Source organism: Paramisgurnus dabryanus, chromosome 4 (genome assembly GCF_030506205.2).
Source record: "Paramisgurnus dabryanus chromosome 4, PD_genome_1.1, whole genome shotgun sequence".
NCBI classification, from domain to species: domain Eukaryota; kingdom Metazoa; phylum Chordata; class Actinopteri; order Cypriniformes; family Cobitidae; genus Paramisgurnus; species Paramisgurnus dabryanus.
In genome coordinates this window covers 25,746,502-25,890,680 of record NC_133340.1, presented here as the reverse complement: position 1 = coordinate 25,890,680, position 144,179 = coordinate 25,746,502, and the positions used below count along the sequence as shown (strand labels likewise).

Genomic DNA, 144,179 nt, shown 5'->3' with positions numbered 1-144,179 from the left:
TGGAAGGAGGTTGATGAGTTGAATCAGGTGTTTTAAATAAGGAGACATCTAGAAGGGGGTACTTGAGGACCAGGATTGGGAAGCACCATGCTTTTGTGAAAACAGAAAGGTTCTTGGGATTTAAAGGTTCTTTATGAAACCATACAGCTGAAAATGGTTCTTATTCAACATCGTGTAGCACCTCTTTTTTATAAGTGTAGGCACGTTCAACAGCCGCATTTTGGATTTGATTCTCATTGGAAGAAAGTTGTTTTTCTTAGAACATAATTAATTTATCTGTACATGACACTCATGAAAGAAAAAAAAATATTGGTAGAATTAACATTATAAAGCAGCTGGTAATGTAGAATTATCTAACAATGAACCGCATCTATTCCATTGAGAGTCCGTTGAGTCTATTTGGAAAATCACCTTGAGGCTAAACTGTTTTTTATGTTTGCATGGGTGTGTGTGAAGTTTGTGAAGTGTACAAGACTTCAAACTGAAGTAGAGAAGCTGATGTAATTATTAATTTATCTCTAAGATTTATTTCACAGGGAGTCGAGTGTAAACTGGGTATTTTCGTCTGCTTCGCCCGTGGAGTGATGACTGTTGTGATGTAAGGAAACTAGTTTTGATTTCTCAACATCATAGAAGTCCTTCAAACATATATTATGTGCAGATTTAACTAGATTTTGCTGTGTAAAACATTTAAAGGAACATTCCTAAATTTTTTTGACACATATTTGGAAATATAAAAAGCTGAAACAGAGGATTAGGTGAGACAATTACAATGGAAGTCAATACAACCACTGTACTGTAAATTAAAAGAGCATGCATGCGTCTGAAGTATACAACCATATAATGTAAATATTTTACAAGTTAACATTACACTTATGTGTCTTAGGTTTTTATAAAACTTCATCGTCATGATGATGAAATACTGGTAAAGAAATATAAGATATTGCATTGCAAGTGATGTTATGCATCTAAAATCATGTTAATGTATATTGGGGCGGTTTCCTGGACAGGGATTAGACTAGTCCTAGACTTAAATAAATGTAAGAGCTGTCCAAACTGAATACAACTTGCACTGACATATCTTAAAATCCATTGTGCCCTTTGTTTTGCCTCAAAATGCACAGAAGCAATGTTTTAGTAAGGCATGTTTGTTAAGCTAGTCCCTCTCCTGAAAACATACTGTGATGAGTTACATTATATAATGAATGAAAACTTTTTACACTTTTTATTTTTTCTAACAAAACAAACCAAATAGGTGCTATATGTATAATCCAGTTTTAGTTTCGAATGCAAACCACAAAAATGTGAATGAGAACCTAGCTTCACCCCTTTTTGTATTACAGAATTCACTATAGTAAACTGGAATATCATTCCAAAATACTATAGTGTTTTTGAACCTAGTATTTACTATAGTATATAACAAACTATAAGGTCCTTTACTGGACACAACTAATTAAATGAAACCTATTAAAACCTTACTTTTGAGCAGTGCCGGCGCCAGCCGAGCGCTGATGAGGGGGCGTCTAAAATACCAGAGGGGGCGATCACATGAATGCATATAATTCCCCCAGCTAGAAAATACATAGGTTTGGTACATTAAGTTTTAAAGTGTTATAAACAAACATCTCTGTAATACAACCACAAAAACTACAGCTATAGTGAGCAACGTACAGAGCTCTGAACAATACAACAACAACAAAAAAACGCATACCTTACATATTAGCACTACACTACTCATTTGAAGTTCAGACCCAGAGGTAGAAATAAATTTTACGTAATGGTGGGGGGCAGTGTTGGCAAATAGAGTTGATGGTTTTCAGCCCAAAAACGGTCCAAACGCAACATTTTATCAACATTTTGGTTCAATTTGATCATATAACGTAGTTATTTTAACTGCCACAAGTAATGCACCAAAAGCTAGTGATTAAGCAGCTAGAGAACCACAATAGCAAAATGACAATAACTCGTTTACATACAGTATACAGCTATGCTGTAGGATAGGCTAATTCAAATTCGTTAATTATAAATTTAACAATGTCTGTTTTTTATCTATTTACTCCTGATAAACAGGTGTGTGAGAGAGAGAGATCGTACAGGCTTACCTTTAACGTTAAATGCAGAACAATAATAGGCTGTTGGTTGTACGTTGACTTACAAGGATGCTGAAGAACATGAACATCTGAACTTTTCAAAACTATGTACAGTCTGGCTGAAGTTCATGGTGCCCGAATTGACTTAATGACAGCCGAACATTTGGATCTTTGCACCTGAAATGCTCCGATAATTCATCCACGCCACGGCATTAATTGATGTGTGACAATCCGGAGTCCGGTTTGTAGAACTTCCAATGCTATTTTCCGTATATCCATTGCTACAGGGCAGGCCCAGGTCACTCTCACACTCCTGTCTGTAAATTTTTATATAATTTCCCACTTCGACATCTTGATTTCCCTCTGAGACTCAGAACGCGGGCTCATTGTCGGCGTGCCTCAAGCCGTCACCACAAACTTGTGCAACTTCAGGCGCGGCTGCAAGAACCAACAACCACATGACGTCAAAGTACCGCGAGAACGATTCGAGAAATCATACTAAGTGTCGTTTCGTCTCGCTCTCGCGGCATTTTGACGTCTTCGCCTGATGAATTCGAACAAGCCTATAGGCTACACATGAGTGGGCGTGTGTCACGGTAGAATACATGCACACTTGTTTTTTTGTTTTGTTAAATAATTAGACTTTAAAATTCACTTTAGGAAGACAATACACAAGGCAAACGTGATTTTTAAATAGCGCATTTTATCATTAAAATCCCATTCAACATTAATGGTGATCTGAGGGGGCGGGATAGTGCCAGTGAGGGGGCGACGCCCCCTCACGCCCCCTCGTGGCGCCGGCCCTGCTTTTGAGGCTGAAAAAATACATCTGCATTCTAAACCAGTCTGATCTCAGGAATTCGTACGTACAGTATTGGACAAGTTGGCTAATTCGTATATTAATTGGTGCTAAGTGAATCTTAGAAAAGCTTATGTTTGTTAAAAAAATATAATAATGAAACCCCACCCCTAACCCCAATGTCACAGGGCAAAAGCAGATCATACAGAAACATACAAATAAGCCATCTCGTAAAATGCGTAGAAATTGCAACATGACCCCACAAAGTTCCATGTTATAGTCACGGAATATTTTGCTCATTTATCCGTGTCATTGTCACAGATCTCGGCATTTTTCCGTGTCCTTACCACAGACTTTCTTTTCTGTACCAGTTTCACATATTGTTTACGCAATTGTTTTTCGTATTTTTAAACCATTGTCGCGTGGGCTTGGGGTTAGATTTGGGGTTTGGGTAGGATGTCACTTTAACTATTGGTTTATAAAAAAAATCCCGGACTGTTTAACAATTTTGTGCCTGACGTTAGAGTTAGGGTTAGGGTTAGGAGTTAGGTTAGGGTTAGGGATAGGATGTCATTTTATGTAATAAAAATTTGTTCTAATCCCAAACCCACGCAAAAATGGTAAGAACATTTGAAAAACAATTGAGTAACCAATACATCAACCTGACACTGAAAATGCGGAAAAATGCGGAGAAATGTGACAATGATATGGATAAATAAGCAAAATATTATGTGACAATTACACAGAAATTTGTGAGATCAGGTTATCAAATTGCCATGATGATTGCGTTGGTTAAACCTTAACCAAGTCCTTATACTAATCTAAACGGATTAATTTTAGGTTAAACATCACATTGTGTCTACCAACACACCAAAAAAATTGGTTCTAAATAGCACTAAAAGCTTGTAATCACAGGGGACCATTTTTATATTTATATTTTATATATATAGCACCTACAGTATGAAGAACTATCCGCAGGTGATATAGCACCACAATATGGTTCCTCAAAGGTGCTTCACAGGTATTACATAGTATATATTAGTGTTGTAGTCAAGACCACCTAAAGCGATACCAAGTCATGACCAAGACCAAGACAGGCCGAGACAAGACCAAGACTTTAAAGGTTCACACTTCTTGTCTGTGTGTGTGCATGTGCGTGCGTATGTGTGTGTGTGTGTGTGCCATCAGAGAAGTTGATAAAATAATCAAAGGTATTGCAGATGTGGGAATTTATCTTTGTTTATAAGCAAATAAAAGTGAACAAACACAAAAGAGTTGAAATCAACTTAACCATTTATTCTGAACAGTCTTTCCATGGCTTGCTATCCACTTAACACAATGCAGGTGTTTTTAGGAATAATTGGGAGTCATTGGGAGAAACTTAAACAATGCTTAAACAATGCCAACATCATATGCCAAACCTGAATAAACTGCATAAAATTAATGATAAAAAATAAATTTGTGATGTGCACTGCAAAAAATGATTTTCACAAAAAAAATTATCTTAGTTTTGTCTTGTTTTCAGTAAAAAATATCTAAAAATGATGAGAAAAACTACCCAAAAAAATAAGTCTAGTTTTTAGACCAAAAATATCAAATTTAAGTCATTTTGTGAATAAAACAAGCAAAAAAAATCTGCCAATGGGGTAAGAAAAAAAATCTTGAACCTTTTTCTTAAACACTAAATTCAAGAAAAAATCAAGAAAAGTTTGCTTATTTTTTTGCTTGTTTTATGCACAATTTCATATTTTTGCTCTAAAAACTAGACTTATTTTCTTGGGTTGTTTTGTTCATCAAGAAAAAGCATCTTTATTTAAGAATTTTTAGATATTTTTACTGAAAACAAGACAAAAATACTAAGAATTTTTTTTCTTGAAAATCATTTTTTGCAGTGTGCCATCAGTTGTGGTCTTGACCGGTCTTGAAATAAAATTCAGAGTCCTCTTTGTCTGAGACCGAGACGAGACAGAGTAAAAATTAGGTTGATTCCAAGATGAGACCAAGACCTTTAAAACTACAACACTAGTATATATGGCACTTAAAATGGATCCCCATGATTATGAGCTAGTATACCACTTTTAATGCTATTGTTTGTTTTTAAAGGTATTGGTACCTTATCCAAATCTGTAAATTGGCTAACTAGTTGTTTTTTAGGATAGGATTACAAGGGGTAACCCAGTCGCTTGTACTTTATATGCTTGAGAAACGAGGGCAGAGCTTAATAAATGCAAAACCTGAATTTCACAGTATATGAGAATGTTGAAAAATCCCATCCATATCTTCCCGAGGCAAAAGTCTAGATTAATTTGGTAATTGAATCAAGGTGGGAGTAATTTCAGCCCATGGAGAGTACCAATATAACCTGGAGCTACACACAAACGCTAGTTAAAATGAATATACCCGCGTCGTCTCTCAAAATGCTGTCAGGCTGTGGTCGCTGGCTCAAGTGTGCACCCCATCTAGGTCCCCTGCACTCATTTTTTGGAGTCTCAGAGGCACAATGTTCATGTTTTGACACTGATAGCATCTCACAGGTCTACTTAATCTAAGCTAGGATGGCGACTGCTTGTTGTACCAACCAAGGTTGGGTGTTCCACGTGCGGACAATTTGCAGCGGGCTTTTACGACCTTGCAAACGACCTCTGAATCAACTTGAGTTTATAAACTCGAACCTTCCTCTCTCACATCATTTTGTCTCTGATTCCCCTCTGTCCTGCTGTAGGGGAGAGCGTGTGTATGTTGTCAATGACATTTCTCCCCATGGGCTGCTCTTTAATTACATCATTTGGTGATGGGTTATGTTGCCAGTCTGTTACAGTTAGTACATGTGACAAGCCCCAAATCACTGTAGCCAAAAAGATAGATACTGTAGATCATGCTTCAGTTATATTCATAACGCTCACTTTACATTTGGACATACATCACCTATATAGGAATATGAAACATGACATTTTATTTGTGTTTATGTTTTTCCTGTCACTCAATATCAGCCTAATATAAACGTTATGATATAGTGTTATCATTAAAACAAAATAAACGCTAACACAATGACACTGTATGTTTGCAAAATGAACAACATGATTGGTAAAGTTATGAAAACTCATTTCTAGTTGTTTTGTATTCACTTGAACGAATCGGAGGTAAGCTTGTGCCAAAACAACAACAAAACAAACAAACAAAAATGCAATTATACTATCCTCATCCATCTCAAAGATCCTCTGTCGGTCTGTTTCTCATCTTGAATTAGCGCTGGCTGGTTTGCTTCTCCATCAAACGCTGCAGGACTCGGTGATTAACTGGCTACAGGCCCAAACAAATGGTCTTGATTTGAAATTAAATGTAGCAGACTTAAGTCGGTCTGACGCTGGACAAGGGGGCTGTTTGGATAAATGTATCACACGTACTGCCAACATGTACTGTATCAGGGGCAAATGTTTTGATTTGACAATGCTGTAATCGGTTCCAAATTCATTTCCATGTCATAGCGGTAATGTGGATATATCAGGGTTGGTAATGACACAGATCATATACTGTATGGGTTAAAGAAACGCTAAAAAATGATGTTTATTTAGCCTTATGTTGAGAATATAGGTTACAGTAGGAATGCACCGATATATCGGCCTATAGTCGGCATCAGCAGCTAAAAGCAATTTTACCGGACATCAGACGACGATGGGTGCACAGTATATCCTAGCAATCAATGGGGTATAATTAAAACGCATGATGTGTGATTATTTTGAATTGGGTGATAATGACAACAGAATTGCAGTTTGTATGCTCTGCACTTTTAGGATTTCACAACATAATAATTTGATATAAGTAGTACAAAAGCAAAACTAATGGTAACAGTAAATGTCACTAAGTAATCGAATATCAATATCGGCACTTAAATTTTGTATCGTGCATACCTATACCGGGTGTGCCTCATAAGCCTTAAAAATTGAAGCCTCTAGCTCTTTGATCGCCCCCTGGTGGCTGGCTTCAGTACAAGTCATAAACCCCGCCCTCTCCATTCAAACGAATGGGACTCTGCTCTAAATAAAAAAATATTTACACTTCCAATAAAAGTTTCCGAAAGATGGTTTGGGTCCTTTCAAGTAGTTGTTATCACGCTGATATATGTTCAAGTATTCATTATTGTGCTAAGTGTCATTTTAGCTAGTAATTTGATGCAATAGAAACGGGGCGTTACGTTATGATTGGCAAGGTTGGTTGGTCACGCGGGCGATTGGGCAGAAGTTTGATACCACAGCTCCGCCTCTGGCTCCACGGACGATTCCTTCTGCGCATGCCTTGGCTCCAAACTGACGTTTTTACGTAACATGGCGGCGACCGTGGTCGGACATTTTTGGCTTCAATTCATTACAATGGTGGGAGGCGACGTCGCGTCGTCCATCTTTTTTTACAGTCTATGACCTATACACTGTAAAAATTCCTTATTGTACTGTACTTAATTTTTTTCCCCACCCTTGACGAGTTATCTTGTCAACTAAGAGAAACATTTGCATTAAAAAAAGTTTATGTTTATCTGTAATAACGCGATTATCCACTAGATGACTTACCCAATTTATAAAAAACGTAAGCAAAAACGTTATTTACTATTTTTAAACTCTGTGTATGTTTTGATAATCATTCTAAATCTGATCTCTAACAAAATTCCTTCACAAAAATGCAATTATTTCAGATTTCTGCTAAAAAAAGTATTTTAAAAAAAAAATACCCATATTAAGGGGTTTATAAGCAGAGAAAAAAAAGACGTTTTGTTTGTTTCTTTATTGTTTGTTTGAAAGCAGAGCGTCTGTTCTTTCATTTGATATATTTGTATGTTTATATATTTTAGAAGAAAATTTTCCTGGAAGGCATTTTGTGAAACTTTTGTGAAAATCACAAAAAAATGCTTGCAGGCAACTTTAAAAAAAAAGGCTGGCGGAGAAAAGACCGTTTCAGCAGTAACAACATAAACAAGTGGCTGTCGCGGCCTGCACGTAACTTCCGGTAAACTCCGCTAAGAATAAATAACAACAGAGTTCTTTAAACGTAGTTTATTTATATAATAAGCAAAAAAACAACACATAGATTACCTAGGAAACCAAAACATTTGTTATTTTTGACGAGGCATTCATTCAAGAGATCAGTTTAGTAACTAGTCAGACCATTAAAAAAATGAAACCGGAAGTAAGGTTCGGATCCAGACGTGTATCACGTGCATCCGATGAAACCGTCTATAAGTTAAATTTATAAATTCCTTATTGCACTTAAATTTATAAATTCCTTATTGCACAAAAATTTGTTCATTTTTTATTGCACTTAAATTTATGAATTCCTTATTGCACTAAAATTTATAAATTCCTTATTGCACTTAAAAAATTTTGTTTAATCAATGTGAACTTTCAATTATTTTCAACTTTCTAGTGAGGAGTTGCTATAAATTATAAAAATAAAGTTGAAATAACTTAAGCTAATTCAACTTTATTTTTAAAATTTATTGCAACTCTAAGGAGCCCCCTTAAGGCCGGAATACACTGCACGATTTTTGTCCTCTTATAAGATCATTACCTTATCACACTGTGCGACATGTTTCGTTTAAACTCGGGTATGAGAGGCATGTAGACTGTACGATGATGACACGGAAGCTTCGGCGGCTGCGTCACACGTTGCGCAACGTCACCAGCATGCGCTTGTGGTAAACAAACACCGGCGCGCAGGTCGTAGAAGCAAACACACTGTGCAGAATTTCTGACACTGCCAGAAAACTATCGTAGGCTATCTTTGGACGCAAGACCGGGAAAACGGCCGTCTTTGAACCTCTCTCACTGTACGACATAGGACCACTGATGAAGAGCCACGATCATAGAAATCGTGACGATAGTTTCACGATGGCAATCTTTCGTCTGGGACAGCCAATTATCGTGCAGTGTGTCCCGGGCTTCAGGGGACATGGAGCAAAAATTAAATAAAGTTTAGTTTCACGTGCGCACGTGAAACTATCGCGTGCGCAGGTGGAGAGAAAGTTTCCCGTGCGCACGCAAAAGTTTCACGTGAGCACACGAACCTAAACTTTAAAAAAAACTTAAAAATGTAAGTGTAACTAAGAATTTTATTCATCTACCATCGTAAAGGAAAACTTCACAATGTATTCTGGCATTGCCTTTTCCACAAAGAATATGCAAAGCTTTTTCCATTATAGTCAAAATGAGGTACTATCTCATCAGCTTTTTTGCAAACGGTCCTTATGATAGAAGTGCTGTCATAGCACTTGATACCTATACATGTTTAATCACACCCAAAAATGTTGCCAAGGCAGGCGGTTCGGATTTAAAATAGGATTTAAAACTTTAGAGTTAATGACATTCACAACTTATCTTGTGTTCTCGCACTATATCAATCTGAATAAAACGTTATAAAACTCTATCATCTTACTGTGCTACCTAGTCATCCAGATTCATAAAAAAATTGCTGCATTAGAAAGATGATGGATTGCCTATGAAAAAAATATACCTGTCCTTCGTGAATTACCTTTTTGGAGGTATAATAAAATGCCTAAATTATATCAAATCAACATATATAATTAAGTAAACAATTTCAACTTGTTTTTATTTATTTTATAGTCAAAACTTAAAATGGGTTGAATGGACTTGCAAGTTGTTTTAACTTCATGCTGCATTTTTTACAGTGTAGAAAAACACACACATATCCTATTCATATTTGTGTGTGTGTACCTGGTATTCCCTAAGATGTGGGGACCAAATGTCCCCCCAAAGCCTTTTATTTTACCTTGTGAGGACATTGTTTGGTTCTGATGAGGAAGAGCTTATAAATTAAGCTGAATGATATTTACTGAAAATAAAATAAAATGGCAGAAAGTTTTCTGTAAGGGTTAGGTTTAGGGGCTGGGTTATAGGGAAAGGGAATAGTATGTACAATTTTTATATACTGTATACAGTATAAAATGTATTACGTCTATGGAATGTCCCCATAGAAAATAGAAACTTCTGTGTGTGTGTGTGAACCACAATAAAGTATAACAACATATAGGTAGTTGCAGAAATAACAACACAGCTCTAAAATAATATCCAAACAATGTCAGCAAAAAAGTCCAGATAGGCTCGTACAATGGAGGGCAAAATGTCCAATTTCCCCAAATCGTTCATAATTCATAATAAATATGAAATAAAAAGAAATTGAAAATAAAACATGACACGCAATGCTTTACAGCATAATGTGACCGTGTTTCAGAGGATAGTTGTCATGGACAACAGCGATTGCACTACAAATCATATAAAAACAGCCCTCTAGACCTCGCCTAGGAAACATCAAGGACTTTAGTCGTCCTGTTCCACCCACTGACCTAACATTTCACCCTGACCTTGCTTCTTTACCATATATCTTTAATACCAGAGATCAACCAATCTGTGTTATATTTCTATTGATTGGCAGGAAGAGGTCATGTATCTGTATATTGCAATATGCAGGTAACATCTGTAAAAAAAATCTTGTTGGCATTACAAAACTGAAAAAAAAAACCCTAGTAAAATTATATTATATATAATAATATACCCTAAGGCCCTATTGTACCTTAAAGGGACACTCCACTTTTTTGAAAATATCATTTTCCAGCTCCCATATAGTTAAACATTCGATTTTTACCGTTTTGGAATCCATTCAGCTGATCTCCGGGTCTGGCGCTAACACTTTTAGCATAGCTTAGCATAATCTATTCAATCTGATTAGACCATTAGCATCGCACTTAAAAATAACCAAAGAGTTTCGATATTTTTCTACTCTTCTGTAGTTACATCATGTATTAAAAACGGTATGGCTAGGAACTATACTCTCATTCTGGCGTAAAATTGTCAAGGACTGCCGTAACATGGCTTGCAGCAGGCGTAGTGATATTACGTGTGCCCAAAAATAGTCCCCTGCTAATGGAAGTAACCAAGGGGACTATTTTAAGGCAGTGCTTACATTTAAATGTAGGTGCAGTAATGTACCCAAAAAGGAACAACATTGTATTATGTTTAGTATACCTGTAATGGTACAAAATGAAACCTTAGGGTGCAACCCCAGCAACAGAAAAGGTACAGTTTTAAACCTTTTTTTTTTTTCGACAGTGTACACCATTATTTTTTATGCATTACAAAAGTTGATTATAAGATTGTACAATGTGCATTAATAAAAGAGAAATCAAATTCCTAATCCATCTGGTTTTTCAAGAAAATTACTTAAAAGATTAACTTCTGACTGCATTGGTTTTTCATTTTCTTGTCTTAAGTGTAATCCGAAGCGAACGTGTGAAATTTATGCTTAAATCAAGGCGAAACAATTTGCCAGTGGAGTAAGAAATATAAACCTCATTTTCACATCAAGATATATCTTCTTAATGAACTCACAATGTCGTTTTGCTTTCCAAGTAAATGTATCTCGTTGGGATGTTTTTTACTAGAAACATGACAATGACCTAAACACCGTTTAAGAAAATGACTTTTGTTGAGCTACGATTCTTAGTAAAGGCCATTAATCGAATACTGATAAGCACGTCACGCTAAGCACGTTTGTCCTCCGGCAACAGACATCTTTCACGGTTCCTTAAAATGTGCCTTGGATGGCATTATCTTACAATTCAAAAACACTGGGAAACTGAATGTTATCTAAAAACATTTGAATACATGCTGTTCCTGTAGCTCATTTGGTTTGGGACTCCGCTAACAGTGAGAATGTCATGGGATCAATTTTCATAAAGTACACACACAGCTTGACTGCACTGTAAAACCTGGATTATAGTCTGTTTTTAACGTGCACAGTCGAGCACAAAGTATAGTTTATTTGACTTATACGTTGTACAAAGATGTTCAACGCATGCGTATTGCAACAAAATGCAGAATTTCAAAAATCTGAATGTCTTCTGATGACGAAAACTGTGTCACGCGCATTGTACGTGGACCCTTGCATACACATAAAATTGGACTATACTTCGGCCTTGGATAAAAGCTTCTGCCAAAGGCATAAAAGTAAATGTAATGTACATTCTCAACAAAGTAATTACAGCTAAAAAACTGCTTCGCTAATGTTTGGCACGACAATGCAGAAATCATCACTTTCTGCACAAAGGTTTTTATCACACCTTATCATAATGACACAATGATAATTATCACGCAGACCACGATGGAAATCATCAAAACCCCTTCACTCAGCTGCTTTGGTGGCTTTGTGAAGGCCCTGTCAGCTATTTTTGGCGCGTCTGCAGTATCTTCTCATCACTGGAGTTGCGTGTCGGGCAATTACCCTGTGCTGTGAAGAGAACGGGATGCTTCAAACGAAAAGAAGAGCAGCTGTCTTATTTTCTTTCTCAGGAAACGTTCCTCTGGGTTGTCTGGTAATGGAGAATTCGAAAGTAAGACAGTTTGAAAAAAACCCAAAGTGAGTTGAAAAGGAATTCGGGGACAGAGCACTTCACCATGAACCTCACGGCTAAAGCATTAATGATTTAATGCAATGTGAGCCAGAGCAGAATGAGGGAGAAATTTAGGAACGGAGATCCCTGGTTGCACGCCTATAATGAGCACATCAGTGCAGATTGAGCATTTTAAATGAGATTTAGAGTCTGTCTGGAGAAAGCCAACCGCCCTGTTGTAAACAAAACTAAAGCACACAGTACGCAGCTACGCCGTAAACCGCATATAACTGACTTGCTGAGGATCATTTCGAATTAATAATTGGACTATGCACTTTACATAATAAACTATCATGTATATATAATGAAGGTCAAACACAAGATTTTGTCTTTAAGTTGAGATAAGAAAGCTGAAAGTTTTTCAGGCGTAATAATGGCTGTTAAATTCGTCATTTATGAATTCATCAGGTCAGCAGGTGATTAAATAACTTGTGATGGCGGTCCTTTTTTATGCAAGATCAGAAAACTTCTAACATTTTCCTCCGTTCAGGTCTCGAAAGTGCGACCAATTTGTTTTGTGTGACGTAATTTTTCAATGGTGCGACTTTAAAAAATCTGAGGTTGCACCAGTGCGACCAGCCGTTCAACTTATTTTGTGTTTCCACCAATGGCAAATCCTGCACACAACATTAAGACTACAATGAAAGATGGGAACAAAGCAATGTAATAAAAGTATTGTTAGGAAAAAGATTTTAGAACAAACATAAAAGCAATAGGCTATAAGGGAAAAAAGAATCACAGCATGAAAATGATAAAATACATGTTCATTTATATTCTGTACATTTATTCTGTGTTAAATGCAATGCAGTCAAAAATTTGGGTGCACCTAACTTTTGTGCTGGTGCACCTAAAAAAAAGTTAGGCAAACCAGTGCAACCAGTGCAAAAAGTTAGTGTAGAGCCCTGCCGTACATTTATCTGACTCGTGTTTAAGCATCGCGTTTCTTCCGTCTGATATTTTTTTTATCTTAAAGGTCTCCGTGTAATGAATAACACGTGAGCTTTAGTTTCGTAAAAGTAAAAAAGTACAGTATTCTTTAAAGTCCCCATTTGGTAAAAATTGGGGTTATATTGTTTGTTTATATGTATATGTGGTATCTTTAATATGTTTTAAGACAAACCATGTGCAAATTTGTCCGTCATTCAAGTATTTTCTCTATAAAATTTAAAATAATTGTCTTGGTATAATATCGCCTTAGTTTCCTATGTCACAAACAAATGTGACCAAACACATTAACACAATTGAACGTGTGAATCAGTAATTCGAGATTATTATGTATGGATGCCGATTTAGATCTGCTTCTGTGCTGTTTAAATGCTCTAACCAGTTTACGTCAGCTATAAAAGATTAGTGTTGCAAACATGCACTTCAAGTATGCATTGTGTGAAACCAAACTTAGCAGTCATGTGTTTGAAACTGCAGAATGTAGCATTTCTTTACATATATATCTATGGTCTGAGCTGCGCGAGAGAGTAGAGGCAGGGGCTAATTTGCATATTCATAAATCTTCGTATACATCAACCTGTTTTAAAGCATGAAGAAATTACTGTGACAGGTAAAACTTTTATATATGCTTTTATGATGCTCAAAGATTAGTTTTAGGGTTTTGGAACCCATTCAGCTGATCTCCAGGTCTGGCGGTACTGCTTTTAGCATATCTTAGCATAATTCTATTGAATCTGATTAGATCATTAGCATAGCGCAAAAAAATAACCAAAGAATTTTGATATTTTTCCTATTTAAAACTTGACTCTTATGTAGTTACATTGTGTACTTAGACCGACGGAAAATTGAAAGTTGCGATTTTCTAGGCAGATATGGCTAGGGCTATACTCTCATTCTGGCGTAATAATCAAGGACTTTGCTGCTGTAACGTGGGTGCAGCAGGCGCAATGAAATTACGCAGCGCCTGAAAATAGTATGCATTGTGTGAAACTGAACCTAGCAGTCATGTGTTTGAAACTGCCGAATGTAGCATCTATTTACATATATATCTATGGTCTGAGCTGCGCCAGAGAGTAGAGGCAGGGGCTAATTTGCATATTTATAAATCTGCGTATACATCAACCTGTTTCAAAGCTTGAAGAAATTACTGTGACAGGTAAAACTTTTAGATATATGTTATTATGATGCTCAAAGATGAGTTTTAAGAGATAAAATGATTGACTACACGGGGACTTTAACAATTGCAACTTGCGCACAGAATAGTGGAAGTGGGCAGCATACACAACTATTAGTAACTCCAGGTGGAATATTCCAGTAATTAGTGTATTAGTGGATATAGTGTTGCAATTAGTTTCCAATTAGTGACTACAATGTGGGATTAAAAAGTTTGTATAAATGAAAAGTATACAAATGTCTTTGTTCCCTCCAGCTCAGTTGGATATTGAAGATGGTATTGTTTTTTCTTTTGAATTCATAAAACAAAACAAGCTACATCTGAATTTTGGTTTCCTACGCAAGTGTTTAAAGGGATAGTTCGGGCAAAAACGATATTAAACCCATGATTTACTCACCCCCAAGCTGTCCGAGTTGCATATGTCCATCGCTTTTCAGACAAACACATTTTCGGATATTTTAGAAAATATTTTAGATCTTTCTGTTGATTAAATGTAATGTTACGGGGTCCAGCAATAGTCCACGACCTTCAAGTCCCAAAAAAGTGCGTCCATCCTTCACAAATTAAATCCAAACGGATCCAGGATGATAAACAAAGGTCTTCTGTGGGTAATCCGTGCGGTGTTGTTGTAGAAATATCCATATTTAAAATGTTATTAATGTAGCTAACTTCCTTCCGGTAGCGCCGCCATCATGGAGTCATCCGCATTCAGGATGAGAGCTTACGCAGCGTACATAGTTTCTCTGCTGCTGCACTGTCCCCCCGCCCTCCGAATTTGTCATACGTCACTAAGAAAAGTGCGTACCCTACGCTAATACTCTCTCCTGAGTCTAAGATGGCGGCGCTACCGGAAGGTAGTAAATTACGTTAATAACATTTTAAATATGGATATTTCTACAACAACACCGCACGGATTACCCACAGAAGGCCTTTGTTTATCATCCTGGAGCCGTTTGGATTTAATTTGTGAAGGATGGACGCACTTTTTTTGGACTTGAAGGTCGTGGACTATTGTTGGACCCCGTAACATTACATTTAATCAACAGAAAAATCTAAAATATTTTCTAAAATATCCGAAAATGTGTTTGTCTGAAAAACGATGGACATATGCAACTCGGACAGCTTGGGGGTGAGTAAATCATGGGTTTAATATCGTTTTTGGCCGAACTATCCCTTTAAGTGTCCCAAGGGTAACCTATTCTTAAAGTGCAATGGGTTTAGTTTGGTTAAAAATGTTACATCACATAAACAGGAAATACACAAATTAGGAGCATCACAGTTTAATTTAACATGACCTTAGTCAATATTAAAAAAGTCAAGGTTAAATTTTAACCTTTCATTTTTTTACATTATGTTGGATGAGTTTATTATTCACAAAAAAAGACTTTGGCTGGGTTTTTACAGGCAGGGTCATGGGTAACACTTTATTTTAATTGTCCTCCGCAAATAACACTACATTTATATGTCAACAAACTCTCAGAGTACTATGCTGCGTCCACACCAAATGCGAAGCATTGCGTTTCTAGCTTTAGATCACTCGAGGGATTTAACTTTCTGTCAGGCTAACTTTTCCCTTGAGTTGAATATTTTCAAGCGGCGCTTTATTTGCATCACTCTCGCATGAGTTTGCGTTCATTCACGACTTTCCATTGACTTTGTATGTAATCTACTCACGCAAATTGTTGAATTCGCGTTTGGTGTATGCCCAATTAGTTAAACATTAGTATACTGTTAGTGGAATAAATTGACACGTACTTGTATAATCTGTTAGGTAACCATTACAAATTAGTGTATGCAGATATTAAGCAACAACTCTACTCTTATTAGAGACATGTAGGTGCGTCGTTCATATAGTCAACAGAAAGTCAATAGACACCTTTAAAATAAAGTGATCCCAAATAATGATACTGAGATATACAAATATTTGTAAGTCCCATTTTAATCTCGTACTCAGGCCATCCATATACTTAGCGTCAACACAAACACAACATAAAGCCTGCGTGAAGCTCATGAATTGAGCGATAAAAAAACATGAGGCTTCAGGTATTATAAATTACTGAGGTCTACTCTCTTCTCACAAGACTATAATAGAATAAATCCAAAGATATGTTGCCAAGTTGGGCTGTATAATGGTCTAGGGTCATAGAGTTTGTTTTATGATAACGTTTTTGCTAGCTGCGCCACAGCTTGTTAAATTTAATGCACAAAGTGTAACAAACGAGGGGTCGCGCCCCGTCCGGATCTGCATTGTCAACACAAATCCACTCTGTGGTTTCAAAATGATAAAGTAAGACAAAAGACCTCACAATAGCAAATAATTTATAGTAGTGTATTAATTACACGGTACAATAAAATGTTAGATTGTGGGCGGGTGAGGGGAAGTCTGAGAAACAATGAGATTTAAAAACACTGCAGAGTTGAAACGTCTTGTAGCTTTCACCAGCGTAGTTGTGATTTCAGTGGGATGCAAGTTCCTTAGTGATCCGGATACGGCTATGTATCCTTGCTATTTATAAAATATCTTGTTAAGTCCTGGCTGATAGGGCTATGGATTTCCAGCACAATTATGCTGAAATTAATGGAAGTCATGTTAATAACTTGTTAAAGGAACAGTTACCAAAAAGATAAAGCTACAATATGTATGATGCGGTTGTGTACTTACAGAGAAATTCCTATTTTAAATAATGTCTCGTCCCTTGTCATTGTCACCAATTAAGTTATATCCACACTAGTATGGCAACACTTGTGGACAAATGCGAATTTGGTGATATACAGCATTTAGCACGAGGCTGTTATGACTTGCAGCTAAATAATTATGATGACATAAATAGTGTGATCAAATGTATATAACAAATGTATTCATTACCACATCCGTGAGCATGATTAGTTCACTATAGTCGCCATAAGCCTAATATCTAACTATAATAACTAGCTTCTGGTCAACGACGCCATCTTGGACTCACGACAGTCACTGCGCAACATACCCATGGCAACCAAAGCTCACTACGCTAAAACTCTTGCGTATATAGCGTGCATCCAAGATGCCGCTGTTACTGGAAGTTTATAAAGTTGGAAATCTGGATATTTTTCTTACAAAATCACATTGATTACCTTTATTATCCCATTGGAGCAACCTGATCTCACGAATTTCCGTGGCATAGTCACGGAATTTTGTGCTCATTTCTCCGTGGCATTCTCACGGATCTTCGCATTTTTCCGTGGCCCTGCTACGGACTGTCTTTTTCCGTGGCATTCTTACGGATTGGTTACTCAACTGTTTTGTCCTATTTTCTTACAATTTTTGCTTCGCTTTAGGGTTAGATTTACATGAAATTACATCCCTACCCAAACCCAACTTTAACCCCAACGCCAGGCAACAATTGTTTAAAGTTTCGAAAATATAAAAGCATAAATCAGAAAAAATAGTATAAACCAATAGTTAAAGTGACATACTAACGCAAACACCAAATCTAACCCTAAACCGAAGCGAAAATGGTTTGAAAATAGGAAAAAGCAGTTGAGTAACCAATCCGTGAGAATGCCACGGAAAAATGCGGAGATCCGTGAGAATGCCACGGAAAAATGAGCACAAAATTCCGTGACTATCCCACAGAACTTTGTGAGATCATGTTGATTGGAGCCATGTGGATTACCTCTGTGAAGTATGAATGCACTTTTTTGGAGTTTAAAGTGAGATGTTGTTCCTGATCCCTGATTTCTACCATTATAAAGCTTGAAAGACCAAGGACATTTACTAAAATAACTCCAAATTTGCTTGTCTGAAAGATGATGGACCTATGTATCTCAGTTTGCTTGAGGGTGAGTAGATCATGGGTTAATTTTAATATTGAAATGAAGTATCCCTTTGTTGATGTTTTGCAAATGTGAACTTAAGTGTGGAATACAGGTACATATTGTGTACGTTTTCCTTGTCGAAGTCTGAAAGCCATTGGTCACCATCCACTTTCATTATATGGAGAGGAGCAGTTCTGCAAAACATTTATATTCCATGATGAATAAGAAACAGATGTGAGTTTGGAAATGTTAAAAAGATGACAAATTTTGTATTTTTGGATGGACCTCAGTGTATGCAATCTATTCAAAGTAGCACAGAAAGCTAACACGTTCGTGGTGAATTTTTTCACAGATGATCTGTTCCACTAGCATCAATGCCTTACATGATATAACAATATCCGAGGTAGTGTGGGCCCTGACAAAGTGAATTTGCATGATTAAATTAAGACGTTCACCTGCGTATGTCAGCCCGTATTTTTCCCATCACACCCATATTGTACTTATTTACAGCTTGTGGCTGAGCTGCAATAAATTTGGCTTTTCAGAGAAGCAGGCTTCTTTCTGAATACTAACTAATTTAGGCTCTCAGTTAGTATTCTTATACTATTCTCAAACTATTGAAAAGCAACTCTCGTCCGATTCACAATTTTACATTTCCTTTGGTAAGTGTGTATCAGTACATGTTAACAATATGCAAAAGGTACAAACCCCAAAGTAAACGATGACGCAAGTTATCTTTTCCAACATAAATCTCTTTTCTGGGAGTACAACAAACACACGGATAGTAGGCAACAGTTTACTTCCTGGGCCTGTTTACATAGACAAGACCGACATTATCATAATTCGTCCAGCTTTGATTCACAGCCTGTAAGTTAACTCCTGTTAGCATTGCATTGTGAGCGAATTTTTCAAACATGGTAATGAGCGATACATTTCCCTTTAATCATTTAGCTATACTTTACATTATGGTGTAATAAATAACCAATCTACTATCTTTCTCAGGATGGACGGATCATGTTAAAATGCTCATAAAAGCATGCAAGACCTTGATTATACTTCAGGGTTAATAAACACTGCCAAAGCTTTTATAAGTCATGTTAAGTTGTTTTCATAACTTCTGTATTGATTTGTTCAAACTTGACTTAATCCCTAAAGCTAGATCTCAGATGTCACTGGTGTTCGTGTCATTGTCAAAGGTTAAAGTATATCCTGTAAAGCCATCAACTTGGTCCAAAATCGTTGTTTAATTGATGTTTTCAAAACATTTGGCATCGTCACTACAAACACTACAATATATACAGTAACTGCCTTCCAGTTATTGATTATTATTTTTACAAAACTATGGCCCAAAAATTTGATCAAATCCTAAATGATATAACCTCTGTATTCAAGCAATACCACACAAGTTGTTTCTTCATAATCTGCATGGAAAAAGTTTATTTTTGTTTGTTTTTTGTTTGGTTTCAGGAACTAAACCTGTATCTGATTTCTCATGCTTCTTACAGTAATAATATTAATGCTTTTTGTCATAAGGTAAATAAGTTTGCCTTAAAATGCTCTAAAAACACAGCTGAGTCTGATTTGAATTCTGCTGTGCTGAAAGAGCCTGAAAATTCAAGCATTAGCACCTAATCTATGTCTCCTGGCTTTGCTTCATGCCATGATTTTGTATTGTTTCATTTTTTGTCACTTCACAAGGCGATTTCCCAATGGTGCACTATGCAAATGCTCCACAGTCAGCAGGGTTTAGGCCTCAAGTAATCCTTTAAATTAAAGGTTTAAGTCAAATCTTAAACAAACAAACATTTTAATTAACAGGGGGGCATATACATTACATGCATATATGCCCCATGCGGCAAGTATTTTGCCACATGCTACACACAAACATTCTCAACTATAGTTTACAGTTACACTGTACAGTGACCACTTTTTTGGACACTTACAAATGTATTAATTTCATTGTATTTAACCTTAAACTAGGTTAAAACTAAAAACTAATGCAAGTAAAATATGGACTACCACAAGGGTCTGTCCTGGGGCCTTTGCAATTTTCAATATACATGCTGCCCCTTGGAAATATTATTAGCAAACATGGGATCAGACTCCACTGCTATGCAGACGACACTCATATCTCATCAAGATGGGACGATAAACATCATAATATATATATATATATATATATATATATCCTTTTTAAGGCCTTATGTGCAACACACATTTATGCGACAACATGCTTTTAATTAATCAAAATATGCAACCAATATTCTGTGTCTATTATACATTATGATTACGTACTGCAAGTCCCAAGACATTCATGATGATGACAATCAAAATACAAAATATTAATCTTTATGCACCTGCTGGGCAAACTAATAGGCCCTGACATCGCATGTACCAGTATACTTTTTACAGTAAGCATCCTTTCATCTTAGAAAATCTTATAATATCATTATTGAAAGTCTGTGGGTGGATCTGAATTCGGCACTCGTTCTCCAGACCTGGAAGCATTTTGTGTGTTTCATTCTAGTCTACATGACCTTTCGCCAGATTCAGACATACTTGTAAATGACAAGCACGTTTATACTTTAGAAGAGCCTTTTATCAGGAGAAAACAACCTTTAGTGAAAGCATAAGAGGCACAAACCCTGTTTTGTTTTAATTTTGGGGTATTGTTAATGTGTTCCTGTTGCTCAGTGGGCTGTGGGTTCGATACCCAAGTAACAAACATACTAGGTGTGTCCCAATTCGAAGGCTGCGACCTTCTCATGTCAGTTTTCTTTGTGGATTTCGGAGGCTGTGACCTCCAAAGAACGAGTACTTGCTTTTAAGGATGCATCCTTCAAAAGAACTAGTCTTTAACACAGCTACTGATTAAAAAAGTATATTCAATTTAATGCACTGCAAGTTGCTTTGGATAAAAGCACCTTCCAAATGTACAAAATAGATTGCGTGACTATTGTTTTTGGTAAGGTCAGGTTTTATTTAATTATTGTAAGAGACATCTGCAGGTTTGTTTGATTCATTAGATTATGGGACAACATTAACTTCATTTAGCTCATTTTGTGTTGTTTAGTGTATCCATACTAAGTGAGAACTGTAAACCGTATGTTTGCTTTATAAATGTATTGAACCGAACTGTATCATTTGTGCGAATGGTTTAAATGAACCAACTCAAAAGATTTATTCACAAATCAGACCCCATCAGCCACAGACATGACTCAAACTAAATGTATTGATTTGTACTCTGTAATCTATAGTTGAAAGTAATACTTTAAATATTTTATTTCCTAATTTTTTTAGATTTTACTGATACCACAGATATATTTTTATTCATGCCACTAATGTTTAATACTGTATTACGATTGTACCAAATAAATAAATGCCCTTCCAGAAGCTAAAATAAATCTTTCTCTCTCTCTCTCTTTTTTCTTTCTATCTGTCTCACTCTTTCTCTCCCGACCTGACAATGCTTGTATTTATTAGTAGAAAAGTTGCACAAAGCAAGCTGCTGCGAAATGATTAGCTTTGCGTATTCTACAGCAGTCAGCACTGCTAACACTGTTTGAGTCCTCTGTAAATTAAATATTATCCCCTGCACTCTCAACACATCCCTGCTTTCTGTTTGCTGAATGTACGCGATTAGGACAGAATTCAAATCGCCTACAAAAACACAAGCAAAAACCTGTGAGATGACATAGACTGTAATTATATTTGATTTAGTTATTAGATAATAGATAGACAGACAGACAGACAGACAGATCTGTAATTGAGTCAGCATCACTCTTTTCTTAGTCTTGTTTTTGCTTATCACACATACACTTCAATTATTTTTCCTATAACCCCATCTGGCACTATTTTGACCTGAAAAATGCTTCGGAAAAGAGAGTCGTGCGGACTACGAAAACACACTTGTAGCCAATCAGCAGTAAGGTGCATGCCTACTAACGAACATCGTTGCCTGGGTTGCGTATGTGTGGGGCGGGTCTATCAACAGAAGGTCCAGATTCTATTGGGGTAGGGGCGTGTTTTTTTAGGTGATTTCAAATGTCAACATTGGATTTCAGAGATCATGGACCCTGCCTTTAAATATGTATAGGTTTCTTCAAAAAATACAAAATTTTGAGCAAAAAACTGAAATAATAGCATTTTTGTAAAGGAATTTTGTAAGAGATCAGATTCAGAACAGTTATCAAAACATACACAGAGTTTTCTATGTTGTTAGATTTGTTTGATGCTTTAGTTTTTATAAGATGGGTAAGAGCGCCACCTAGTGGATAGATAGAGGAAAGCGTCACTGGCAGGGAAATGTTTTCTCTTAATTGACGAGATAACTCGTCAATGGCAGGGAAAGAGTTAAGTTAAACCAACTTTTTTTAGAATCAACATCCTCTTAGAAGTGAACCTAGCAAATAATTAACAGTCGGTAACACTTTACTTGAAGGGGTGTTCATAAGACTGACATGACACCTTTATAATCATGACATGACACGTCCCATGAACATGAAGTAGATTTTATGCACATTTATGACAGCTGTCATTAGGTGTCATTCGCTCAATTATGTCATTTTTAATGCAAAGATGACACTGTTTGAGATGTCTTTGTTATGGCAACTTGACATAAACCAATATAGTAGAATAATTATCAAACTTAAGAAACTACCTAGCTTTATGGGTTAACATTACATTAAACTGTTATTAAATGTCATGTGTTAATACTCTGTCAAATAATTGTAAGTACCTTAACAAAATGAAACAGACATGTCAAAATATATGCAATACATAAAAAACTGATAACTAACAGAACTTGTTCTTCCTCACACAGAGAGTTCAGAAAATACACAGATGAAAAATAACATTCAAAAGATTTAATTAAATTCAATTTAATGTAATTAACTTTGCAGCAATATGGACCCAACACTGCATGGCTTAACCCATTATTGTACAGTTTTCATTTAATTTTAGATGAATCGGTCTCCAAATGCAATAAAATATAATTTAATAAATTTTACTATTATTTTATTATTTTTTTTATTGAATGATTGATTTTATTTCTTAAACACCTGGAGGAACCTTAAAATAACATTATGAACTGAAGAATTTTTATGATGCTGTTATAAAATTATATGACAGAGTATTAACACTTAATGACATTTTAATGACAAATTCAATTACTGCAAATTGGTCAGTTATGTTGTCTTGGTAATGTCAAGTTGTCATGCGAAGTTATAATGGATTGGTTAATGTCAAGTTGTCATAACAAAGACATTTTAACAATGTATTTTTTGCATTAAAAATTACATAATTTAACTAATGACACTTAGGGCCCTATCTTGCACCCAGTGCAATTGACTTTGTCAGTGACGCATGTATCATTCGTATTTTGCACCGGCGCACAGCGTGTTTTCCCTCCACAGACGCACGTCGGCAAACTAGGGAATGAACTTGCGGTCCCTGGGCGGTCCAGCGCAAAAAAGGAGGCGTGTTCCGGCGCAAACCATCCCTGATGCTATTTTGCAGTTTCAAAAAACAATTGCGCCACTGACCAGAAAAAACTAGTCTAAAGTCAGTGGCGCATTGTTCGTTATGCTATTTTAAGGGCGCATGCTTGACCATAATGTATAGCGTGCACAACGCGCACACACTTTGCTTATCTAATCTACACAGATGCAACAGTTATTTTTGCAAATCATAATTGTTACAATAAAAAATATTAACACATGAGATAAGGGGAATCATAGTGTTGAGCATTGTGGTGATAGTTTTTATTTATTTTGTGTGACTGCATTAAAAAATTCTCATGCAAATAACGATTAAAATATTTTCATACGTTTGTTGTGTGGCTGTATTACGTGTATTTTATGTAAATAATAATTAAAATGTTTTCATAAGAAACCTTAATGTATGTGAACTTGATTTGTAAGTGTACTTTGGGGTTGGACTGCTTGCGTTTCTTGGGTCCGATTTCAAAGCCCCCAAACCCTTTCAGCGGTGAGGGTGGACGCAGTGATGTTCTCTGCTGGCGTCTGTGTAGAGGCAGATCCACCTCCCGTTACATGGCGTGGCTGATTTATGCTGGCAAGCTTGGGATTTCCCCATCTCCTGACATCATTGTAGCGCTTGTGGCGCAACGTCCTGGGGATGCCAGCTGATGAGACAGTTGCGGCTATTTCCTCCCACGCCTGTTTAACCGACGCTGATTTGGGCGGGTTTCTCCCAAACCCCATACAAAACAACTTCTCTGCCTTTGATTGCTCTTACAAGAACGTGGGTCTCCTCGGCTGTGAACCGCTCCTGGTGTGCACCTGGTAAATCCGTCATAATAATAGCAACCCGCCATGGAACTTGCGCCCTTGCGTTTAAAGGGAATGTTGGATGACGTTCTGATTGGTTTATTTGAAGTTACGCCCAAACCACACCTATGAATAATGAACCTACTTCAGACAAACCCCTTATTGATTTGCGCCTGGCAACGCCAAGAGTTATTTCTCACGCCGGGAAAATAGCAACAACGCCCAAGATCCACCCACAAAGTCACTTGCGCTTTGCGCTTCGCACTTGCGTTTCAGATCGTTAAAATAGGGCCCTTAATGACAGTTGTAATAATTGTGCATAAAAACCTTTCATGTTCATGACACGTGTCATGTCATGATTATGAAGGTGTCATGTCAGTCTTATGAACAGCCCTTCAAGTAAAGTGTTACCTAAAAATCTTTTATTATCTATATATAGAATTTTACTTTGAGTAAAATTTACCATTGAGTTTTTATAGATTTTTTTATTTTCCCTAGTGGTCGCAGACTTTACTGTACAAAAATGTATTAAAATAAACAATATAAAATTGTAATCATTATAACACATTATACAGTTTTGAGCCAATGGTCAGTGTCCTTAACAGCTGACCACTTCCAGCTAAGCCAAACACATCGTATATTCAGAGCTAAAGCTTTCGGTCTCCCCACCCTTGCTATTTTATAGTTCACACCTCTTTTAGTGCATTGCAGAGGACTCTTTTTATGGTGCTCTGCAATCATTTGGGTTCCACATACAGTAGTAAAGATTTTGGCAGGCCTAAGCTGATCCATAAGATGGAGCTTTAAAAGAAACCTCTACCTTGATTCTTAAGTGCAATTCTAAAGGAAATCTTGTGAGCTGTGATGCCTATAAAAAAACAGTCTGCCTTTCTGAAAACCACAGGCAGTAACTGAAGTCATTCTCTGGTACAACTAGGGCCTGTAAGTATGCTTCCTAGAGACCAATTTCTCCTATTTTGACTGATTTAAATGAACTTCAAATCTCACAAACATGGAGTTGGTACGAAAAGAATAACGAAGTTATTATGAACAATTGTATATATGCTTTTCCTTGTTAGATGACATCACCTTATTTTATTTACTTTACAATTTGCAATATTGTGCACTTTTTACGGAATACTTTAAAGGAATAGTTCACCCAAAAATGCCATCCTAGGTTTACTGTATATGCCAAAAACAGTTATTACAAAAAAACAGAATTACAGTATATTATATAATATTTACCACCCTTTTCGGCTTCATACTGTAATAGCATTGGATAGTGCCCCATTTTTTAAGCTCCAAAAAGCACATACTCTACATCAAAAAAACTAATACATACAATTATTAAATGTCTTTAAATAGCAAAGGTGTGTCTGCACCGCTGTGCGGACCAATCAGTTTAGACCATTAAATAACTGCGAGACAGATTTAACAGCATGTTACATTGATGTCACACCAATCCGTCTCCACAGCATCGCACAAAGTCCAACACATCTTAAAAGCCGTAAACTTACAATAAACTGCATTGTGCTGCCTTTCATGAGAGAGATCACATTAATCTAGTTTCTTGTTGTGTACGCTGTAGTAAAGTTACTGTTCTCCTAAAACTGAGGTCTGAAAACTGCAATCATAGTGGAAGAAAATTATAACTTCCACATGAGAAAAAAAATTCACCCTCACCCCTGGCCCCAATATTTCATACAATATTGATAAAATAATAGAAATATGAAAAACTCATTAGGCATATGTTGCATTAAAGCTGAACATATGTTGCATTAAGTCTAAGATCCCACATCACCTTCACGCTCAATCAGTCCTGCAAACTTGTTGCCATTTGGTGAAATTTGCAGTTCTGAATTCAGTATATGCAGTGAGAACAACAGTCAGACTTACTTTAGCTTACAAAGCCTACAAAACCTGATCGTCTAAATGGTAATTGAATATAAAGCCACATTTATAGGAAGATAGAAAAGGTTTTTTATTACCATCATAACACAATATTTTAGTTTATAGTCATATTTAATTAACTTAATCTGGCTTGCATTTTCCACTGTAACAGCGACTACAAATATTCTTTTGTGTGTTTGACAGATCCAAATAAATCTGCACTGTTCAAAATCTTTGTTGCCTTAAAATATTTTGTTGAATCAACTCATGTCTTGTCAACTTACTATTATTTATCTTAACAAGAGATGAGTTGCTACAACTTATAAAATATAGTTGAAAAAAGTCAACTACATTTTATAAGTTATAACAACTCATCTGTAGTTATAACAACTCAACTCTATAGTCAAAATAAATAATAATAAGTTGAAATGACTTCATTGTGAAGTAATGAAATCATTATTGTTCTGCATAATTAAGGGCGTGGTCACTTGAATGACAGATGAGTTGATTCAAGGCAGGAAATAATTGTAAATAATAATAATTTTTTTGTGTGTGTGTTAAGTTACCTGTAACCAGGGGCGCTGCTAAGGATTTTGGGCCCCATGAAAAGAATCTTGACAGGGCCCCCAACACAGCTGAGATGTTTTTAATATTAATTTACATAAAATCATGCACTTTTATGGTATTTTGACTACCAATTGGGTGAGAAAATTTTACTTGAATTAAGTGTTTAAGAAAAAAGAAATCTTATTTCACAATATTTTTCCTCACCCCATTGGCAGATCATTTTGCTTGTTTTAAGGACAATTTTTACTTCAATTGTATATTAATTTGTCTTACAACTAGACTCATTTACTAAGGTAATTTTGCTCATCAAGAAAATGCATCTTAATTTAAGAATTTTTAGATATTTCTACTGAAAACAAGACAAAAATACTAAGTAAGAGAGTCATTTTTTGCAGAGTCTAAAAACTGTGTATTTTTATTTTTTTCCAATCTTTTCTTGACCTAGCATGGGGAGAAAATTGAGTTCCCTTATCATGCACTTTTAACACTAGAACGGCCACCAGCAGCCATTTTAACCGCAACATTTAAACTTATGCATTGCAAAAAATGATTTTCAAGAAAAAAATTCTTAGTATTTTTTTTTGTTTTCAGTAAAAATATCTAAAAATTCTTAAATTAAGATTCTTTTTCTTGATGAGCAAAACGACCCAAGAAAATAAGTCTAGTTTTTAGACCAAAATTATTACATTAAGGGATTTTGTGCATAAAACAAGCAAAAAAATCTGCCAATGGGGTAAGCAAAATTTTCTTGATTTTTTCTTGAATGTAGTGTTTAAGAGAAGGTTCAAGATTTTTTTGCTTACCCCATTGGCAGATTTTTTTTTGCTTGTTTTATGCACGAAATCACTTTTTGATACCAGCAAATAGAATAATTTAAAGTTAATAATTTTTACTATTAAATATTTTTTAGCACCACAATTTTGGGGGCTTCTCTGGGCCCCCTCTTACTCGTGAGCCTCGAGAATCGTCATTGTTTACCCCCCCTTTACAGCGCCCCTGCCTGTAACTACACACTAAAAACCAATGATGCTAAATAGCACTAAAAGTGGTTCTTGGCTCGTAATCATAGAGGAACCATTTTTAGTGCTATATAGCACCTATAAAGAACCATAGGGGGGTCATATAGCACCACTATAGCACCACATATGGTTCTACATAGCACTATATGGTTCTACACCGGTGCTACACAGGTACTTCATCGGTGCTATATGGCACTTAAAATGGTTCCTTTATGATTACAAGCCAAGAACCACTTTAAGTACTATTTAGCACCGTTTGTTTTTAGAGTGTAAGAGCATAAAGGACATTTATGGGGCTATTTTACTTTTTGATGTTAAACTTTCATGTATTTTTTTCAGGAGCTGAATTACATCATCCACCTATAGAGTAGTGGACTTGTTTCCATGGTGATAAACTTTACATGGCCTAGCAGGATACTGAAGACATGCTGTCTTGACATTTGTTCAGTATAATTTTTCAATGTTTTTTGCATCTTTGTTCAAGTATGACACTTTAATGTAAAATACCTAACACACAATAATTGTAACTTTCACAATTTCAGACATTCACTATATATATATATATATATATATATATATATATATATATATATATATATATATATATATATATATACATCAAAAGAAAAAATGTTGGCAGAATAAAATGAAAAACTCAGCCGAAGGCCAAATATCGAACAACAACAACAACAACAAAAAAATTACTTTTCCTAATTATTTTGCCAATTTTCTCACCATTGCACAGGTTACATTTCCAGAATGTAATTTTTACTATTTATTTCACATCATATAACAATGATTTTTTTCTAGCAGTCATTATAGGGGCTTTTTACATCTGGTCACTTCTCTGATCTGATAGATATCTGACTTGTTTAAACTGTTCTATTTACATTCGTGGCTAAACAGATATTAATCATATCTTAACCTATTCATTACTCTGCCTTAAAAAAGACATTTCATGAAATTCTGACTTTTTCCATGTTTAAGGGCTATAATTGGATCCCCATTACTTAGTTTTGGTAAACAATTCTCTGTAAGCATGTGAAAAAATAGGTCATTGAAATGTGACTACCCTTGTGATGTCAGAAGGGGAGTAAACCGCCCCTTAATCTGCACTATACAACCACGACAAGAAGAGAGATCAGCTCATTTGCATTTTAAATCACACACCCAAAACGGTACTTTTTTTGCTCACACCTACAAAGTGGCAATTTTAACATTTTATAATAAATTATCTGTATGGTATTTTGAGCTAGATAACTCAAACTTCACATATGTAGTCTGGGGATACCAAAGATTTAGGTTTTGTAAATCTGAGTTGATTAAAAAATAATATTAATAAAGGCAGCAAAGATTTTTTACAGTGCAGATTTATTTGGATCTGTCAAACAGACAAAATAGTAATTGTAGATGGTGTTACAGTGGAAAATGCTATAGGTTTCAAGCAAGCAGCAACCTTCCGGTCTCTCTTTTAAAACCAACACGGAAGTGACTTAGACTGGTATTCATTGACTGGCTGATATGGACTGGCTTCAAAATGGAGTCAATCCCAAAGTGGGAAAGTATTTTTCCTTTCATGACAACTGTGTGGAGCGTACATTTTTGTAAATCATATTAAGCCTTAAAGTTCTGTATAATTAAGGGGCGTTGTCACTTGAGTGACAGGTGGATTGCAGCTGCAACCGGGCACCTCAGCTTCTCTCACGTTCCACCCCATTTTCAGTTATCTGAAAGTAATGTGCAGTGAAACGCCACCAAGATGGCTCCAGATGGCTCCGGCCACTTTAGGCTTCAAAAAATGTTATTCAGAAACCAATGGGTGTTGTCACGGACACTACATTGACAGAGTCTGGTGATCTACGTACCCTCATTTAAAAAAGATCTATACTTTATTATTAAACCACTTGAGTTTCCACAAATTGTCAATACCAATCAGCTTGCCAATCTTTCATCCAAACAACAATAAACAAATGAGTCAAAAATCTGCAAGCAAACCCATTTAACCTGACAACATCATGGCTCTCTGGAGTATCCTGTGTGCGAGTATGAGCTCCATATTGCATCTCTGTTTGGCCTGGGAGCCGGTTTGGCCGTATAAGGATTAAACCTGATTACACGAGAAGCTGACGATGCAAGTTTGAGGAGGTCAAACTGTTAAGTAAATAATGGTCAACTCAATAAAAGCATATAAGAAGGAAAGGGGAACCGTTTCTGAAATATACATGGAATAAATTAAGCCTGTATTGTCAAACAGACATACAGAAGAACGATAGAAAAAGCAGAATGATAGAAAGATAGAAAGACAAACAAATGATAGACAGAAAGATAATAGGTGAATGATAGAAAATGATAGATGATATGATAGAAAAAAGACAGATTATAAGATGAATGATGAACAGACATACAGACAAACAATAGACAAAGAGACAAACAGAAAGACAGGCAGACAGGTGAATGATAGACATAGAGACAGTTTATAAAAAAGACAGACAGATAGACAGAAGGACAGACAGATGAAATGATAGACAAAGAGGAAGTTTATAGAAAGACAAACAGAGAGATGACAGACAGACAGATGCATGACAGAAAGAAAGACAGAAATACAGACAAAATGATAAATGACAGACAAATAAGTGGTTAACAAACAGATGAATGCTAAACATACAGATTGTAGAAACAAGAGAAAGAAAGACAGACAGACAGTCAGGTGAATGATAGACAGAGAGACAGTTTATAGAAAGACAGACAGACAGACGAATGATAGACAGAAAGATGATGAGTGATAGAAAAACAGACAGATAAACGAACACATTAATGATAGACAGACAGTCAGATTATAGAAAAATAGACAGATCACAGAATGATAGACAGAAATATGATGGGTGAATGGTAGAAAATTACAGACAAATGTCAGACAGACAGACAGATGCATAATAGACAGAGAGACAGTTTATTGAAAGACAGACAAACAAATGACAGAAAGATAGAGGGAAAAAATATAGACTGAAAGATAATAGGTGAATGATAGAAACAACAGACAGACAGATATGTGATAAGCGAAGAGATGATTATAGAAATACAAACAGACAGACAGATGACAGAAAGATAGACAGGCAGATGAATGATAAACATAAATATGATAGGAGAATGGTAGAAAAAAGACAGACAGTCAGACAGACAAATGATAGACCGAAAGATAATAGATAAATGATAGAAGAACAGACTGATAGGTGATAAACGAAGAGATGACTGAAAGACAGAAAGTCAGATAATAGTAAGACAGACAAACAGACAGATAGACAGACACTCAGTTAATAGAAAGACAGACAGACAAACAGACAGATAGACAGACACTCAGATAATAGAAAGACAGACAGACAGACAGACACTCAGATAATAGAAAGACAGACAGACAAACAGACAGATAGACAGACACTCAGATAATAGAAAGACAGACAGACAGACAGACAGACACTCAGATAATAGAAAGACAGACAGACAGAAAGACAGACAGAAAGATGCTAGATAAATGATAGAAAAACAGACTGATAAGTGATAAACGAACAGATGAATGATAGACAGACAGTCAGATTATAGACAGACAGACAGGTGAATGACAAACAGAGAGGCAGTTTATAGAAAAACAAACAGATAGACAGATGACAGAAAGATAGACAGACAGATGAATGATAGACAGAAATATAATAGGAGAATGGGAGAAAAAAGACAGACAGAAAGACAGATGATGGAAAGACAGACAGACGAATGATAGACAGAAATATGATAGATAAATGATAGAAAACAGATGAAAGAAAGATAGACAGATAGTCAGATTATAGAAAGACAGACAGACAGGTGAAAAATAGACAGAAAGATGATAGATAAATGATAGAAAACAGATGACAGAAAGATAGACAGACAGATAAATGATAGACAGAAATATAATAGGAAAATGGGAGAAAAAAGACAGACAGACAGACAGATGATGGAAAGACAGACAGACGAATGATAGACAGAAATATAATAGATAAATGATAGAAAATGAACAGATGAATGAAAGATAGACCGCCAGTCAGATTATAGAAAGACAGACAGACAGACAGACAGGTGAAAAATAGACAGAAAGATGATAGATAAATGACAGAAAACAGATGAAAAAAGATAGACAGATAGTCAGATTATAGAAAGACAGACAGACAGACAGACAGGTGAATGACAAACAGAGGGGCAGTTTATAGAAAAACAAACAGACAGACAGATGACAGAAAAATAGACAGACAAATGATAGACAGAAATATAATAGGAGAATGGGAAAAAAGACAGACAGACAGATGACAGAAAGACAGACAGACAAATGATAGACAGAAAGATGATAGATAAATGATAGAAAACAAACAGATGAATGAAAGATTGACAGACAGTCAGATTATAGAAAGACGGACAGACAGACGGATGACAGAAAGATAGACAGACAGATGAATGATAGACAGAAATATAATAGGAGAATGGGGAAAAAAGACAGACAGACAGACGGATAACGGAAAGACAGACAGACAAATGATAGACAGAAAGATGATAGATAAATGATAGAAAACAAACAGATGAATGAAAGATTGACAGACAGTCAGATTATAGAAAGACGGACAGACAGACAGATAGGTGAATGACAAACAGAGAGGCAGTTTATAGAAAAACAAACAGACAGACAGATGACAGAAAGATAGACAGAAAGAAGAATGATAGACAGAAAGATGATGAATAGTAGAAAAAAACAGACAGACAGACAGACAGACAGACAAGTTATAAACAAACAGATTATAGAAAGGCAGACAGAAAGACAGAGATGAATGATAGACATACAGACAGTTGAACAACAGACAGACAGATGGATGACTGATGAAAAACTGTTAAATAGAGACAGATGAATGATAGAAAGACAGTAAAAAAATGACAGAAAGACACAGACAGATTAATGATAAACAGATGACAGAAAAATAGACAGACGAATGAAAGACAGAAAGAATATATGCAAATTATATATATATGCAGACAAGTAATAAACAGACATACAGATATCATAGAAAGCCAGACAGATGAATGATAGACAGACAGACAGAAAAATTATGGACGAATGATAGCATGGCAGACAGACAGAGATTATCTTTTATCATTTATCAGTCTGTCTCTATGCCTTTTATTTTTTCTGTCTATCATTCATTTGCCTTCCGTGTTCTGTCATAATGAAAGATAAATCATAGCCAGATGAATTATAGACAGAAGGGCAGACAGATGAATTACAGACAGACGTATCTTCCCCATTTTCCAATCTTTTTCCCTTGTGGTTCAAGAATGTAACTGCATTACATTGACAACAATTGTATTGACAGTTCTTGGTGTAGCGGACAATAAAGTGATTTTAAAAGCAGTCCTGTAAGCAGATTTTATTCCTTGTCCTCACTGACTTCAAAAGTCACATAAAGCGTGCTACAGTATAGAAGGAGAAGTAAACAAATAGCTGAATAAGGAAAACCTGGACCTTACTCTGTGTTATAAGAATAAGGAAGTGAGACGTATTACCCTGCATGTTACGATGGCACACACCATACTCGATCCTCTGAAAATGTCATGCACAACTGGGTAACATCTTTCTATCACCTAATAAAATGAAAGAAAGATCTTTAGAAGCATTACAGAGAAATGAGAATGGGAATCCAGCATAGCCAATCCATTTTTCCCATTTCACATTATTCCCTGCACCGCATTGCTTCCAATGATCCATTTTCTACGTACACTGTGCGAAATTCTCTTCTTTCCCGTTATGCTAAATACCAAACAAAGACAGAAACTGCCTCTCGGGAGCCATTAGACCACCGATGATTGGTGGCTTTCCATTTCATGCGCCCTCAACCAGACACAGCGAGTACTCCATAATTCAGCTCTACGCGCCTGCATCCAGCACGCTTTCCGTGTGCTTTATTGCAGCTCATGAGTGACACGCGGTAGGTTATTATTCACAGTATCTCCTCCTGAACCTAACTACACTTCTCCATTGTCACAAGAAGCCTTGGAAGAGTATATGGCCGGCGGCCAGGTAATACTCCCATGGGATTTTCAAAGTAATCACTGGCCAGGTGGCCCTATGGGCATTTTGTACACCAGATGTGCTCTGGCAACTCACCCATCCGGGACTAGCCAAAATTAGTCTGCAGTTCTTGGCCCGACCGACAAGCAATAAAATCGCAGTTAATGTTAATCTTAGGTTTCATTTGGAACCAGATAACTACAGTGAAACAGAAGCCGGTTAGACAGGAATATCCAATACGTTTATTTTAACCGAGTCAGCAGAGATGCAAGCGTAAGAAAATTGCTCGTACGTTGTAATTACTCGGTCAGCACTATTATGAATATATCATTAAACGATCTGTAGCAGCATGGACCACGCCTGTCAGGATGCGGGATGAGCCAACGGTTGTGAAGGACTTTGGGACGGATTCAAACCGATGCTCAGTGAATGAAACGTTTCATAAATCTTAATGAGCAACACATACGATACCTCTGCGAGAGAGGTGTTACTGTTGGCCCCGGGAGATAAATATGGATAACTGCGGGGTTGTTTTCTCCGTTACGATTGGCCGGGTAGAGGATTATCACTTCATATTGTTGTACCAGGTATCTGCCATGAAGTGTCCCTCGACCCACATGAAACGTGCGAGAGAACCAATCAAACAGGAGCAGAATTCGATGGCACTCACTTCTTGGCGACTCTTATCAAATTGGTGATTTTCTCTACAAAGAGACAATATTGCCACATGCGCTATAATGAGGGCATTCTCATAATGCCGTGTCAAGAGCAGGCCGACGCACCTCTAAAAATTCGTCATGGCACCTCTGCAGTCGGCTGGAGACGTGTTGATTTAAAAATATAAAAGTTATCAGACTGGAAAGCGCAAGAATTCACAGAAAGCCTGGAGGAGTAAGGCTTTAGAAGCTTGTATCTGTAATATTTTTATCTGGCACATTTCCAAAACTGAATTTGTCATTATTTACTCATGTCATGACAAAACCATATGTTGCCATGGAACACAAAGCAAACTTTAAAGCAACACTATGTAGTTTCCATGTAAAATTGACTTACAGCTCCTCCATGTGGTTGAAAAGCGCAACAGTGCCTGGTATCAGACACTCTTCTGCAGGCAGGGGGAGGGGCGGGGCTGTGTTTCCTACCCTCCACCGCCACTTTCAGAGTGTGCTTGTAGCAGCTAGGAGGTTGCTCAGGTTGCAGCAACAGTACAATTTGTCCAGTTTAAAGTTTTTCTATCACTGAAATAATTTTAGAGACATTATTTAAAGGTAAAAAAACTACATAGTGTTGCTTTAATAAATGAGAATTCGTACATATTTTTACGAGTTGGCTTATTCGTATGAATTCGTACAAAGGTAATCGTCCAAAAATGTATGATTATCAAAATAAAACATTTACAAAACCTCACCCCTAACTCCAACATCATAGGGGCAAATCGTACAAAAATGTACGAATGTGGTCATACGAATTAATACAAATAAAATAAGTACAAATTGTTATGAAATAAATTATTACACAGCTATTTTTGTGTGTTAAATGATAAATAAGCACCACAGCCTAAAATTCAATTTCTTATTCTTTGAAAAGCTAAAAGAAAAAACTTCACCCTAGTCTCTTGTTTGCGTATATCTCATGACAAAATATTAGATTTGACTGTTTGAAGTAAATGTTGACTTCATTCAAAGCAGTATTAAATTGCAACAGAAGTATATAAAAATTAACTGGAATACTTTATGTTTGTTTTCTGTGTTTTTTTTGTTTTTTTTTTATTCTTTATAGATGTGTTAATATATAGGGCCCTATCATACACCCAGCGCAATGCGTCTTTTGCTCATTTCAACTCGGCGCAATTATCATTTTCACGTTAAGCGCAACGTTGTTTAAATAGCAAATGCATTTGCGCCCAATTTTGCACCCATGGTCTGGTCTGAAAACGAGGTGTGTTCGAGCACATTTCTGGCACGTTGCTATTTTAAGGCAACTAAAATAGATTACGCCATTGACCAACTAAAACCTGGTACTGTATAAAGTCAACAGCTCAATGTTGTTTTTGTTATTTAACGACCGCGTTAGTAATATGCAACAACAACATGCGTTTGCTTATCACACACATGGATGCGCGGCAGCACACAAACATTTATGAAAAATTTAGGGATTAAAATGTAAAAGATTATTATTAAGTCTCTTGGACATAAATGACGACCGAATATGAGATGTTAGAAGGCGTAAAGAGCTGCTTCACATGTAGCCTGGTAAGTAATTCAACATTTTGCTTTAAACAATCTATTTTTAAATGTTTTTTTTTTTTTAATGCTACCCCACAGATTTATTGTATATGATGACTTTGTACCCGTTGGATATGGTTAGATAAAAAAATAACAATTTCAATACAAATGAAAACGTAATTTTTTAACATCAATCTTAAACTGGTGGTCCTCCATTTAGTTTTTCAGTTTTCAAATTTCGCCATCTAAATAGAGAATCGGCATGGTGCAAACACATACTGGCTTTTAAAGGGGTGAAATCTGAGACCCTTATTGGTTTAAACACACCCATTACTCATTATGAGAATAGAAATGACACTTTTAGGCTGTGTGCTTGGCGCACAAACCATTTTTCCTGTTGTGAAATTAGAAAAAGTGGATTCGGACACACACTTTTACCCAATGTGCTTAGATCATTAAAATAGGGTCCATACAAGTTCATTGGATGGAAAACAGGAACATCAAAAATTCAAAATTCAAAAATTTTGCACCCCCCCCCCCAGTTTAAGAACCACCGCTGTAAAATAAATTTTCTACAAAGTTGGCCTGAACAAAGATGTTTTGTTTCCCTGTAGTTGTCGGGGCTTGCTTTAAGAAAATATGTTTTTCTTTTGTTGTGGTTCATATACCATTTTTCAAGCTCTGACAACCTATATTTTCTAAATAATTTCGCCGTCAGACCTGAGCGACTCCCTCGCACGAGACGCAATTACGCTACTTGGCGGATGCCTGGCGAAACCGAGCTTGCGGAAAAAAATCCAGCCATTTTCCCATTATGCTTCCTGTGCCGTTCCATCATCTGGGTTTGGATTGCTTCCTAAACTGCCCATAAAACATCTGCATAAGAAACTACACAATTATGGAAGCCATCTGGAATTATACCGCTGGAGAATGAATATGATTAACGCTAAAATAAACAGATGGCAAAGTGTTGGATTCCTGTTCGACAAGCACGTAATGAGAGGCAACCTTAAGCCCAATTATGCAAGCAGGACTTTTGGAGAAAAACTGCTTGGGAAATGGAATGCTGCTAAATGAAGTTGTCGCTGCAAGACTAAAGTCACAGAACGGACGGGTGGGCGTCTTACAAGCCTGGTGAGAGACAGAGAGAGAAGAAAAGACTGTTGTCGCGCACACACATGATGTTTAAAGTTCTCTGACAAGGTGTCAAAGTGCACAACAGCTTATGAGTATCATATCGTAATGATCTGCCAGGACGGTGAACCATCATGGTATTAGATTAAAAACAACTGTACTTCAAGTGTGATAGTGAGAGTGTCAATAATAGCTGAGGGTGTCGAGGGTTGCCGTCCCATGAGGCTTTGCACCTTATCATGAGATCAATGTGCGATCACACTCTTGTGGTTTCATCCCTCTGTTTTGCCGTGTTCAAATTAATGCAAGACGTGCCAGACGCTCTGATATCCGCAGAGGTGGATGCACAAAGACGACCTGGAATTATTTGTTAGGGCGGCTGAGGTATTGGATCAGATTAGTAATTGACTTCTGTTGTGAGAACAAAGTTTATGTCGCCTATACTTATTGAGAATGTAAACAAAAACTGTCGAAGAAATTGCACCTGGCATAACTCTCCTCATCTTGTCATACAGTAAAAGTCCCGACATCAGTTTATTTTGCATCGTCCGCTAATATTATTTTCTAACCACCTTTAAGCTAGTCTGCCCTTGCCAGCGCAGAAGGCTTTCCCAATGACAGTGAGCATAAACAACAAAAACTTATTTGCTCGCCCTTCTGTTCCATACCATTTTTGCAAGTGTCGAGTCTATAGTATCATTGTGAATAATTTACAACATATTCTTCAATTCTTATGGCAGTATAGGTTATTTGTCACCCAAATATTACCCATATAAACTCAGTTGGTAGAGCACTGCATTAGGTCTATAAATATCATGGGTTTGATGCCAGGATACACTCATACTGATAAAAAGTATAATTTGAATGCTCCATAGATCTCATTGGATTCAAGCCAAATGCATAAATGGTGCAAATAAGCCACCTCATAAAATAGTGAGAAAGGGACCTTGTAAAAAGTTAATGCACTACATTTAAACAAAGTCGCATTTTAATTGGTAGCTGTGGTCAAGCGTCAAATCACGATGTCACATGCAACATGCAGTTGTTTTTTATACCACCTGAAAGGTGCTTAATTTGGAAACGTTGTCGCATAATTGACCTTTGGGGTCATTATAATTGTAAAGGCGTTCATAATTATTTCCCGCCAGCCTTTTTTCAAAACTCTTCAAAACCGAACAGGATTTGGGGGGAAGTTGCGTTGCTCGACCGCATACGTCATAGAGGTTCTCACATTTCAGTTGAAATACATTAGAAAATTAAGATTTATTTCTTTTAAGACATATAATCATTGTAGTTTCATTCTTACCTTGAAATGTAACGGTTGCTTTTCTGAAATTGAACCCGAAATATTAAACCTTGATGACGTATGTGGTCGACCAATGTGGCTTCCGGAGAACACACCCGAAATCCAGTGAGAGCGTTGTTGTACATTCCCATACATTTATTTATTTCTCAGTCCACCACAAAATTAAAATTGACCACCACAAAAAGATGTTTGCACATCGCGTTAATCACTACCTCTGTGTTACATGACAGTTTCTGTACAAACAACCGTGGCGTCAGTCGACGTGCTCCGCTGAGCCTCATTTTAGTTACATTTAAGCATATATGCGGACAACCTGATCTCACGAATTTCCGTGGCATAGTCACGGAATTTTGTGCTCATTTTTCCGTAGCATTCTCACGGATCTCCGCATTTTTCCTTGGCCCTGCTACGGGCTGTCTTTTTCCGTGGCATTCTCACGGATTGGTTACTCAACTGTTTTATCCTATTTTCTTACCATTTTCGCTTCGGTTTAGGGTTAGATTTACATGAAATGACATCCCTACCCAAACCCAACTCTAACCCCAACGCCAGGCGACAATTGTTTAAAGTTTAGAAAATATAAAAGAATAAATCAGAAAAATTAGTATTAACCAATAGTTAAAGTGACATGCTAACGACAATCTAACCCTAAACCGAAGCGAAAATGTTTTGAAAATAGGAAAAAGCAGTTGAGTAACCAATTCGTGAGAATGCCACGGAAAAGACAGTCCGTAGCAGGGCCACGGAAAAATGCGGAGATCCGTGAGAATGCCACGGAAAAATGAGCACAAAATTCCGTGACTATCCCACGGAACTATGTGAGATCATGTTAATGCAGACGTGCGCGTGGCGAATGTGCCACCACAAATTGCAATTCTGGAAAAAACTGTTATGGTGTTCCTGATTCTCAACCTGTGGATGTTTTTCATCGCTAAAAGGGAGTTTGGGAACTTACAGCAGAGCACAGATGACAACATTTTTACTGGAGACAGCACAAGCTAGCATGAAGGTAAAGCTAATCTTTTACATTAAAGCGATGATGGTGGAAGTGACCTACAGTGTTTTCACTTCACGTTTTGGTAGCTCGGCTCTCTTGGAACCCCGACCAAGGTGGTACTAAAAAAAAAATTGGGTACTACGTACTGGACCCAGTAGAAAAGCCCCCAAAAGTAAGCTGATCCGACCCAAACCAAACTGTGGGGTACTATGCAATAGAAAAGCACTATAACAACACAAGCAGCAAACTAGTTTGTGTCAGTTTAAACCCGTCATTTCTTCCGCTCGTGATTAAACAAAAGCAGACAGACTCATCCACAGACATTCCCCTCAGTAATCATGACAGAAGTGGTCGAAAGTGGACAAAATAGATCTATCTCGTCCACCAAAACGCATATTAATGCCAGGTGTAAACAGTCCTTTAGAGGAGGACAGGCTTAAAATTTGTCTGCTCAAAGTCATTAAAGGGTCAGTAAAAATTAAAACAGTCAGTAAAGCTGTCACCACCACATTTTACCTTAAAATTGCAAAAATTTGTAACAGAAGGGACTTTTTGGGGTTTTACAAATTGTATGCATTATAATGATTTTATGGTGTGTCATGTATCAGTTGATTAACACATTATGAAAATATCAATATTTATTCGGTTCTGCTGTTGTTCACCATAACAGGGGAAATTATAATTAAAGAAAAATGTGAGGTCTGTTAGAAGCTAAGAAAATAGTTTTTTTATGTTTGTTCTTTTTTCTCTCCAACACATGCTGTTTTTACAGATGCATAGCTAATAACTTGTTTCCAGTAATCCATCAAAATGCTTCAGTATTAATAAAAACAACAAAATATTAGCATTCCTTACTTCAGTTCCAGACCTTGTTGATGCGCTTGCATAACTCTTCCTGATTGAACGCTGGACACAGCTAGATAGGCACAAGCCTCAAAGTCTCAGATACATGTATTGTTTATGAGAACAAACAGTGACCAGTTGCTGGAACTAATCAAATAAAGTTGACACAGCTAAAACAAATTATATTTGATTTAATAAGTTACAGCTACCCATCACTTGTAATACTTCAGAAAGCCATCTATATACTGCTGTTAAAACCCAGAAACCAGATCTAAAATGCAACATATTTTAATCACTTTACAAACCATATGTAACCCAATGAGTCAAAGGTTATTTGAAGAACTTTTCTTTGTCAGTGCGAGCACACCACCACCACCATGTACAAAAAGTTTAAATGCCTTGTCTTGCCCTGTACCAACTATTTAATGATTCATGTTCTTGTAACAAAGATGCAGCTTGTTAGAAAAAAGCCTGAATCTGATCCACTGTGACATAACAGAGGACGCGACATTTAAATCCATTGTATTCTTTATCGTATGCCAAGCAGGTCCTGTTCATTAGCAAAACTCAAATAATTAAATAAGAAAGCTTATTCCATTTCGCATTTATTGTCAGGAAATGAATGTCTCTGTTCTTTTAATGCTCCACCAGATGTCATGGTGCATTACAGAGTGAATCTCAGCCCAGAATTGAATAATTGGAAAAGTTTTATGACAACGTTTTGGCCCGTCGTTGTCAATTCATAAAATCTGCCACGCAATAACGCCGCATTCCCAACACAAGTCGAGGTCCCGATTTGTATATTTATTTTTATTTGATTGGCTAAAATGAATTAGTCTAATCTCGTTTCCACGCCGTTGATTATGAATGTTGTGTCTGTGCCACGTTTTTCACACAAGTGAAATGATATTTCATGCATTAACTGATTAAATGTCGTTTTATAATCATGCCATTACACGGGTCGCATTTATAATTATTAACATGGGCTATAAACAGGAAATGTGGTAATTAAACCACTGAATTACACTGGAATCCATGTCTTTAGGCTTTTCAATGCTGCAAGATCAGTTTCATTTTTACATAAAAAGTGATACCCTAGGGAATTGTTTGAAAATGGGAAAATCCACTACATAGAAAGTTTCCCATGGTTCATAAGCTAATTAAATATTAATCGCAGCGCGTCAGATGACAGATAACAGGGTGGTTTTGTCTGGGAATAAAAAATGAAAGTGGAAAGTTTTATGGGGTAACGTTTGGAGAAAAAAATATTATGTTTAACGAACACCAGAATTTTTAACTCATTCAACGCCAGCAATTTTTTAAAAAGTTGCCCACCAGCATTTTTTGTGATTTTCACAAAAGTTTCACAAAATGTCTTCCAGGAAAAATGTATTCTAAAAATATATAAACAAACAAATATATCAAATGAAAGAACAGACCCTCTGCTTTCAAACAAACAACAATAATGCGTATAAACTCCTAAAAAAATTTTTTGCATAAAGCTGAAATAATTGCATATTTGTGAAGGACGATTATCAAAACACAGAGTTTAAAATGAGTACATATAAAAAAAGTATTGCTTCAGATTGTTTATATTAGTGGATAATGGTGGTATTGCAGATTAACGTAAAAATTCATCAGGAACACGTTTTTTCATGCAAATGTTTTCTCTTAATTGACTAAATAACTCGTCATTGGCGGGGAAAGAGTTAAGTACTTTTACTTAAGTAAAAACAGATGAGTTTCTTAGACTGTAAATGTTTAACTGTGTATTAGTGTTGTTTTAAGATCGTCCTATAGATTGCCGATACACAATAGTATTGAGGGTGGGCCTATAGTTTCCTCATTTATTTATTTCGTTTTTACACATTTATAACAAGTCACTTGATTGGTAGACAAAAAAGAAGCTGATTTACTCTAAGGGCAACACTCTCATGACCGCAACTGTCTTAAAACTGATGCTATAAATCAGTAATTCTCAAAGTGTGGTCCGCGGACCACTAGTGGTCCTCCAAACCCCCCCAGTGGTCCGCCAAAAGATGACCTAAACTAGGCAAGTGTTTATACAATAGTCACTTATTTAAGTAGATTTTTTAATAACGTAAAAATGGAGTAGTCAAAAGAAAAGATCAAGCGTCAACTGAAAGCAGCTAAAATCCACCGATCTATTACTGTAGTTTTGTAATGTACTAGTTTTTGTTTCATGTGTAAAATCCCTGTATTTCAGTGATTTTGGACATTTAAGGGGAACATTTTTTTTCAGTATTTTATTGTTACCATAGTTACAACCATAGACTTCATATACCCACCACCTCAGTTTTAAACTAATGGCTCTTTGGAATGACATTAAGTGGGACCTAGGCTGTTACAGTATGTTTAATTTCAGTTTTTTTCACATGTGCAGTTTGTTGTTTATATTAAGCTGCAACTCATTTTACATTTACTTTTTCTAATGAAATAAAATTCATACTGTATAATAATTTCTGAACATAGCATTGCATTTGTGTTTAAAAAAAGTAGTTTTTGACTTGAAACAGTTGCATATTAAACTTAGATTTACTATATTTGGTTGTTTTTTGGGGGGCGTGTTAGAGTGGGATTCTGTTTGGTGGTCCTCAGAAAAAAATTGGAAGATAAAGCGGTCCTTGGGCTGAAAAAGTTTGAGAAACACTGCTATAAATCAAAGCGCATCTTTAAGCTCAGGTGCTCTGAAATTTCCTGCATGCCAGGGAGCGGGAACAACAAACGCACTGATTTTAAACCCCTGCGCGCCTAACAACCTCTCTAATGCAAGGAAATGTCAGAGCCACGCGTATTACAAGCTTATGTGCGAGCCCAAGTCATGCCATTACATGTTCATGTGTCAGGAAGAGTCCATCCTGCATGCATTCAGCTCCGAGCAAGAGTCAAAGATGCATACATTAAGTCCTGTCCGTGTGCGGGAAGGAAAGTGAAGCTCACAAACATGCAAGGAAAAGCATGCAATGCGCATGTTAATGTGAAACTGTGACGACAATAATAATGATAACTATCGGCAAATATCGTCATGAAAGCCCGCTAGCTGCCAAATGTCTGACATTCGTTGATACACGACAGTGTTGTCTATCGGCACAACCCTACTGTGTATCCTAAAAAAGGATATGACAGTAAAATCTACTTTGATCATGATCGAACCCAACACAATTTTTTAAACGCCACCAGTTCACATTTCTGCAATGTCCAGGATTTGAATTTTGGCTTTGGCAACATCCAAAATTCAACCTCAGCAACCATCTCTGTTTTGTGATTACTGTAATTTGAACAGGCTGGTGTTGGGAATACGCTCCACAGCATGCAAACAGCAATTTCAACAAAATACGTCACGCTCTGGTTAGTTTAGTCAAAATAAAAAAGTCATCATCTACATACCCAATGGGAACTTTTTCCTATCCAGCGAACTGGAAACTACATACGTTTCCACCTGCATTGCTACAGCTGGTAAACTAGGGTTCACTCTCCAATTATAAATAAACATATGCTGTGTTGTTTCAACCAATGTTTGGGTCAAATATAAACATTTTAGGTTAGGTTTCACTACCATGAAAATAAAGCAGCATTTTTGTGTGTGTTGTCATTTAAAATGACCAAAGAAATGACAAATAAATGTTTATTACATGGCTCATATACTACAATTTAAGTGCTCATTATAATCCGGCGTAGGTCCTTCGGCATAGCCTCGACGACGGTGGCTATGCGTCGGTTTTCATTCATACTTTGGTGCCGTTGTCCACGCTGACGTGCAATAATACATGCAGACAACTAGTAAGGAAGGATCCATGCTTGTAACCAACAGCAGCAGTGCAACAGCCAAAGAAGAAGCAGCTTGGACAGTAAACCCTTAAAAGAAGAATTTGAGAAGGATGGAGGTAAATTGACAGCAACTTTTGTTGCAGTTTGAGTTGAATTACTCCTCAACTTGGCCCATCTTTGTTCTTTCTTTCGCAAGCAGAAATGCCTATGAAGAAATGCAAAGCAAATTTTTTTACCTGATGGGAGAGATTCTAGCAAATCAATCACGCTTGCACTCCATGTAGAGCGGAGGCGTTGTTAAATATTTGGCGCGCCAGGCTACTCAGAGCCATGCACAGCCTACAGTGTAGCACCTACGCACAACTGTAATTTATGCATTCACTTTCAAATCTCGTACATTTATTTTTTGATAACTTCTTCAACTAGTTAAAGGAGAAACAGCACACAAACTTTAGCGGTTCTTGTCTGTATTACCATTATTAAAATAAAGAAAAACATAATTTCTAAAATGTGTTGTATCAAAAGATTGGGTAACGCTTTAGATTACAGCCCGGAAAGTACTGGGTAAGTACAGGGAATTTACAGCGTATATTTCTGTAATTATAGTTTACTTATGAAGTACGTACGTGTAATTATAAGGGAACAATTTATAATATTTGAGGAATCAAAGGGTAACAACCAGGAAAAATACAAATAATATATGCAGTAAAGTAGCGAATTTACAGCATACATTTCTGTAATTATAGTGTACTTATAAAGTACATACGTGTAATTTTAAGGGAACAATTTATAATATTTTCGGAACAAAGGGGTAACAAGTGCCACTTTAATTTACAGCCCGCAGATGTTGTATTTACTCTTTAACTACGTGAAACAAGGGGGTAACAAGTGCCACTTTAATTTACAGCCCGCAGATGTTGTATTTACTCTGTAACTACGTGAAACAAGGGGGTGACAAGTGCCACTTTAATTTACAGCCTGCAGATGTTGTATTTACTCTGTAACTACGTGAAACAAGGGGGTAACAAGTGCCACTTTAATTTACAGCCCGCAGATGTTGTATTTACTCTGTAACTACGTGAAACAAGGGGGTAACAAGTGCCACTTTAATTTACAGCCCGCAGATGTTGTATTTACTCTCTAACTACGTGAAACAAGGGGGTGACAAGTGCCACTTTAATTTACAGCCCGCAGATGTTGTATTTACTCTGTAACTAAGTGAAACAAGGGGGTGACAAGTGCCACTTTAATTTAAAACCCGCAGATTCTGTATTTACTCTTACTACGTGAAACAAGGGGGTACATTTTTTTTTACTTAGACTGTAACAACACAAAACAATGGTATATTTACACAGTAACTACAGAAAATACACTCTTAGAAAGGATGTGTTAATTTTTTACACATCTTTGTGTGTTAAGTTTTTAAAACATTATGTGTAATTTTAACACATTATGTGTCATTTTGTGTTGATTTTGTGTTAAAATATCACACAAGTTGTGTTAAAAGTATCCATAATAACACAGAGATGGGTGGATTCTGGGACAACGCATTTAGTGTGTCATCCCAGAATCAACACTAATGTGTTGTTTTTAACACATTCGTTCTAAGAGTGTAGTTCTAGTTTTGCTTGCTTTGTTTTCACCATAGTTGCCTTGCCTATTTTTAATTTTGCTTGATGACCCAACAAATTCCTGTACTCTTTTTCTTTCTTAAGGTAAGTAACCTTTATTGAAAATTCTAATTGTATTGTATAGCATAAACACATTAACTGAATTTCAAGTTTTGTTGTTTAGTAATCTATAATACTTACTGCATATATTATTTGTATTTTTCCTGGTTGTTACCCCTTTGTTCCCCAAATATTATAAATTGTTCCCTTATATTACACGTACGTACTTCATAAGTTTACTATAATTACAGAAACATACGCTGTAAATTCGCTGTACTTATGCAGTACTTTACTGCATATATTATTTGTATTTTTCCTTGTTGTTACCCCTTTATTCCCCAAATATTATAAATTGTTCCCTTATAATTACACGTACGTACTTTATAAGTAAACTATAAATACCGAAACATACGATGTATATTCGCTGTACTTACGTAGTACTTTCCGGGCTGTAATCTAAAGCGTTACCAAAGATTGTTTCTTGTCAATAGCTGTAAAGGTTTTTAAATATGTTTTGCATTAATCATCTCACATCATCTTTAACAAAATGTTTAACTCTTTCCCTGCCATTTATGCATTAACTCATCAATTAAGAGAAAATGATTCTCTGCCAATGACGAGTTTTTCAGGCAATCCTTATTTCCGCTATTATCCACCCGTACCCCTCAGTCACATTAGCTACAAAATTTTTAATGGAAGTGGCCGTTTGTCAGTGACGAGCTCGCCGCTGCGCGAGCAAGGTGGGGCCAGAATAGACAAGAAGGCTATTTTATGCAAATGCTGAGCGATGCGACAAAGTGACTGCCAATCGAAGTGAAGGGGCAGCGTTGCGTAGGTCTGTGGCCGAGTCGAAGAAAATAATTCAAGATGGCTGAAAATGCGTATTTCTGTATATATCTGATAAGTTTGGCATTTAACCTCATATATTTTGTTACATACTTGTAACTTGTAACATATATTGTAACTTAACAATACCTCTAAAGTGACTTTTGATACCGCTTTTAGATACTAGCCAAGGTACGCCCATCAAGCGAGTGCATGTCGCTCGGTGTCGCTCACTTTTGTAGCTAATGTGACTGTAGGGTTACCCAAGATGAACCCAGAAGTATCGCCCTAGGGCAAACAAAAACAAACACTGTGCATGTTTTGATCATCGCTCTGAATCTGATCTTTATCAAAAGTCGGCGATTTGACCAAAATTTGGTATTTTCAAAGAAATCTACCCATATTTGAGAAGTGATAAAACAAATTAAGGTAGGCTGAAAGGTTTTTTAAAGCAGAGGGTCGTTCTTTTAATGTTCATATATTTAAAGAAGAAAATTTTCTGTAACTGTGCATTCAGACCGCCACCGGCGAGAGCGTCAAAGTGGCCGGAAGTCATTCATTTTCAATGAGAGCCGGCGGCGAGCTCCGGCGAGCAGCGGCGCGGCGAGCTTTGGACGGTTTGAGCGTCGAGGAGAGTTGAAATCAGCTCAACTTCATGGTAATGAGCTATGACGCGGTTCGGCGGCAACCAATCGGAAGGCGGAAATGTTCACCGGCAACCAATCGGAAGGCGGAAACCTCCGCCTGAGAGGAGTTCAGAGAATGCATTCGAGCGTCAGAGCGTCCACTACAACTTTTCTTTAGCGTCGTTGTCAGGGCAGCCAGGGCTTTTATTGACGCTCTCGCCGGTGGTGGTCTGAATGCACAGTAAGGCATTAAACTCTTGTGAAAATCATAAATAAAGCTATAGCGCTGGCTCGCAACATTGGCGGGGAAAGAGTTAAAAAGGCCGACTTGAATTATTATGTGTGTATCGATAGACTTATGTTGACATGTTAGGCTTGACACCAGTGTTTAACTTGCATTAAAATGTTATAAATCATTAAACAGGGTTAAATGGTATGAGTCTAACTGAAGTATTACCAAACGCCTTGATGCAAGTTACACTAATTCAATCCACACCGTTTAATGAAATTACTCTGCTGCAATGACGTCCTTGAAATAGAACTGTAAATGTATTATTCTGCAAGAGCTTCGCAGCTATATTACAGATGTTTATCACTATTATATGTCATAACAAGTGATGCTGCCCAGGACTTTACAAAGAGAGCCGAATTATAAGAAGATGCAAAGTAGCTACTTTCTTTAAATGACTCATGAGCTGTTTTGCTGAGGTAGCCAAAGCCATGCGGGTGGGGGGAGTTATATTACCAATAAGATTACTTTCACAAGCCGATCAAATCCTGATGGATAAAATCAAGCCCTTTCCTACATTAACTGCAATGCAGTATATTTACTGTTGGAAATGTCACATTATAAAAGTTAAATGCATTGCAAATGTCATACGCCACTGGCCAGGAAAAGTTTTCCTTGAGTTAGATGGAGGAGAGGTCGGCACCCCATCAAATGAGCATTCTGATATATTTTAAGACATGCATGTACCTCGGTGAAGTATTATTTTGGCAGTGCAAAGGTCATGGGTTTGATTCCCAGGACACACACATACTGATAAAATGTTTAGGTTAAATGGAGCTTAAAAGGCCAATTCTGAGCCTTATAAACTAAGAATTATAAGTTTGCTGACTGGGCAAATAAATCAGCTGACTGAGATCTCACAGACACCCATAGCATTCGTGAGCAGTTCATCATCTAATCGTGAAACATCATTCGTCCCCTCACACGTGAGTTCAGCAGGAGGTGTGGACTCTGTCCTCGCTAAAGTCAAAACTCAATGCTTCAGTAATCTCCCAGGTCGCACAGCTTACACGGGTCACCGTAGCGCCGCCCAACGCAGCGGCATATTTGTCCACATGCGCCATCGGTGCCTGATGAGGTCACCCGGTTAGCCTGCGGCCACTTTTATAAAGATGATTTGGCGTAATTGTGTCATCACCCGCTGGGCAAAGGGCACTGCTTTCTAAGATGGCAGTATTGGATTCCTGCAAGCTTTTAGTCTGACTGTGTCAATGTGCAGGATTTCCACAAAAAATCAATTGGGAGGCGCAGGGGGGTATTTTGACTTATAATCCCAAAACTGCAGTTGCCTCTGCTGACACGAGAAATCAGAGCGAGTCATTATGAAGAAATATGGCTTCGCTATTTTTGCTGAGAAAAAGGACTTTGTGTACAAGTTTATAATACAGTACAACGAACGCTGAAACTGCCTGAATTTTGGACTTGACTGCTGTAATGAATCATTATGGAGCAGAGAGATGATGTCAATGTGTCGATGTTTATTTACTCGTTTATTGAGCTCATCAGCTTTCACTGTGTTTGACACAACCAAGAGTTTGTGATAACTGTAATAATAACTATCAATAAAGTTACTCTACTGTCTCTTTTTCACTTTACTTTCATTCTTTCATTCTTCATACTTTTATTATTCTCTCTTTCTTTCTTCATTCTTCGTTCTTCCGTTCTTTCATTCTTTGTTCTTTCATTCTTTGTTCTTCATTTTTCATTCTTTCGTCTTTCATTCTTTTGTCTTTCATTCTTCATTTTTTTCATTCTTCTGTTCTTTCGTTCTTCGTTCTTTCATTCTTTGTTCTTCGTTCTTTCATGATTTCCTTATTCATTCTTTCAATATTCATTCTTTTGTCTTTCATTCTTCATTTTTTTTTCATTCTTCTATTCTTTCGTTCTTTCATTCTTCATTCTTTCATTATTGATTCTTTCGTCTTTCTTTCATTCTTTCTGTCATTCTTTTAATATTTTATTCATTCATTCAGCATTTTTTCGTTTTTTCATTCCATCTTCCTGTCATTCTTTTAATATTTTATTATTTCATCCTTAATTTTTTTCATTCTTCCATTCTTTCGTTCTTTGGTTCTTTTGTTCTTCCGTTCTTTAGTTCTTCGTTCTTTCATTCTTCATTCTTTCATTATTGATTCTTTCGTCTTTCTTTCATTCTTTCTGTCATTCTTTTAATATTTTATTCATTCATTCAGCATTTTTTCGTTTTTTCATTCTATCTTCCTGTCATTCTTTTAATATTTTATTCTTTCATCCTTAATTTTTTTCATTCTTCCATTCTTTCATTCTTTGGTTCTTTTGTTCTTCAGTTCTTTAGTTCTTTGTTCTTTCATTCTTCATTCTTTCATTATTGATTCTTTCGTCTTTCTTTCATTCTTTCTGTCATTCGTTTAATATTTTATTCATTCATTCTGCATTTTTTTGTTTTTTCATTCTATCTTTCTGTCATTCTTTTAATATTTTATTCTTTTATTCTTCATTTTTTTCATTCTTCCATTCTTTCGTTCTTTGGTTCTTTCGTTCTTCCGTTCTTTAGTTCTTCGTTCTTTCATTCTTCATTCTTTCATTATTGATTCTTTCGTTCTTTCGTTCATCCTGTTTCCCCATTCTTTCGTTCTTTATTCTTTTATTTTTCGTTTTTTATTCCTTCATTATTCATTATTTTACCATTCATTCTTTTATTTTTTCATTCATGATTCTTTCATTTTGCATTCTTTCGTTCTTCCTTTCTTCCATTCTTCCATTCCTTCATTCTTTCAGTATTTTATTATTCATTCTTCGTTCTTTTATTCTGCATTCTTTCATTCTGCATTCTTCTGTTCTTCCATTCTTCGTTCTTTCATTCTTTCATTCTTTCATTATTCATTCTTTCATTTTGCATTCGTTCTTTCATTCTTTGTTCTTTCATTCTTCGTTCTTTCATTCTTCGTTCTTTCATTCTGCATTCTTTCATTCTTCGTTCTTTCGTTCTGCATTCTTCCATTCTTCCATTCTTCATTCTTTCATTCTTTCATTATTCATTCTTTCATTTTGCATTCGTTCTTTCATTCTTTGTTCTTTCATTCTTCGTTCTTTCATTCTTCGTTCTTTCATTCTTCGTTCTTTCATTCTTCGTTCTTTCATTCTTCGTTCTTTCATTCTTCAATCTTTCGTTCTGCATTCTCCAATCTTTCGTTCTGCATTCTTCGTTCTTTTATTCTGCATTCTTTCGTTCTGCATTCTTCCGTTCTTCGTTCTTTCATTCTTTCATTATTCATTCTTTCATTTTGCATTCGTTCTTTCATTCTTCGTTCTTTCCTTCTTCGTTCTTTCATTCTTCAATCTTTCGTTCTCCATTCTTTCATTCTTCGTTCTTTTATTCTGCATTCTTTCGTTCTACAATCTTCCGTTCTTTGTTCTTTCATTCTTTCATTATTCATTCTTTCATTTTGCATTCGTTCTTTTATTCTTCGTTCTTTCATTCTTCGATCTTTCGTTCTGCGTTCTTTCATTCTTCGATCTTTCGTTCTGCGTTCTTTCATTCTTCGTTCTTTCGTTCTGCATTCTTTCGTTCTTACATTCTTTTATTATTTAGTCTTCATCCTGCATTCTTTAATTCTTCATTCTTTGTTCGTCATTCTTTAATTATTCATGCTTTCATTTTTAATTCTCAATTTTTTTGTATAATTTCTTCATTGTTTCATTTCATTATTTCATTTAATTTAATTTCATTCCATTTTATTTTATTTTATTTCATTCAATTTTGTATAACTTTAAAAAGGTGTTTAAAAAAACACATATTCTAGTACCATATTCTGTGTACTGTATAATTTTCCTATTTTCTATCAATTCCTTTTCCTTTTATTCCATAGTATTTTTCTTATGTCTCTAATGTTTACTTATAAATGTATATGATGTAAAGCTGCTTTGCAACAATTCTGAAAAGTGCTATGGAAACAAAAGTGTATTGACTGAATTAGGAAATACAGAAAACACATGCAGCACTTGATGCTCTCTATTAGCAAAAACATAAATATCTCTCTCTAACACACACTTATACGGTCACACAAATACTAGGCTGTACCTCCACATTCAACATTACAGGCACTGCATCTTAAATTCAGTGTAGACACTTTTAAGTCTTTTCCAATGTGCTCTGTATAACATCCAGAACTGTGTGTGATGTTTAAAGTTACTCAAGCCATTAGACTGAGTACATCTCACATGCCAAATTCAAAGGACACGTCTCCAAACCATCAGCAAAGTGGACATTGGCTCTTATGGTCTAAGACAGAGGAACGCTGGACAAAGAATTTCACTCCCTGCAGGATCTGTGCCAACCTAATGTATATTCAACAGTTTAGGAAAAGGTGATGGTCCCTATTGAAAATATGTCACCTCATATTCAAGTTGTGAGCCAGCAGGGCACGATGCCAAGCAGCAGGAGACCACTGTAAGAAAGGCAGGTCTGACCCGAGGTATCTAAGCCTGGTGACCTTTGAGGATTTGATAGATGCTTTGCTGCATCATCGTGTACTTCAGTGTGTAAGAGGTCGACGGGCCACTCAATAGACAAGACGGAAGGACAAGGACAGGAAGTTAATGCTTTCCCTGGCCATTTAAATACTGTTTTAGATGGCAAATAACATAATTGTACCAGATGGTTGAAACATTTTTGAAGACAAAAATTAAAAAATCAGGTTTAAAAACCTGATTGCTGCGTTTCATTTTTTAAATTAAAAACAAAACAAGAAGCACTGAAAAGAAGAAAGAAAGAAAGAAAGAAAGAAAGAAAGAAAGAAAGAAAGAAAGAAAGAAAGAATGAGCTGCATGTGTTTTCTGTATTTCCTAATTCAGTCAATACACTTTTGTTTACTTTTCAGAATTGTTGCAAAGCAGCTTAACATCATATAAATTTATAAGTAAACATTAGAGACATAAGAAAAATACTATGGAATAAACATAAGAAAGGATAAAAGGATAAACATAAGAAAGAAAGAAAAAATAAAGAGATGGATGAGTTGATGGAAGTTAGGAAGGAAAGAAGGAAGGAAAGAAAGAATAATCGAATGAATGAAGGAAGGAAAGAAAGATAAACATAAGAAAGAAAGAAAAAAGAAAGAGATGGATGAGTTGATTAAAATTAGAAAGGAAAGAAGGAAGGAAAGAAAAATCTAATGAATGAATGAGGGAAGGAAGGAAAGAAAGGATAAACATAAGAAAGGAATAAAAAAGAAAGAGATAGACGAGTTGATCAAAGTTAGAAAGGAAAGTAAGGAAAAAATTATAATTGAATGAATGAATGAATGATTGAATGAATGAAAGAAAGGATAAACATAAGAAAGAAAGAAAGAAAGAAAGGAAAAAGAAAGAGATGGATGAGTTAATGGGAAGAAGGAAGAAAGGAAATAAAGAATAATTGAAAGAATGAATGAATGAAGGAAAGAAAGGATAAACATAAGAAAGAAAGAAAGAAAGAAAGGACTGTAGGATGAATGGATGGATGGATGAATGGATGGAAGGAAAGAAAGACATGGATGGATGGATGGATGAAGGAAGAATAATTCAATGAATGAACGAAAGGAATGAAAAAAGAAAGTAAAAAAGAAAGAAAGAGATGGTTGAGTGGATGGAAGGAAGGAAGAAAGAAAGAAAGAAAGAAAGAAAGGGATGGATGAGTGATGGAATGAAGAAAGAAAGAAAGAAAGAAAGAAAGAGATGGATGAGTGGAAGGAAGAAAGGAAAGAAAGAAAGAAAAAAAGAAAGAAAGGATGAAAGAATTGATAAAAGGATTGAGTGGATGAAAGTTTGGACAGAAGGAAGGGAGGAAGGAAAGAAAGAATGAAAGAAAGAAAGAAAGAAAGAAAGAAAGAAAGAAAGAAAGGATGAAAGGATAGAAGAAAGAAAGAAGGAGATTGATGAAAGTTAGGAAGGAAAGAAAGAAAGAAAGAAAGAAAGAAAGAAAGAAAGAAAGAAAGAAAGAAAGGATGAAAGGATAGAAGAAAGAAAGAAGGAGATTGATGAAAGTTAGGAAGGAAAGAAAGAAAGAAAGAAAGAAAGAAAGAAAGAAAGAAAGAAAGAAAGAATTAATGAATTAATGAATTAATGAATGATGAAAGGATAGAAGGAAGAAAGAAAGAACGAAAGAAAGAAAGGGATGAGTGGATGGAAGTTAGGAAGAAAAGAAGGAAGGAAGAATAATTTAATAAATGGTTGAATGAATGAATGGAAATAATGAAAGACATGGATGGATGGATGGATGGATGGATGGATGGTAAGAAGGAATGAAAGGAGGAATAATTTAATAATTTAATGATTGAATGAATGAAAGGATAAAAGAAAGAAAAAGAAAGAAAAAAGAAAGAAAGAAAGAGACGGATGAGTGGATGGAAGTTAGGAAAGAAAGAAAGAAAGAATGAAATAATGAATGAATTAATGAATATAAGAAAGAAACAAATAAAGGAAGCAAGGTAGGATAGATGGATGGAAAGAAAAGAAGAATAATTAGATGAATGAAAGGATGAAAGATAGAAAGAAAGACAGACAGAAAGTAAGAAAGAAAGAAGAAAGCGATAGGACTGAAGAAAGAAAAAAAATTAAGGAATTATGGATGGATGGATGGAATGGAATGGATGGATGAAAGGAAGGAAAGAAGAAAGAAAGAAAGAAAGAAAGAGAGAGAGAGATAGGACTGAAGAAAGAAAAAAAATAAGGAATTATGGATGGATGGATGGATGGATGGATGGATGGATGGATGGATGGAATGGAATGGAATGGATGGATGAAAGGAAGGAAAGAAGAAAGAAAGAAAGAAAGAAAGAAAGAGAGAGAGAGAGAGAGAGAGAGAGAGAGAGAGAGGAAAAGAAAGAAAGAAAGAAAGAAAGAAACGTTATGACGCTGATATTTGGCTGATTGGCCCCCCAAGAATTTGTACTGTAAACTCCAAAAGCCTTCAGAAGAAATTATCCTAAGATGCGCTATGAAGGAAAACCACACTGGTAAAAAACTTGGTCATCCCTTCTAATGTAAACTAAATCAAAACAGCACTTCTGAATAGTTGTCAAAAGAGGAATCTACCTGTAAGAAGCTTCATTTAGTAATTTCACAATCTAATCCAGTCAGGCTACTCATCCATTTTGAATCACCCAAACCATGAGCTCACAGATTAAACATGATGCTACTTTACGAACAATCACAAAGTACATGCTAGAATTTATTCATGTATCAACTTATAAATATGAAACATTATTTCTAGGTCATTAATTTGAAAGGCACATTGAACGTGTGAAAACCTTTTACAAAAGGTCAAATTTTCTTGCGTTCACTCAATCACACAGGATGCTTTTTGGACCGTTCTCAAATCATGCTGGGATAACACGGATCATCGGCTTTTGCAGAAACCAGTGGATGCCAGCTGTGTTTAAAGAATCAGAAGAATTTTAAAATCTGCTTTTATTTTTTCACTCAAATTGTTTAAAATATAACAATCTTGCCATGTGACTGTTGATTTATAAAACACATTATTTTATAAATACACGCACATAAATATTTCACTACCTCTGTAAATGATAAATAAGCTTAGGAAGTTGATCCTTTGTGAACTAAAGGTCACAGTGAACGATTTTTACTGCCACATAAAATCCAAAGCAAGTAATACGGTATGCACATAAACCTGTCTGTAATGTTCCCCTTAACCGCGCCGTTTATAACCTACAACGAAAAGGATTTTCAGGCCATTTCTGTCGGCGGACCCTGCAAGGGAAGCGTAACGCATCAAAACATCTCTCAACACACAATAATAATTCATTCAACCGCACCCAAAACGATGCCCTATTAGTGTCGACAGCAGCGGTTGAGATGTACAGCTGAGTGTGTGAGATATCACAATGCACTCTTTCTTTTATTTATGATGCATACTTTCAGGTTAGGGAACGTATGGAGCCGTTTGATACAATGAGGGCATGTGCAACTGGCGGTCTTGGATAAGGTGGGAAATGATGCGTTTCCTGTTGAAGATGAAAATGTGTCTCTTTATGCGAGTTGGACTTGGAAATCTTGGTTGGAATGGCTTCACGGGGCTTCTTAGCAATGGGGTTTCAACTTTCCAGACATCCCAGGTTAGTTTATTACGTAAGGCATCTGCATACAACTATGATCTGCTAAATAAAAATAGTGACCTGTGAAAAAAATCAATACTTTTGTTATTTTCATGCCCACAGATCTTCATTAAGTTAAGGATGGGGGGACCAAAACTATGGCTACATGCTTTTCCTGCAGAGTAACCCACAATATGCTGATGTGCAGCATAACAAAGACCCAATGAAACAAGACAAAATAAGCTGACCTTCAAAAGAATGAGAGTTTGAATAACACAAATTACCTGACAGAGATATACTCCCTCTAGTGGGAACAGCAAAGCACGCCAGCAGGTGTTCGAAATAAGGCAAGGGAATTTGCATGAGAACAAATTGGCCTGTTGTAATGATCTAGAGATTCAGAGACCTCTCAAGGCCATATATACAGCAGACTAATAACAGCGATCCTATGCGTTATGCAGCAGCCCTGCAGGACACAGATGCATTTTAGCCCACCTATCCACAACTGCAATGACAAAAGGTCATTTTGGGAAGAACACTGTAAATTTACGTGCAGACAGAAAAGGTTTTGATAAATGTGCAGTCGCACACCTATAGTGCAGCAAAAATGTGTTCGATATATGCACAGAAGACATCATTTAAATATGCAAATAGATGCAAAACAATCTTTATACTACAAAGTAGGGCTGCAACACCTAATCGAATATTCGCTAATACTCGATAATGAAAAAATAGTGTCAAACATATCTAAACCTGAGGGTGAGTGATTAATGACAACATTTTCTTTCTTGGGTGACCTTTTAACAAAGTATGTAGCAATGTTTGTTAATCGAAATATCATAATAATCTCATTTGTTGTTATCTGTGAATTAAAAAATGACTTTCTTACTTAGTATTTTTGTCTTGTTTTTAGTACAAATATCTAAAAATTCTTAAATCAAGAAGCATTTTCTTCATAAGCAAAATACCCTACGAAAAAATCTAGCTTTAAGACAAAAATGAATTTGTGATTAAAACAAGCAAAAAATATGCCAATGGAGTAATATTTTTTGCTTGTTTTAAGCACAAATTAAATAACTACACTTATTTTCTTAGGTCATTTTGCTCATCAAGGACATGAATCCAGTTTTAAGAATTTTTTTAATTTTGTACTGAAAACATGAAAAAAATACTAAGAAATAAATTTTTAGTGTTTTAATTCAAGTAATTGAACAATTTCCGAGCCTAAATCTATTTTTTTCCCTTTTTTTTATTCCGTGCACAAATATGACATACCTCAACAAAACTTACTTCTAAGGTACTAGTTCAGCTGATTTCAAAGCATTTTAAACGTGAAGAACAGAAGGAATAATGCAAAATGTAAACATATTTAGCCTACACAAAACAAATGCTCAGTACCATTCTGTGTTCAGTTCACTTCATTGGTTTATTACTTTAATTTAACATGAGTAATTACCTTAACCCATGATAACTTGATTGATGATAACTTGATGACGCTTTCTCGTGTGTCTCGTAGTAAATTCTTCTTCGCTAAATCAATGGCGCGCACCTAAGGAATCAGTGTAGCTTGCGACCCCCTCTGCTGGTAAAAAGAATCATTACATGATTTCTCTGGTCTGGTACTACAAAGGCTACAGCTGATTTGGGGATTTCAGTGTATTTGCTGGTTGTTTTGGACGTGCTGTAAAACGGGGACATTTTCGGGGACAGCTTCAGTCGGGGACAGAACACCAAAAAACTGGACTGTCCCCGGAATACAAGGACGTCTGGTCACCTTATTGTTTGGAGCAGATGTGCCTTACTTCGTAAGGTCTAATGGATCAACCACAGCGCTTGTGTCCGCATAGTCGTGTTTAAGGTCTACGCCTCAGGTTATCCGTAGCACTACGTAGCCTGACGTGCACCTCGACAAATTTTTAAAAACACGTCAGTTCTATGTGGACGGCAAGCGCTGTGATTGGTCCACTAGAACCCCCTCCGTCAGAAAAAAAATTGCGTCATAGGTATTTCCGTTTGCGACGGTGAGAACAAAGATGGACCAAGTTAAGTAGTGATTTAACAGAAACGGCAACAAAAGTCGCTGTTTATTTACTTCCATCACTGCTGGTGATCTCAAAACATACAAAACAAGTTACTCAGATTTTAATGATAAAACATCACTTTACAAGTCTTCGTTTTATACGTGAAGTTACCCTGTACATTATTACAACGCAAACATCCTAAGCATGTACATAGTTATTTACTGAAAGTTGTACATTTGCTTTTTAATCAGTTATAATACATTTATCTTTATTACAGTATCAGATCAGCGGCCGACCGCAGCATATTTAATATTAAAGACAAACGTGCTCTGAAATCTAAATATATAACATGCTTTGTACCGTATGTGCATCCAATAATTAGCTGGTTTTGTAATTATGTTATCTAAACTTACAAGTTACCTAAACTTATAATAGAGAAATGATGCTGACCGTGTAGCGGAATGTCAAAAAAAACTTTAATTATACCCGTGTCATTAACAGAATGCAGCAGACACACTCACCTTAACGGTTTTTTTTTATAAATCCATTATCCTGCCGAATTAAAACATAAACATTGCAAATAACACCAGAATTAACAATTAATTTACGTAAACATATCCGAAAAATTAACCTTGTGTGATACGCTGTAAAGCGGGTGAAATTAGATCATGTTTTTGAATGGAAGTCAATGACGCCCTCTGCCAGTTGGGTATACCAAGATGGCCACTCGAACTCTCCGCTGGCTTCACCTCACGCTGTTACGTTCAGCGTTCTATGCGCAATCCAGTCATTTATATAGATCAGTGTGTTACACAGATGGATACTGCCTACCAGTGGTGAGCGACACAGAAGTATATATGAAAACCAACGCGTTGCCTACGCCATCGCGGCTACGCCGTAGGAAGTACACACAATTATAATGAGCCCTATAATGATCCTGTTTAAAAAAAGTGTTTTTTTTGGTCACATACACAGCCATAGAAAGTATGACGTACTGAAATGCTTGGAATGACTTCTTACAATTTACAATAAGAAATGAAAAAAAAAAAATGTAGATAAATCTTAAGAGTTTTTTTATTTGGAAAAATTGAAACACAACAAACCGAGTAAAATATCAAGATATATAGTATATATGAAAAGCTCAGATGCAAAAGCCTGCTACCTCCATCAAAACTGAGATAATGATATTGACTGAATGCTCTCAACAAAAAATGTATGTTCATCTTGTCCTCAAGTCATTAAAAAATACCACTTTGTGTATTTAATTTATTGCAAAAGTGGGGGGGTTAGAGTATAAAAATAGTATCATAATTTAAGAGAAATATCAAGCAAGCACTGCAAAGTATCTAGTCTGTAGTCTAGTCTGTGTCTCTGGTATACTTCATTTCATGTGGATGCTACAATAAAATTGATTCTTACAATATTAGGGCATTCGCAATATATTTTATCATTGATAGTTCCTAATCAAGTCTTGCAGGGTTCACCATGAGTACAATATTATTCAAATACGATTCCTAATGAGTGGTAATTTATAGTGATTGAGAACTGTTTGAACCATTAGTGTCACCGCAGACTATTTACCCCATGATGTATGACTCTAAAAGTGGAAATCATATTGATGACTTCCAATATCCAGCAGAATTAAACAGACATGCTTCATGGTCCGTGATGAAGAGTCATTTTATTGCAACGTGTGACATTTCTCCTAAGGTTAACATTTAGGTGCGACAAACTATGGATGGATACAGCTGGCACGCCCTCATAAGATAAACAACAACAACAAGAGCTGAAAACCCGAGACAAAGTTCAAAGCATGCATACTTCAAATTGTCCTGCGATGATGCGAAACTCTTGAAGCCTTTTCTTCACTTTCCTAACCAACAACACAAGACATAGTTATGTTGTCTTGCATGCAAACAACAAAACTATCACTAAGACGTGGCAAGACTAGAGCGAGATGTAAATGAGGCCTGTTGGCTGCTACGACAGTTAGTGGCGTCCCTGAAGAGCATCCACTGTTGAGATTACAACTGTACGGCAGGCTGACCCAAAAACTCAAAAAGTTCAAAAGACTTGTTGCATCCACACAGCTTCAAAGACGCAACTGTCCTGGGATCCAATTTAGCTTTGCTTTTTGCATTGCGTTCACCGTAAATCGTTACATGTTTGACAAACTAAAATACTGAAGGAGCGAATGAAGTGCGAGGTGTCGGTGGTGGTGGTTCACGCACACATCACTTGTTATTTTCCTGCTCACTGATCTCAGCAAACTCTTTACAGGGTCTATTAAAAGATGAGAGGCAAAACCAATGTCAGCCCATATACCAACAAAAACACAACGAAATATTACTTTCCTGTTATTCTCGTTTCTATTGGATGTCGAATCTTAAACCCCGTCTGTGCTAATGACTGGGAACAACATCTTCAACTCAGGTAAACCCATACAGGGCTGCTAGTGTAGTGAAGCTATAATAAATTACTTCTTGGGTCCCGGTAACCTGCCAGATCATTCGGCCCCCTTTGGACCCTCAAAGGTATTGCCAGATCAGAAGCGTTATTGCAATTTCTTGATGTAGCTCATCAAAAACGACTTTCTTGTTATCCTTTTGTGGCAGCCGTATCCTTTTGCACGGTAACCCACAGTTACAGTACATATCTAAAAATAGCACCTGCTGTACGATAACATCCTTTAAAGGAAAACAACACCTTTTTTCAATATTTTACTGTGTTCTTACCTCAACTTAGACTAATTAATACATCCCTATCTTTATCCAATGCATGCATTTTATCTTTGCACAGTGCGTCGTGAATGTGTTAGCATTTAGCCTAGCCCCATTCATTCCTTAGGATCCAAACAGGGATGAATTTGAAAGGCACCAAACACTTCCATGTTTTCCCTATTTAAAGACTGTTACATGAGTAGTTACACGAGTAAGTATGGTGGCACAAAATAAAATGTAGTACATTTTTAAGCAGATAAAAAATGAGAACTATATTGTATGGGGAAGAGCACTTAGTTGGCAGAACTTTGACCTCTGGCGCAGTAACATGTTACTGCGTGCCACCATATTTTCTTTCAGTAACTACTCATGTAACCGTCTTAAAAAAAGGGAAAACATGGAAGTGTTTGGTGGCTTCTAAATTCATCCCTGTTTGGATCATAAGGAATGAATGGGGCTAGGCTAAATGCTAACACATTCACGACGCGCTGTGCAAAGATGAAGTGCACGCATTGAAAAAAGATAGGGATGTATTAATTTGTGTATTAATATTGTACATGCGGACCCAATAATTTGTGACTTTTTCAGTATGTCTGTTCCCTGGCATTCGAACCCATGACCTTTGCGCTAATAACGCAATGCTTTGCCAAACGAGCTATAGAAACAGTACAATGTAATTAGTGTGGCATCATGCAATGCTACAAGCCTACGAATGTGTGGGATTTTTATTATATATTTAATTTATTCCATTTAATTATTTTGTACTGTATTTTCATGAACCGTATGTAGCAATCAACGCACAAATTGTTTTCAAAGGCGTACGAGTTGGTGGTTTATTCCGACCCAAATTAAGCTCTGCATGGATCCAACAAGAATGTACTCTGTGTAGTAATCAAAGATCAGTAAGCATCACTTACCAAGACATAAAACCTCTCAATAATAGAGACTAAATGAAGATTAAATAGCCTTTGCCTGAGGGGTAGAGGGAGATGTTGGTTTTGATAAGTCTGGTGTGAATTTAAGCGGGAAAAGGGTTCTGACCCACCGGGACTCTGAGAAAAGCTCGCTAACTGGGGGCAGAGAGACCGAAACTGAATCCGCCGGCGGGATAAACAATTAGGATTTCGAGTTAAGGTCACTGCTGTTCATTTACTAAGAACATTCACAAAGAAAATTTGCAATTTATGACAATTTCTGAGCAGACATATAAAAGTTGCTTAGTCGTGGTATTTTAAAGGCCTTTGGAAGTCATTACATGATAATTGCACATTTTTTAGACTCAAAATGAATTACAACTGTATGTATTATGAAGGATCCTATTTGACATTTTAGTGTTTACTAAATTATATGAAACTTTAAGGTGTTTTGCAAATATGCATTATGTAAGGAATAACTGATGACAGACCATTGAATTATTAGGAAATATTAGGAACACCATACTAATACTGTGTTTGACCCCCTTTCACCTTCAGAACTGCCTTAATTCTATGTATCACTGATTTAACAAGGTGCTGAAAGCATTCTTTAGAAATGTTGGCCCATATTGATAGGATAGCATCTTGCAGTTGATGGAGATTTCTGGGATGCACGTCCAGGGCACGAAGCTCCCGTTTCACCACATCCCAAAGATGCTCTATTGGGTTGAGATCTGGTGACTGTGGGGGCCATTTTAGTACAGTGAACTCATTGTCATGTTCAAGAAACCAATTTGAAATGATTCAAGCTTTGTGACTTTCCTGCTGAAAGTAGCCATCAGAGGATGGGTACATGGTGGTCATAAAGGGATGGACATAGTCAAAAACAATGCTCAGGTAGGCCATGGCATTTAAATGATGCCCAATTGGCACTAATGGGCCTAAAGTGTGCCAAGAAAACATCCCCCACACCATTAAACCACCACCACCAGCCTGCACAGTGGTAACAAGGCATGATGGATCCATGTTCTCATTCTGTTTATGCCAAATTCTGACTCTACCATCTGAATGTCTCAGCAGAAATCGAGATTCATCAGACCAGGCAACATTTTTCCAGTCTTCAAATGTCCAATTTTGGTGAGCTTGTGCAAATTGTAGCCACTTTTTCCTATTTGTAGTGGAGATGAGTGGTACCTGGTTGGGTCTTCTGCTGTTGTAGCCCATATGTCTCAAGGTTGTGCGTGTTGTGGCTTCACAAATGCTTTGCTGCATACCAAGTGGTTATTTCAGTCATAGTTGCTCTTCTATCAGCTTGAATCAGTCGGCCCATTCTCCTCTGACCTCTAGCATCAACACGGCATTCGAGATGTCAGATTTTTGGCCAAAAGATTGGCTGTTATGTGGTGTGGGGCCAGCCTCTGATTGGGTGGGACAGGCCCACTCTGGCCCCCCAGTGGAGCCGGGCCTGTTTAGATAAGTTATCTCCTAAATCCTTTCTAGTTGCCTCTGCTTCATTTTTGAGTGCAGAGCAGATCATCCTGTCAGTTTATCTAATTTGTAACACTGGCAGACTGTAAATTATCCCATTTACACTTTATAGGATAAAATGTTACTCAGAATTGAAATCGCTGTCCATCTTTCAGATCGCTAACAATGCTTAAGCAATTTTCAAATTACAGCCATAAGAAGCTTTCCCTTGATCTGATGAAGAAGGGCAGCCGCTCTGATCAGATGGCTATAAAGCGGCCAATGCCCATTAAATGATTTAAAGCCCCCCCAACCTAAAAATGCACTTTTAAATGTGTTTCTATCAAAAAATGAGTCTCCAGTGTGTGTGCAGAAACATCCTGCTGTTATACAAATCCATTTAATCTTCTTTGTGTAATCTCCTTTAAACCACAACAGTCACACAAAACAGGCATGTTGGGGATCCCCCAGCAATGTGATGTCACATTGATTACGCCCCAACAATAACCGCTTACAGTCTCCGCCTTATGAGAGCGTAGTTCAATCTTCTGCCAGAGACACATTTTTTTATGTAGTAGAAAGCACGTGTAATACGCTCTACCTCCTACTTTGCATATGAGGAGGGTGAACAGAAGCATTCTTTGCATTTAAAGAAACACACACAAAAACAGCACATTTTTCATTGCAGCCCTAATGGCCATGTTCAACATTGTATAAGAAAAGGTCTGTGGTGTATTTTGAGCTGAAACTTTACAAACACATTCTTGGGATACCATAGACTGAAAACACGTAGGTTAGGGGCCCTTTAACATATTTCTATCTTCGACCAGCAGCACTATCAGTGCCACTGACTTCAACCAAGCCACCCTATCTAGGTCCATCAGACGACTGATGGGAAATTTCAGGCTCCACTGTTTTCTTAAAAAACACCAAATACACAAATTATGTGCACATATGCGACTTCACACACACACTATTAGCGCACTTGATACACCTGGCTGTACTATGCCCACACAGGCAGGGAAGAAAAATGTGTTGGCATTCAGGAGGTTTCCTCTCCCTCTCTGGCCAGATCAACTTTGATAGACTATTAGATCTTCCTTTACAGACAGCTTAACATTTGAAAATCTCAAAGTTTTGAATTGCAAAGTTTCTCATACATAATGTAACATCATTTTAAATGTGGGACAAGCATGAATATGGAATAACAAAAATTTATTTGACACTGCTTTTCCAATGACGTACAGTATGTGTAAAATAATAACACTAGTTTTAAAATATGTGACTGACATTTTGAAAAGTGACATTACTATTCAGGGTCAATTTGGTTGTAGTCACCATGAAACTGACATTAAAAACTTAATTTTTTATTCCTTTAATAAAGGACTTATCTGCGCGCTTTATTTATTTATTTATTTATGTGCCCTTATAATCTTTAAAGGTGCAGTGTGTAATTTTTAGAAGGACCTCTTGACAGAAATGCAAAATAATATACAAAACTATATTATCAGGGGTGTATAAATACCTTTTTATAATGAACCATTATGTTTTTATTACCTTAGAATGAGACGTTTTCTACATACACGGCGGGTCCCCTCACGTGGAAGTCGCCATTTTGTGCCGCCATGTTTCTACAGAAGCCCTTAACGGACAAACTTTTTTTACTAAGTTGTCTCCGTCAATTACATGTTTTTCTAGTGGCGGCTACCATAGCTTCTCTATGCGTTTCAAAAGCGAGGGGTGAGCGGTGGACTGAGCCGTTGGTTGCAATTCGCAACCTCACGATGAATGCTGCTAAAATGTACACACTGCACCTTTAAAGCACACCTATTTAATTGCTAAAAAAACAACATTTATCTGGTGTAATACAATGTGTTTGTGTAATTTATGGCTAAAAAACATATTATTTTTTACATGCCGTACATTTTTGTAGCCCCAGATATACTGCTTTCCTCAAACGCTGATTGCCCTTGATTGGCCAGGTAATCTGTACGTTGCGATTGGCCTGAATACCTCATCCGGAAATGTGACGCTCCTTACCATGTTTGAAAGATTTGCTCACAATGCAATGCTAACAGGAGTTAACTTACAGGCTGTGAGACCGAAGCGGGATGAATTATGATAATGTCAGCTTTCTCTACGTCACCAATCCCAGGATGTAAACTGGTGCCTACAATCCCTGTGTTCGTTGTAGTCCAAGAAAGGGATTTACGTTGGAGACGATAACTCCCGTCATCGTTTACTTTGGGGTTTGTACCTTTTGCATATCTTTAACATGTGCTAATACACACTTACACACCAAAGGAAATGTAAAAATGTGAATTGGACCATAGGTGCCGTTTAATAAAAAATGTTAACCTTCTTAACTCCTGGTACCAACCACAATTTTTTTCATTTCAAAAGCCGTTTCACTCGTCACGATACAGAAAAGCACTACTTCAGTTTCATGGCGTCTTTAACAATATAGACTACACAAATCAGAAATGCCAACGCTATATCACATGGCAATTCGTACGTATTTTATGAGGTGGCTAATTCGTACGACCACATTTGTAAAAAAAATGTACGATTTGCCTTGCTGGAAATGCATACAATGTGAGATTTCAGTGCATTTCATGTTTTTAGTGAACGCCACTTTAAGTAATGTAACTTTTAATTCGTATTTCATGAAGTTTATTGAGTTAGCTTCAGAAAAGGTCACATGATTTCCGGTAAGGGACCATGGCTGCATCTGAAATCGCGTACTCTGACAGTAGGTACTGAATTAGATGAAACAGTATTATATATAGTATGCATATGGATAGTATGAATTCATTCAGACGTACTGCATCCGTCATGATGATACATTACGTGACATACGTGGTCATAACAACAAGTTAGTGGTTAACTGGAATGACATTAAACTAGCGCAATTTAACCACAAGGGACAGCTGTTTAACTCATTCCCCGCCAGCCATTTTTTGAAAGAACCCCCAGTATTTTTTTTGTGATTTTCCCAAAAGTTTTACAGAATGCCTTCCAGGAAAATTTTCTTCTATAAATATATAACCATACAAATATATCAAATTAAAGAGCAGACCCTCTGCTTTCAAACAAACAAACAAAACAGGAAAAAAGTTTTATCCTATCGATATTTTTTCTCTGCTTATAAACTTCAGAAAAAAATTGCGAAAAGCTGAAATAATTGCATTTTTGTGAAGGAATTTTGTTAGAGATCAGATTCAGAACGATTATCAAAACATCAGAGGTGGGTAGTAACGAATTACATTTACTTCGTTACATTTACTTGAGTACGTTTTTTTGGGTAACTAGTACGTTTAGAGTAAATTTAAGGATGGGTACTTTTTACTCTTACTCAAGTACATTTCTAGTGAAAAAATTGTACTTTTACTTCGCTACATTTTGCGGCGTTACTGCGCTACTTTCAAATGGTAATAATTAAGGAATCTTTTTTTTAAGTTTATAGGGCATGTTTGAAAGTTTTGCGAGACAGGCTGCGTCACCCTTTAGCGCGCGACCGCGTGGTCACCCAGTTTTTTATAAATTGGGGGAGTGCCATGTAGTGGATAATCGCATTATGACAGAGTAGCATAAACCTAATCAGGAACACTTTTTTTATGCAAATGTTTTCTCTTAATTGACGAGATAACTCATCAATGGCGGGAAAGAGTTAATATATGTATTTGCATTTAAATAGAGCCGCATTACCGCTTTTGGACATTTTTGAATAAAACAACGCATTTCCTTCTTCTTCGTTGGATAACTGGTCTCCAGGGGGCTTACCTGAAAGTAAAGGGTCCATTGAATTAACACTTCAGGATCCTGCCGGAAGTAGTAGGTCATCCGGGTACTTTTCGCTTACTGTTTTTGGAATGCTATGAATTCGGACATACTACTCGCCTCGCCACCAATGTGAAATTTTAGTGCATTTCATGTCATAAACACCAATTTAAGTCATGTAACTTTTGTATTTAAAATGGAAGTTGTTTCATCCATGATATTAAGACAAATGTTTTGTAAGCTTTCATAAGATTAGGCAAGTCACATCATATCATCCTGATACTTCATTGTTAATGTTCTAAGTTGTTTTTTCAGTTATTAAAAAAGCCTTGGGGTCTTCCAGACCCCAAACAGAATCCAGCAATGTCTTTGCACATTAAGATCATTTGAGACCTGAGGTAAACTAGTTGAGAACAGAAACAGTGAGACCGTGGAAACAATTTCAGCGTCCATCGACAAAATCTGTTTAACCTCTTCAACCCTGAGGACCCTGTCCCGGGTCCAGAATTTCGTATTTTGACTTAATATAAAATATTCTTTTAATCTTTGATGCTCCGTCATGGACCCCAGTAACACATATGAGATACTGTTTGAAAGCTTAGAGTCTCTACTTTCTGCAGATATGCATCACTTTGACACATATTTTACTGTAAGAAAGTTATTTACACTTAATTTACACTATCACCCCCCCCAATATTTTATTATATCATTTAATATTTACATATTTCATATTTTTCAAAAATGACAAACATGGGCAAGTCTTATATCAAATGAAAGCTCTCACTCTCAGGAATAGGACTACAGCGTTATTTTTGTTCTAATATCAACACATATCCAACAATCATCGAATGAATAATAAGGTAAAAAATGGTCTTTTGTAAACATATGGGAAACTTGAGTGTGGACTGCCTCAGATAGCACAGATCAGCCCATCCTCACCCCATGGCGTCAATATTTGACGCCACTTGACCATGCGTCAATATGTTACGCGGAGGGTATACCCTTCGCGTCATTTTTTGACGAACTGGGGACTTCAATACTATTGAGTCCGTTGCATTCTCTTTCCTATTTTCGTACCATTTTCTTACCATTTTCGCGTCGGTTTAGGGTTAGATTTACATAATGACATCCCTACCCAAACCTATCCCTAACCCCAATGTCAGGCGACAACTGTTTAATTTCGCGTACCTAATAGTATTGAAGTCCCCAGTTCGTCAAAAAATGACGCGAAGGGTATACCCTCCGCGTAACATATTGACGCATGGTCAAGTGGCGTCAAATATTGACGCAATGGGATGAGGATGTGTTGCACAGATAGCCACAAATGATACACCATCTTTTATTTTAGGTCCTACTCTAAACAATGAGTCCATTCACAGCATTTTCTTTGGCTGTGTGCATAATTAATCCCTTGCTATTTATTATATGTGCAAAACAAAAAATTAATATTTATATGAAAAATGTATTTTCACACCCTTTAGTAAAATGAGAATAACTTTTGAATGCGACATGCTAAAGAGTTCATTCTTTTTTTGGGTGTTTACTGTCTGCCGCTGCTAACAACCAGAAGTGTCTGCAGTCTGCTAGATCACACAGAACCAGAGTTATACACTATCAAAGACAGTATTTACAACATAAAAAAGAAAATTTGGTGTTTCATCATATGAAAAACAACATAAATAACAAAATTTGTCACAAACAGCAGCTTTTTATGTAACTTCAAAGGGTTTTCTTTAAAATGATATAAAGAAATTGCATTTATTCCACTGTATGTGGTTTTGGGGACACTTCAAATGTTCTTAGGCAGAAATTGTATACAAAAAGGGTATTATTCCTCCCTTCAGTTGGAGTAAAATAACTTTTGCATAGATTATGATAGAGAAAAAATTCCTTTTTCCTCTGTAAGCTGACAATTGCTGGAATCAAACAAAACTGTCTGCAGGGACCTGAGATACCCAGGACCAGAGTTATATACTTTCAAATAAAAACTTTAGAAAAAAACATCAAAAAGCGCCTATTTATTTTTGTGTTTATTAGAGGCCTGATATCACATACAACCATGTTGAGCACTTTTAACAGTGTTTTATGTAATTTCAAAGGGTTACCTGTAAAATGATACCAAACTTTTGTATGTAAACCTCTGCATGTGGGTATGGGATGCTTTTGAAATTGGGTAGGCCAAATCCAGGCGAAAATCCCCAAAATAGCTTCAGGGTGTAAGAAGTTAAGGAAAGCATTGAAAAAACTAAAAGAGAAGTTTTTCAACAAGATGCCTTTATGGTTGTATCTAATATAATAGTACATGTACAGTATGAACTAACACAATAGCTATTGATTATATTTTACGACATGGAGAAAAAATAAGTGTTTATCAATGTTCTGTTGCCAAATGAAAGATACAGCAGACTCCATTGTGCAACACATCAGTCATTATATGGACAGTGAACTTTTGACTGTGTCTTTTTTCCCAGTCCATTAGCGCACTGAACTCCTAGTTTCACAAATACAGAAATAGAAAAATAAACATACACTCAGACGCATTACTTTTTCTCCATGTCTGCCCTTTACCATGTGTTTACGATTTCCGTTCCGCCCGGTGATACACAATGTTTTTGTGCCGCCGAAAAATATTTTGAGTAAATGTGAACAAAGATCTGAGAAGACGTCCAGATGCACCATCTTCACAAACAGATAAAACTAATTATGTATATAATCCTCCTTCTTCGTAACATCCTGTGAATGATATTTCAATTACAGACAGCTTCTATAAACATGTTCCATAACGCTCTCTTACACGAAACTGGGCCATATTAATCATAGCTGATTATTAAAAGGATTTCATACTTCAAACAACTCACAAATGATCCCAGCATTAATATAACATGTATTATATTGTATTAAAGAACATCAGACCTACACACACGCTCAGTACCGCAGACAGATGCGAAGCAAAACGCAAAACATCCAATTGAGCCAGAACACGCTAAAGTCACTTTCACCTGACATTCCTCATTTTATATTTTCTCATTAAATGTGGGAGGGTTACAGCTGCCAGGTTTGTGTGGGCCTGGAAAACAGACACCTGTGTCCTCGTAGCTCTTATACAACGCCCATTTCTTTAGGATTAGTCAGACAATGTTACACACAGACCTGCTCACCTCATCTCACCTCCACACATACACAGACCAGGAGCGTGCAGTTTTATGGCATCATTTCTAATGATGCAACCCTTGCGAGATAAATGTCTTAGACCCATGGCAGTAAATCTGGTTAGCTTTACTGTAAGAGCCACCGTCAGGAAAAGACAGTTTGACCAGAATCAGATTTTTGTTTCATGTGGGTGAGTTTATGTTATATGTTACTTAAAAAATTTGTGTTGTGTGGGAAAAAACATTGATTACTCAACAAAAAAATATTAAACAAAGCAGAATATGCTAAACAAAAAAAATTAAAACGCTTATACACAACATCAATATAGCTAAAATTATCTTTCTGATAACCCATAGACAAACAATTTTAATAGCTTTAATGATTTGTTTGTTTGTTTGTTTGTTCAGATACTACAATATCAAGCTAGATTGCAAAAATGACTAAAAAGCAACAATTTCTGCTTTAAATGAAGCAGTGAAACAATCCCTGTATCTTAATTAAAGGATTAGTCAATTTTCTTTTTAAAAAAAAAATCCAAATAATTTACTCACCACCATGTCATCCAAAATGTTGATGTCTTTCTTTGTTCAGTCGAAAGAAATTACATTCCAGGATTTTTCTAATTATAATGGACTTTAATGGACCCCAACACTAAAGCAAGGCTAAATGATGCGCTATCATCACTGTATATTTCCCCATAAACCTAGCGGCTGCTTGGACAAATCCATTTGAGGGGTGGGGCATGGGTGCGCGATCGTAACACACACTGAACCTGTCATGAAGAAGCCGAAAATATTTTCCTATCACCCTCCCCCAAATCCAAATGCAACTGCATTTATACATGACGGGCCGAAAATAAATAACTTAAACATTTTGGCATGAAAAAAAAATTAATCTCGGAGGCCACCGGCCCACGTGTCGTCCGGCCCACCGGGCATTTGCCCGGTTGTACAGATTACCAGTCCGAGCCTGCATTCCTGGTTTTGTGTGTGATCCAGTCATGTGATAATAATAACTGTGCATCCTTCATTGTTGCACTATTAATCCTCATTTTGTATATAAAATAAATAAAAGGCGAAAGCTTTGAAAAAATTCCTAAAAACACGATAGATGACATTGGTAACGGAAAAGATTTAGTAGCAATTATGAAGCAAGCTATGTTCATATTTTTGTATTTGTTTGTTTTTATCAAACACCGGGTGAAGTCACATGTATGGTACATATGCATACATCATGTAATTTAAAAAACTAATAATATTTATAAAAAATTTATTAAAAAGCTTCTGGTGTGAAAACAACTCCTGATTGGCTCATTACATATAATCAATTAAACTAAAAATGAACATACTATTGGTTGATACATTAAAAATGTATAATATTCAATAAATTAACAATATTACTGACAGCATGATATTACAGCATGACATGTTTAAAATTTAAGGCAGTAGCATAAATTATAATAATGAAAAAGGTGTTGAGATTTATTCAAATGAAATCAGATCAAGGCAAACCAGATTAATAAAGTGTTTAGTTAAATGGACTTTTAGATGATAAAATGTATTTAACCCTTTACAAAGTATAGGTAACTTCTATACAACTCTGATAGAAGCAAAACAGTATATCTCTTTGGCTTGTACGCCATTTATGTATGTACTGCTCTCAGAATAAAAGTGTTTGAGAAGCTCTTTTCAAGCAGATACTAAGTGAATGCTGTGTTGATGAAGTGCCATCATACTTTTCATAAAGCTGCAGACATTTTATATCATAAGCCATTATTTCCCATCTGTTAAATCATGCACCGAAGCCCTTGTTGTACATATTTCATGAGTGGGCACTGATGTCAAACAGTGCAGCCTCTCTGTGCCTACTTACTGTCGAATAGATCAGCATAACAGCCACTAATGTGAATATCACAGGTCAGCTTTGTTTCTCTTCTGGGTAGGAAACAAGTATAAAGCGACCTAAATCAGTACCTCCAAAAGCGCAGTCGAGCTGCAAGGTCACTTTTAAGGTGAATTACCTCAAAAGAAAAATGCACCGCGGCTTCAAAACCATTACATGTAACTTCCACATTGGTGTTCAAAGAGCAGATTTATCAAAAAGCCTCGTAGGAAGATAAATGTATCTATTTTGTGTTGTAAACAACAGGAGCTCACCTTCAAATTGTTGGTTTTATTTTAAAAAGAAGATGCCTGCAAAATCTAAAAACGCTCAACTTAAATCCGAAATCAATGTGTTTGACATAATAATTCAATTTATGCACCGTCTGCCACCGCTGCTTCATATTCAGACCACTCTGCAATGCAATCTGTCCTGTTGATTGTAACCTTACAGAGAAGTGCAAAATTATATTTGTAGGATTCTCTCCATGCTGGAATTCTCCCACTCCCAATGTCACAATGAATAACACATTTCTGATGGAGGCTTTTGATAATGATTTGTATGGATAAGATCAGCAATATAAGTCCAAATGTATTAGGGGTGGCATTTTCTCCCCAAAAGTTAAAAATCGCTATGAAGTAATAGCTGCTATACTGTATGTAAGTTGCTAAATCGAATACCTTAAGCAGCATTGTGTAGCATTTAGTGCACCTGTTTTATTGATTTTGATATATTTTCATATACTATTATTTCTTATAATATAATAAAAAATATATTTATTTAAAAAAAAAATCTCTGGCCTCCACTGTACTTGGCTTGGAAATTTTTGTTGCCTGTTGTACGGTTGCCAAATATGTTAATCAGTTAAAAAAGCAATAAATAACTTCTTTTTAGGCAAGTCTCATCTGGTGTCTTTTTGATATGGCCAGTCTGATTCTAACTCTATTAAAATAATGTTTTTCAGCCTTTCATATTTCAATAAATACACTGTCGTGACTACATTGGGAGCACTTAATGGTAGCAAAGTGGAGATGGTGGGTATGCATTGTACCAAGTAATTGTTGCAATGTGCGTCTGAAGCAGATATCGTAATGCAATTATTATATTTTATAAAGCATTAAGTATTAAATGGAGTTGACCTGAAGAGAACAGAGAGTCGCAAACCAATTACAGACTAATTGAACATGATCTTGCACGTATTAAACACACCAGCCAAGTAAATTATATCTATTTCCATTAACCGCTAACCTCAAAACCTAATGACTTACAAGTTATAATGTGTCAAACATCGCAACAAGGCACGTTTTTGGCCACTGAGAGAAGTGTTTATAGAGTGGAGTGCAAAAAGTCTGAGACCAAAAGTATAAATGCTTTTGTTTTTTCTAATATGTGACCCTTTCTGTGAAAACCCAGCTCAAGTCATTTTTGTGATTTACTGTTTTCAACAAAATTTTATCCTACATCTAAGAACATCCTGTGAAAATATGGCTTTGATATATAAATCATATAGCATGGAATAGATGGAATAGCAGATGACTCCGGAGCCAGCCCAGATCCACGCCAAAGTAAGCAGCTTCGGTGCGGATCTGGCCCGCCCATACAACAAAAATACTTTTCTTTGGCCCAAAATTTTTTTAAATATATACTAAATACATTTGGTAGAAAGTAAAGCTTAATTAAATCTATTTTTAATTAAAAAAATTGTTTTAATTTTCATATATCAACATATTTTTCAAAATGTATTTTTTTAGTTGCAACAAATACTAAATTCTAAATGTACAACCCATATGGCAAAAAATATATTTTTATGAAAAATATGAAAGTTTGTATGAAATGTATAAGGTATAAGAATAAAATGTTTAAGTATAAAATATAAAATTATAAGTATATTTTTGCCATTGAGATTTAATTTTAACCTTTTCCAACCTGTTATGTTTACAGGTTTGTAACATAAAAACCATTTTCCAATGCAAAGTGAATATTATTGCTCTAAAACATATATATTTTTAAACTATATTTCAAAAATTAAAAAAATGGCTAAAAAATATATTGGTAAAAACTTTTTTAAATATTTTAAAATATATTTTATCACATATATTTTTTGGCCATATATGTATATTTTGAAATATATTTTAAATTATACATATAAGCCCAAAAAAAACAACACAACTAGATTAATCTCATACAAAATAAAAGTAATTTTTTGCATAACATATGAGTTTGTGCTGTGTGTAATTATTATGTATATATTAATACACACACATTCATGTATGTATTTAAGAAACATTTACATGTGTATATATATATTTATTTATATTTTATATATTCTAAATTATATATAAATTAAAAAACGATATTTAAATAAAACATTTCTTAAATGTATATATATGTATGTGTGTGTGTTTAAATATACATAATATGTACACACATCACAAACTCATATATTATGCAAAAAAATATTTTTATTTTGTATGAGATTAATCTAGATTTATCTATGCCCAGCCCTAATATGTATATAAAAAGCATTTGATTTGCCAGCATTAGTATAATAAGTTACTCTAGATTTTGTGTGTAATAACTAATTGTTAATCACATTAATGTTTTTTTGTCCTTAAGACGTCAAATAAATCTTTCTCAGTATGAGAAGTTTAAGCTCAAAATTTCACAAAGACATTTTATTAAAGCATGGTAAAATTGCCACTTTGTAGGTTCAAGCAAAAATAGCAGTTTTTGGGTGTGTCCTTTAAAATGCAAATGAGCTGATCTGTGCACTAAATGTCAGTGCCGTGGTTGGTTAGTGCAGATTAAGGGGCAGTATTATCCCCTTCTAACATCACAAGGGGATCCAAATTTCAATTCCTATTTTTTCACATGCTTGCAGAGAATGGTTTACCAAAACTAAGTTACTGGGTTGATCTTTATCACATTTTCTAGGTTGAAACACTGGGGACCCAATTAGAGCACTTAAATATGGAAAAAGTCAGATTTTCATGATATGTCCCCTTTAACATGTTGCAGGTTTTTTGATCAGCAAGGTGGCATTATCAGGTTGTATTAGTTGTAAACTAAAAAAAAGAAAACCCTGCCAAGGCAGCCCCATTTTTTAAACCCCAGAACAAAGCTACAATGTAGAATCAATGCAAATTATGGTGGGGCGAAACAGAGAAGTGCTAAATCTTCTCAAAGCAGGCATGAATCTTTCATGAATAAGATTCACTTCCTCTTTTAAAAGAGCACAGTGGAACATATAACATGCACTCGTTCTCGCACACCCGGCGTTTAAAAATAAGACGATGCCTGCGCTGCCGTGCTCAGACAACAAAATGCAAAGCTGTTCAGAATTCTCCCACTAATGATGTGAATTATAAATGAGTCTCTGGAATTCAGAAGAAGTTGTAAACTGTTGATTTTTTTATTTTCAGGGCTCTGTTGAAGCTAAAATCTGAGCAAAAGTTTAAAAGGGAAAGATTTCTTTTCATAACATTTTACAATGCTGCTTACCATTCAAAACATTGCATTGCTTTTTAGGCATACTGACCAACTCAATACAGCAGCGTTGGCTTAACCATTGGAATTTAGGGAGATTGATTCACCTAAACAGCACAGGCAAAACACAAGATTGTATACAGTGTAAATGGATCCTCTGTTTCAACATACAATTTAAAAATAATAGTTGACACCTCTGTTTTCATTTACAGCTAAACAGTTGCATGGATACGGAGGAACTTAATTTAATCTATTTTGAGTCACTAATCTTATGTGTTTATAGCAAAACTAAATGCTTGTGTAGGAATACTTCATGTTATGGATAATATCTCTGTTTGTAAAAACAAGACAAAAATATGAATATAAAATTTACCCTCATGCCATCCCAGATGTATTTGACTTCACTGGAACACAAATAATTTTATATTACAATGTCATTATGTTATCTTTTTATTTGGTCAACATGGTGAGTTTCCCAAAAATGCTTATGAGAGATAAATATTAATATTTTGAGGATATTGAGCGATTGATACGTGACATTACATCCATAGCAACATAATGATCAGCATGGTGAGTGGCACGTCATTACCATCAAATCTCATTGGTTATTGCATGTCACATGAAATGCTATATGTGATGTATTGATCACCAAATAACCTTAAAATATTTAGTTTTCTCCTATCATTGTATCGTTTCACTTCAGAAGTTATACATTAACCCACTGGAGTCATTTGGATGATTTTAAAGGTGCCAAACAATGCATTGAAATAATAGTTTAATTGTTATTTAATATTTACATATAGAAGGTATGTGGCTTTATTATGTGCAAAAATTATAACGTTTTAACATGTCCATTTAAACCCCTTTGTTTTTGTCCTTCGAATAAAATGGTCTATTTATGCCCTATTTGGAAGGGTCATGAATAATAATGTTGAGCTGTGCTCAGATTGCTCTGCTCTGAGGCTCATGCCAGTAGCTCACATTAGTAAACAGACCTTTTATATTTGAGCCTGTATCGGACGAAAATACAGATTTTGACAAACAACTAATTATTTTGAGATTGTTAATAAACATTTCTATGGCAGGTTTGTGTTTTTTTCAGTAGGCTATGACCTGCAAAACGTAAGTGTAAAGTCAATAGTACAACTTCAATGCTTTTTTCAATGCTAGCATATAGCATTAATTAGCATGTAGCGCTAACCCCGCAGTCACAACTTTTTAAGACAAGCATTTTAACAACTTTAAAATTTATTTAATGTTGGGGCGTACTGTGACGTCACAGTCAGTGATATGTTGAGATTGGCCTGTTTTCCTGTATCTTTTGCGTGCATGAAGTTTGCGTGCATATGATTATAATTATTGTCATTGTTTGTATGATTTCTGTATTAAACTTTTTTTTGCTGCCGTCTTGTCCAGGAAGAAAAGATAGCAATATCTCAATGTGATCACCTGGTTAAATAAAGGAATAACATCCTTTTTTCATTGAACTATTCCTTTAAGTATCTTTTGTACCACATTATATAACATTGGCGCGCAAACGGGCAGCTGATCATCACAGACACAGCAAACAGAACTGGGTTTATTTGTTCACATCAATTGCACTATTAGGGCTTTAGTCTGAAAACATCCCTCACGCTGCTTCCAAGGAACACAATTAGCATTTAATGCCTGTTAGCTGTCCTCCACATGCCGGTTAGCACAAACACCCAGAGACTCCCTCTGATGAATTGCTACTTGGGTGAAAAAAGTCGATGGCGGCAGGTATGTGGCTTTGTGGTCAAACCAAGACTATTACCGTTGTACTGCGTAATTGTGGGGCTTTTTTGGCAACATTCCTTTGCATTAAAAAGACAGAATGAAAACTAGTGGGCTGTTTTGTTATGCTGTTGTGTACAAACTATCACTTTAAGAGCCTGATAAAGCCTTTGCCTTGACAGCCCTTGCGCTTGTATAGCAATTTATACACAGTAATTTACATATAGCATAGTCCTCTTCAGTGAGTGTTTGTGTGTATTGTTTTTCTTAAAGTTTAAAAAAGGGACTTTTCATAGGCCCTGTGTCCACCAAGACGTTTAAACGAAGGCGTTTCTTTAGCTGCTTTATTGCATGTATATCATATGTAGCAGACCCTTTCATGCTTGCATCGGTTGACTGTCACAGCAGCAAGACGACAGCAACGTTCAGCCAAAGTGGTTCAAGGTCATAGTGCGATCTCTGCAACTCATGGGAGTAAATAACTGAATCCCATCCTACACTGCACCATGACCTCGAAAATGCCATAAAATAAGATTCGCCCTATCATTTTATGAACAGGCTGTTCTACGGTTGTGCTGCATATACTTTAGAAATAAAAAACAGCTGTACACTGAACGTTTCATCAAATGGGTGTTTGTGCACGGGTATACTTTTACGTTAACACGGCTTTTGCCATTTGTGTGTTTTAGACACTTGTAAAAAGAAGTGCCAGATAGTGTAATGAAGTACTTCACACTCACTTTGACCCTGCTGTTCAGCAGATGCCGACAGTTTTCCGCCTCGGAGCCCACGACATTCGAGCCTTCAGTCTTGCCTCATTGGACAGAAGATCAATATTGAGATTGTGGTCATTCAGCGGTGATCAACCTGCAACTAAGGGCATTCTGAACAAATAGCACTTGGGAATCTCGAGGAGAAAACTTTTACGCACATTCTTGGACGATTCGGAGCAGCTTCTATAGCTCACATGTAACCTTGTCTGCAAAATACAGGTTGACAGAAATAGGTACGTGACATTTTTCCCGGACATGTCCTGGCCAGGATTGCTTGTGCGTACTCTGGAAGTCATACATCATCAAGGTTTATTACTCCAGGTTCTATTTCAGAAAAGCAACCATTACATTTTACTACAAAAAATGACTTTCTTACTTAGTAAGAAAAATATCTAAAATTCTTAAATTAAGATGTTTTTTTTTGATGAGCAAAATGACCTAGGAAAATAAGTCTAGTTTTAAGACAAAAAATATACATTTAAGCGAATTTTTGCTTAAAACAAGCAAAAAAATCTGCCAATGGAATAAAAAAATTCATGAATTAAGTGTTTATGAAATAATTAAACTGATTTCAAGAACATTTATCTTATTCCACTGGCAGATTTTTTGCTTGATTTAAGCACTAATTTACTTAAATTGTATATAATTTTGTCTAAAAACTAGACTTATTTTCTTGGGTCATTTTGCTCATCAAGAAAATACATCTTAATTTAAGAATTTTTAGATATTTCTACTAAAAACAAGACAAAAATACTAAGTAAGAAAGTAATTTTTGCAGTTTGCAGTGCCTATGGTACACTGCAAAAAATGATTTTCAAGAAAAAAATTCTTTGTATTTTTGTCTTGTTTTCAGTAAAAATATCTAAAAATTCTTAAATTAATATGCTATTTCTTGATGAGCAAAACGACCCAAGAAAATATGTTTAGTTTAGTGTTTTGTGCAAAAAAAATAAATAAATAAACTGCCAATGGGGTAAGCACATTTCTCTTGAATTTTTCTTGAGTTTAGTGTTTAAGAAAAACTGTTCAAGAATTTTTTTGGCAATTTTGTTTGCTTGTTTTAGGCACAAAATCACTTACATTTGATATTTTTGGTCAAAAAACTAGACTTATTTTCCTGGGTCGTTTTGCTCAAAAGCATTTAAGAATTTTTAGATATTTTTAATGGATGCTTTAAGAGAAATTTTATAATGTTTTTAACTAAAATGTAAGAACCTCGATGATGTATGCGGTCGACCAAATGCGACTTCCAGCGGACGCACATGCAATCCTGGTCAGGACGTGTCCAGAAAAAATGGCGCGTACCTATTTATGTATGGTCACCTTAAAAATAAGTCATTTGCACTGCAAAAATTATTTTCAAGAAAAAAAATCTTAGTATTTTTGGCTTGTTTTCAGTAAAAATATCAAAAAATTCTTAAATAAAGATATTCCCTTTTCTTGATTAGCAAAACGACCCAAGAAAATAAGTCTAGTTTTTAGACCAAAAATATAAAAATATGAATATATCATGAATTTTTCTTGAATTTAGTATTTAAGAAAAAATTTCAAGATTTTTTGCTTAACCCATTGGCAGATTGTTTTTGCCTTTTTATGCACAAAATCACTTAATATTTTTGATATTTGATATTTTTGCTCTGAAAACTAGACTTCGTCGTTTTCTCATCAAGAAAAAGCATCTTAATTTAAGAATTCTTAGATATTTTTTACTGAAAACAAGACAAAAATACTAAGAATTTTTTTTCTTGAAACATTTTTTTTGCCGTGTGTGCTGTGTGAGTACTGACCAATTCCAGCATTGTGAATGTGACATTTTCAGTCAAGAATAAAAATATAATTTCTCAGAGAATGTATTAAGTAACAATATATTGAAGCGAGGACATACAGTATGGTTGCATCGTCCTGAAGTCATTGGGTTTTTTAAATGAGGTTTTGGTTAAACTCCATAAATAAAACACACCAGTAATATTCCCACTTGTCACTTTTTAAAGCTTTACTTGTCTTTCAAAGGACACGTTTTTCTAACAAGTTAATTTTAATGAATTAATTTTAGTTAATTTTAGGGATTTTAAACGTTATAACGCATGAAGATCTCAAAAACAATGCAACGTGGGCACAATTCCTAACAAAGATTTATCCAGGGTATTTCTTTATCAAGAAACATGTTTTGTTATGTGTTTGATAAAGTTTGAAAGAGCTATCGGAAGCTTGGTGGTGATGTTGAGAGACCGTGGTGTAGTTCGCTTGGTTAGCTTTTCATTTCTAGTAAACGCATTTAGCCTTCAAAATTCATAAAAGTTGTGTATATCTGTCAATATAATGTTGTTGGACAAAACGTGTGTCATAAACTTTTGTTAAGTTATTTTTGCAAAAATTCAAAAGCGAAGAAATCAGTGTCCCGCTGACTTCCGGTTAGGCCTACATAATTGTGTCATCCCTGTGCCACTTTATATTGACATCTGAGATATCGGTAAAAACTTTATGTTTTCATGGTAAGGTTGACATTTGAAAAACCTTGGTGGTCGTAGTAAAGGCAGCAAGCCAGCTCTCCTGACATTTCTCACAGAAATAGCTAATGTATTTTGGGTCATATAACACTTCATGTAACATTCCCTTCACTTCTGTCTTTTAACTCAGGCGCCCTAGGGCTAATTGCCACCACTAATGTATAGAAAGTCACCTCAACACAGACTGTAAAGGCCCAAATGAAATCCCAGGGAGCTTGAACCCTGGTTGACGGAGGTCTGCAGGCTTTGAGGAAAGCGTAATGTATTTCACAGAACGTCACTGAAGATGTCAGTCTACGCATTTAATGCTACGCTAACCAGCTTTACGTCAGTTTGGCTTTGATCTTGTTTTTAACGAAAGGAACCCTGAGGTAAAGCCATGTAAGCAGAGCCTTTGGGGTCAACAGCAGGTCTAGAATATGCTATTGTTGAAAAACACTTTTACTTGTCCTTTGCCGTCAAAGGTGATTTGTGTCAACCTGCGTTGAAAAATACCCTTCAGAGTTTTCTGTGAGGAACAAGTTCATCTGGTTTGTTTGGCTTGTTTGCTGAGAAAAATGGCAAGCACCATATGGTTACAAGGGGTTAATTAATATATTTTTGCACGGTTTTTTTCAATATATTTTTGCATATTTTGCATGAGAAACAACACTTTGCTACACCTAAGTATACCTGGTATTAAGATCCGTTTTGGTCTTGTGCTGAATGTGGTTGAAAGTGGACGAGCTCAAAACATTTTATACCTCATTCGCACCTGTATTTAGCATTGTCCACTTATGATCCAAATGACCAAAATGCATCTTACTCGCAAATTGAGGTGTCGCTCTATAATCTAAAACCACATTCACACAGCACTTTGGTCCCAGAAAATTTGCATAAAACTGGCAGAGAGGCTTCCCATAAATGTTCTGGGATCGCTCCCGTAAAGAGGACCTAGTAAAATTGCCACAACATTCACGGAAAGCATTCAGTGTGAACAAGACGCAGAAACAATGCCGTAAGGGGCGTGCCGTAGTGAGGAGGTGCGTGTCATCACAATCAGAACTTATGGTTCAGCTCTTTGAGACAGGGATTTAAAACGCAGATTAACATTCACGACGAGAAATCTCGGCAAACTGGACTGAAGCAGAGATCAGGGAGATCGTCACTATCTGCGCTGAAGCTGAAATCATTCACCAGCATGACAGAACAGCACATCACGTGCGTCTTATTCAATTCAATTCATTTCAATAAAATTTTATTTATATAGCGCTTTCACAATTGTTAATTGTTTCAAAGCAGCTTTACATGAATAGATGTAGGGAAAAACACAGAATAATCTATAGATAATATACAGTAAGAAAAAGAATACAGCGGCTAAGAATAAACCGTACAAGCAAGCATAGTAATAATGTAAAGTATACAGTAAAGTGCTAAGTTAAGCCAATGTTGGCTGAAAAATGCCCTAGGAGAAAAACCCTGTGGGAAAACTCCTAGAAGGACAAAAACCCTTGAGAGAGATTAATATATTTTTATATATAAACAAAATAGGGATAGGAAACAGGTAGGCGGATTAAATTGGTTCAGCCGGTGGTCGTTGGTCGCGTATCGGCTGGGCATCACGTTGAAGGACGGTCAGCAGATCAGTGGTGTGATGACCTTCACAGCAGCAGGAACTGGGTCTGTTTGTCTCATTGTCTTCGGGGTCGAGGACGAGACAGGGAGAGAAAAACAGAATTCTATTAGTGTAAGGGCCGTTCACATGTAATGCAAGTGTCATACAGTATTGTGGTTTAAAATCCGCTCGGTTCCAGACAGGCTACCTATTGCGGCATAAGTAAATAACCCAGATGAGTTATGTGAATGCTTTGTTCTCGACAAACTAGCTATTGCGGTATAGGTACATTTACTTGACATTTTATGTGAATGCTTTGCTAAAGAAGAATGTCTGAAGTTTAGACTTAAAGCGATCGACTGTGTCTGATTCTCGAACATTATTTGGTAAATCATTCCAGAACTTAGGGGCTAGATATGAAATCGATCTACCACCTTTAGACACTTTTGATACTCTAGGGATAATTGGCCAGAATTTTGTGATCGCAGTGTACGTGATGATGATCTTGTCATAAAATAAAATGAGAGAAATCACAGATAATTAGCAAACTTCAGACGCTGTGGGAAAAATACGTCACATGTCTTTACGGGATCTTTACGGAAGGTGTGTGAATGCACGCACATATTCCGGAAAATCATTGGCAGTGTGAATGAACCAAAAATCAAACGATCCCGGACAAATCCTGGATGCATTTTCCGTGTATTTTCCGTAATATCCATGTAAAAAGGGCTTAAAACAGATGTCAATGACCCATCCTTCATTAAAACCTCTTAACAAAGCCTTAATTAGATTCAGGGTTGCCACGCTTATGAAACCTTGACATATAGTCATTTTAAAGACTTCGAAAGTTCATGGAAATCCATCAAATCTTAAAAGTCAAGAAAAAGTCTTGGGAGTTTCCACATGAGTGTAATGTTTTAGTAATGTTCTTCTAGGTAGGTAATTTTGAGTTTACAAATGTATGTTTTTAAAGTGCATCTGCGTTTATTGCAAGGACATTTCCTTTCTCGCCAAGTGCAGATTCAGAGAAGGTCAATCTACAATGTTGAGTTCCTCTCGGGTTGTTCCTTGACATTTATACTTCAAACCTATTTAGCAATCTCTCAGCACACCTTCCCTCAGTTCCCCCTATTAAAGCCAGTTTCTTCCCCTCGCAGCGGTCAAACATTTCTGATCCAGCTGCTTGGGTCATGTAGGTACATATTTCATTTTTTCTGACCCCTTCATTGCTTCCTTCCTCATTAGGAGCCCTCCATCTGCTGAAACATGGATTTGAGACCTCCTCTCTGCTGGCTTTTAAACTCATCTCCCTATCATGTCTCTCTCTCTCTCTCTCTTTATCTCTCACTTTACCATCCCCTGCTGCAGTCTTTCTTGTAGTCTAGAGAGAGCCTTCCTCCATCTCCGTTTCTTTCCTTTAATTCTTCTTGATCTGCCATATCTAGGCTTTTAATAAGCGTGATCACTCCCTTTTTCCTTTATAAAAACCTTGGAGTCATTTAAGAGTTGTCTGTTCGACACTTGTGGGAGTATCTCACAGTTTGCCACGGATCGGTTTGTCATGTGGTGGTTGCATTTCTGTTTCTTTTGTTGTGTTGGCTTGCTTCTTATTTTCTGTCTTTCGAGTCTTTAGAGTGTTCGTACTCTGGAATTCTGTATTATGTTTGCAGGAGAGAAAGATGAGGCTTGTTCTCTGAAGGTTGCATGTTGAAAACATACACACACACACAACAACAACACTCTGCTTTGCTTTGGTGTATTTTTGCGCCTGACAGAAGATGTCAAAAGTCTGTGACCGACAAAAAACGAGTCAAACATTACAAGTGAAGTAAACAAGGATTTGAAGTAATTTGGAAATCAAGTTCCGCATTGAGTCGGACAAGATTTTGTTTACTGTCTTATGCAATGCACCTAATTTATTTGGTTTTGGATTCAACCAAAACAGGTTCATACATGCAAGAGTGATTAAAATGTCAATGAACAAATGTTTTGTTGTCAGTAAAGCAAATGACCTGTGTTGTTGAAACATAACTTAGGCCTAGTCCACACGAACATGGGTATTTTTATAACCGTGACTTTTTTTACATGGTTCGGCCGTTCAGGGCACTGAAACTGAACAATTTTGAAAACCCCTGCCAGGGTGAGTATTTTAGGAATGCCGGTTGCAGTGTTGTCGTGTAGACAGTAAAACCAGGGTTTTTTGCCTTGCGATGTTACTCTTGCCAGGCTTCTGATTGGCCAAGGTGGCTTTACGATTCGGGTAATATCGCCGCCTGCTGGTGTGGCATGCTCTTGACAGCGCGTAATAGAGTGTTTTTGCTTTATCATGTGGACGGAGATTTATTTTAAACCGAGCATGTGTGGACGGGATTTTTTGTATTGTTATAAAAATACCTGTGTCCGTGTGGACTAGGCCTTAACTGTGGTTTATCACACCTGAGTTCAGTTTCTCTAGCCACACCCTGGCCTGATTGCCACACCGTTTTGCAATCAAATAATCACTTAAACAGGACCTGCCTGACAAAGTAAAGTAGACCAAAATATCCTCAAAAGCTACACATCATGTTGGGATCCAAATATATTCAGAAACATTGAGATCTATCAGTCTGGAAAAGGTTATGAAGCCATTTCTAAAGCTTTGGGACTCCAGCAAACCACAGTGAGAGCAATTATCCACAAATGCCGAAAACATGGAATGGCTGTGAACTTTCCCAGAAGTGGCCAGCTGACCAAAATTACCCCAAGAGCGCAGCGACGACTTATCCAAGAGGTCACAAAACACCCCACAACAACATCCAAAGGACTGCAGGGCTCAGTTACTGTAAGGTCAGTGTTCATGACTCCACCATAAGACAGAGACTGGGCAAAAATGGCCTGGATGGCAGAGGTCCAAAACAAAAAATGCTGCGGAGAAAAAGAACATAAAGGCTCGCCTCAGCTTAAGAAAACATCTTAATGATCCCCAAGACTTTTGGGAAAATACTCTGTGAACTGACAAGACAAAAGTTGAACTTTTTGGAAGGTGTGTGCTGGATTAAGTATGGTGTAAAAGTAACACAGCATTTTAGAAAAAGAACATCATACTGGGGCTGTTTTGCTGCTTTAGGACCAGGAAGACTTGCTGAAGCGAACTTGGGTACTACAGCAGGACAATGATCCAAAACACACCAGCAAGTCCACTTCTGAATGGCTGAAGAAAAACAAAATGAAGACTTTGGAGTGGCCTAGTCAAAGTCCTGATCTCAATCCTATTCAGATGCTCTGGCATGACCTTAAAAAGGCGGTTCAGGCTCGAAAACCATCCAATGTGTCTGAATTACAACAATTTTGTTGAGTTGCAGACTTCTTGCAAGTTATTTTAAAAGCTTGATTGCAGTTGTTGCTGCTATGGGTGCCCTAACCAGTTTACAGTTTTTTACACAGGGACATGCAGTTTTGGATTTTGTTTTTCCTTAATAATAAAAACCTTCATTTAAAAACTGCAGGTTGTGTTATCTTTTACTAATATTTAAATTTGTTCTGAAATGATCTGAAACATTATAGTATGACAAATGGGCACGAAAAAATACTTTTTCACACCACTGTATATGCATTTGGCAATTGCTTTTATCAAAACCAACATTCAGTGCATTACAAGGTATACAAGGTGTTCCCTGGGTTAAAACCCATGACCTTTTGCGCTGCAAATGCATTGCTCTACCACTCCAGCTATACAGGATTTATTTATTTAATTATTATTAACATGGACCACAGAACCAGTCATGAGGACTTTCTTATTTATAACTGAATAAATAAGCTTTCCATTGATGTATGGTTTGTTAGGATAGGACAATATTCGGTCGAGATGCAACTATTTGAAAAACTTGAATCTGAGGGTACAAAAAATTATAAAAATATTGAGAGAAAATCGCCTTTTAATTTGTACAAATGAAGTCCTTAGCAATACATATGACTAATCATAAATACATTTATATGGTTTCAGTGGACGCATGTGCGTTGTCGTGGTTACAAGTTCGAACTAAACTTCCGGTCTCTGTGTGTTTAATGGTCTGGCTAGTGGCTAAACTGAACTTTGAAACAAATATATGAAGGGTGGTCTGTAGTTAACATTGTATAAATTACATAGTACACATTTTACACAGCAACGTAAGCTCAGTGTTGATTTTTATACAATTTGGCTATGACTAAGGGAATCTACTACTCGTTTGTTCCACGAAAGCCATTTTTTTGTGTTGTTACTGCTGAAACCGTCTATATTCACATGCAATATATAGTTGGCTATTGCTATAAATATACCTGTGCTTCTCATGACTGGTTTTGTGGTCTAGGGTCACATTAGTTGAACTTTCTCTCTAGTATACGGTAAATCGGCCTTGTCTTGCGTTGACAGACCCGTTATCAGTTATGTACCAATAACATATTTTCACAATATGCGCACAACATTTGTCTGCTTTGACACAAATCATCCCTAAAACTCACTCTCACATGTTGAAAAGCTATCAGAGGACTCTCCGCCACATCATTGCCACCGCGCTCTAAACTTTCATACAATTTGTCGCCTGTCCGGTGCTGAGATATCAGTTTAAGGGTCACACGCAACAGTTTGCAGGGTGAGGCGCTTAAAGCTCTGAGTGGGCTTGTGAATAACTAAGAGTCTGATTCGAAATGACACATCTTAGATAGGGACAAATGGGGGGGCGGTCCTGCATTTGCTTCCTGTGACCCCTCGACACAACTCCCTTTGTGGTACAGCGGGGGGTTGGTCACCTGTGCATTTTTGGAGAGAACCAGAATAAAAGGTTAATGGATTCAGTTCAGCAGACCTGCCAATCCTTTACAGTGGGCGCACGGGTGAGAGCTGAATTGTTCAGCGTAGTGATGCAGGAGGAGGATGTTTTTAAGATGCCTTTGCTGCCCTCTTTAGGCAAATTACGGATATTACACGCTAAATGTTATTGGATAATCACAATAGATTTTTATACGCTACACCATAAGACATCAAAGAAATGCCTCAGGCTCACACAAATTGGCTTTTATTGAATTTTGCCCAATTCAACCTCGCCAGTTTTTGGCATCAAAATAGTGATGGGAATCCAAAGGCAGTGTGACTGGGAAGACAGGACATCACATGGCGCCTAAAACCAAGAAAAATAGTCGAAATGATAAAAACAAAGTCTTTCAAAGTAACATAAAACAGAGAGAAGAGTTACTGAGATCTAACTATTTGATTGATGTTGCGTGGTTTTCAGCACTGCTTTTCTTTGTAGCCTTGTCATAAGCTGTTTTAACTGAAGTCCAGCATTTATCCCCACCCTGACACCTACCAGCGATCCGAGCATCCTTTGAACCGCGACAAATGAATATTGCATAAACATGGACGTTTTACCACAGTTTCTTTTGTTCTGACATTTGCATCAACAGCAAGTGAGTTGTACACCACCATTATAAATAAAATATTATCTTGCAAAAAATCAAATCAAACAAACAGTATGAAGCGTTTCTGAATCGTGTATTTGTGTGTCAGAGTTGGAGAGATATACACAGCGAATCTCTTTATAGTTCAAAGCACCAAACTATGGTGTCAAAAACAATGTCACAAAAAATTCCAGATTGTTGTCAGGAAATTAATGTTTTAATATTTCCACCTTTGTTAAAAATTGTGGGGAAAGTGCTGCATATATTATCACAAGGGAGAATGGGGATACATACTTTGAGAATTAACTTTAATGTGACGTCTTCGTTCATTTCATAAAAGACTAAATCTTTTTAGGTTGACCAACTGGGGCAGACTAAGGTAAAAAAAATTTAATTGAGATTTTTATATTATTTGAAAATATATTAAGGAAATATTGTCTTTAAAGTTGTCCAAATGAAGTCCTAAGCAAGATAGTTCACCCAAAAATGAAAATAATGTCATTAATGACTCACCCTCATGTCGTTCCAAACTCGTAAGACCTCCGTTCATCTTCAGGACACAGTTTAAGATGTTTTATATTTAGTCTGAGAGCTTTTTGACCCTTCATTGAAAATACATACGGTATACTGTCCATGTCCAGAAAGGTAATAAAAACATCATCAAAGTAGTCCATGTGACATCAGTGGGTCAGTTAGAATGTGTTGAAGCATCAAAATACATTTTGGTCCAAAAATAACAAAAATTACGACTTTATTCAGCATTTTTTTCTCTTCCGCGTCTGTTGTTGTGTAGCGCATGCGCGAGACTAAAGTCACATGACTGCAGTGACATGACTGACGTGTTATCTGGCGCGCCCCACCTGTTTTATTTTTTTGTTTGTTTACAGTCTGAGGGAGACGCACGCTGTAAGTTTGAAAAAAAAAAACTTTGCAAACATGTCTGAGGATAACATGTCATCCGCGTCACTGCAGTCCCGTGACTTAAGTCTCGCGCATGCGCTTCACAACAACAGACGTGGAAGATTAGACAATGCTGAATAAAGTCGTTAGTTTTGTTATTTTTGGACCAACATGTATTTTCGATGCTTCAACACATTCTTACTGACCCACTGATGTCACATGAACTACTTTGATGATGTTTTTATTACCCTTCTGGACATGGACAGTATACCGTACGTAGATTTTTAATGAAGGGTCAACAAGCTCTCAGACTAAATATAAAACATCTTAAACTGTGTTCCCGAAGATCTTACGAGTTTGGAACGACATGACATTATTTTCATTTTTGGGTGAACTATCCCTTTAACAATTATAAATAAAGTTCTAATATATTTACAGTAAATTTACAAAAAGTATCTGCATGGAGCATGATCTTTAATTAATATCCTAATGATTTTTGCCATTTTAAAAATCAATAATTTTGACCCACACAATGTATTGTTGGCTATTGCTATAAATAATGTGCTACTTATGACTTGTTTTGTGGTCCAGGGTCCCAAATAATAAAACCATACTGATGCAATGCTTACATTTTGGTATGTTGCTTGCACAAAGGGCAGAACACTATAACAACAGACACTATGTTGTGATGTTGTCTTATATATGCTGGGATGGTGTTGGTGGGAACTAAACATCAAGCCTGGCATCATAAAGGTTGCAGAATTAAACCCTAGGGCTGGTCCAGTCACTGGAGCATATAGAAGTTGGTTGACCCAGAATGCTTCCTGTTGATTGTCCCTGCACACTGTGAGTGCATCTGGCACATTACAAGCATTGAATTTCATAAAACTGGTTAGTAAAAATACAAAACCTGTCCCTAATGGTGTTTTCAGAAGTGCTATTACTTTTTGGCAAATGATTTTGTGTACTGCCAAAAGAAATCCATTGTAGGGAATTACAGATTACCCTTTTGAAAAATTGAACTGAGTCACGATGCACCTTTGTAGCAATTTCTGTATATTTTGAAAAAATACTAGAAGGCTACAAAACAGATCTTTCATTACACAGACAGTAGGAAACCCAAAAAGACACTCTGGTCGATAGACCTTGCACCTAAGCATGAAAACTCCTTGTGTGTGGAAGCTTTAGTAAGCCTTGAGATTGTATTAAAGAGAGAGTTGTTTAAAAATAAATCAAGTACCATGCCGAGTGTTGAGCTCATGCAGGATAGCTTTGATATGTTGTGGCACTTTTTACTGTAATTTCTCCTCCCACATACGGGTGAATCTCACGCAACCTGTCAAAAAGATGTCTGCATATTTCACTTCAAAATCGGAAGAAAAAAATAAGCTATATTTAGCCTAATGGAAATAAAATCTATAGAAGAGAGAGAGAAAGAGAGAGAGTTTTAAAAATGACAAAGCATCTGTTGGACTGACAGTACAGAAATTTATAGAGGATCTATTCCTCTCTCCACTTCTTCTTAGTTAAACCCATAGAAAAGCTTTGATTTCCCCAGAGAGGACACAAACACACTCGTGTCCTCCTTGGTCAACTCTCTCTGTGCTCCATGCAATAAAGGTGCTGCATGATGCCACAGAGGAACATTATTTGGCTGTATGGTTCCATAAAGAACCTTTAAAGGGGACATATCATAAAAATCTGACTTTTTTCATGTTTAAGTTTTATAATTGGGTCCGCAGTGCTTAGAAAATGTGAAAAAGATCAATCTAGTAACTTATTTTTGGTAAACCGTTTTCCGAAAGCCTGTAAAAATGGGTCATTGAAATTTGGCTCCCCTTGTGATGTCAGAAGGGGATTAAACCGCCCCTTACACAATCGTGAGCATTGTGGCTATAAGAGATACAGTTTTGGTCAAAATCTCGTGAAATCTTGTCAGATGAGTGCTGTTTTCATCCTAATCCTACTCTCAAACCCTAAACCCAACATTTCATGGGAATTAGGCCGTAGCTGTATCCCTTCTAGCCAGAGCCCAGCACAGAATCTTTTGGTTTAATAAAACGTTATTTGCAGTTGATTAAGATTCTTTAGTCTACACTGTAAAAAATACTTTGCTGCCTTAAAATTTTTTGTTAAATCAACTCAGATTTACAAGTCATGTCAACAGAGATGAGTTGTCACAACTTATAAAATATAGTTGAGAAAAGTCAACTTAATTTTATAAGTTATAACAACTCACCTGTAGTTATAACAACTCATCTCTAGTCAAGATAAATAATAGTAAGTTGAAATGACTTGTAAATCCGAGTTGATTCAAGAAAAAATTTTAAGGCAGCAAAGTATTTTTTACAGTGTATAACAAGGTCAGAAAGACATTTTTAAGAAGCTTTGACTAAATGGCATTTTTTTTGAAGAAGTCTTTGTAGCACATTTATTTTTAAGTGTACTAGGCAGTATTGCAGTGACAGTGTATGTAATAAATAAAAGTATGATATTATTGGTTAAAATAAGAGCCAAATAAAGAGGGTAAAGCTGTATATGATACAGACAGACAGAGGTGATTTTACAAAAAATTTACAAAATATTGTATGTATTATAGATGACCAGAAGGTGGGGCTCATGTAACATCTAAAGAGGTCTAAATGCAAAAAAGATATTTGTGACCAGGGCCGGGTCTACAGGGGGGCTGGGGGGGGCATTGCCCCCCCAGATTTTCCTTGTGCCCCCCCAAAAATGTCCAGCCAACCTTAAAATAACGGAGTCTCTTTACACAAAAAACGCCTTCTTTAGGCAAGCGCTAGCGTTTACAGCTCCCGCCCACTAACGTCTGATTAGCTTATTCAAACCTTGGTGGCCTTTCCAGCAGTATTTAAGTCACAGGAAAAGCACTACTGTTCTCTATGACGGTAACTAAAAAAAAAACGCATCTTTAAAATATATATCAAAAACAATGCAATTTAGTATTACATAAACGTAATAACCCAACACATATTAAATTAAAACTTTTTTATAGTAAAACATGCCCAAAATAGCCCCTTATCCTTTCTTAGACTCACCTCATTATTTATTCATGCAAATACAACAGCCAATGGCAAGTCTCCAGCAGCATTTAATGTGTTTGTTTTAGACGTAGTTCTGTTTATTAAAATTAGAATATGCAGTTTGGTTGTGGCATACTATATAGTAGATATAAATGATATAAGATGGTTATACAGAAAATATACAGTATTGTAACAGCTGAGCATCGCGTGCAGTTTTAAATTCAAATTTTAGCGGTTTTGTCATCGTCATTCATCAGCTCATTCAGCTCGCATTTGAGAAAAACTTCACACGCAAAAATCTACAGACTTTTAAGTTCAGGAGGAGCTTTCACTCCGCAAGGTCATCGTAAGGTAAAACGTTGTATTTTATAATGTTGCGTTGTATTATAATATCTAATTTGCTGTGTTACAAACAAAGCAGTGTGATTTATCTTTGGTCTCGTCACAAATCACACTTACAGTATTTTAGGGCTTGTGCTTTTGTCTGGTGCTGTTATAGGCAAACAGGATAACCTTTGACGAATTTGACATGATGCAACAATATATCATTTAAAGCATTGTGCTTTGTTGTGATATTTGAGGTTGCTGCAGCAGCAATGATAGGGTCAGGAATTAATGACAATACAGCTTATCACATTGAAAATACATTATTTTACATGAAGAAAATGTTTGAGAAGTGGAAATAAAGTTTATTTAGTGTTTATTTAGAAGAAAGGCATATGTTGGGTAGGGTAGGTATAAGAATGGCTTTAATTTATCTATAAGTAAAATAATAGATTAAATGCAGTGTAAACATTAATAAAATAAAGCTATATGTACAGCTTTATATTTATATCACCTGCTTGCCTGATTTCATTAACTGTGACTAAATGTGTCAAACTAGTGTAATCATTATAACATTATAAATCATTAATCTAATTGCATGTACTTTTAAAATGTGAACGTGCAAAATGACATATAAATTGCCTTTTATTATAAGACATGCAAAGTAATATTGGATTGAAACATCCATAATTTTAGTGTATGAATCATTTTAGTCGAGAAATGGCTGCCCACCCAAAAATCCTGACTGCCCCCCCAGTCCAGCAAGCCTAGTACCGGGCCTGTTTGTGACAGAATCACTACTTTCATCATATTTTCTCTCTTTTTTTACTCCTAATTTAATAGTTTCTTATAATAATATTAAACATATACACACATTTTTTTTAATAAAGAGGAAAACATAAACAGGTTTGACTTTGACATCATTTTAAAAACTTTATTACAAAATCGAAAAAGTACAAAACTACAAAAGGTAATAACAGTTTTTTTAAGTAACTTGAAAATGTCTTTTATGTAACATAAATTGTATTAATTTAACATACACAGATCACACACAAATAGTTCCTTCAAGTGACATACTGTACAGTACGACATCTACACAGTGTGCATATACTCTCAGAAAAAAAGTTACAAAAGTTGTCACTGCATATATATATATATATATATATATATATATATATATATATAAAAAAAAATATATATATATATATATATATATATATATATATATATATATATATATGCAATACTATTTTAGGTAGTGTACTTTTTGAAAGGTTGCTGCCCCAGTGACAACTTTTTTACCTTCTTGTTCCTTTCATTATTCTGAGATTGTTAAATAAGTTAAATACTTAAATAAATACTAATGAGTTCATTTAAATACTGCTTGGTATTCTGTATTGGTAGTGCTTGGCTTAAACAGCAATGAAACATCTGCGTCTGACAGTCTCTGGCTGTGTTCCAGGTGTCTTCAGCTCTCCCGTGATTTCTCATCATCTGCACAACGGCCAACCCCTTTATTCCCAGGATGGTGGAGTGCAGCAGGCCATGTGACGGGATGGAATTCCATGTGCAAGATTTCTGGAATTTCCAGCTTTCCCCCTCCGTACTTTCATTTATGGTTTGGGAAACACTCAGAGATCTTAACCACATCCCTGGTGCTGTTTGCATTTACCCTGCAAAGTTGACCAAAAAGAGAGCAAACATTAATATTTATATTACAGCTTCATATATGTGACCCTGGCTGTGAAAAAGATTTTTTGTCTGATTTACTGTTGTTTACATAAATTCATCCTAACACATAATGTAAAGAATATTCTGTGAAAATATAACCTTGATATCTTTAATATTGACTGAGTAAGATCATGTCAAAGATGAATCAAAATCTTTAGCTTGGATATAACAAATACACTGTACAAATTTCTTGTTGCACTTTATATTTTTAAGTTTAATCAACTTGAATTTACATTCAGCTTTCTTGGGAATTGCTATAAAAAATAAAATTGAATTAACTTATGCTAATTTAACTTATTTTTTATAATTTATAGCAACTCCAGTCCTCACTAGTCAAGAAAGTTGAAATGAATTGTAAATTCAAGTTAATTAGACTTAAAAATGAAGTTCAACAATGAGTTGAAAAAAGTAAAATAAACAAATTACAAATAATAAAACATTAGCTTTTTAACATTAAAACCATTACAGATTTCTTTTATGCACACTCTCAAGGGTACAAAACTATCACTGGGACGGTACCTTTTAAAAAGGTACAATAATAGATATTTGTGTATTAGAATAAGCTAATAATAATTCGTAAATGATTAAAAATGTCAGTACCTGTTCCAGCACTTCTGCAGGTTAGAAGCTTGTATTGTTTCTGGACTCAGACAACGCTGCTGTCCTTCAGACTTGGTATTTTCTGGTTTTAGTGTTAATCTGTAAATATTGAAACAAATCAAGTTAATGATAAAATAGAATATAAAACAGCTTTGAGTATAGTTCATGATGACGTTTATTGTGTTACTTACATGATCTCAGTATTTTTGCATTGCTTTCTTGGCGGGGAAATGGAAAACTCCATGATTTTTTCTCTTGGCACATTTCTTTTCAAAGTATTCAGGCACCAGCATCTGTCATATATTGGTTGACCTATCGCAAGGTAAGAAAGAGAAAAATGTATATAATATGAGGCGATAGAAGATTTATCAATAATAAATGTAACACTGTGACAGAACATGTTTAAAATAATATAATTTTAAATCAACATATATTTTTATGTTACTTTAACTTAAAAAATTAAGTTAACCGTTTTAATTTGTTTTTTCACAAGTCAAAACTTTAAATAGTAGGTTGAATTGACTTTTAAAACCAAGTTGTTTATTTTTTTTACAGTGTATAATGTTTAAAAAGCTGTACACACATCTTAGTACCTGGCAACAGCAGTTAACAAAGTCAAAGTGTGTTTTTATGACACCACAGTAAAACTTTCATTGTTGACTTACCTCCACTGAGCTGAATGCACACAACAGCGAGCTGCAGGAGAACGAGTGCTTTGAGGAAAAATCCCATAGTAAATGTCCAAGTGAAATCAATAGGTTGCAATGCAGGACTTTCACCTTAGGTTGTTGTCTCGGCTTTAGAGAGAGCTTGGAGCTTAAAGTGAAAGTAGTGAATGAGACTCCATGCTTTATATCCTAGAGCTAGCTAGAGGAATTCCCAATCCCCCCTCGGTATTTCCCAACAATCCAGTATTTCTCTGCAACGGAATTTCCCAAAAGAATCTGTGTTGCAATTACATTTTCAAGTTTAATCAACTTGGAATTACAAGTCATTTCAACTTATTGGCCAGGGATGAGTGGCTGTAACGTAAAAAATAAAGTTATAGTATAAAGAGATAAGTAAAGCAAATTCAACTTGATTTAATAAGTTACAGCAGTGGTTCTCAAACTTTTTTGGCATTTGGCCCCCCTTGTGTATGGTGCCCCCCAAAAGAAAATTCATGACATAAAACATTCCAAAAATTAAAATTTTAATTAAACAAAACATATTCAATTATACAATGTGGTGCTGTTGGTTGGTAGCCTTTATTTTTCTAAAGTTTAATTACACAGAATTAATGATAAATTAATGTATTTTATAAAGTGTTGGGGCCCCCTGGCACATTCTCAAGGCCCCCAGTTTGAGAACCACTGAGTTACAGAAACTTATCATTTGTCAAGATTTAAATAACTTGTAAATCCTTGTTGATGAAACTTAAAAATGTAAGTGCAAAAAATATTTTTTTACACTGTAGGCTGTGAAAACATGTAGCCTGCATGCGTTCCCTGATGAGAAAGTAACTGTTTTCCTGGATTGCTATACAACAGGTTTGAATTACCAAGCTCATGATGCAAGATTTAAGCAGAGAAGATCATGTTTAGCAGTTTATTGCTAAGAAGTATGACATTATTGGTTTGAAATAAGAGCCAAGAACGCTGTATATGATACAGATATGATACAACTTTACATTTTTTATGTATTATAGATCAGTGGTTCTCAAACTGAGGGCCGTGAGATTGGCCAGGGAGCCCCAGTTTTATGATTTTTTTATTTATTATAAATTCTGTGTAATTAACCCTCAGAAAAATAAGGCTACTAACCAACAGAACTACATTGTATAATTTAATATGTTTTGTTTAATTCATATTTTACATTTTGTAATAATGTCCAAATATTTTTTTGTGGGGGGGAGAAGGGGTACAAAAGTGAGAGCAGCACTCCGGAACAGTTTGAGAACCACTGTTGTAGATGACCAGAAGGTGGGGCTCGTGTAACCCTTCAATAGGTCTAAATTCAAATAGTAGCAAAAATGAAAATTACTCATGATTTACTCACTCTCAAGCCATCCAAGATACATATATTCATCATCTTTCAGACTAATACAATTTGAGTTATTTCAGTGAACGTAGTCGCAGACGTCAAGTCCATGGACAGGGGTGTTGGTACGGCCAGGTGAGGGGCTTAGCCCCCTAAGCAAATGACCACAAACACAGGAATTTGTATTATGATATTAATTGTAATATGAATGTTAACAGAAATATAAGCGTGAAAAAGTGCTTTAGTTTTCTATTTCTGTCCTTGATTGGCATTGGTTGATAGGCAGGTAATTATTGTTGTTTATAAAGTTTTAAATATGGATATTTTTCTTATAAAATCACATAGATTACACTCAGAAGGCCTTTATTTAACCCCCTGGAACCATTTGTATACTTCTTTGAAGAAAGTCGTGTTATTGTCAAGCAAAATTTAATTAATTTATTTGTGTCCATGGCACAGAATTCAACTTTTTTCGTGCCTTAAATATGCATGTCTTTTTCATGTTACTCGCACAAATTTCTATAAATAGTGTTTCGTGTCCATTGCACGACTTTCTATTTCATTTCATTTTATGTATTGTTTTCTCATAGTTTTTTCCTATTTTTTTTCCATTGTCGCTTGGGGTTGAGGTTAGAATCACTTTCTGCTAACCCAAACCCCAACTCTAACCCCGACTCCAGGAATAGTTTTAAAAGCGGAAGAAAAACATGTAGAAACCAATACATAAAAAGTACATCGTAACCCAAACCCCAAATCTAACCCCAAGCAACAATGATTCAAAAATAGGAAAGTTGCATTTTGTGCCATGGACACGAAAAAATGAATTACACTTTTGGTGACTATAACACAACTTTCCGACTATAACACAACTTTTTTGCTTTAAAGTCGTGATCTATGTTTTCTACTAATACTGTATAAAACTTGGAAGATCCAGGACATTCCCTAAAATAGCTAACATTGTGTTTGTCTGAAAGACGATGAACAGATGTATCTCCGATGGCTTGAGGGTGAGTAAATCATGGGGTCATTTACATTTTTTGCTGAACTATCGCTTCAAGGATCTTTGTAACAGAATTACTTTCTCCATATTTTCTCATCTTTCTTTTTTTTACTACTTATTTAATAGTTCATTATATAAAACATAGTAAAATATACAGTATTGTGCAAAAGTCTTAGGCCACTATGCCACAATTATATTTGTTGTTTTTGCTATGTTAAAGTGATCATATATAATTGTTTCTCAGTCTCTTTAATAGAATACAACCAGAAAATACAGGAAATGTGTATATACTGTAGTATTAAAAACTGTATGAATGTAAACTGATGTGTCAAGTTTTTAGGGTAAACTCCCTTTCCACTTGAGCAATAGCAGGAAACTGCAGGATCTCTTAAACATGAATGAAATTAAAGGACAAGTTCGGTATTTTAGACTTAAAGCCCTGTTTTCAGATTGTTTATGGTCAAATAGAATGGTTTTGACTGAAATTTCGACATTTTCGGCTGCCCTGAGAATTTTCGCTTGTTTGTGTTTCAGCTCAGACCTCTACAATGGCTTTATAGGTGCACTGGAACAATCCTTCCTAAAATGCATTAAACTTTCGTTTACAAAGACGTGAAACTCACCGAGTGGTCAGGGGTGTTCACTGGTATGCTCACACAAAAATCGCTCCAAAAGACGCATTCCAACAGGTTTTATCGTAGTTTTTACCAACTCCATTGACTGTATTAGACGTCCTGTGAGGTATGGTATTACTCCGCGCCGGGAACTTTGTTTCTATTCTTGCAATTGGCAAAGGCGGATTAGCGCCACCTCCTGGGCTGGAGTGTTTATTATTCAAGCTCTAAGCGGAAGAATGTACGGGTGTGAGGCGTTTGGGGAAATAGGTCCACAAGTTAACAACGAATGCTAAAACAGCTGTTGGAAAGCATCTTTTAACGCGATTTTTGTGTGAGCATATCAGTGAACACCCCTGACCACTCGGTGAGTTTCTCGTCTTTGTAAACGAAAGTTTAATGCATTTTAGGAAGGATTGTTCCAGTGCACCTATAAAGCCATTGTAGAGGTCTGAGCTGAAACACAAACAAGCGAAAATTCTCAGGGCAGCCGAAAATGTCGAAATTTCAGTCAAAACCATTCTATTTGACCATAAACAATCTGAAAACAGGGCTTTAAGTCTAAAATACCGAACTTGTCCTTTAAATCCTTATTTCTAAATTTTAAAGAAATTACTTTTTTTACTTCATTCTGCACAAAAATGCTCACTCATGCACTGTAAAAAAAATCAGTAGAAATTACAATGCTATTGCAGCTGGGTTTCCGGTAAGTTACCGTAAATTAAAATGTATGTTATTTACTGGCAAGAGTTTGTTGAAAGTTAAATAAATTTTAAATATTAACAAGTCTTTATCTTTACAGAATAAATCTATACAATAACAGCCTCATGCAAAGCATTCTAGGAACCAGAAATCATCATCAACCTTTTTCAGTTTTTTGCTTCAGATTTTGTTTCCCAGAATGTTTAGCTTGATGCTGTTTTTCTAGTTTTATTCTGTAAAGACAAAGACTTGTTAATGTTTAATGTTCATTTAACTTTGAACAAAATGTTGCCAGTTAAAAACATAAATTTAAATCTACGGTAAATTACCGGCAACCCAGCTGCAATTTCTACGGAATTTTTTTACAGTGCACTCATGCACTGTAAAAAAAATCAGTAGAAATTACAATGGTATTGCAGCTGGGTCTCCGGTAAGTTACCGTTAATTAAAATGTATGTTATTTACTGGCAAGAGTTTGTTTAAAGTTGAATAAATTTTAAATCTTAACAAGTCTTTATCTTTACAGAATAAAACTATACAATAACAGCCTCATGCAAAGCATTCTGGGAACCAGAAATCATCATCAACCTTTTTCAGTTTTTTGCTTCAGATTTTGTTTCCCAGAATGTTTAGCTTGATGCTGTCTTTCTAGTTTTATTCTGTAAAGACAAATACTTGTAAATGTTTAATGTTCATTTAACTTTGAACAAAATGTTGCCAGTTAAAAACATAAATTTAAATCTACGGTAAATTACCGGCAACTCAGCTGCAATTTCTACGGAATTTTTTTACAGTCCACTCATGCACTGTAAAAAAAATCAGTAGAAATTACAATGGTATTGCAGCTGGGTCTCCGGTAAGTTACCGTAAATTAAAATGTATGTTATTTACTGGCAAGAGTTTGTTTAAAGTTAAATAAATTTTAAATATTAACAAGTCTTTATCTTTACAGAATAAAACTATACAATATCAGCCTCATGCAAAGCATTCTAGGAACCAGAAATCATCATAAACCTTTTTCAGTTTTTTGCTTCAGATTTTGTTTCCCAGAATGTTTAGCTTGATGCTGTCTTTCTAGTTTTATTCTGTAAAGACAAAGACTTGTAAATGTTTAATGTTCATTTAACTTTGAACAAAATGTTGCCAGTTAAAAACATAAATTTAAATCTACGGTAAATTACCGGCAACCCAGCTGCAATTTCTACGGAATTTTTTTACAGTCCACTCATGCACTGTAAAAAAAATCAGTAGAAATTACAATGGTATTGCAGCTGGGTCTCCGGTAAGTTACCGTAAATTAAAATGTATGTTATTTACTGGCAAGAGTTTGTTTAAAGTTAAATAAATTTTAAATATTAACAAGTCTTTATCTTTACAGAATAAAACTATACAATATCAGCCTCATGCAAAGCATTCTAGGAACCAGAAATCATCATAAACCTTTTTCAGTTTTTTGCTTCAGATTTTGTTTCCCAGAATGTTTAGCTTGATGCTGTCTTTCTAGTTTTATTCTGTAAAGACAAAGACTTGTAAATGTTTAATGTTCATTTAACTTTGAACAAAATGTTGCCAGTAAGTAACATACATTTAAATTTACGGTAAGTTACCGGCAACCCAGCTGCAAATTTCTACGGAATTTTTTTACAGTATGTGTTTAGTGTCAAGAAATAATTTTTTTCCCCTGTGTTTTCTGTTTGTATTTTAATAAAATAGAATGAAAATAAAAATGGATGGACATTAAAACTTCTAAAACAACAAGTCTAAAAATTGAGATATTGAAGAAGCCTTGGATGTGTGAAATTATAGAATGCAAGATGTGATTTATTTATTTTTATTTATTGTATATTTTAATCCTGCCTGGGGAAAGTTTTTTTTTGTTTTGTTTTGTTTTGTTTTTAAATTTGGTAAAATCCTAATAAAGACATGTTCTACAAAAAACAACAAGTCTGGTGGTGATGGTCAAGACTTTTGCACAGTACTGTATATACACATATTTTCTTAAAAAAAAAAAAGAGGAAAATGTTGTACATCATTTTATGAATTTTATTACAAACAGTACAAAACAATACAAAAAGTAATGCAAGTTTTGTTAGATAACTTGAAATGTCTTTAATGTAACATCTTAATGAAATATATTTATTTAACACAATAAACAGACACACAAACAGTTAAATTGACATATGAATATCTCCACACAGTGTACAAAAAATAAGTTAATTAATACTTAAATACTAATAAGTTCATTTAAATGCATTGGGACCCATTCGGTAGTGCTTGGTTTAAACAGTGAATCCTACGAAAACATCTGCGTCTGACAGTCACTGGCCCTGTTCCAGGTGTCTTCAGCTCTCCCGTGATTTCCCATCAGCTGCACAAGGCCAAACCCTTTAATCCCAGTATGGTGCAGTGCAAGCTGGCCATGTGACGGGATGGAATTCCATGTGCAAGATTTCTGAAATTTCCAGATTTCCCTTTCATTTCTGATTTGGGAAACACTCGGAGATCTTAACCACATCCCTGGTGCTGTTTGCATTCACCCTGCAAGTTGAAAAAAGAGTGAACATTTTAATATTTATATTACAGATCTGCACTTATTTAAAGCTTTATAGACTATATGTGACTCTGGCTGTGAAAATCCAGCTAAATATTGTTTTTATTGTTGTCTACATAAATTCATCCTATTGCATAATGTAAAGAACAATAAACTTTGATGCTACAAATGCAAATTCAAAAACTAATTCTAATTGTTTCCAAATGACAAAAAGTAAAACATTAAATAAAGCATTAGCTGTTTACCATTAAAACCATTACAGATATGATGGTTTTAAAACAATAAAAATGTCAATACCTGTTCCAGCAATTCTGCAGGTTCGTAGCTTGTTTGGTGTCTGGACTCAGACAACGCTGCTGTACTTCAGTCACTGTATTTTCTGGTTTTAGTGTTAATCTGTAAATATTGAAACATATCAAGTTAATGATAAAATAGAATTTAAAACCGCTTTGGGTATAATTCATTAAGATATCGTGTTACTTACATGATCTCAGTATTTTCGCACTGCGTTCTTTGCGGAGAAATCGAAAACTCCTCGATTTTTTCTCTTGGCACATTTCTCTTCAAAGTATTCAGGCACCAGCATCTGTCACGGATTGGATGAGCTATGTAACACATGGTGAGAAGAATAAAAAAATATATAATACGAGTCGATGGAAGATTCATCAAAAATAACTGTTCAAATAACTTCAAATATTTAGTGGTTATGTTTAAAAATACAATGTAAAATTTCAACTTTTTATGTCAACTTATCACAAGTCGATAGGTTGAATTGACTTGCAAAACCAAGTTGTCTTAACTTCAGAACTACACTGTAAAAAGTTGGTAACACCTAAAAAAATTAAATTTATTCAACTTTAAATTCTTTAGGTGTTACCAATTGAAGTAACTCTGTAAGTTGATCCAACTCTTCACCCTTTTACAGTGTTGACTAATGTTAAAAAGCTGTACACACATCTAAGTCAAACTGCATTTCTGACACCACACTAAAACTATGATTGTTGACTTACCTCCACTTAGCTGAATGCACACGACAGCGAGCACCAGGAGAACAAGAGCTTTGAGGAAAAATCCCATGGTAATGTTCGATAGGTTGCAACACTTTCAGTTCGAGTCGTTGCCTCGGCTTTAGACAGAGCTTGAAGCTTAAAGTGAAAGTAGGGAGTGAGACTCCTTGCTTTATATGCCAGAGGAGTCCCAGGTCCGCCCCTCGGCATTTCCCAGCAATCATTATTCTCCGCGGCGGAAATTCCAAATTCATTGGGAGGGAGGGAGTCAATGAGTGAAAGTGGGAGAAAAGGAGTAAAAAAAATGTAGTTCCAGAGAAAAGCAAGAAAAAATGAATGCAGACACATACTGTAACTACATGTGTGGTAAAAGTGAAATTAGACAGTCTGAACAGTATTGTGTCAATAAACCCAAAGTCGTATTTTATGTAAACTGTCTGGTTTTACTCATAAACATTTATGCAGACGCTTTTATCCAAGGTGACTTTCATTGCATTCAGTGTTATACAATGTGTGCTCCCTGATTCAAGCCCATTGCTGTACCAACGGAGCTACAGGAACATCTACCTTATCTCACGAATTTCATGTATTATCCCCTTCTGACATCACAAGGGGAGCCAAATTTCAATGAGCTATTTTTTCACATGCTTGCACAGAATGGTTTACCAAAACTAAGTTACTGGGTTGATCTTTATCCCAATTTCTAGGTTGATAGAAGCACTGGGGAGTGGGGACCCAATTATAGCACTTAAACACAGAAAAAGTCAGATTTTCATGATATGTCCCCTTTAAAATACATACGAATTCTAGTAAAATCAGGATGGATTAAAACAACACAAATGCAGATAACATGAGGCTATTCCAAAGCAATTCCAACTAATTCCAGAGCAATCATGCATATTTTACATCATGCATATTTCCGTGGCATAGTCACAGAATTTTTTGCTCATTTTTCCGTGGCTCTACCACGGACTTTCTTTTCCGTGGCATTCTCACGGATTGGTTACTCAACTGTTTCATCCTATTTTCTTACAATTGTCGCTTCGGTTTAGTGTTAGATTTACATAAAATGACATCCTTACCAGTAGCGTAACGAGCCAACACCGGGCCCCTAAGCAGGATTATCAAGGCGGGCCCTTTACTACAACTCATAATGACGCAATGTCCACAAGCAGGCTACAATGAATGGGACAGGGCAGGATCATAGAGACATTAGATGACTGGCAAAATCAGAAATAGCCAACGCGCACCACAACAAAAACATAACTTCGGTGACAGCGCACCATAACATATGAAAAAACACTGCTGGTGACAGCACACTATAACATTTTGTTACTTATTGCTATGACTACACACACACATACACCTAGGTCTAAATACATATAAAAGATGCTTACTTACATTATAGGCTATAGCGTTACATTATAATTTGTAGAGGCATTTTCCGGGCTTCAGTTGCACACAGCAGCTCTAAACTCCAGACAAAACACAGCTCAATCATTACATACGTAAGATCGATCCATACTGTTCAAAATCATTTGTTTACTTACTGCTGCACTTTGTGCTTTGCTTTAGGTGTCTGGTGTAGTGTTTGGGTATTTAAAGCATTATCGTTTCTTGTTTGTGCTAAGAAACCAAAAGATACAAACCAGCCGATTTCAAACGTGCACAGAAACTCTGGGCTGTGATTGGTTGGGCTCTATCGCTAGAGGTGATTTCATTGGGCGATGGCTTGTTCGACTTCATGCGCCGCTAGAATTGATAGCCGGGTTACGTCAAACTACCGCGAGAGAGATTTGCGAAACCATACGGAGGAGTTTGCTTTTAAATCGCTCTCGCGGAACTTTGACGTCATCCGGCTGTCTATTGAAAACCCGTGAGAAAGCCTGGGAACAGCGGATAGCAACGAATATGTGATAGGGCCCGCCGACTGTCAATCAAATTCTTCCAGTCGGGCGGGCCCCTGATTGGTCCGGGCCCGTAAGCAACGCTTACCCTGCTTACCGATAGTTACGCCCCCTGATCCTTACCCAAACCCAACTCTAACCCCAATGCCAGGCGACAACTGTTTAAAGTTTAGAAAATATAAAAAAAATAATCAGAAAAAATAGTATAAACCAATATTTAAAGTGACATATTGACTCAAACACCCTCTAACCCTAAACCGAAGCGACAATAGTTTATAAATAGGAAAAAAGCAGTTGAGTAACCAATCCGTGAGAATGCCACGGAAAAGAAAGTCCGTTGCAGGGCCACAGAAAAATGCGAAGATCCGTGAGAATGCTACGGAAAAATTAGCAAAAAATTCTGGGACTATCCCACAGAACTTTGTGAGATCATGTTGAACAAATGCAATATTTCAGACTAATCCTAAAATATAATTTAGATTTGGCCTGAATAAACAAATGTATTTAAGCTGTACATGTTTGAACATGCACCCTGCATGCGTTCCCTGGTGAGAAAGTACCTGAATCCCTGGATTGTGTAGGTAATGTCTGAATTACCAAAGCTTCACATGATGCAAGATTTAAGTTGAGGAGATCGTGTTTAGAAGTGTATTGATGTGTCAGAACATGTGCCTGCTGTGACTGCTAAATCACGAGTCAAGACAGATAATAAGATCTCAGCAAAAATGCAGAAACTGACCTTTATGGCTTATTTTTCAATGAACGTGAAAGTTAATCCACTTGAGTTTCCATTATAGGGCAGTTTCCCAGACAGAATTATCTTAGTCCCAGACTAAAATGCATGTTTGAGCTGCCTTCATTTAAAAACACCTTGCACTGACATATATTAACATATATTAGATGCACAGTAAAACCACTTAAATATAGCTTAATGTATAACTAAGGCCTAGTAATGGATTAATTTAAACCCTTTTCGGGAAACTGCCCCTATACATAACATTCCTGCTTAAGGAAGCTTAATTCCTGCTCAGACCGATGTATCGCCACATGAGTCTAGAATTTGTTTTTGACTTTTTACATTGTTTTCCAGTGACAGACTTAAAGTTTAAGACTATTGCTGCTAGACCCTTGGGAGATTTGGGGGGAAATTCATGCAGATGTTGTTTTGGATAAGATCATCTACAAAGAATGGCATTATAGTCATAACTTTCTTTTGTAAGGCAGAATGAAAATTGCTCACTCATTCATGTGACGATAAAGCTTGATGAGTAAGTTGTTTTGACTTGGTTTTAACCAGGTTGAGATCAAACAATGCTCATAGCAATTCATACATATTTTACAAGGTGGCTTATTTGTACGACCACATTTGAACTCGTAAAATATGTACGAATTCTCGTAAGATCAGGATGGATTAAAAGAACAAATAGATATGTAGATAAACTCATGGCATGCGTATTTTAAAAGTGGCTAATTTTTATTCATTATGACTGCTTGCGTTTTTGTATGATTTGCTTTTGGCCCTGTGATGTTGGGGTTAAGGGTTAGGTTACAAGTGAAATTTGGATCTACTGTAGGGGAGAGTGTGCCAGTTTTTACTTAAAGTGACTTTAAACTGAGGCCAAGATAGTATTGGTTCCAATTACAATATAAACATATATTTAGGATGTGGTGCATCTCTGGGAACAATCACTTTCCGGTGGAAGGTAAGTTGTGCCTTTGGAGAGAATGCATTGGGGTAAATTGTGTCATGGATTATTGAAGTAAAACAGTATATTTTGATCTCAGAAACTGTAATGCTTTATAAAAGCTAGAAAAATTCAATACAAAATTACTCATTTAAGGTTTATTTAAATTTATTTTACAACATTAAATATCAATTTCCTACAAATTGCGCCTATAACTGTTCAGACACAACAATAAAAAAAACATGATCATAGAAATTTTATGTTGAAAAGCAAAAAACTTTTTTTTAACTTAAATGTGCTTACCTCTCATGCAATAAGGCTTTCTTTTTTTTGCAGGATGAGTGAAATGGCTAATTCATCAAAAATGTGTTGACACATGACCAATTTCGGACACATGACCGGTTCCCTAGAAACAGGGTGGCACAACTTCCCCGCTGGCACAAATCACCCCACTCTCCCCTACTTACACTTTTTCAATTGGTAACACTTAAATTAAATTTTGTGAAATTGTAATTTTCCTTTAAAGTGAGAAAATTGAAGGTGAAAAAACTTGGAAAAAAAATGTTCAAGCTTTGTCAGCTTATGTTTTTTACTTAAAGAAAACTTTTAAGAGACATTTTAAGAGAAAATCTAAGGAAAAAGTAGATGTTACCAATTTAAGTAATTTTTTAAGTTAATACATTTTTAACCTTTTTACAGTGTAGGGGTGGGGTTTCATTCATTCATTCATTGTTTTCTTTTATGACGATTCACTTTGTAGGAATCAAAGGGGACATTTCACAAGACGTTTTTAAGATGTTAAATCAATCTTTGGTGTTCTCAGAGTACGTATGTGAAGTTTAACCTCAAAATATCATATAGATAATTTATTACAAAATGTTAAAAATTCCACTTCTTAGGTGTGAGCAAAAATGGGTGTGTCCTTTGTAATGCTGATCTCTGCACTAAATGGCAGTGCCGTGGTTGGATAGTGCAGATTTAGGGGCTGTATTATCCCCTTCTGACATCACAAGGGGAGCCTAATTTCAATGAGCTATTTTTTCACATGCTTGCAGAGAATGGTTTACCAAAACTAAGTTACTGGGTTGATCTTTATCACATTTTCTAGGTTGATAGAAGCACTGGGGACCCAATTATAGCACTTAAACATGGAAAAAGTCAGATTTTCATGATATGTCCCCTTTAATACAAATTAGAAAACTTGTAAAATATGTACAAATTCTCCTAAAATCAGGATGGATTAAAACAACACATAGAAATGCAGATAAAGTGAAGCTATTCCAAACCAATTCCAACTAATTCCAAAGCAATCACGCATACTTTACATTATGCATGTTTTACGAGGTGGCTAATTCATATTAATTTGTACGACGGCATGCGTTTTGTACAATTTGCTTTTGCCCCTTTGACATTGGGTTGGGGTAAGGGTTGAGGTTTAATTATATATATTTTTTCTAAACCACAGTTGTACGTTTTTGTTTGATTTACTTCGTACACGTTTATGCAAATTAGCCGACTTGTAAAATACTGTCATGCCTAGTTTTCCTTAGTTTTCTCCCATCATGTCCCCATGGACTGCAGGTTTTGTAATCATCGTCACCTGCCAGGAATTGCCATCATCAGCTCTATTATATAAGTTCTCCTGACTTTGTCCGGTATCGTTCATTGTTTTATCATGTAGTGTGGTGTTATTCGTAGTCATTGTTGATAAAGTTTATCGTATTGGATTCTCCTTTGCCTCCTTCCAGCATGCACCTTGACAAATACGTACGAATTTTCTCGTGATTTCAGGCTGCAAAAATTGTGCATGTTTATATTTATTTTTACAAATATATAATTTTTTAAATAAAATAAGACATACCACATATGAAGCGTGTGCAACTATAAAATGAAGATTTATAAGATGAAAATTAGAGGGAGGAAATTGCCTAACACCAGTATGGAGAGATTACCTCATCCATCTTCCCTTTTTTGAGTTCGACAGAAATCCCCTTGCAGTAAAACTGTTGCACAAACATTCAGAAAAGCGAAATGGAAAAACGGATTTCCAGCCAAAATGGAAAGTTGTGCAAAAAAACTTGAATGTCTTGTATTTAGGTCAGTTGATCGGTTAATCTCTCTCAATGTTATTGATATACTAATTCGCAGCTGCATGTTTGGTGTAAGAAAATGTTCTTTGCAAAGCAAACCAGCCCAAACTTAGCTTATTGCAAAATAACTTGCTTATCTAACTTTTCTGTGGTACTTTTGAACTCTTGGCAAAAATGTCATGCATTTATTGTGCAAAACAAGTTTTTAAAGAGAAGTACAGAGTGAAATGTTAACTGTGTTGGTTTATTTATGTATATAGACAGCTCTTATTAATTACAGTGCATTAGCAATGTGTATTACAAGAATTGAATCCATTATGTTGTGCAAGCTTTGTAAAACTGGCAAAGTGACAACATTCCTTTTTTATAGAGTAAAGCCTGAACACTGAATCTGAGAACAGGGACCACTTAGAGGAAAACGAAACTTAACTGTCCTTGTTTACATGAGGGGCAAAGTTAGGGGCTTAATTCTTTTCTTCTGTTGCTTATTTAAGAAGGTAAACACTAATTATTTTATATTAACAAATGAAGATAGTAAAAAATTTATAATCCAGTGTCTTTACTTGTGATGTAGTACTCGAGTCCGGTCTCTGACTCGAGACCAGTCTCGAGACAGATTTCTGCTTTCTCGTACTCTATACTCGGCCTTGACTCGGTCTCGAACCACAGTGAGAGGAGAAGGACTCGTAATTTCAGACTGAGTCCTCAAGGCCAGCACATTTTTTATGTTCATTTAAGAAAAACACACAACACATAACAATAATAATAAAATGCAATGCAATGTTGAATGGCATTATTTGAAAAAGACATCCGATGGTGCAATGCAAAGATACTGCCAGTGCCATCAAAGCCGTTCATTTATCTCTAGAAAAGAAGATCAGAAGATCATGCGTAAAGATAGTGAAAGCATAGTCTATAATAAAACGTTAAGACTGCTCATCTAAACAATTCCCAATCTAGTTTAGTCTGTAGGCCTAACTGTTGATCATTAACTGGGGTGATATTAAATCATGAATATGAAAACTGACATATTTTATGGTCTTGGTCTAAACTTGTTCTCGGCTTCTAAAGGACTCAGTCTCGACTCAGACTCAAAGATTCGGTCTTGACTCGGATTCGAATCTATTTGAAAACCAACAGACTCGGTCTCGACCCTTCAAAGACTCGATCTTGACTCAGACTTCGCATAGGCGGTCTCGTCCCAATCACTAGTCTTTACATGCATATCTGCAGAAAAACAATCAACAATTTTTAATACAACATTTACTTAAGGCTCACCATGCTATAAAATAATGCTCCCCCAGAATTCAGCTCAACCTTCGCTGTCTTACTCAGCTTTAACTGTTAAGTGAGGACTGTAACTGGTCAGGGATTTTATTCACAGTGGCTTTAAATCCTTTGCATTGCATTGAGCAACTAAAAATTAAAGCATTGACCTGGCTTTGCACTATTAGTATGCATTGGTTTGGTGAGGATGCATTGGTATTGTATCATATACACTTAACAATCTGCTGGTAACACAAAGGTGCAGTTTCCCAGACAGAGCTTATCCTAGTCCCAGACTAAAATGCAAGTTTAAAGGGATAGTTCGGCCAAAAATGATATTAAACCCATGATTTACTCACCCCCAAGCTGTCCGAGTTGCATATGTCCATCGTTTTTCAGACAAACACATTTTCAGATATTTTAGAAAATGTTTTAGATCTTTCAGTTGATTAAATGTAATGTTACGGGGTCCACGACCTTCAAGTCCAAAAAAAAGTGCGTCCATCCTTCACAAAATTAATCCAAACGGCTCCAGGATGATAAACAAAGGTCTTCTGAGGGTAATCCGCGCGGTGTTGTTGTAGAAATATCCATATTTAAAACTTTATTAACGTAAATAACTACCTTCCGGTAGCGCCGCCATCTTAGTCGCGTCCGCATTCAGGATGAGAGCTTACGCAGCCTACGGAGGCTACTCTGCTGCTGCTCTGTGCACCCGCCCTCCGAATTTGTCATACGTCACTAAGAAAAGTGCGTACACTACGTTAATACTCTCTCCTGAATACAGAGGAGTCTAAGATGGCGGCGCTACCAGGAGGTAGTTATTTTCGTTAATAAAGTTTTAAATATGGATATTTCTACAACAACTCCGCGCGGATTACCCTTAGAAGACCTTTGTTTATCATCCTGGAGCCGTTTAACATTAACATTACATTTAATCAACTGAAAGATTTAAAACAATTTCTAAAATATCCGAAAATGTGTTTGTCTGAAAAATGACGGACATATGCAACTCGGACAGCTTGGGGGTGAGTAAATCATGGGTTTAATATCATTTTTGGCCGAACTATCCCTTTAAGCAGCTGCTTAAATTTAAAAACATCTTGCACTGACGTATCTTAAAATATATTCTTATGTCTCAAGATGCACACCAGTATTGTTTTTTTTTTTTTTTGTAAGGTTTGTTTGTAAAACTACTTAAATGTTCTAATATAACTAAGAGCAGGGATTAATCTAAACCCTGTCCAGGAAACTGCCCCAAAGGGTTTAATGCAGTGTTTATTGAGGAGGTAATCCAGAATCAAAGTCAAGCGAACAGGCAGAGGTCCAAACAAAAGTAAGCAATCCAAACAATCAAGCATGAATCAAGGGAGGAAACTATAAAAGCAAACGGGTCAGATAATAAACCAGAAAAATGCTTAGAATTGTAGTATAACCATTCTTTGCCAAGAAGGACTGTATGAGTAACAGGTGAATATTAAATAATTTTCTAATTCCCTGTAGACCCTTTTACACAATTATGACGTGGCAACGTATGTGTGCGTATATTGGCAATGGAAGTATGGCAAGAATTAGCAGTGAAGCAACACAGAGAGAGAAAGTTATTTTAACTTTTTTAACACAGCTACCAGATCCGTGTACTATAGTGGAGTGGATAGAAGACGTTAGCAGATGCCCAAATATAAAGTGGCCAGATACATATACGTATATTAGTATATTATATTAGTGCAACCAAACATAACAACCAGACAATTTGATGCTGGGAAACCGTTTTAATAAACTTTCTGAGTTTCGAACACGTAAGAACCACTGGGGAATAACACCACTGTTGCCAAAATGCGCGTACGAGCTATTTGATCACGTGGGCTGTAAAAGGGTCTATATAGAGGACTTATAAAATTGGCATTTTGCATATTTATTAACATATATAATTTGTTGTATAATCTGTTCTGCTCTGCCTTCCTTCACCCTATGGAGCATTGTGCAATACAAGAAGTACATTTTTGGTATTCATTACTTTTGGATTCCCACATACTGATTCAGTGTCTGCTGAAGATAATTGCGAAACTCAGTCTTGAATGTGAGCCATCTCTTTTTAATCATCTAGATGTTTTCCCACAGCAAACAGTTGCTTGATAAAAGACATGTGACTGTCTTCTTTTCCCTCAGGGTTACATTAACTGACACGTGCAGAACAGGTATCAACTCAAGTGTGGCTTTTGGTAATGACAAGATTTTTTACTCATGTGAGACAGTAGACATTTTACTTTACCACTGAAAAGAACTGAACATGAATGCAAAAAAAATAATAATCTTGCATGTAAATGCACGTATGCCATCATGCTATAAAATGATGCATGCAGATTCTATAGGACAGCAGTTAACTCAATTGACCTATGTATATTTCAGTGCCATGCAGTGTGCCTTTTTCTTATTAAAGTAGGAAAATAAGAATTTAAAAGATCATTTTAAAATTAAAGGAATAGTTGACAATTCTGTCATTATTTCCTCATTCTCATTACAAACCTGTATACAGTACATTTGTTTGTTTTGATGAACAGCAAGGCAGATATTTTGAGAAATGTTTGTAACCAAATGTATACACATCTGTACCTAAATGGTACATATAAGGATATTTTAAATGGCACTTAACATTTTTTGGTTAAGGAGCCTGCAGTTGAAGATTAAAGTAAAAAAAATGACTACAAAAAGGCATGAATAAACCGAATTAGTCATTCAGAATTGTCACTGGATTAGATCAGAATTCTTGTCACAAGTGAAAGTGAACAGAAGAAACATAAAGAAACAGGATGAGGCATTATTTGGGAAGCTTGATTAGGCCTCAGACAGACTACAACATCTGCTGTCACATTTTCCTGAACTGGGATAAGCAATATGACACCTGGTATGTACATCTGATGTAACTCTACATGCATACAGCGTAAGACTTCTTACGGTATCTTTGCTTGGTTCTGGTAAAGCAGAACACGTCATAAGCTGAAGTGGAATTTATAGGATTTTGCTGAAAATCCAAATGACGAGTATGTCCTTCATTTTCAAACTCAGTAAATGAGAAATAGCATGTTGGCTTCGATCAAGAATTTTAAAAACTTCCTTAAAATACTGAAAAGAAAATTAAAGGTACAATTTGTAAAATATTTGCAGTAAATTGTCCAAAAACCACTAGGCCAATGTTATATATTTTGTCAGCTGATTTTATTAATATCTCTAATGTTTTCATCTACTTGTAAATTATGAGAAAAGTGCCATTCTAAACAGTGACACGCGGCAGTGCATTTGCCTGTCAATGACGTTAATATCCGTTACTCTTTGTTACCGCCTTTACTGACTAGAAATCACATGAAACAGTGTCATGAACAAGTGCGGAAGTATGCGTCTGTCCAGTCACTCGCTTGTTTATGGTAAGTTTGTTGATCTGAACACTTGATTCTGTGCTGGGTTAACAAACTCTCTCATATTGGACTAATACTGTAATAACTGCGTTTTGAACATTACATGAAACCTTACATAATGAAATAAAACAATGTCATCAAACACAACTTGATTACCTCATGTGTTAACATGATCTCTCGTTACTGTCTTACATTTTTCACTTAAAGGATAATTCCGGTATTTAACACTTTGAGTCTCATTTCTGGTTTGTTTTGGCTGAACTACAGTGATGGACACTGAAATTTTGACAATGGTTCGTGTCTTGACTTTTTGACTCGTTTAGAAGCGTCTCTTGACTGCTTCAGAATGGAGGTCGATGACCATGCACAAACATGTCATTAAAACAACACTTAAAGTTCATTTTCAAAACTGTACTACTCACCGAGTTGTTCGTGGTGTTCGTTGATGATTAAAAACAAATATATTGGCACAACGTATGATTTCAATCCGTGTTATTTGCTATAGTGGAACTATTTTTTCAGATACCTCACAACCGCGTATATACTTCCGCTCTATATTTGAGTCTGAAGCGTTAACACACTCCCGACCACTTGATGGCGACAAACACTTTGCCATACAAGTACACTCGGTGTCTAGCGTATAGACAGTCACAATCGAGCTCAACTTCAAACCTAAAGCTGGTCACTGAGCCATCAAATATGGGAAAAATTTATTCTGAGAGAAACAGAGCGAAAAACTACAACCACATGTAAACAGACCCTTTTCCGTTTCCAGCGGCGGAGTGATATATCAGCGAGCAATGAGTCTTCCAAGAGAAGTCAATGGAATTTTACAAATGCCAAATAAAACATGACAGAAACTGTATTTCGCTACACAACTTGTTTTTAATCATCAACAAACACCACGAACCACTCGGTGAGTAGCACAGTTTTGAAAATGAACGTTAAATGTTGTGTTAATGACTTGTTTGTGCATGGTCATTGACTTCCATTCTGAAGCAGTCAAGAGACACTTCTAAAAGAGTCAAAAAGTCAAGACACGACCCATTGTCAAAATTTCTGTGTCCATCACTGTAGTTCATCCAAAACAAACCAGAAATGAGACTTAAAGTGTTAAATACCAGAATTATCCTTTAAAGTGAGAAAATTTAAATTGACTAAAATAAACCCTGATAGTTGATAAACCCAGGAAACCGTCCCATAGTAGTGTAAATAGTTTGTCATGGAAACAGATGGTCATTTATGTGTCCCTATAGTGAAATGCAATTCAAAGAAATGTGTTAATTTTTGCTAGAAAGAGAGAATGATGATTCAACCTTGAATTAACGTCTTACGGAAATCCGTTGACTAACATGACTTATGTTGTGAATATGCTGATGTTACTTTATTCTAAGTGTGTCATATTAAATTAACATTTTAAATCACTACACCAGGGGTCTCCAACCTTTTTGTAAGCAAGCGCTACCACAATGGATAAAACATCTGGAGGGCTTCTTTTTTGATGTAGTCTACTTATATTGTATTTTACTTAAGCCAAAAAAAGATGATATATGCATCATGAAGCTCCTTATTTAAGGGTGTAGTGTCAACAATATTGCAGTAACTCTCAAAAGCAAAACCTCTAGTCTAGGGGTGTTCAGACTTTTTAATCGATCTCTGTTGACCTAAATTTTTTGCTTGAAATCCCTGAGTTTTTAAATAAATTTAAATACATTTTCCATACTCCAAAACTTTCAGGGCTCAACGCAAAGATTTTTTTATACTGGCCCGGTCAGGCCAGTGGTTCAGGTTTTCACTTGCCCTGCCAAAAGTTTTACTGGCCCCATCAAAAAAGATTTCAGTGTCACATATTTACTAATACTAATACTAATACTAATATACTGTAACATCTATGACTAACAATTGCGTTTTGAACATAACATGAAACCTTACATAATGAAATAAAACGATGTCATCTAACACAACATTTATAAAACTTCATGTGTTAAAGGGATAGTTCACTTTAAAATGAAATTTCTATCATCATTTACTTGTCCTCATGTTGTTCTAAATCTGTATGAATTTCTTTTTTCTAAAGAAAAAAAAGAAGATATTTTGAGAAATTATGGTAAACACACAGCAGTAATTGACCATTGACTTCCATAGTAGGAAAAAAATATTTTGGAAGTATTTTGATAAATGACTAAGAAAATGTTTTGATAAATGATGGTAAGCACACAGTTGATGGTACCCATTAAATTCCATCATATTTTTTATTCCAACTATGGAAGTCTCACAGGTATACAAATCCGTACCTAAATAGTACATGTAGGATCGTTTTAACCCTTGTGTGGTGTTCGTATTTTTGTTACTTAGACGATGTTTGTGGGTCTGGTGGACCCAGAGCATTATTAGTATCTTAAACCAATGCATTCATACAAATTTATGTAATATTGTTTACAGATGTTAACTTTAGCCTTATTGCAAGTAATATAGACAGAATTTATGGTTAATATTGGTCATTTACCACTGGTAGAGGACTATTTATAAACTAAAGTGCCATTCGTTTTTGTGGTAATATGAAATAAAAGAAGAAAATTCTATTCTGATCCAGATATTGGGGGAAAAATCATATTTATCTTAAATAAGTATAAATGAAACAAAGTTTTTCATCACTGTTGATGTTTAATTATTTGAACTTTTTGAAATTGTACACATTTGTGTCAGTCTACACAGCACAGGCCCCAAACTGAACAGAGTCCGTATCATAAGACATCATCCACACTGAACACATAACCTGTTCATGACAGCCAACACAACACATAAGAAGCAAATTTTTAATGTGTAGCTGTGTTGTGTATGCATTTCTTGCATTTTATACACATATACTGTGTCCATCTGGTCCACACACATTGAAGTACAATGTGTTGCTATTGGCCACAACTTAGAATGATGAAAATACATGGATAATATTTTACTTTCTCTATTATTCACTCTCTCTCTCTCTCTCTCTCTCTCTCTCAATGGTAATCAATATACCAAACAGGGGCGTCGCTAGACCCCTTTTACTGGGGCACGTGCCCCAGTGTAAATCTTTTGTGCCCCGGTGTAAATCTCAAGTTTAAATTTTAGCAGTTAACTAGTGCAATCCTTTACAAAGACAATCGCGGCAAAAACGGATCTTTATGCAAAGTAGTTACTCAATTTAGGCTTGTAAAAGCGCAGAAGCATTCGCATTGACGCGTGCACGCACGTATCCATGGCCGCGCGCGTTTACGTTCACCGCGCACAACCGCATTCAAAAGCTGACGCCACGCGAGTGCTTATGAAAGCATAACGAAACTAAAGTAAGTTTCTAAATAATAATGCTAATATTATTTTGACTCGATCATTATTGGCTTCTGTAGATGTACATCAGAAATGTTTTGTGCAAGGCAGGGAAAGAGAAGACGAAAGGAGAGATGAAACGTTTAAGGGAGGTTAGACAAACTACATCCTGACCCTGTCAGGTCTCAAACATTAGAGGAATAATCTCAGGAAAACCTCTTGTCAAGTCTAAAGAATTGCATTGTTGCTGAGAAAATCAACAGATGTATGTGTTATACTGTTCTGTATTTTCAGATATGAAATTAATATTTAGTTACTAATACTTAACTCTAGGACATAACACAAACAGTTAGCAGTAACTGTGACTGAGATTACTATAGCAGTCATAAAATAACTGGTTTCTTAAATTATTCTTGTAAAAAGAAGTTATTAATCATTGCTATCATTGTATAATGTAGAAAATATTTCTCTGCTGTCATTATTTCCAAACATGTTATGCCATTTATGTATCTAAACATGTTAATAATGTTAGGTATGATGAAGAATACACTTGTATATATCTTTCGCAGTAACTGTTGCACTGTAGAATAGTGGGTTAAGCAAAGGACATTGTATAGAAGTGTTGCACACCTCTTGCACACAGCAGGCTTTCAAAAAAAAGTCAGCAAAAAATGGGGGGCCTGTGCCCCAGTAGAGCTTTATGTCTAGCAACGCCCCTGATACCAAATAACCATGATTACTACTCATTTACTACAAAAAAACTATGGATTTTTTATAATGGTAAAATGTACAATGGTTCCTGTTAGACAGAAGGTAAAGTGTTTGGGACAGTAGGTACAGACAAATGTTCATGCACGGCATATACCATGTTGTATCCTTGCGGCATTACAGCAAAAGCAGAAGGAGAAAACTCTGACATGCATCCATCACATATGTACAGACATATATACAAACACACTCATGCACTCACAGGAGTCCCAGGTAGGAGAAAAACAGAGTGAAGTTACATAGCACATTAAATTTTTACACTTTTATTAACCCCGGGTCCAGTGGACCCGAACACCACATATGTAATATAAATGTGTAGGGGGGGTGTACAGTGTACATTAATTATAAAGTTGTTTATTTTTATGTTCTTCATAGAAAATGAGCCAAGGCCAATGAATCTGAGGTTGAAACAACAATTAATTGCATAATTTTTCTTTCAGTAAACATTCAAAACGGGTCCCACAGACCCGAACACCACACAAGGGTTAAAGGGTACTGGCCTAGCGACAGCTTACCCTTTTTCTGAGAGTGTACTTATATTGCTTAAAAAGTCATGCCTGACTCATAATTTATCAGTATCAATTTATTAACTCTGCTCCAGTGGCCTCATGGGATAGAAAGGTGTCCATCCAATGTACTAAAAACCATTAGGGGTTTACTCACATACTGTTTTGCATACAAGGTTTTACAGATTATTTTGCATGCTTATTTTTACTTACATAAATTATGGACGTATCAGACACAGGACAGAGTCTCATGAGGGGGGTTGAACAGATTTTAAAATATCTGCACTGTCAGAATAAAAATGGTTGAAACATTGCCTTAAGATGTGAATGCAGGTCGGAATCATTTGAAAATGTCTTAATACCTTACACACGTTATTTTTTGTTGTCCCTTTTATTTATTTTAACACAAAATTTGGTCTATCATGAACTTATTACCCAGATCATATCATGCATACCCTGATGTTGAATATGGTTATACTACGGTAAAACTTTGATGATTTATTTAAGGCCATATTAAATATTAAACGCGAGGCAACGTTTTAAAAACTTTACAGAGTCTGTGAAAACAAGACAATGGTTTTTAAACCCATGTAATATTGCATAACCTGAAACATTCAAACAGACAATTCAGTAGAACGCAGAATCCATTTCACCAATGTGGTATATAAATATTACATAAAGCAGCCGGCAACACATGAACACACAACTCCACAGGCTTTGATCCACATCTGTGCCTCTGAACACAGAGATACAGAAAAACCGTCTTGATAGAGATAGGAGAAACACTTCTGATTTTATTATCTCTACAGTACAGACTCTTTAACAGACTTTCTTTAACATCAAACAGATGAAAGTGGGTGTTTGTGTGATTCATGCATATATACACTTAATGCACAGATGAGATAAACATGGTCTTTGTGTATCCAAACAGTAACAGTCACAATCACATCTTCGCAGCTGGATTAACCTACAAAATATACTACTGTAAAGATTATACACTCACCTAAAGGATTATTAGGAACACCTGTTCAATTTCTCATTAATGCAATTATCTAATCAACCAATCACATGGCAGTTGTTTCAATGCATTTAGGGGTGTGGTCCTGGTCAAGACAATCTCCTGAACTCCAAACTGAATGTCAGAATGGGAAAAAAAGGTGATTTAAGCAATTTTGAGCATGGCATGTTTGTTGGTGCCAGACGGTCTGAGTATTTCACAATCTGCTCAGTTACTGGGATTTTCACACACAACCATTTCTAGGGTTTACAAAGAATGGTGTAAAAAGGGAAAAACATCCAGCATGCGGCAGTCCTGTGGGCGAAAATGCCTTGTTGATGCTGGAGGTCAGAAGAGAATGGGCAGACTGATTCAAGCTGATAGAAGAGCAACTTTGACTGAAATAACCACTCGTTACAACCGAGGTATGCAGCAAAGCATTTGTGAAGCCACAACACGCACAACCTTGAGGCGGATGGGCTACAACAGCAGAAGATCCAACCGGGTACCACTCATCTCCATTTTTACTTGGTCCAAACTTATATTTTATAAATTAAAATGAACATAAATTAATATCTATTGTAAATGCAGGTGTTTCAAGTGACAGACATAGATTAATCCAGGACGATGCCTTAGTAATATTAGAACATTATAGTTTTTACTAACAAACCTTACAAAAAAATCAATACTGGTGGTGTGCATTTTGAGACAATGGAACTGATAATGTCAGTACAAAGTGCTTTCAAAATTAAGGCAGCTCAAACATGCATTTAAGTCTAGGACTAAGATAAACCCTGTCCAGGAAACCGTCCCAAAGTCATTTATGGTCATGGTCATTTATGTGTCCCTAGTGAAATGCAATTCAAAGAAATGTGTTCATTTTTGCTAGAAAGAGAGAATGATGATTCAACCTTGAATCATCTTCTAACGGAAATCCGTTGACTAACATGTGATTACGACTTATGTGTGAATATGCTGATTATGTTACTTTATTTTAAGTGTGTCATAATAAATCACTACACCAGGGTCTCCATTTATTATTATGTTATATAAATATATAACATTTATTTTTCAATCATTTTAATTTATTTTTATAAAGTTTACATATATATTGCTATAATTATGTTATTTGACTGGTAATTCTGGTAATTTTCTTTTTATATTAGTACATAAAATCTGTATGTTTGCATTAAGTCTGCGTTTTATATATATATATATATATATATATATATATATATATATATATATATATATTTATATATTTGTTAAAATTATATACATAATAATTAATTATTGTTTATCAACTCACAAACCCGCTGCAATTCCATCGAAAACCACCAAGGGTTCACAAACCCCAGTTTGGTAAACTCTGCTGTAGTCCAACCATTATAAAAACCATACTGCCATCTAGTGGCACCATAGGCATAGTGTTTGTACAGTTTTGTATAAATGTAATAGTTAAATTAAAAAAGGATTAATATTAATATTAATATGATGATGACGTTGAGCTTTTGATGTCTAAATTCAATCATAAACAAAACTACCAATCTAGAAACTTCCATGGCTAAAGATGTTTATAAGAGGAGGCATAATTTATCTTACATTTAAAATTAGAAAACAAATATATACACATCTCAATAACTGCATTTTTTTAAACCAATTTAACAAAACTATAAGTAAAAATAATTATTTATACAACTTTGGCACTAGGTGGCAATGTTGCACAGTCTGCGAACTTAGTTTTTGGCACTCAACCTGCATGCTTTGATTAAGAAAATAAAAAAGGTTACTCATATTCATTACAGTAGTGATTACTAAATTATCCATGTTGAAACATCATCTCAGAAGCTTTTATAGACGTGTTTTGTTTAATGTAATTGCTTAAACCATCATTTACTTTGGTTTGGCACCAAAGTCATAGCTGGCACAAAATGTCCTGTCCTCTCAGAGTACGTTCCTGTTTGCATTTTACAAGGGCATGACTATGATGAAGTGTGAAAGTGTACTGCGGATAGACTATATTAAAGTGGTGTAATGTGAGAAAGATTTAAACAGCTAAATGATAAATAACGATAAATTCATTAAGTAGGGATTATGAGTCATTACATTATGACAAATGTACCTGTGAGTGCTGGATGTAAAGATAATTATGCTCAGTCAGTCAGCTCTGGCTTCAATAGTCTGGGCGTCTGGGCATTTCTTAAAATAACCTTTGAAAAATTAATGTAGGCTTATAGACAAATGTAGAAGGCTACTAATGAAAGTGTATATTCTTATTTAAAGACCTATACGAATTTTGTCTTTAAAAAGCAATCATTGCTTGTAATTGAATTGTGAAGACTGGTGGTCTAAATATCCTGCATTTGTAAATTAAACTAAAATAAAAATAAAAACGTTTTTATTTTAACTCCTTTGTAGGCCTAAATTTTTGTTTACCTGTTTGTTTGTTAAATTATTAAAACAATAATTAAGTAAAAAAAAATGATAGTGGACTTCTTAGAAATTAAGATAAAGGTTTTTAGGTTATTATTACGTGTTCAACTTCATACAGGAGCTGCGCAAACCGATCGGCGTTTGACATCACAATACCGTGTACACAGCGTTCGAATCGCTCTCGCGGTACTTTGATGTCATCCGGCCTTCTGTCTGCGCAGTGACGGTGCAGCTGAAGCGTAAAGCCTTCAGTCAACGACACACGGCCATAATATCCAGCAGTCGCTCCAGTAGCACCATCAAAGAAAATCGTTACCAAAACACCCGACGACAAAACCAGTAAGTATCTGCTTTCCCATCATTTCGACCAAAAAGCCTTTATTTATTATTAAGTAATCGCGTCGTTTTACAAACGTTTTCGTCGTCAAACCTCTGGGCAGCGGTTATAACCGCGATTACATAAACGCAGCATTTTTTTATTGATCCCTCTTTATTCCCTAAAACAAAATCATTTTATGTCCTTTAATGCATCGTGGAGATGAAATTATTGGCGTCATACGTTTGACTTTGACGTAATGATTCAGTGAGCTTGCAGCTGTTGTGTAATAATGCTTTATTATGAGCCCATAATAATAATGCGATTCGTAGATTTGACGTGTACATTTAAGCATTTTTACATTTGAGCACACACGTCATGTAAACTATTGAAATGTTTAAATGCTTTATTTACCCACGATTCGCGGTTTTAATAAAGACGTTGTTTACAGTCAGATGTGCTCAGTGTTCAGTGTCTCTAAATACAGTAAGCATCATTTGGTTGCTCACATATATTATGGTGCTGTAGCTTGGGCATCTTAAATACATTTTTACTTAAATATTATGTATGTATGTTTTATACAAAACAAAACAATTAAATATCAGGTACCAGAATTTGTGAATAATTGGTCAGAGGTCTGGACAGAGATAGATAGATAGATAGATAGATAGATAGATAGATAGATAGATAGATAGATAGATAGATAGATAGATAGATAGAATTTTCATTTTTTGATTAATTTTAATTATTGTATTGTGGATTTATAGATAGACAGATTTTTGTTCATTATTATTATTCAGATAATTGTTATAATTTTTATTATTGTATTTGGTTATTATTATTATATATAATCGACCTTGGATGGATGGATAAGTAGATTCTATATGTTTCAATTTATTAATTAATGATTATTTGTAAGTTAATGGATGGATGGATGGATAGACACAGACAGATAGATTCTATATTTCAATTCATTGATTAGTTATTATTAATTGTTATAATTAGTATTATTGTATTTAGTTATTATTATATATAATCTGGATGGATGGATGGATTCTATATGTTTCAATTTATTGATTAGTTTATTAAATAATCTAACCTGGATGGATGGATAAATAGATTATATATGTTTCAATTTGTTGATTAATTATTATTCATGCATTGATGGATGGATGGATGGATGGATGGATTCTATATGTTTCAATTTCTTTTATTATAATTATTAGTATAACTATTATTTTATGGCTGGATAGATAGATAGATAGATAGATAGATAGATAGATAGATAGATAGATAGATAGATAGATAGATAGATAGATAGATAGATAGATAGATAGATAGATAGATAGATTCTATACGTTTCAATTTATTGATTAGTTGATTAAATAATCTAACCTGGATGGATGGATAAATAGATTATATATGTTTCAATTTATTGATTAATTATTATTCATGCATTGATGGATGGATGGATTCTAGATGTTTCAATATATTTTATTATAATTACTAGTATAATTATTATTATATGGCTGGATGGATGGATGGATGGATGGATGGATGGATGGATGGATGGATGGATGGATGGATGGATGGATGGATGGATGGATGGATGGATGGATAGATAGATAGATAGATAGATAGATAGATAGATAGATAGATAGATAGATAGATCATTATTCGTGAGTTGATGGATGGATGGATTCTATATGTTTCAATTTATTGAATATTATTGAGTATTTTTGCATTTAATTATCTGGCTGGCGGATGGATGGATGAATGGATGGATGGATAGATAGATAGGTAAATAGATAGTCACCCTGTCTTTGTATTTCGGGTTAAGCTCTTTCATAGCCTGTTAGAAAGGAACAAAAAAAACTTAAATGTTTTCTTCATTCAGCTAATGAGTGAGACACGAGCGATTGTGCGCGTGCACATGCACATGCACATTGAGTCATAATGACACAGAGCGAAATTAACTGAGTAAACAACATCAGAGCAGAGCCCTCGGAGACAGACATAATGGAAAGATATTAAATACGGACGTACAAGTGCTAAATAGAAAACATCACTCAAGAACACATGCAGTAATATGAAAACTTCTCATGTAAATGATACTACTGGACATTCTCCATCCAAACTCCTAATTCCCCAAGACGAAATGATATCCTCATGATGAAGAACAATATGTTTTCCAAGAGTTCCCACCTGAATGTCATACACATAATAGTAGATAACTAAAGGAACAGAACAAAACGTAATATTTGATTTTAGATCATTTTACATTTAGGAGAGAAATTAGATTGGGATTATATTTGAGACCCCCAAGCATAGAGCACCGCTGAGAAAACACATTTATCTTTATTACCGTACTTAAATTTTCCTTATTACTTTAAGTAAATAAGGTACAGTTTATAGTACTAACAAATCTGTTATCCCAGTAAAATCGCATTACCGGATGTGCAAAGGTTTGCTGGTATGTGTTAAGCATGATGCATTCTTCAAAATGCACCAAATATAGGAAGTGACACGAAGGCTGCTTTTCAAGGATCCTTTAAACGAAGACAGCCTTCAGCAGAGATTGATGACGCGGCAGCCGAGATATTCAATTCAATTCAATTCAATTTTATTTATATAGCGCTTTTCACAATTGTTAATTGTTGCAAAGCAGCTTTACATGAGTAGATGTAGAGGAGAACATTGAAAATAATACATAGTATAAGAAGTAGAATATAGCGGCTAAGGATAAAAAACCGTGTAAGCGAGCATATTAATAATGTAACGTATACAGTAAAGTGCTAAGTTAAGCCAAAGTTGGCTGACTCTCCCTGGGACTAAAAAACCCCCTAGGAGAAAACCCAATGGGAAAAAATCCTAGAAGGACAAAAAACCCTAGGGAGAAATTAATATTTATATTTATAATATATAGACACGGTAGGGATAGGAAGCGTGTAAGCGGATTAAACTGGTTCAGCCGGTGGCCGTAGGTCGCGCATCGGTTGGGCGTCACGTTGAAGGACATCCAGTTGATTAGTGGTGCGATGACCTTCACAGCAACAGGAACTGGGTCTGTTTGTCTCATTGTCCTCAGAGTCGAGGACGAGACAGGGAGACAAAAACAGAATTCTATTAGCGTAGGGGCCGTTCGCATGTAATGCAAGTGTCATACATTATAGTGGTTTAATTCAGCTCGGTTCCAGACAGGCTAACTATTGCGGCAAGAGTAAATTACCCGTATGAGGTATGTGAGTGCTTTGTTCTAGACAAAATAACTACTGCGGGAAAAGTACATTTACTGGACATTCTATGTGAATGCTTTGTTAAAGAAGAATGCCTTAAGTTTAGATTTAAATTGTTCGACTGTGTCTGATACTCGAACATTATTTGGTAAATCATTCCAGAGCTTAGGGGCTAAGTAGAAAAAGGATCTACCACCTTTAGACACTTTTGATATTCTAGGGATAATTAAGTAACCCGAATTTTGTGATCGCAGTTTACGTGGTGGATTGTATTCTGATAGTAGTTCTTTTATATACGAGGGCGCTAGGCCATTTAAGGCTTTGTAGGTGATTAGTAATATTTTAAATTGTATGCGATATTTAACTGGTAGCCAGTGTAAAGATGCCAGAATTGGACTTATGTGGTCATACTTTTTAGATCGAGTAAGCACTCTTGCGGCGGCGTTTTGAACCAGCTGTAGCTTGTTTACCTGATTTGCATGGCATCCCCCGAGTAACGAGTTACAATAGTCTATTCTAGAGGTCATAAAAGCATGGATAAGCTTTTCTGCATCTGATGCAGACAGCATATGGCGTATTTTTGAGATATTTCTAAGATGGAAAAATGCTGTGCGGCAGACGTTGGAGATATGACTATCGAAAGATAGATTGCTGTCAAACATTACGCCTAAATTCTTAACCGTGGAAGATGGCACCACCGTGCAGCCATCTATGGGCAACTTGTAATCTGACATATTATGTTTGGAGCGATTTGGTTCAATAATAAGTATCTCTGTCTTATTGGAGTTTAGCATAAGAAAGTTATGTGCCATCCAGTCCCTAATATCACTAATGCAGTCTGTTAGCTTAGCAAACTGGTGGGTTTCGCTAGGATGTGACGAGATGTAAAGCTGGGTATCATCCGCATAGCAGTGAAAACTTATGTTATGTTTCCTGATAATGTCTCCTAGAGGTAACATATATAACGAGAATAGGATAGGGCCTAGAACTGATCCCTGAGGTACGCCGTATTTAACGGGGGAGTGATGTGACTCTTCCTCATTTACATAAACAAAGTGATATCGATTGGTTAGATACGATCTAAACCAGGCTAACGCCTGACCACTGATGCCAACATAGTTTTCTAGTCTATTGAGTAGGATTCTGTGATCTATTGTGTCAAAGGCTGCACTAAGGTCTAGTAATATAAGGATTGAGATTTCACCACGATCGGATGTTAATAGGAGGTCATTTGTAACTCTAAGCAGCGCTGTCTCTGTGCTATGGTGGGGCCTGAATCCTGATTGGAACTTTTCATATGTATTATTATTCGCTATGAATGTGCGTAGCTGGCTTGCCACTACTTTTTCTAATATTTTAGAAAGAAAAGGTAGATTTGAGATTGGTCTAAAGTTATTAAGATCTCCCTGGTCAAGGTTTGGTTTTTTAATGAGCGGTCTAATAACTGCTAGTTTGAAAGCTGTTGGAACGTATCCTAATTCTAGCGATGAGTTAAAGATATTTAGTACCGTGTCGGACACTACATGAAATACCTCTTTTAGTAATTTTGTGGGAATGGGGTCTAATATACAGGACGATGATTTAGATGACGTTACTAATTTAGAGAGCTCTTCTATTGTAGTAGGTTTAAATGACTCAAGATGTTCGTATGATAATCTAGTGGTCAATGTACTATTGGGTAGAGTGGTGGCTGCTTGCGTAGTTTCTATGTTTTCCCTAATAGAAATAATTTTGTTAGTAAAGAAGTTCATGAAGTCGTTACTATTGTGTTGGAATTTACTATTGGTTTCTGTTTGTTCTTTGTTTCTAGTCAGTTTCGCAACTGTGCTAAAGAGGAAACGAGGGTTGTTATGATTTTCTTTAATAAGCGTACTGAGATAGGTAGATCTGGCGGTTTTAATAGCCTGTCTGTAGTGTTGAACACTCTCTTTCCATGCTGAACGCCATACCTCTAACTTTGTGTTTCGGTAGTTTCTTTCCATTTTTCTAGCTGCCTTTTTAAGGGCTGCAGTATGATGGTCATACCATGGAGCTGGCGTTTTTTCTTTGATTCTCTTTTTTCGTATGGGAGCAACGGCATCCATCGTGCTAGAGCAAACGTTGTTCAGGTTTTCTATTATAATATCCAGATCTTCACGGTTATCTGCTACATGTTTCATTTGAGACAGGTCTGGAAGAGTGCTAATAAAGCTATCTTTAGTGGTGGAAATTATTGTTCTGGCTAATCTGTAGCATGTTGTAGACTGAACGGTCCTATCTAGAAGTATTGTGTATGACACAAGGCAATGGTCTGAAACGGCATCGCTCTGGGGTGATATTTCGATGTCATTAATATTGAGTCCGAGTGACAGAATTAAGTCTAATGTGTGCTTATGAGTATGCGTGGGTCCAGACACGTTTTGTTTAATACCGTGATATAGACATATAGTCCCTCCTTTGACATTTAAATCGTTGAACTACACTTTTAACCATTCAAGGTCTAATGTCATGTTAAGGCTTTTGACCCTTACCCATAATCATCATGTCATTGTGTTTCGTATACATGACATATTTTTTCTATATGGTTGGTGATTCACTAAATACAGCACTTTTAAAAAATGTTACATAATTTTGGAAAAAATCGAAGACATTCCTGCTTTGGTGTGAAAAGAAACATTCTGTTATGAAAATGCTAAAGAATCGGTCGAATAATACCTGTATTGTGACCCAAATTACAGTTTCTGTGCATTTTACCAATCTACAGTACAATCTGATCTCATTTCAGACATGGTTAAGCTAGGCAGTAACCTGGTAGAAAAGGTGGAGAGACAGGCGTCACTTGAGGATGGTTTCGACAACATCCCCCTCATCACTCCTCTGGAGGTCAACCAGCTACAGCAGTCTTTCCCCGACAAGGTAATTACGATACTGATTATGCATTAGAGGCCAGAACCCACACATAGATCCATATTACAGACCGCAGTGGCCTTCTGTTGTTCATTACCGTCCGAAGAACTTCATTAAGCAGAAGAACGTCATTGGAGAACCAAGGTAACACTGATACCATCAAAGACTTGGTAGAAACCACCATGTTAGATTCTAGCAGACAGCGTGGCACGAAAGAAAGATTTCATGCGACACCATCAAGATATTCAGTGTCGATGAACATGATACACTTTGTCACTGTAAGAATTACAAATGCTTTGCAAAGCATCTGCACACGCACAGCCTCTTCTTTCTCCACAGCATCACAGATGGCTTGTGTCTATTCTTGGCTTGGTGGGAGGCTGAATTTAAATTAGTAATGATTCATCTATAAGATGACTAATTATGTAGTATAGGAGATCTTTACATTAAAAGAACATCCTGTTTGTTGGTATAGATTGGGCTTTATTGCTTTGATTTTGTACCAGTCAATGATCATTAAACGTTGAAGTCATCCTATAAAATAAATCATGAATTGGACTTAAATTGGAGCAAGGCTTGGTTAAAAGTGTTGGTTTGGTTAGAGCCTATTTTGGTTCTGTGAAGAAAGAAATACTTGTCACAAATCAGTTTGGATTGAACCAAAAAATGCATTACAAATTAATTCTCCTATAGGTGCATGTGCGACCTACGTGTACATTGTAGGCAGGGTTTTAAAACTGTTGGTTAACATACAGTACGCACACACTCATGACGAAAATTGCGCCACACGCACTGTACACAGCCCCTTAAGTACGCATAAAAAATGGACCATACTTTGGCCTTTAGGTTTATATTATTTCACATTTTTCTGTTGACTAGATGGGCATGTGAACTCATTTTTAATTCAACAAGTCTGTTATTTGAATTCCTTTTTGTGTTTATATAATTAGGGATGCACCGAAATGAAAATTCTTGGCCGAAACCAAAAACCGAAAATGAGGAAACCAAGGCCGAAAAACCGAAACCGAAACACCGAAATAAATTATTATGCAATTATTAGTACAAATGCATTTATGGCTATCACTGTGTACTAACTTTACTAGGGGTTTGTTACAGATCACAAAACTCACGGTTCAGATCACATTACAGTTTTTGAGGCATGGATCGGATTATTTTTCAGATCAGCAAAAAGGGGGTGGGGAAAATCTAATAACAAATAAAGAAATTACAAACATTTATAAAAAAGAACAAAGCTGCACATTAATAAGGGCTAACATTAGCATTTGGTACAGAAATGTCATAACACTGTCTTTAATGTATAAATTAAATATATTATTATTTTTAGAGCTATTTGTCTCTTTGTTAGACTTCAGTAGGTTATTTGAGGTTACTGTAAGCAGAGACTGGTTTATGACTGTAATCTATACATACACTTAAGACATAAACAAATGTTTTTATTAGAAAAAGAATACTTTGGAGATAATTTTGTTTATATGTGCCCTGTCAATAACAGAAAGATTTTACGTTCGCTTGTTTGCGTCTTACTCGTGTGTGCACTATTGAGGGCACATAAACGCGCGCGCGCACACAGAGAACGAATTCGAATCCCAAACAGCGCAGCATAAAAACGTTACGTTGTTTTTCATTGCTTTATTCGGCACATGTATGTTAATGGACTATACAGTATGAGACACATTTGCGCGACTCTCTCTAAAGTTTACACATCAAGAGTTCTGATCTTTGAAGAGCGTACTCACTGTGATGATCACGTCTGGACCGGACACAACCGCATGTGCCTCTGTGCGTACTTTAGCGCCTTTTTGCGGTTAAATACATCCACGCCGCATACATGTTGCTTCAGACAAGCACGTGCAGGGCGCGGTTTCTGTTTGCGTCATCACAACATTTCGGCCGTATTGTTTCGGTGATAAAAGTCTTTCGGCCGAAAGCCGAAAATGCTCTTTTGGGCTATTTTCGGCCGAAAATTTTCGGTGACCGAATATTCGGTGCATCCCTATATATAATTCTTTCTCTTCATCCTTCAGGTGATTGTGAAAACCACAACAGAATATCAGCTAAAGGAGAAGAAGAGGAAGCTGTATGTCCCGAGCACTAAGAACCTGAACATTAACCATTATGATGAGTTGCCCAAGCATTTCATGGTAAAGCAACACCACCACATTTGAGATTAGCTTAAAGGGACACTCATTTTCCAGCTCCCCTAGAGTTAAACATTTGATTTTTACAGTTCTGGAATCCATTCAACCGATCTCCAGGTCTGGTGGAGCCACTTTTAGCATAGCTTAGCATTATCCATTGAATTCGATTAGACCATTAGCATCGATAATCGCTAATAAAAGAGTTTTTATATTTTTCCTATTTAAAGCTTGACTATTCTGCAGTTACATCGTGTACTTAGACCGGCGCAATGATATTACACAGTGACCGAAAATATTCCCCTGCTACTGAAAGTAACCAAGTGGACTATTTTTGGGCGCTGTGTAATGTCATTGCGCATGCTGCAGCCATGGTACATCAGCAAAGTCCTTGATTTTTACGCCAGAATGAGAGTATAGTTCCTCGCCATATCTGCCTAGAAAATCGCAACTTTAAATTTTTCGTTGGTCTAATTACATGATGTTACTACAGAAGAGTCAAGTTTAAAATAGGAAAAATATCGAAACTCATTGGTTATATTTAGCGCAATGCTAATGGTCTAATCAGTTTCAATGGATTATGCTAACCTATGCTAAAAGTGGTGTCGCCAGACGCAGAGATCAGCTGAATGGAATGGAAAATGAGCATATTTTCAAAAAAGTGGAGTGTTCCTTTAAAGTCCCTGTAAACAGAAAGTTGACTTCCATATTGTGACATATTTCAAATTGAAACGGAATACACTAGAAAAATAGCAGGCATGGATTGTGTTTTTCACTCTGAATTGATTTGATATAGAAAAGTAGGCGTTTCATTAAGAAATGGAAGTCACAGCAGACTGACAGTTGGAGGGGGCGGGGTTATCAGATGCTAGCATCATCATCAGAGGATCGCCACAAGAGGGCGGAAGTAAATTTCCAGGGTTTTTTTCAAGATTACAAGGGCCTTTGAACTTTAAAAAAAATAATGACCCACAGAAACATTCAAACTAATTTGTAAGCCAAACCCTCTTGACCTAAATTATTTACTTAAAGTACCTCCTTAAGATTTTAAGTAAATATTTCAATAATTTAGAAGCACAAAAACATTTTTTAAATCTATTACCTGTTATTGGACCTTCATGTGATAATTTTCTTTTTTGGTACTTAAAACATATCTGTCCATTTTGGATGAGTTCTCATGTGTTGTGTGATAGTCACATGACATGCAGGTTAAACAAATAAAATATATTTGTTTTAGTATTTTTGTAAGTAAGTGTTTATTTAGATGTTTTTATTTAAAAATTATTTATTCACATTTTATGTTTTAATTATTATAAAAAAAATTTAATCAACTCACAAACCCCCTGCGATTCCCTTGCAAACCACCAGGGGTTCGCGAACCCCAGTTTGGAAAACCATGGAATTCCAAATGAAATTCTGTATGTAAATTTGATGTCTGTCTTTTCCAGCTCATTGCACTGATCGTGATAATCCTGACTTTCCTGGCATGCCTGCTTCTGTTTGTCATGTATAAAGCGCTGTGGGATGACCAGCTCGGCTGCCCTAAGGGATACGTTCTTCAGGTACCAAAACAATCATAAACACCCTGATACAAAATATCTGTGATTTATTTATGCACCCCATACATTTAGAAACAAATATTCACTAACATCTACACATTAAGATGACCCTATAATCTAAAGCGGTTTATAAAATTGAGGAGAAAAATGCTTTAAATGTTTTAAACGTTTTAGGATTAAAAACCGTGAGAGCATTAACATTATGTCAAAATTAACACGCATACACAGATTCCACACTAATTTAATAGGTGTAATTGAATTAACAACTTCTTACATTGACCGTGATATTATTTGCACAGTTTTCTTGGTTCCATTTGATAGCATAAGATGCTCATTGGAACGTTCTCAGATCATGGAAGGAAAAAAATTGATCATAAGTGTCTATGGGAGCAAATATTGTTATCAAAGTAAAATAATTATTAATTTCAACATTGTTTTTCCATAATATAATTTATAACAAAAAATAGTTTAACATAAAAAATCCAAATGGATACATTGTCACCCGTGGTCTCAAACCCACTGTATATGATTATCATATATCTCACATTGTTTTTGCGGGTAAGCTATGCTTAGCTGCAGCCCCTCAGTCTGGCAAACAGCATTGAAAGCAGTGCATTAGCTGCGGTGGAGCGTAAGAATGTCTTTAATTAGTGTTAGCCGTGACTAAACTGTGATTAAGGCCTGCAGGGGCTTCCACCTCTCCCCCTTTGATGCAGATACCAGTGCCGTAATTAGCGTGCCGCACTAATGTAGCGTTGCTAACTTGAAGAGCGGGAAAATTGCCTCTTGTTAAGCTGGAATGGGGTTTATGGAAGCCGAGACTTGTTGACATCTATTGACTGACGTCTTTCTGTCGCGAATCGGCATTATACTTTCTATTTTGGATGTTAGTTGGGATGAGTGACTTTGAAGACAGAATTGTCACTTTAATTGTCGAACAACAAAATTGTAGTGGAACACATTGCATATAGAGAACCCTGGACCCTCTCAATATTAAAATACACCACGTGATTTTTTTTTAATGGTTTTTGTTTGTTTATTTATTATTTTGAGCCAACAATAAGCATAGCATACAAAGCTAAAGTTATGATGATGATTTATAAAATTAGCAATAAGGTTATAAGGTTAGCAACATTGTTAGAAAAATGTTTTGTTTGTATATGTGACAAATTGTTTATTTGAAATTAAAGTGCATGTTTGTATGACTTTATGGGGTAGTTTCCTGGACAGGGTATTAGTTTGGGACTGTCGGGGAAACCACCCCTTAATGTTCTTCTTTTTGCTTTTGATTTTAATAGATTTTAATTTAATAATAAATGTACATTGTTTGTCTTTTGTTTTATAATTTGTTTTATTTTGTTTTGATAAAAAATTATAAAAAATAAAGGTGTTGTTAAAGGGGACATATCATTAAATATTTTTCATGTTTAAGTGCTATAAATGGTTCCCCAGTGCTTTTATCAACCTAAAAAAGGTTGGGGGTGGACAACAACTATTTTCTGCAAGCATGTAAAAAAATAGGTCATTAAAATTTGGCTCCCCTTGTGATGTCAGAAGGGGATCTCATTATAACAATACTGACCCTTAATCTGCATTGAATGACAGCACAATTGAGTTTTAATTTCAACAAACCACCGTCATGGCGATCAGTGTTTGCATTTCATCAGCTTATTTGCATTTCAAAGGAAGGACACACCCAAAAACTGCACATTTTTGTTCACACCTACAAAGTGGCAGTTTTAACATGCTATAATAAATTAACTATATGGTATTTTAAGCTAAAACTTGACATACATACTCTTGGGAAACCAATTATTTGTTTTACACCTTAAAAAAGTCTTGTGAAATGTCCCCTTTAAAGACTTTTTATCATTAAAGATTATCTCAATTTGTTCTGAAACATACTCACTAAATTGTTATATAACTTTGCACGCAAACTTCTTTAACAACCATTTCAATGAAATAAATGACAATATTCACTCAAACAAAAAACAAAAAATACTTCCAACCAAGCATTGCGTCAAAAAGGGACGAACCCAATTAAATTAACCCAATGTTCATATTTGACCCAACAAAGAGTTAAAACCAGTATTTAAGGGGGGTCTGGAGTGGTCCCGGACCTCCTATAAGCTTTGAGGGTCCCCTGTTTTTGATTAAAATTTAAATACTACATGCTGCGCTGCCACAAAGCGATACTGTCCATTATTTGTCCCAAAATTCGCAATAAACTAATCCAAAAGATTTCTTTCTGACATAAATGTAAAACTCTCAAGTGCGCCTCACGCTGTTTTCTGGAGGAATTGCGTGTGGATTATTTACACTATTTATTATATTTAGTCATTTTAGGGTTGGGGCTTTAAAAAAAATCTTCTCAAACTATTATTTCACTCTAATTTGAGGGGTAAAAAATGGTTAGGGTTTGAGTTAAGGGTAATTTGGTGAATCTTTGATTAAAATGTTGATCCAGGACCAATAAAAAAAAATTTGATTCAGGATCACATCTTACTTTGTGATATCACAGTGACCTTATAATGATGGGGGAACTGTTTGGCTTAGCTAGGGGACCCACAAAATCTTTGACATAATTTGAACTGGTTAAAACAACCCTTCATTTTGGGTTAAAACAACCCAGGGCTGCACAGTTGAAACAACCCAGGCAAATTGGAGATGCCAAATTGTCTCTTCCCCAACCTGTGTATAAATTAACCAGTTCTTGCCATGAATGTAGCCATAGATGCTGTAATGGTGTAAAGAAGAAAGAAAGAAACAACCCAGCATAGGTTAAACTACAATCCAAAGGGTCGGGTTTGTCCTTTTTGACCCAACGCTGGGTTTAAATGAACCCATAATTTTTTAGAGTGTTATTGTTATACCCAAATTGTGGCAGAATATCTGCAGTAGACCCACCACAAAACTTCACGGCGATGCCAAAGAAGAACCATTTTAATTTTAATTTTAATGAACTTTATTTGAACTTTTTATAGTCACACCTTTTGGCGTTTTTCCATCGCAACGGTTCGGTTTGGGTCCGGTCAGCTCACCTCACTTTGTCGTGGTTAGCTTTTCCATCAAGTTTAGTTACACTTCGCAGTGGGAGGGATTATAGGCGTGTCATTATATTTGCGCTGCCTACTGCTGTGACGACTTACAAGAAAGAGCATCGTTGTACATTCCCATACATTTATTTATTTCTCAGTCCGACACAAAATAAAATTGACCACCACAAATAGATGTTTGCACATTGCGTTTATTACTACCTCTGTCTCACATGACAGTTTCTGTACAAACACCCGTGACGTCAGTCGACGTGCTCGGCCGAGCCTCATTAAAGTTGCATTTAAGCATATATGCGCACGTGAGCGTCCCGAATGTGCCGCCACAAACTGCAAGTCTAGAAAAAACTGTTATGGTGTCCCTGATTCTCAACCTGTGGATGTTTTTCATCGCTAAAAGGGAGTTTGGGAACTTATAGCAGAGCACAGATGACAACATGTTTGCTCGAGACAGCGCAAGCTAGCATGAAGGTAAAGCTAATCTTTTACATTATAGCGATGACGCTGGTAGTGACGATTCTCTCAGACCAATCAGTGATCTATAGTGTTTTCACGTCATGTTTGGTATCAGGTCGGATCGCTTGGAACCCCAACCGAGGTGGTACAAAAAAAGTATCGGGTACTACGTACTACCCAATGGAAAAGCCCCCAAAAGTAAGCTGATCCGACCTAAAAAGTGGGGTACTATGCAATGGAAAAGCGCCATAAATCCTTTATCCCCTGAGTCTGCCTGACCCTTCATTCCTAGTTAATGTATTCCCATAAATAACCTGTATCTGCAAACCTCTGTTTCACAACCCAGCACAGTCACTGCAAACAGGAAGCTCTGGAGATGTACTACCCTGACCAGGTTTCCAGAGGCAGCCTCTACACGGCCATGACCCACCTTAACCAGGCCAAGAGGAACATCCCAGAGCTCTCCTCCCCATGGCTCCCCCTCATCAACGCTCTGAAGGAGGGTCAGAGAGCCAAGGGTGAGGGAAACCACTAATCAACGCGAGGGATCAGAACCAGAAGGGGCGGGTGACGGACGGTCAGGTGCGGTAGTTTACACTGGATGTTCGTTTTGTGAGGGTTTGTGAGCCCAGATCACATGAATGGCAAAGATGACTGTGTATATGTGTGCATTTGTGTTTAAGACCGAAAGGATTCATGGAGCGGGATGGGAATCGCTATTTAGTTTTAACTTAGTCTTTGAAAGTGCTTTGTGTAGTTGCGAAACTGGGAAAGCTGATTCTGTTCAGCACTCAGAACTCAACTCATGATACTCGATAACCGTTTAGACGAAACGCAGTATTTTGATCCTAGTTCTTATTGCCACTTACTAATGGCACATTTCACTGTGGCATCGTAAGGTTAATGGCACTGCTTGTAATTCTGCCAGATTTGTTAGTTTAGGATTTAATTTAGCTTAGTGTAATAAACTGTGAATTGCGCCCTCGTGAACTTCAATACAACCATGAGGAGTCTATTGGAAAGATATAGCATTCCCAAAACTCTTGTATTTTCTTTAAATCGACTCGTAACTACTGATTGTTGTTGGATGTAAACCGGACTAATGGTTGCATTTAGATTCTGATGAAATGTACCATTGTGTGTTTTTATTTGTGTGTTGAAGGACTTGCACACAAAACACCAGCAGCCATTTAAGCGTTTAAGTAATGTTGTAAATTATTCTCAAAGTTCAAGAATGTGACAAACTGCCTCACGAAGGTGTGTAACCTTTAAATATTTCTTGCGTACATTCGTCACTTACACAAGCTGTACTGAATGTATAAAGTGACACAATGGCTGTTTGAAATGTTTGTTGTATTGATTTATTGTACTTTGTATGCATTGTGATCTGTAAACATGTCTGCGCAAATTATTTATGTATTTATCTTATTGTTTTGGCATATGTCTTAGTTTTAATGCAAAATAGTTCCTGCAGATGATTGATAAGCCTGCATAAATCCTGCAGTATTATTCCTCATATCTGTGTGTGACAAACTTTGATTCATTCTCAGTGTATGATAACAGAATAAAGATTTCAGTATTCAACAGTTCTGCATTCTGTCATTGTCTATTAAAGTCGAGTCAAGTTTATTATTTAGCATATTTCATAGCCACAATGGTACTTTAAAGTGTTTTGCACATGTTGTTGCAGAAATAAGCAGGCATGAAAAGAATTTCAGAACATAAGTAAGATAAAGTTAAGAGTTCAAAAAGGATTGTAATAAATAATGACATGAATGAAAAGACAACGTGACATTATATTGTAAAGACTGTCTAGTGACATCAGACCCATTTTTGTCAAAATACCAGCATTGCGAATGATAGAAAATGCTACAGTATAAATACTGATATTTACATTATATGCATGGCTTGACAAGTTATTAAATCACCACTCAATGTAATTGTCCCACAACTGCCCTAAACAGTATTGGTGATAAATAATTAAAAACTATTTTTTTCCATAATGGTTAATTCAGCATATGTGTAAGCAGTATATTTCCAATTTAAATATTGTTTTCCATTAATTTTGAAAATTACTGTTTAACAAGACAGAAAATGGTTAAGCATTGTATTGTTATTCTGATTCCCAGTTAAATTATTTTACTTGCAGCCTATAATAAAAAATAAATAATTTTTTTTTTATGCTTGATTTTTTTTTAGTTGAATGTGCCTTAGATTTGGGTATAAAAAACATTAATTCAATTTGACATTCATCCCTTCTGTTCAAAATGGTAAAACTTCAAAACCTCTAAAAAAGAAATAGTCCACTTTAGCGCTTGACGATGCTGGATAGTCTTTGAGACAAATAGACAGGTGGTCTTGTATAAGATCCAAAATATATATATATATACAATATCAAGTGCCATACATCATTAAACACATACGACTGCTCACTGTGTAAAAATCCGCAGTGAAATCATTTTCATTTTAGATTTGTGCTGAACCTAATAAAGTGTTACAAAGTAATAATGTGGGAATTGCATAGTCAGCACACAGCTGGTGTTGCCAGGGTAACGGGTGTTCATTTAACTCTGTGTGTTAAAGTGGCTGTGGGTCGAGCCCTGTGAGAAGTGTGTTTGTGTGGATATGTGTGTTTGTCACGGTAGGATCTTTCAAGCGCTGGCGCCAGTAGAGAATGCCTCTCATTATGCACCTCTCTCTCTCTCTCTCTCTCTCTCTCTCTCTCTCTCTCTCTCTCTCTCTCTCTCTCTCTCTCTCTCTCTCTCTCTCTCTCTCTCTCTCTCTCTCTCTCTCTCTCTCTCTCTCTCTCACACACACACGCACATACACACACACACACATATGCAGGCTAAAACTGCACTACTGTGGAAGTGTGTAGATTATATTCCTAGAACAGTTTATTTTTAACACTGCCATCTACAGGTCATTTTCCAAAGACCTCTTGGTTTTTTGATGTGACACTGTATCAGTGGAAATAAATAAATACAGGGACAAACTGTTTTGTTTTGAGACGTTATATTTTCTGGTTTTGTTTTGTTTTGTTTTGTTTTGTTTTGTTTTGTTTTGTTTTGTTTTGTTTTGTTTGAAGACAATATTTTGTTTAGCTCCTTCAAGACAGTTTTGTTTAATATTGTTTTGAGACAGATTTCAGTTGTTTGGTTAAAGGTACAAGACAGATTTGTGTTTTGGGTTGACATTTTCTTTTTCAGTTGTTTTGTTTTGTTTTGTTTAGCTTCAAGACAGTTTTGTTTAATATTATTTTGAGACAGATTTCAGTTGTTTTGTCAAAGGTAACAAGACAGATATTTGTTTTGTGTTGAAATTTTCTTTTTCAGTTGTTTTGTTTTATTTTGTTTTGTTTTGTTTTGTTTAGCTTCAAGACAGTTTTGTTTAATATTGTTTTGAGACAGATTTCAGTTGTTTTGTCAAAGGAACAAGACAGATATCTGTTTTGTGTTGAAATTGTCTTTTTCAGTTGTTTTGTTTGGTTTTGTTTTGTTTAGCTTCAAGACAGTTTTGTTTAATATTGTTTTGAGACAGATTTGAGTTGTCTGGTCAAAGATACAAGACAGATTTGTGTTTTGTGTTGAAATTTTCATTTTCAGTTGTTTTATTTTGTTTTGTTTAAAGACAGATTTATATTGTTTTGTTTTGAGACAGTGTTGTTTTATATTTGTTATTTTGAGTGTTTTGTTTTGTTTTCAGACAGATTTTGTTTTGTGTTATTTTAAGAGAGTTGATGTTGTACTGTTTTCAGACAGTTTGTTTTAAGATAGATTGTTAGTTTTGTTTTGAGACAGTGTTGTTTTATATTTGTTGTTTTGAGAGTTTTGTTTTGTTTTCAGACAGATTTGTTTTGCGTTAATTTTAGAGTATTTGACATTGTTTTGTTTTCAGACCGATTTGTTTTGTGTTATTTTGTGGGTATTTGATGTTGTTTTGTTTTCAGACAGTTTTGTTTTAAGACAGATTGTTAGTTTTGTTTTGAGACAGTTTTATATTTGTTGTTTTGAGAGTTTTGTTTTGTTTTCAGACAGATTTGTTTTGCGTTAATTTAAGAGTATTTGACATTGTTTTGTTTTCAGACAGTTTTGTTTTAAGACAGTTTTGTTTTGTATTTCTTTTTTGAGAGCTTCGTTTACAGTCAGATTTGTTTTGTGTTGTTTTAAGAGTATTTTACGTTGTTTTGTTTTGAGACAGTTTTGTTTTGTATTAGTTGTTTTCAGACAGATTTGTTTTGTGTTGTTTTAAGAGTATATATGTTGTTTGTTTTCAGACAGTTTTAAGACAATTTTAAAAGACAGATTGTTAGTTTTGTTTTGAGACAGTTTTGTATTTGTTGATTTAAGAGTTTTGTTGGTTTTCAAACAGTTTTGTTTTTTAAGACAATTTAGTATAAAGACAGATTTATATTGTTTTGTTTTGAGACAGTGTTGTTTGTTTTGAGAGTTTTGTTTTGTTTTCACATATTTGTTTTGTGTTGTATTTTATGTTGTCAGTTTTGTTTAATTTTGAGACAGATTCATTTTGTTTTGTTTGAGGCTAAAGGCATTTACCCATGTGGCTTTACAATTAAAACTAACCTTCTAAATTTGTTTAAATCAGATGTATTTACAGCGCAACTACCAATTGTATATAAATATTCAGCTGTAGTTAAAATCAACACAGTAAACTTCCTTCAGCGTGTCTTCGAAAAGACTTGAAATGATTCCAGCTGTAAACTACCGCGTAGAGTACGCAGTTTACCGAGGCTGTAAATTACCTTACTGTGGACTGACAAGCGTTGACAGCCTTTGATTTTTTCGTAGACTTTCTGTTTCTATAAATGTTTTAACTGGGTTAAAAGTGTGTTCTTGTTTTAGTATGACAGGAGGGGGGTTATTGCTGGAACAGAAGAGTGGAAAAGCCTTCTGACCCTCGAGTTAGGATGACAAGAAAATTCCTATGTCATTCTCTAACGTAGTCCACTCTCGATCTGTGTTTGATCATGTGGCCTTCGAATAAAAGGCATATTGCAGCCATAAAGATCAATGAAAAATCAAGTGACTTACAACTGTCAAGACATAATAACCGCTGGCAGGCCTGCCACGACATGGGCAACTGCCAGGGCATAGTGTGTGTATGCGTGTGCGTCTGTTTTTATTGAATGTGGGATCTGTTTTGAATGACTGTCTGAATGAGCGTCTTTAGCTGCTCAGGGGCAACATTTAGACCTTGATTTGTTCGTGTACAACGGACTTGGCGCAGAATCGGTTTCCAAACTCTTCACTTTGCAGCAATTTATGCTGCAATGAGGGAGAAACCCGCAGAAACAAATATTTGAGTGTGCCGCATAATGAAATGGCTGTATTTCTACCGATGAAATTAAGTCGTATGGCCCGTTTAAACAAAGCTTGGCTTTGCAGGGAAACCATTTAAGATCTTTATTTTAAATAGCATATTAGGACTGACCTATAGGGCCAGGAATAAGAAACAAGAAGTATGCCGTAATTGTGGAGGTAGGCTAACTCGCGGTCAGTGATCTGTATTTGATCTTTGCTCTTGAAAATGGGATGCTTACGTTTAGTTTAATAGTGGGATTTTTATATATATCTGAAAGGAAAACTGGCTGGATGAGAGAGAGGTTAAACAGAGAACATGTTTCTGTTTCTTTTTATCTGTGTTTTGCTACCTCAATTCTTATTGGTTCATTATACAGTATGAGTGCCACTTGTCTCCTTTGTGTAAAAAAAACTGCTGATACAATAGACATTTATTCCACCACATCAACACAAGTTGACAAACTTTATATGCATAATGCAATTTATCAACATTATTTATTGTTTAAAAATGCCAAACTTCATAGATTGAGTGAGTGACTTCAATGAATAACAGTCATCCAGAATGACTGTGTCCACATTATCATCTTCCTGTTTGAAGAATGCCGAGAAAAATTACAGGGTAAAAATGTTAATGACTCACAAATGGGTATGTATCAAGACTTTACATCCACTTACAACCTGTCTCCAATCTCTAATTCAGATTTATAGCAATACACACATGGAGCAGATTCTTAGACAAGTTAATTAGAGGAAGTTTGAATCACGTCTGGTTACCGCATTTGCTCTTTTGTGAGTAATAGACATCAATTCCTAGTGTCACAGACAGTGTCACTTGATATGCTTGATGACTAAAATATATTACCCTAAATCTGTATTCTATATAACTTGCTCATCTTTTTGTTTGTAAAAAAGAAAACAATTTATAAAAAATTAATAAATAACAAAAGGTAGTCATAGGATTTGTATTTGTTAAGGCATGGTATCTCAATGCTATCTCATGAGAATTTGTACATATTCAGTCATACGACCACATTCGTAAGTTTTTGTACGATTTGCCTTGACCCCTGTGACGTTAGGGTTGGGTGCGGGGTTAGGGGTTGGGTTTCATTGGTGTTTTTATGAGAAACTTTTTTTTTGCATGATTAACTTTGTATGAATTCATATGAATTAGCCAACTCGTAAAATGGGTACAAATTCTCTTGAAATCAGGCTGGGTTTAGAGTGATATAATACATCCTATATTCATTCATTGAAAGACTTGTAAATAATTATTGCTTAAAAAGGGAAGACCAAAGTTGCCTGTCACACTTTTTATTTAAAAGCTATTGACATTTTAAAAGCTTTTTTCAGTACATTTTAAATAGTAAAATATTTACCAAGCAAAATTATAAAAATATTAGGGGCGGTTTCCCAGACAGGGATTCAAGTAGTCCTAGACTAAAATAAATTGAAGAGCTGTCCAAACTGAAAACAACTTGCACTGACATATCTTAAAATACATCGGTGCCATTTGTTTTGCCTCAAAATGCACACAAGTAATGTTTTTAGTAAGGCATGTTTGTTTTTTTTTCATTTACTTTCAAAGAGCAAATGATATGTTTCAGTCGTATTTTCTGACTTATTAACACAGTTTACTCATTTACCTATTGAAATGCTCATGACTTTAGAGAATTACATAATATTAAACAAGACTATACTTTAAAACCTTAAAATGAATAACATTTCTGTAATAATTCGTTTGTTTGTCATGACACACAAAAGGAGTTTTCTCCTATGCAGTCTCCAACCAACATATATTCACAAAAGATGTTAATTTAAATTAATTTGTTGTAATCCACATCTTTAAAATTCGTACGATTGCGAGAAACAGACCCAAATTCAGCCCTTTGTCCAGCGATCTTGATTCCAGGTCTCAGCAGCGACCGTAAACGTCAAATCATTAAGTTGTTATGAATTTGGATTCAAATATTGCGCCTTAAGAAGCTTTATGACACATTGCTTTACGGCAAACGCTCGTTGGCTCTTGCGTACTACGTCACAGATTTACAACATTGTCGTCTTTCATTCAAAATTTGTAATGTGCACCTTGACAGAGAGAAGCCATCCGTTTTTTTGTTTTTGTTTTTTGGATTAACAACTTTACTACTTCCTTTGTACTTCATATGAAGAGTTTGGTTCCAAAACGCAATAAATCCATTTTGACTAATTTGGGTAAAAACATGTTTTCTATTCCAAGAAAGTGACAAGATGAAAACCACTATTTTCTGTTACAAACTTTCACATAGCATCTTTAGGTTATAAAAACATAAAAAATTAAAATCCATAATTTGATTTTCAAAAACTGATTTTTTTCCCCCACATAATGCAATAAATCAATGACAAGTTTTTTTTCAAAGAGCTATAAATCTATTGAATCAATCTATAAATGTGCATTCATCTTTGCCATGTTATATTCATTTAGTTGACTAGTGGTATACACTGATCAAAAAAAAAATGAATGTCATTAATCAAAAAAACACTTACTTTGTGATATTAAGATCACTGTCATTGCTGCTGTTATACTTGACGTCGTCGCTGAACTTTTTTCACAGCAATCAGCTGTAAAATGTTTTGGTCCTTCTCGATTTTCGTTGACTTTGCGTAAAATAATGAAAAGTTTTTCATAAGATCCCCTGGGGTCAATGTGTTAGCATGACAGAAGCTTGATGCTGTCGTGTGAGAACAAGCAACAGCCGACATTTTTCCTTCGCCTGAGTGCCTCCTTTTTATTGAATTTTGATGGCTTACGTTTCTTCCCCGCAACAGAAAATCACCACAGGTTTATCAATGCCATCAAAGTATTATTTTGTTTTTGTTTGTTTGATGATCACGAAGTACAAAGTAGATGAGGAAATGGTGCGCTGTGATTTGTTGAGCGGATTTATTGCATTCTGCAGAAAAGGAGGACCGACGTTTATCGCGTTTTGGAGAAAAAGATGACAGAATAACACGGCTGATATTGGATTTTGCGTAAAATGAAGAATTTACTTTTTAATACTGACCTGATATAATACTGATTTTGGCGGTAAATAAGATTGCCGTTTATCGCGCTTTGGAACCAAACTCTTCATATACTCCAGAGAGGACTGCGCAGGGCTCGAAATTGCGACTATTTTGGTCGCATATGCGACCGAAATTTAATCTGTGCGACCTTAAAATATATTTGGGAGCATTTGTGCGACTGCCCTTTTTGTTGTGTGGTGCGACTTGATTTAGATTGTGATGCTGCGTGCTGCTGTCCCAGGTTCAGTGTTCTCTCCAATGTTACATAACCAATCAAATTTCACCATTAAGTTCTTACGTTTTAATGAAGACCGCAGATTGGCTAATATGAGCGTCAGTCATTCCTTGTTGCCGTGCTACGTTGGTACGTGAAGCGCGAAAATGTGAAAGACGAACCGCGAGCGTGACGAGAATGAGCCGACTACAGCCAATGTTACTACTCTAATTAATGACGACGATCCGGATTCAATTGCGACTCCACCACTGGAAAATAAGACTTGACGTTAAACCTTTCGGAGAGAGTGGTTTAAAGATTACGAGTGTCTCCGCTATGAGAATGGCTCGATGTAACTTACTGTGTTTACTGTAAATCCTGTAAAAAGGCGTTGGTGGCGGAATCAAAACATTTTAAGCGCCAGACCTTGGTTAAACATGGCGAAAGTGCCAAAAACACAAGTAGTGTCATGATAAATGTGTTCATTATTGATGGAGACACCGACCTGTCTGTCAAAGAGTGTTTGATATGTGCGCATGCGCTGGTGAATGGACATCCGACAAACACCCTTGTGGTCCATGTTGATGTGGAACACGACAATGATGGTATGTTTTTATAGTATTTTTTAAAACATTGCCTATTTAGTAGTAATAGCATCCTGGTAATGCAGTTAAAATACCAATATATATATATTAGCCTTCTATTTTAAGGTCAGTTTTGTAATGTCCCAGTTAATCAGTGTTTTACGTGTTTGCTAGATTTCCTATGGTAATCTTAATCATTTTACCTGTAATTGTTAAATTATTATTGCTATACTATTTCAACAGCATTTGGGTATTAATTTTGGAATCTATGCAGCAAAAAAATAAAATAAATAGAAGACCAAATTTTAAATGCTGAGTATGGTGGCGTTTTATTTTTAATAAAATAAATCTATTAACATATACATTGTAGTTTTGGTGCCTTTAAATTTTTGGATGGATGCGCCTAAATTTTTGCTGGTGCTCCTAACTCTTTAAAGTTGGGAGCACCAGTGCTACCAAATAAAAAAGTTAATTTTGAGCCCTGCTGCGGCTGCAGCACATTGTCACTTTTAGTACTGCTTTTGAAATTTCGCAATAAATAAATTATTTGGGTAGAATTAGGGGTAGGACTGTATTAGCGGGTAAAATATATTCTAGATGCTATGTTGTTACTATGGTAACAAAAATTGCATATTTAAAAAAAATTATTAAGGATGTTTGGGTTTAGTGGGTAAGGTTAGGGTGGTAACATTATTGATTAAATGGTTAAAGGGAAATTATAGACGGTTTCATCGGACGCACGTGATACACGTCTGGATCCAAACTTTACTTCCGGTTTCATTTTTTTTAATGGTCTGACTAGTTGCTAAACTGATATCTTGAACAAATGCCTCCTCGAAAATAACAAATATTTTGGTTTCCTAGGTAATCTATGTGTTGTTTTTTTAATTGTTATATAAATAAACTACGTTTAAATAACTTTGTTGTTGTTTATTCTTAGCGGAGCTTACCGGAAGTTACGTGCGGACCGCGACAGCCGCTTGTTTATGTTGTTACTGCTGAAACGGTCTATACAGCAAATCTTTATGGTATGAAATATTTGTAAATGTTTTTCATTTTTGTAGCTGTAAAATTATAATAATGCTATGAGTAAATGTTGCAAATACATCTACATTGTATGCTTCAGCATTTAAACATACAAAAAAGTATGTTTTG

The 144,179-nt window shown here is 35.9% G+C and overlaps 3 protein-coding genes across 3 annotated transcripts; 1 reads left to right on the top strand and 2 right to left on the bottom strand.

Moving 5' to 3' along the window:
- Positions 1 to 92,538: 92,538 nt before the first annotated feature.
- LOC135786145 (C-X-C motif chemokine 3-like) lies at positions 92,539 to 95,037 on the bottom strand. The gene is made up of 4 exons (XM_065295839.2): positions 94,603 to 95,037; positions 94,129 to 94,249; positions 93,938 to 94,036; positions 92,539 to 93,279 (listed from the first exon to the last, which is right to left on the bottom strand). Exons 1-4 carry the CDS (start codon positions 94,667 to 94,669, stop codon positions 93,216 to 93,218), a joined length of 351 nt encoding a protein of 116 aa, XP_065151911.2. The 5' UTR covers positions 94,670 to 95,037; the 3' UTR covers positions 92,539 to 93,215.
- Positions 95,038 to 100,301: 5,264 nt separating this feature from the next.
- On the bottom strand, positions 100,302 to 101,986 carry cxcl18b (chemokine (C-X-C motif) ligand 18b). The gene is made up of 4 exons (XM_065295390.2): positions 101,834 to 101,986; positions 101,308 to 101,428; positions 101,121 to 101,219; positions 100,302 to 100,810 (listed from the first exon to the last, which is right to left on the bottom strand). The coding sequence occupies exons 1-4, from the start codon at positions 101,898 to 101,900 to the stop codon at positions 100,747 to 100,749; spliced, it is 351 nt and encodes a 116-aa protein (XP_065151462.1). The 5' UTR covers positions 101,901 to 101,986; the 3' UTR covers positions 100,302 to 100,746.
- An 18,428-nt stretch (positions 101,987 to 120,414) lies between these two features.
- Positions 120,415 to 135,449, top strand: caly (calcyon neuron-specific vesicular protein). Its single transcript, XM_065295389.2, has 5 exons — positions 120,415 to 120,540; positions 126,518 to 126,648; positions 128,685 to 128,801; positions 130,244 to 130,357; positions 134,210 to 135,449. The coding sequence occupies exons 2-5, from the start codon at positions 126,520 to 126,522 to the stop codon at positions 134,396 to 134,398; spliced, it is 549 nt and encodes a 182-aa protein (XP_065151461.1). The 5' UTR covers positions 120,415 to 120,540; positions 126,518 to 126,519; the 3' UTR covers positions 134,399 to 135,449.
- The last annotated feature ends 8,730 nt before the right edge of the window (positions 135,450 to 144,179 follow it).

Excerpts from the sequence above, each read along its gene's own strand:
- caly (XM_065295389.2), top strand. The coding sequence starts at position 126,520 with ATGGTTAAGCTAGGCAGTAACCTGGTAGAAAAGGTGGAGAGACAGGCG. Across the intron at positions 126,649-128,684 it reads AGCAGTCTTTCCCCGACAAG|GTGATTGTGAAAACCACAAC; the intron begins GTAATTACGATA and ends TTCATCCTTCAG. Across the intron at positions 130,358-134,209 it reads CTAAGGGATACGTTCTTCAG|CACAGTCACTGCAAACAGGA; the intron begins GTACCAAAACAA and ends TTCACAACCCAG.
- LOC135786145 (XM_065295839.2), bottom strand. The coding sequence starts at position 94,669 with ATGGGATTTTTCCTCAAAGCACTCGTTCTCCTGCAGCTCGCTGTTGTG. Across the intron at positions 94,037-94,128 it reads TGCAAAAATACTGAGATCAT|ATTAACACTAAAACCAGAAA; the intron begins GTAAGTAACACA and ends CAATATTTACAG. Across the intron at positions 93,280-93,937 it reads CTGCAGAAGTGCTGGAACAG|GGTAAATGCAAACAGCACCA; the intron begins GTACTGACATTT and ends TCAACTTTGCAG.
- cxcl18b (XM_065295390.2), bottom strand. The coding sequence starts at position 101,900 with ATGGGATTTTTCCTCAAAGCTCTTGTTCTCCTGGTGCTCGCTGTCGTG. Across the intron at positions 101,220-101,307 it reads TGCGAAAATACTGAGATCAT|ATTAACACTAAAACCAGAAA; the intron begins GTAAGTAACACG and ends CAATATTTACAG. Across the intron at positions 100,811-101,120 it reads CTGCAGAATTGCTGGAACAG|GGTGAATGCAAACAGCACCA; the intron begins GTATTGACATTT and ends TTCAACTTGCAG.